The 126133-nt window shown below is 40.8% G+C and overlaps 2 protein-coding genes across 2 annotated transcripts; both read right to left on the minus strand.

The window, feature by feature from the left end:
• Positions 1 to 1183: 1183 nt before the first annotated feature.
• Positions 1184 to 31992, minus strand: NUP54 (nucleoporin 54). The gene is made up of 12 exons (XM_032633452.1): positions 31839 to 31992; positions 27946 to 28029; positions 27400 to 27549; positions 19933 to 20159; positions 18138 to 18325; positions 17206 to 17402; positions 15318 to 15372; positions 14794 to 14887; positions 9106 to 9213; positions 4846 to 4965; positions 4174 to 4284; positions 1184 to 2028 (listed from the first exon to the last, which is right to left on the minus strand). The coding sequence occupies exons 1-12, from the start codon at positions 31903 to 31905 to the stop codon at positions 1900 to 1902; spliced, it is 1530 nt and encodes a 509-aa protein (XP_032489343.1). The 5' UTR covers positions 31906 to 31992; the 3' UTR covers positions 1184 to 1899.
• Positions 31993 to 35092: 3100 nt separating this feature from the next.
• Positions 35093 to 104971, minus strand: SCARB2 (scavenger receptor class B member 2). The gene is made up of 12 exons (XM_032632246.1): positions 104503 to 104971; positions 85407 to 85564; positions 64188 to 64335; positions 63169 to 63357; positions 57244 to 57335; positions 53296 to 53415; positions 48818 to 48987; positions 45545 to 45663; positions 44059 to 44132; positions 42658 to 42709; positions 39479 to 39637; positions 35093 to 38009 (listed from the first exon to the last, which is right to left on the minus strand). The coding sequence occupies exons 1-12, from the start codon at positions 104617 to 104619 to the stop codon at positions 37971 to 37973; spliced, it is 1437 nt and encodes a 478-aa protein (XP_032488137.1). The 5' UTR covers positions 104620 to 104971; the 3' UTR covers positions 35093 to 37970.
• Positions 104972 to 126133: the final 21162 nt, after the last annotated feature.

A 126133-nucleotide genomic window follows, 5' to 3' on the forward strand; every position in this document is an offset into this window, starting at 1 on the left:
CCAACTAGGTGTTAGGGGTTCAGTGTGCTTTAATTCTACCATTTACCTCTCTTCATGTTCAGAATTTTGAGTGGACTTACCACAAGAACCATTAGCCAGTTCACAGAACGTCTATAAATTGTGCTGGAGAACACAACTTAGTCCAGAGGCCAAAGTTGGTCTTTTCTTCTCATTTCCACCCAAATCTAGAACTTGGTTATCAGTTGCTTGGAACACAACTCAGGTACAGACCAAGTCCAGTTATCTAACCAGCTACATGAACAAGGACCACAGGCCTTGCCTTACACATGCAGTCACCAGCAGGATCAGAGGCTAACTGGGCCTGTCTTTAAAAGGCAGACCCCGAGCCCTATCTAGGGCTCGTGAAATTAGAAACCTAACAATACGAGAGGACAAAAAATGAAAGGCTAGAGAAGTAAGCATGGTATGCATGATTAGCCATCTGCCCAACAGGGAATGTGGCTCAACGAATAATAGTTCTCATCTATTAAGTCACCAGCTCTTCCTACAGTGAGAGGGTGTGCAGAGGGGCAAACTCCTTCCACATTCGGCTACACGGATGAGAAAGATGAGAGGTGTTACAAGAAACAGCCCCGTGAACCTTGTTTGTGTCTCCTACACGACTGTTAGCTAGCTAGTGTGCATCCTGACAGACTCCTTCAGTGGGACCTCAGAGGGAGGCCTCTGGATATGCAGTGCATCACTCTCCTTGCCATCCTCATAATAAACAAACACAGTGGCACGGTTCATGGGGCTGTTTCTTTTAACACCCCTCATCATAAGACAAAGCATTACGCAGAAATGCAGAGTTAAAGCATTCCAAGAGGGGCCAAGATGATGCAGCCCAGGTGTGCAGTCTGTAGTCAGAAAAATTGTTTAAAATTATCTAGTTGTTAAAGAATCACTATTGCACATTGTCATGTGTAATTCACATTTTCCAGTGTTTTCAGATACTAATGATGTATTAGAGAATTCTTTATCCTGGATGATACAGGAAGTAATTTTTATTTGCTGTACCCTAGTCAAAATATATCAGTATTGATATACTTTCCTTAGAGGGTAAAGTCAGACTTAAATCCAGGTTAAAACTGAAATTCTTGAGCTGTGATTATGATTTAATATTTGTGTGGACATGAATGGCCATTCTCCCAGAGCCAAATAAAGCACCAGACAGAATTATTATAAAAGTAATTATAATCAAGAATTTATTTATAACTTTTCATCTTTTTTAGAAATAAAAAGGTTTAAAAAAAAGTTGTAAAAATGATAAAATGTAATTTTGTTATATCCTAATTGCTTAGGTGTGTTCTGTAAATTCCAAATAAGTAAAATAATATAAAAATATATTTTCAAATCTTTATAGAATGAAAAGAAAACCACATTAATCATTAAATACTCTTGGATTTTCTTTACTCCTCCCACAGATGAATTCACAAATATAAAAACTGACATACATTTACATTCTGAAGTACAAATCTCCAACAGCCAAGTAATTATACAGTTTGTTATGTGCAAAGTAGACATTTCCTATTTACTTGCTATGGAGAGCAGAGTACAGGCTCAATGGAGAATAATCATTAAACAATGATTATTTTTAAGAATGCTGTTGTAAAAATATACAATAGGAAATATTTTTGGTAATTATGTACTTCTTTTTTAAAGTAATTACAGCTTTTAGATGTAAATCTTTCAAAGGCTATCTCTGAAGAGCAGTGAAGTGACAGTTACTTCAGATTTGATGAATAATAATTTGTCAGGAACCTTCTCAAAAACCAAGTCAGGAGAGAGAATTGTTTTCTTTCTTTTCCCCTCCACGTGGTCAGTTTCATTCTTAAGGAAGGTCTGATGATATAACAAGAAAATGTATTTCACAAACCTTTAACACAAGTTTGTGAACTGTCAACTGAAGACACCACCTCTGATGTGGATGGTTTCATTCAATCCATGTTCTACCAACTTGATATCTTCTAAGTCATCTTTTATGATGCTAATCAAGTGGCTAAGGCCTTCCTGTTGTTGTTTCAAATGCTAGAAGGAATTTAAAAAATATCAATGTATTTCTTAAACTGCATGCTACTCACAGGAAAAAGGCTATTTTTCACTATTTTACCAGCAACACAGCACTTAGTGGCTGCTCTCATTATCTGCATATTTAAACACTTGTACTATATGTTTTGCTAATACTTTTAAATACAGTAAAATACTACTGTAAAAAGCAATAAAATCAAATACACAATGAACAATATCTGTAACAGAAATTTTACAAGAGATGCAGAGTTTTAAAGGTTCCTTCTATCAACCTTTGATAAAAAACAAAGGTATATTAAAATAATGCAAGAAGGTACTCAAATATAGCTGACTAGCAAAATAACCATTCTGAAAACTGAGGATTTCCATGTTTTAAAGTACAAACTGATAATAGTGATATAACTACAATTGCTAGCATTTTAAAGAGTCCTTCCCAGATGTTAAGGCAGCTTGAAGAGTTTCATGGGTATTAACTCATTTAAAATCCCTTTGAGCACACACTTTGGGGGTACCATTATTACCTCTTCTCTACAGATAAAGAAACTGAGATACAGGTGATGAGCCATGATGCTTCAATTCCAAAACAATATACTGCTTTTCATCGTCTTAGGTAGGTGTTTATATTATTCCCAATTTTACTGCATAAACTCTTTTATATAGTTCTTTATTCCAATATGCTGGAATCTTTCTCAGTTAATTTTATTGTAAATATGAATATAATCAAGTGTATGTATACTTTTCGAGATCCAGAAGCCAAACTAATTTTTAGTTGCATATAACAGCAATATCCATTCTAAAGCACATAATAAAATCAGATTTGTTGATGACACTTATAACTACCTAAAATCCTCAGGGTCATACCAACCTGCCACGCCAATTAATCCTACCTAATGTGTTCCACAAAGTTTACCATCTTAATATATTTTTTTAGACACAGTTGATGGTTGGATAGCTTTTATTAAACCAATCTATATTTATACTAATGAAACTAAGCTAGAGCAGTACGTCGCAACTTCTTCATAGAAAGCGAGCCTTAGACAAGTGGTTGGAGGTTTCGGCTACCCCAGCCTACACCCAGGTCCCCTGAGGGCTGACAGGATCGGTAACTCTACATATTTATAATTGATATGTGGCATCATGTAAGTTGGGAATATGTGATATAGAGCAGTTACTTCTCAGACTTTAACTGTGCATACAAATCACTCTGTGATCTTGAAAAATGTAGCTTCCGGAGGTCTACAGTACGGACTGAGCGTCTGCATTTCTAACGACCCCCCAGGTGCTGCTGCTGATGCTGCCCACACACAGCAGCAGGGTCTAGGGTACTTCGGTTGTCTGTATTACCTCAGGATTCATCGATGTGTGGGACAGGGGAAGAGAACGATTAACTTTTTTTTGGTGGGAAAATATACATAACATGTCCATTTTAACCATTTTATGTCCAGTCCAGTAGCCCTGAGTAAATCATGTTGTACAACAATCACTACCGTCTATCTGTTGAACTTTTTCATCTTCTCAAACTGAAATTCTGTACCCATTAAACACTAGCTGCCCATTCCCCTTCCCCTCAGCCCCTGGCAACTACCATTCTACCCTCTATGAATTGGACTACTCTAGGTACCCCATGTAAGTGGAATCATACAACTTTTGTCCTCTTAAACTGGCTTATTTCACATAATGTCTTCAAAATTCACCCATGTAGTGTGTGCATGTGAGAACTTCCTTCCTTTTTAAGGCTAATATTCCATTGTATATATACCATATTTTGTTTACTCATCCACCTATGGACACTTGGATTGCTTCCACTTTGGCTACTGTGAATAACGCTTCTATGAACACGGCTATACAAGTAATCTGTTTGAGTCCCTACTTTCAATTCTTTTAGGTATGCACCCAGAAGCAGAATTGCTGGACTATATTGTAATTCTATGTTTAATATTTTGAGGAACCATTTTCCACAGTGGCTGCATGCACCATTTTTACACTGCTGCTAGCAGTGCGTGAGGGTTCCATTTTCTTCACATCCTCTAAACCCTTGTTATTTTCTGGTTTTTTTTTTTTTTTTTTTTTTGGATAATAGCCATCCTAATGGATGTCAAGTGGTGAATTCACCTTTTTAAAAGGTGACTCTAGTGCAACACTTACCTGCTTGATTTCTCGCAACAGATCTGCATCTATGTAATATCTTTCTTCAGATTTGACTGCTCCAAAATGATTCTGCATCCTGATCTGGGACATCAGTTCATTCAGTCGGCCCTAAAAGTAATAAGAGTTGAGGAACTTCCCTGGTGTCACGGTGGATAGGACTCGGCACTCCCAATGCAGGGGGCCCGGGTTCAATCCCTGGTCAGGGAACTAGATCCCACATGCATGCCGCAAATAAGAGTTTGCATGCCACAACTAAGGATCCCGCCTGCTGCAACTAAGGAGCTGGCAAGCTGCAACTAAGGAGCCCGTGTGCCAAAACTAAGACCCGGCACAACCAAATAAACAAATAAATAAATAAAAATACTGAGTTGAATTACAACTGCTCACAACAGCAACCATTTCTAAAAGAGAATGTTTTATTTTAAAAGGATAGGTACTACTCTAATTAAAGGTGTCAATTCTCCCTCTGTACATTACTTGAAACACTAATACAAGCCCAAAACATCATGATTAATTAAGAGTCTACTTTAGAAAGGAAGTTTTGATTAAAAAGAACAAATACTTAATAAAGAACAAGTATACAAAATTCCTCTTTTTGAAGACCAAGTAACATTTCTCTGCAGATCCACCTGAAACAAATTCTAGCTTTATGGTCTTATAAGTGCTTACCTTAAACTGAGTAGGGGCATTTAGTTCACACTGAATTGTATCTAGCTGAACTCGCAACTGCTCTTCATCAGCTTGGATGGCATACCCACTCTTCCTCTGAATTTCCTGTTTGATGAGGACCTATACAAAGAAAACCCACCAATAATGATAGAATCATCTCTTTTCAGTTATGCAAGTAATTTTATTACACATCAATTGTTGAAAGAAATTAGCTGAATACACTAACAATAGTTAGAATCATTAACAGTTCAAGATTTGAATTATGTTTGCCCATTTTTATTAGGCAAGTTACATTAATTAGTTTCTTTTAATGACTACATAATTTTCATGCATTATTAATCAATAAACTCAAGTGTTCTTGAGGGGCATATATTTTATTTCTAGTTTTGACACTATGAACAATGCTGTAATAAACATTTTTGTATATATATCTGTATTTACTGGTATAGACCCCCGGGAATGAGATTGCTGGGTTTAAAAGTGTGTGTGTTCAATCTTTAGAAGCTGCTAGATTGCTTTCCCAAAGATCCTCCTGATAAGTATTAGAGATCATGCAAATTTTTTTAAAAACCTACATTCCCTTGAATGTATTTTTTTTTTTTTTTTTTTTTTTGGCTGTGCCACTTGGCCTGTGGGATCGGCGAGCAGGATCTTAGTTCCCCGACCAGGGATCAAACCTGGACCCCCTGCAGTGGAAGCACAGAGTTATAACCACTGGACCACCAGGGAATTCCCCCCTTGAATGTTAAAGGACCATCGTTTAATGGTTAAGAACGACTTTGCATCTGTTCTTCTGTGAACTGCCTTTACACATTCTTTGCCCGTATTTCACTTGGGGTTTTTTAGGTCAAATTATAGGATCTCTGTATAATACAAACACTACAACTGAAATCAGTGCTGTTTGCAAATTCAAATTTTTCTTTTTCTGAAATCACTTGACTATTGACAAATGGCTTCTGTTACCTTTTACTATACAAAATTTTCTAATTCTTACATAGTCAGTTTTGTTTTACAGTTTCTGGCTTTCTAAGAAGCTAGAAGTCTCTCCAGTCCCTAGGTTGTACATGCAGCCTCATAAATTTCTTAGAGTTAATAAGCCTTTAATACCCCTTATTTTTGTATATGGTGTGATACAGTGGTCTAATTTTATTTTCCAGATGGATAGCCAGTTACTCTAGCATTACTTATTAAATAAACCCACCGAATTGAAATACCACCTCTGTCATATTAAGATACGTGTGCATCTATTTCTGGATTGTCTATTCTTTTCTATGGATCTTTACATCCAATCCTACACCAATCCCATATTGACTTGATTACAAGAGCTTTAAATAGGTTCTAAAAAGGCAAGTCCCCTTCACTATCTTTTTTCTTCCCCCCAGCAGCTATTCTCAAAACAATTATCTTTATTTATGAACTGAAAGATTTTAATCAATTTTTTTAAAGTTGTAATTCATTTTTAAATTTTATAAAGTAGATATTGTCTTCTCATCCAAGAATATGGTTTATCTCTCTATTTGTGAAAACCTTAATTCAGATTGTATATTTTCCTCAAATTTATTCCTAAGTATTTTACAGTTTTTTCATAATAGTGAATGAAATATTTTCCCATTTCCATTAATAGTATAAAGAAACACTGACTTTTGTACATTTACCTCATATTGAGCCACCTTGCCACATTAATTCTACAGTTTATTTCCTTGGGTTTTCTAGATATACAATCATGTCATCAGCAAAAAGAGATGATCTCTTTTCAATGTTTATACTAGTTAACTACCCTGCTCATTACATTTATGAAAACATATATTTTCCATGTGTTGCTATGATAAATTATGCTGATAGATATCCTGTTATAAAACCAACCCTCCATTCCTGAAATAAACCTTACTCAAAGTATATTCCTTTAGAATTTGATAAATAGCTGGATTCTCTTCACTTATATTTCATTTAGAATTTCTGCATTTGTTTTCTTTGGTCAGATTTATTGAGGTATAATCCACATACAACAAAATTGACCCTTTTTAGGTGGACAGTTCTATGTATTTGGACAAACACAGGTTCCCATCACCACAGTCAAGACACAGAACATTTCCATCACCCCAAAAAGTTCCCTCCTGCCTCCTGTAGCCTTCTCTCCCTTACCTCCTGCTCCTAGCAACTACTGATCTGTTACCCACTTCCAGTTGTACCTTTTGCATGAATCATATAAATGGAATCATACCATATGTAGCCTTTCAGTCTGGCTTCTTTTGCTTAGCATAATTTGCATCTCTACTAGAATTATCTGTTTATAAATTTTTGTTTTGGGGTACTAAAAACAGAGATGTAAAATGCTGCCACTGCTCTGAGAAACAATTTGGTAGTTCTTCAAAAAGCTGAACATAAGAGTTACCACATGACCAAGCAATTCTCATCCTAGGTTAATGCATCCAAGAGAAACAAAAGCATAAATCCACACAAATACTTGTACACAAGCATTAACAGCAACATTATTCATACTAGCCAAAAAGTGGAAACAACCAAAATGTTTATCAATTGATGAATAAATTAAAATGTTGTATAGTCATACAATGAAATATTATTCATCAATAAAAAGGAATGAAGTGCTATTACATGCTACAACATGAATGAACCTTGAAAATATTATGCTATGTGAGAGAAAGCCAGTCAAAAAATACCACATACCGTATGATTTCATTTATATGAAGTGTCCAAAAGAGGCAAATCCATACAAACAGAAAGTGGTTGCCTAGGGCTGGGGGGGTTCGGGATGAAATGGGGAGTTGCTGCTAATGGGTATGGAGTTTGTTTTTAGAGTGATAAAAATGTTCTAAAACTGACTGTGGTGATGGTTGTACAAAACTATGAATATACTAAAAATCACTGAATTACATTAAATAGGTGAATTGTATGGTATATGAATTATATCTCAAACTGTTTTAAAAAATCCATATTTTTCACTTTGTCTGAAATAAAGTAACTTTGGAATTAGCTCTTTAATGGTTAGACAAAATTCAGCAATGAAACTATCTGACCTTGGTGCTTTTTCCATGGTTGATCTTTAATAACTTTCCCAATTGCTTCTATGGTATCTGTCTATTTAAGATTTTTCTCAGTAGATCAATTTTGCTAGAAAATCATCTGTTTTCTCTAACTTCTCAGTTTACTGCTGTGAATTCCATTGCAGTATTTTCTTATTCTCTTGTGTATATCTATGATAATGTCTCCTTTCTCACTTCTAATTTTTCTTTACCTTCTTCAGGCTCATGAGTCTTTTATTCCTTCTTCAGACTCATGTTTCGCCATTTTAATGGTCTTTTTTCCTTCTTATTTATTTATTTGGCTGTGCCGGGTCTTAGTTGCGGCATGCAGAATCTTTTAGTTGCAGCACGTGGGATCTTTTAGTTGCAGCGTGCAGGATCTTTAGTTGCAGCATGCGAACCCATAGCTGCAGCATATGGGATATAGTTCCCTGACCAGGGATCAAACCCAGGCCCCCTGCATTGGGAGCGTGGAAGTCTTAGCCACTGGGCCACCAGCGAAGTCCCTTAATGGTTTTTTCAAAGAAACAGCTTTTCCATTTAATCTTTCTATTATGATTAATTTTTAAAATTTATTTCACTTTATCTTTATTTCTCTCTTATTGGTTTCTGTTGGCTTATCGATAGTATTTTTCTAACTTAAGATCAGTAATAAGTTCTTTACTTTTTGCATTTGTACTTTTAAAAATGAAGATTTTTTTAAGGTTATAAATTGTCCTCTGAGTGCAGCTTTTGCTGTATTCCATTGATTCTGCTATATAATGTTTGCTTTCATGATAATTTCAACTTTTGTTGCTATTCATTCTTTTACTTCTTCTTGTTAATTTGCAAGTTCTGTTGTTTTTCATTCATTAACAGTTACACTCCCTTTTCTAGCACTCAAAATCAAAACTGTATTTTTCTACTATTTTTATGAAAACCAGACATTAATGATCTGATGCATACTTTTCTTGCACCACGATGATTTTTTTTTTCACTGCTTTCCCCCCACCCTCTCAATAAAATGCTAATTTTAGGATATTTTCACGTTCTTCACCCAGTCCTGTAAGATCTCTCCTCCAACTTCCAGGTTTTAATGAGAAAGTTTGGTACTTTTAGTTTCAGACTATTATTGTTATTTCCTTTTAGTCTGTTTTTTTCTATTGTAAAAAATCCATATTTAGCATTTCCATCATGTATACAAGTCTTATAAATGTTGGAAAAAAGTCCAGATTACTACCTGTAAGGTTCTATGGGAAAGGTCCATGAGTTTCCTCTTGTATTGTGCAATTTTGGCCATAGTTGTAGTTTGATTCTTCTGTAATTCACCAATATCTTCAGATATGATCTGTTTTTTTAAAAAAATTTTTTTTAAGGTAAATCAAATATAGGTATCACAACTATTTATCTAGTTTACCTATATGCAAAACATAAGCCTAAGATTCATCTTTCAAAATATAAACTCTTTTCCTTTAAATCTCCTTTTATATTTCTTCCCCTTTTGTACATTTAAAAATTAAAAAGTACCATTCAAAAATTTCTTTAGAGCTCCAGAAAATTTAGTGATGAGGCAAAGTGTATAGAAAAATAATATACTTCTTGGGCTTCCCTGGTGGCACAGTGGTTGAGAGTCCGCCTGCTGACGCAGGGGACGCGGGTTTGTGCCCCGGTCTGGGAAGATCCCACATGCCACGGAGCGGCTGGGCCCGTGAGCCATGGCCACTGAGCCCGCGCGTCCGGAGCCTGTGCTCTGCCACGGGAGAGGCCACAACAGTGAGAGGCCCGCGTACCGCAAAAAATAAAAAAAATTAAAAAATAACACACTTCAGAAATAATTAAGGAACTTGAAGTAATACTGTAGAACAGAGCCAACAACCAGACCATTAATGGAAAAAGTTAAGATCTATAAAGTGACATGCAGGAGGGGCCTAAAATGTAGTATATAGTCCAATATCAACTGTAAAGGAATATTATGGAGGGATATGCTCACAGTGGAGGGGAAAAGGAAGGATATCACACAACTGAAGACATTTTTATGTCTCTGGATCTTTGATTTGCTCTTTCCCTAGCCTGAAATCCTACTGTTCCACCTTATGAAAGTCTTAACCTTACAGAGTGAGTTAAAATCCTATTTAATTATAGCTTCCCAATCAAAATTAACCCCATTATTGTTCCTATCATAATTAATCATTCTATGACACTGGCTTATATTGAGATGTTATAAGTAAGAGGGTAAGAAGATTGTACAAGACATATTTTAGCATGTCTACCTACACATGTCACCTTTTAAGGAAACTTTCTGATGCCAGGCCATGTTGAAGGGACAAAATTAGGTGACCATATTTTATATTACATAACCCAGGCACCCTCCCCATCTCAGTTTTGAAAAGTTGGCAGGGCTTCTAGACAAAAAGAGTAATTACTCTTCTATACCAGCAATACTAAGAATAAAAGAAATGTTACCACTCCCAGTATTTATTGACAAACACTAAAACAGTCTAGGAATTAACCAAGAAAAAATGCCTATGATTTTTAAAGAGGTTATTTTAAAAACTGTTACAAAGAACACAAGAGACCTCAATGAGTAAAGAAACAACATGTTCATAATGGAATAATTTATCTACAAATTATATATTTAATGCAATTCCAACTAAAATTCTAGCATTTTGACAAACTCATTTTAAAACTGTTATAGAAGAATGAAGATCCAAAAAGAGCTTAAAAATGTGAAAAGAATGAAGATTGGAGATTCACTCTACCACATATATTTAAGATATACTACGAAGCCATAAGAGTAAAAAAATGTGAAACTGATTTAAGAACAGACTACATCACATATATATGGGAACTTGGTTTGATAAATGCTTTGATAAATCATTGAGGAAAATAGTTTTTTTGTGAATGACATTGGAAAAACTGACCCACTATTTAGAGAAGGTTGGGTTCATATCACTTAGTATATATAAAGTGAACTCCACGAGGACAGACGACTCAAATGGGAAAGGTTAAAGTCTAAAATCAGGAAAAAAAATGTAGGATACTCTAAGACCTTAGGTGAGGAATGATTTCTTAAGCAAATTCCCAAAAAAGAAAACACAAGGCCAAAACATACCAATGGATATCATTACATTAAAATTAAGGTTTTCATAAACAACAAGATCCTACTGTACAGCACAGGGAACTATATTCAATATCCTGTGATATACCATAATGCAAAAGAATATGAAAAACAATGTATATATATGTAAAAATCACTTTGCTGTATAGTAGAAATTAACAGAGCATTGTAAATCAACAACAACAAAATAAGGGTTTGCTGTTCAACTATGGACACTAAAGACAGAGTTAACAGAGAGATGAGAAAAGTAGGAGATATTTAAAATGTTATAAACAGACTAGGGGTTAAAATCTATAATAAATGATGAACTCCTGAAATTCAAAAAGAAAAGACATGATGCCCAATAGAAAAACTGGACAAGATAGACTAGGTACATGCCATTCTATCTCTCCTGTTGAAGACAGCCGTAAAATGAACATAATGCATGGGCAACTACCTGAGGACTCTGAAAAATGAAAAGTGGCAGGAGGAAGAAGACACGAATTTGAAGTATCACTGAACTAGTGGTGAGTTTACCATTATTTTCCTCTCTGGCAGCCCCCCAAGTTTGGTTTCAACACAGCCCAAAACCTGGAAGTTTTGGGCTGTGTTGAAACCCAGCTCTAGCTCTAGTGCAAGGAAATACATTATGGTATCTAGAAAAGAGTTTCTCAGTTTTAACACTATTAATTCGGGCCAGATAATTCTTTGTTGGAGTGCTACTGTTCTGTACACTGTAGGATACTTATCAGAATCCTGGCTTCTACCCACTAGATGCTTGTAGCATCCCCCCAACCCCCCAGCTGTAACAACCAAAGAAGTCTCCAGATACTGCCAAATGTGCCCTGGGGGACAAAATCACCACCACCACAATCCCCAATGAGAACTACTGCCCTCGAGCAACCACTAAAAAAACTGATAGTTGAAATGACAATAAATTAAAAACAATACTAAAAAATGTCCAAATAACCCAGAAGAATGCAAAAAAGAGGAAAAATAGGAAGGAAAAATAGAGTGAACAGTTAACAATAAGACTGTAGGTCTAAATCTAAATTTTATTCTGTCTACAGAAAATGTACTTCAAATATGATAAACGTAGGTTAAAAGTAAAAGGATGGAGAAAGACATACCATACAAACACTAATCAAAAGAAAGCTGGAGTGGCTTTATGTTAATATCAGAGAAAGTAGGCTTCCGAGCAAAGAGGATTCCCAGGGATAAAGAGGAACATTATGGAAAAATAAAAAGTATATATACCAAAAAATGTAACAATCCTAGATACTTAGCTATTTAACAGCAAACCTTCAAAATACATGAAAGGAGAAAAAGACAAATCCACAATTGTAGCTGGAGACTTCAACTCTCCTCTTACAATAGAACTAGTAGACCGAAAAATCAGTAAGAATATAGAAAAACTGAACAATCTATCAAATGGATCTCACTGACATTAACAGAAAACTCCAAGAATAACAGAATCCACATTCTTTTCATAGGCACGTGGGTTAAAAACCTTTACAAAGTTAAGGACTTCCCTGGTGGCGCAGTGGTTAAGAATCTGCCTGCCAATTCAGGGGACATGGGTTCAAGCTCTGGTCCTGGAAGATCCCACATGCCACGGAACAACTAAGCCCATGCGCCACAACTACTGAGCCTGTGCTCTAGAGCCCATGCGCCACAACTACTGAGCCTGTGTGCCACAACTACTGAAGCCCACGCACCTAGAGCCCATGCTCCACAACAAGAGAAGCCACCGCAATGAGAAGCCCACGCACCACAACAAAGAGCAGCCCCCGCTCGCCACGACTAGAGAAAGCCCGCGTGCAGCAACAAAGACCCAATGCAGCCAAAATAAATAAATAAATAAATTTATTAAAAAAAAAAAAAAAAACCTTGGGCTTCCCTGGTGGCGCAGTGGTTGAGAGTCCGCCTGCCAATGCAGGGGACATGGGTTCGTGCCCCGGTCCGAGAGGATCCCGCATGCCGCGGAGCGGCTGGGCCTGTGAGCCATGGCCGCTGGGCCTGCGCGTCCAGAGCCTGTGCTCCGCAACGGGAGGGGCCACAACAGTGAGAGGCCCGCGTACCACACACACAAAAAAAAAAAACGTTTACAAAGTTAAAAGAATTGAAATCATACAAAGTTCTCTGACCGTAACAGAATTAGACTAGATAACGACAGAGTAACAGAAAAATCTCCAGACACTTGAATATGAAACAAGTCTAAATAATCCATTAGTCAAAAAAATCCAATAGTCAAATAGAACACTCAAGGGAAAAGAAAATATTTTTAATGAATCAAAGATGACAAATAGAACATTATGAAAATTTGGGGGATTCAGGTAAAGCAGCGCTTAGAAGGCAATTAATAGCATCAAATGCCTTTATCAGAAGTCTCAATAACCTAAGCTGCTACCTTAAGAAAAAAGAAGAGAAAAACCCAAAGCAAACAGAATAAAGGAAATGGTTAAGAGCAAAAATTTATGAAACTGTAAACAGAAAATCAGAAGAAGAAAAAAAATCAGCGAAACCAAGAACTTGTTCTTTGAAAAGATCAATAAAATTGACAAACCTCTAGCAAGACTGATAAAAATAAAGAGAAATAATAGCTTCTTTGGCTTTACTTTGAAGAACTTTGGTCAAACCCCATTTATAGTACTATGGACAACTCATTTTAAAAGTGATGCCAATAAATTCAGTGTATCCAGCCTAAGATACTAAGGCCTGGATATCATGTCACATTAAAAAAGCATGCTGGAATTTTTAGCCAGAGAAAATAATACTAAAAAGGAAGAATGATTATAAAGTTCAAATATCTGTAGGGCTATCATAGGAACATAGTGATTACCTACAAAACATGCCAGAGAAAACAGGTGTAAATTATAGCAAGGCAGATTCTGGATCAATGTAAGAAAGAGAACTTGTATCAATTACAGCTGACAATGAAATGGGTTGCTTCATAAAACAGTAAGCTTTACATTACTCAAACAGAGTCCAAATGAATATCTAATTAGGAATTCCATATAAGAGAACATGGAGGTGATGTCTAAGCACCTTTAGGCACTTGATTACATAAGTCTACGTCATAAAATATTAAGTAGATTTAAGCATTCAATAATTTAAATTTGCTTCATTAACCTACAAATTATAATACACTATGACAACATAATCATAATTGTAGCCTTCATTTTCAAAAGTGTTTAATAAAATAATATGCATTCTCTGGCTGGAATTGAAAATAACAGTCTAATTAATCTGTTAAAGTCAACAATTCTGGGACTTCCCTGGTGGCGCAGTGACTAAGAATCCGCCTGCCGATGCAGGGGACACAGGTTCGAGCCCTGGTCCAGGAAGATACCACATGCCATAGAGCAACTAAGTCCGTGCGCCACAGCTATTGAGCCTGCGTTCTAGAGCCCACGAGCCACAACTACTGAAGCCCGTGCACCTAGAGCCTGTGCTCCGCAACAAGAGAAGCCACCGCAATGAGAAGACCGTGCACCGCAAAGAAGAGTAGCCCCACTTGCCACAACTAGAGAAAGTCCGCATACAGCAACGAAGACCCAATGCAGCCATAAATAAATAAATAAATAAATAAATTTGCATTATATTAAAAAAGCCACAGTTCTAAATTCATTGTTAAAATATATCAAATCAGATTTACATGATTTTGGAGGCTCCATAATAAAGAAGTTATATAAAAGTATAATTGTTAATTTGCAGTATATACTATATTATCTCCCCTAAGACAGAACAGTAACTAAAACACATGGTAAAAAGAAAGGTCTGTAACCCCTATACTACTCCTAGGGCCAGAGAATGAAGATAGATTCTTACATCTAATCTGGTCTGATGCTGCTTAGTCATCTGATCTTGAACCTTCAGTCTTCGAAGAAGTTCTTTGAAACCCACCATTGGTACAGGAATTAACCTGAAGAAATACAAGTGGTCAATTTTCAGACCTAAACCTATTATTACAAAATACACGGTAAGGTTTTCATAATAACAATCATGCAATTTCACTATATTTCTAGGGTTTGAAGGCAGATCTATGACTATGAAATCAACAATGTTACACCACAGAGATTTCACCTAACCTCCTTATTTTACGAATGAGGAAATAGAATTTGGTCAAAAACAGTACTATTAAATGCAAATATATAATTAGGGCACTAGTACTCAGATTTTAATGTTTTCACCACACTATGCTGCTTTACTATAATCAGCATTCTTTAAAAAGCAATGAAAAGGAAAATAAACTCACCTCGAATGTAAGAATTATAGTTAACAGCTTACATCTGTTTGCTTCCCTGGTAGTAAATATTAGTTCTTATATGAAAGCAAGATGAAGACATACTTACTTTTCAGAATCAGGGTTATCCACCTTGGCTTGTTCCCAGATAATTGGATCAACACCTACCACAAAGAAGAAATATTTTTTCTAAAAGGAACTATTTTCCATTTTTATAGTATTTGTATGGGAAAAGCCCTGCTAAAGTAAGACACAAAACCTAGAAGCTGTAATGAAAAATGATTGTCAAATATGACCACAACAACAAAAAATGGTAGGATAAAGCTAAAAAAAAAGTGACTTGAAAGCAAATATCTATAACCTATAGGGTAATAGATTAACCTCCAGAATATAGAAAGAGCTCCTCTAAATCAGAAAGACAAAAAATTTAATAGAAAATGGGCAAACGACATGAATAGGTAATTCACAAAAATTATAAACATGGGACTAATAAACATACAAAAAGCTGGTCAACTTTAGTAGTTATCAGGGAAATGCAAATGAAAATATTAATTTTTTATCATCAGAGTGGCAAAATTAAAGACTGATAATCTCCATTGTTGGCAAAAATAGAGCAGAATGAGAAAACATTAGAAAAATTAAAAATATGCGGAAAAGTAACACATTCCTGTTATGAATGTAAATGGTAGAACTTCCCCTGGAGAGCCATTTGGCAGTTCTAACAATATGGTAAGTACAGTCATCCCTCTGGCATCCACAGAGAATAGGGTTCAGGCCCACCCCACTCCTTGGGGATGCTCAAGTCCCTTGTAAAAAATAGCGTCGTTTTTGCATATAATCTACACCCATCCTACCATACACTTTAAATCATTTGTAGGTTACTTATAATATCTAATGCAATGTAAATGCTTTGTAAATAGCTGCCAAGGCGCCGCAATTCAAATTTTGTTTTTTGGAACTTCCTAAAATCTTTTTTCTCCTAGTTTGGAGCTGTGGTTAGTTGAATGTGCAAATGCAGAACCTGCAGATGTGGAACTCCCAGATACAGAGGGCTGACTGTATACATAATCTTGACTCAAAAATTTCAGTACCAGAGATTATTCTAAAAAAATACACACCTATGTGTTCTAAGACATATTTACAAGGATGTTAGTTGTTGCATAGTTTATAATAGTAAAAGGTGGAAACAACCTAGAGGTTAAATTCAGTAAGGTACATCCACAGTATTCCACGCAACTTTTAAAAAGAATAAGATTTATCTTTATGTACTGACATGGAAAATACGAAGAAATACTATAAGTAAGAAGGCAGGTTGCAGTAAATGTATAGTGCAGAATATTTTTTTCAAGGACTTAGTATACACATACTTATATTAAAATTACAGATAAAGTATTAATAAAGTTCAATAAGTTATTGATAACAGTTGCTTCTATGGAAGAGAGGTAAAGATCTATCACACAGTCAATCTAGAAACTTTTATGGTGAGAACACGTTCAGGTTTTACTTGAATACTTAGTTAAGAGATAAGCTAGACAAAAATAAAATACTAAGATTACATTGTCTTTCGGTAGATGGAGTATGGACTATTTTTCTTTAGTTCATCATTGCCCAAATTTCTAACAAACATACTAGCTATATAATAGCTATATTAATATAATATAATAAATATATATAATATATTATAATATATATTATATATAATATATATTATATATAATATATTATAATATATATTATATATAATATATATTATATATAATATATATTAATATAATATAATGTATAATATTAATATAATATATATAATATATATATAATATATATAATTAAATGAATGAATACAATAAAAACATTCAAAACTATGTCCCAAATAAGCAGACACAATAAGCTGACACTGGTGTTATTAATATTAATAACCAAGCAACACCTCCCAAAATAGAGGAAGCATGTATTTCTAAATTTTTCATTTCCTCAACTCCATGACTCTGGAAACATACCAGCAGGAGGATTCTGTAAAAGCTGTTTGATCTGTGCAGGAGAAAGTTCTGTTCTAGTCATAGAAAGGGTTACACCAAGTTGCTGCAACTGTGTTTTTATATTGGTTTGTTCAAAATGGGCATATAGTGTTGTAGCTGGAACTCTTCTTGAAGTACCATTTGGAGAACGCTCAACAACATAAATGACAACTTCTGTCCTGGGGGAAAGATAACCAAGTTATAAAATATGGAGCATGTAACTCACAGCCACAAATATCAATGCAGCATGTGATTTTAGAAGGGTGTTAGCTGAATTCAGAAGCACCCTTCTAAATTAAAGGGTGCTAAATAAAGTTAAAATGACGTAGGCAAGTAAGATATTATCTATAAAAGGTATGCTTAGCTACAAAGTCCTATGTAAATGTTATTTTTTTTTTCCCCCAGAATTGAGAAGTGCTTTGGAGATTCTGTTGAAGTTTATGAGTTGCTTCATTGCAATTTAGTCTAAAACGTAAAATCTGATTTCAGTTATCATATCTCACTGATAACAATAATTCTTCTAACCCAAGATATCCTAAAGCAAATGTCTTGCCACTAAGCATGATGATTATACATAGGACAAGGGAAGTTAACCATATTTATCCACAAATGAACATGTACAGTAATCAGTTAAAACATTCCAATGTCTTTGTGGCCCCTAATTTGCATACAACCATAATTAAGTTTCCTCCTGTTTCTGAATGAGAAATCTAAGAAATTATTAGCATCTAATAGGAAACCCACGATTAAGAAAAAAGCTTTTAAACAAATGCTTCTATAAATACTGAAGAATCACTAGCTGAGAAATATTCTGCTTTGAGATTTAATTTGTGCTTTAGCAACAAAAACACTGTTGATCACTCTCTTTGGATCAAGGCACATAGAAATATATAGTATATTTAATGTATACTTACTGATCATCTGGCAATGTTTTAATGCCCTCTACATTTACAGTAAGGGTCTGGTTTCCTCCCAATACTTTATGCAATGATTCTACCAATTGCTGTTGCTGGCTTCGAATATCTGTTTCTTTTTTGTTGAAAACTAAAACCACTAGCCCATCTTCATCTTTATTATTGGGCATACAACTATAACCTACTGCCTGTGGAATGACAAAACAAAGAATATCAAAAACATGTACAGATCTCAAATCATGTGTTTAATATTATCAGCTTAACATCTGCTAAAACAGGGAAAATAACTTAATGTCTGGTAATGAAGGGAATATGTAATGATTCTATCCATAACTCTGTGCCCTAGGAGGTCACACAGTTATAAAGAGAAACTTTCTAACCCAAGAATAACATAAACTTAGAGAGAGAAATTAAAATTTCCTCTTCCACAGAGTAACTAAATAGCTTTCTCCTCTGAAAAACTTTGATATCCATCATTGTTGGGTGTTTCTGAACACTGTGGAAACAACCCTGCATGCCATAAAAATGACTGCAAAAGTCATGGACCAAAATGTAATTTACTTTATTATATATCTGACTCATGGAATCTTAAGCGAAGTTTATATAAAGATATATAAAGAAATGTTTACCAAATAAATACTTTTAAAGTACCATAATAACACTGTCAACTTATAAATGCTATAAACAATGTCTACATTATTTTATGGTTTCATGTAATACAAAACTTTATGAAACAGGTTAGTATTTTACATATATTAAATGACAAACTATACCTTTCTAAAGAATTACTCTTTTAGACATAAGCCTTTTTTCTCTTTTGTCGCCACTTATAATGCAATTTTTTAAAAAGAATTTAGATTTACTCTGTATTAGTTCATTATGCATTTTACCATATGTATGTTAATATATCAATTAAAGAAAGAAAAAAATTAAATTGTTATATTCAACCTATGTCTACTATATACCTCTAGTCACTACACAAGAGTATTAAAATTTCAACTATATACACTCAAAAGGTATACTTTCTTTTTGTAGAGTGATGAGATAAAGAGATATTCCCTAACAAGATAGGTTGGTCACTTTCTGTTGTTTAACCATGTTCAAGGGTCTGATCCTCAGCCTTCAACTCCAAACACCAGCCTATGTACACATTAAGTTTTAGAGACTGACATAGGCCAACAAAAACTTAAAAGAGGCTGACGTATAAACTGGATTGAAATACGTTAATTTTTTACAAAAAATACCTAAATACCAAGTTGACCTAAATCTCACTGGCTGATAAGTAGAATCTCTGAGAAGTTAAATTCAAATGAGAAAGTTGTTTGGTAGGCATGGAATCAGAGCAAAGAAAACATACTATGATGTTGTAGTACTGGCTTTGGCAGTCAGCTATAATAGTGACAACAGTATACATACCAAGCAGAAGAGTTACTCTGATATGCTGTTTAGGGTATACTTTCCAGGACAATATTAGATGAAAACCACTAAATTCTAGTTTTGGGGCTCCCCTTTATAGGTGCCAAGCAGACCATTTCCCCTCGGTTAACATTTTTTCCTGCTATAAACTACATTCTAGTCACACCTTCCTTCAGTCATATTCTAGTCATCTCAATCACACGTATGTTAAGAAATCACTTCAATTTTATAGTTTCTGTACTTTTAAAACGAAAGTGTTACTGTACCATGTTCAAGGAGTACTAAAAAACCGAGCAATTGTTTTCTTAGTATTATTTTAATCCAAATATCACATTTCCTCATACACTCTTCAAGTGAAGATCAAAAGCAGTATTAATACCTTAAAACGGCAAAATGGGTTTTCTTGTGTGAATTCCACTGGTGGAATGTTACTGTTGAAATATCCTTTTCCTGTTCCCCAAAAGGCCTGTAGTTGATTCCATTTTGCCAAAATAGCATCTCTCTCATCTCCCAGTAGTGTTGGAGCAGAAAGAGCACTTGCAGTATTTATCAGTTGGTTGGACTGGGCAGGAGCTTGTGTAGGCTGGCTGAAGAGACCACCTAATGCTAAAAATGAATCCCAAAATTAGTTTTTCAAAAGAAGAATCAATCAATTCAGGTCCTAGATATGGTAAGCACAATATCCCCCGCCCCAAGAGATCCACATCCTAATCCCCAGAACCTGTAAATATGTTACCTTGTACAGCAAAAGGGACTTTGCAGATGTGATTAAATTAACTAAACTGAGATTATCCTGGATTATCAGAGTGGGTTCAACATAATATACGGGCTCTTTAAAAGGGAAGAGGGACGTCAGAGTCAAAGTGAGATTTGAAGATGCTATGCTGCTGGCTTTGAAGATGGAGGAAGGAGCTATAAGCTAAGAAATGGAGACTCTAGAAGCTGGACAAGGCAAGGGGATGGATTCTCCCCCCAGCCTCCAGAAGTAACACAGTCCTATCAACACCTTGATTTTAGCTCAGTGAAATTTAGTTCTGGATTTCTGATCTCCAGAACTGTAAGGTAATATGTTTTAAGTCACTAAGTTTGTGATGCTTTGTTATGGCAATAATAGGAAAGTAATATGCTGGAACAATCCTTATAATTTTAAACTCGCATTTCTGATAACATCTTAATACAATTAATTCCATTAAACACAATTTAGATCCATGATATTAATATTAGACCCACACCAAAAAAAGGGTAAAGTCTGTGAAGTTGCAGAATTGTTTTTTTAAACAACCTTTACTACTGTTATAGTTGTGTAATATATACAAATTGGAGGATACAAAATAAGCAAAAAGAATCATTATATCAATGTTATGTCAATATCAGCTTAATAAACAATTTACTTCTCTTAGTGCAAAGAAATATATAGTAAAAAAAAACAACAAATGGGCAAATCCTAAGCTAAAGCTTTAGCTGGTTGTGTAACTTTGGACAAGTTACTTATTCTGTGTTAAAATTTCTCCAATAAAAGAAGGGCTGAGTTGTTAGATCAGTATTTCCAAAGTGCTAGATAAGTAAATAACCTTGGTACATGAAATTATCTTGTCAAGCAACAGTTGAGTCACCAGATGGACTAAATCATATGACAAAAACTTCTCTTTTAATTATCTGATTATATATATATATATATATTTTTTTTTTTTTTTTGCGGTACGCGGGCCTCTCACTGTTGTGGCCTCTCCCGTTGCGGAGCACAGGCTCCGGACGCGCAGGCTCAGCGGCCATGGCTCACGGGCCCAGCCGCTCCGCAGCACGAACCCGCGTCCCCTGCATCGGCAGGCAGACTCTCAACCACTGCGCCACCAGGGAAGTCCTGATTAAATATATTTTTAAAGTCTCAGTTTGGTGCTAGTATGCCTTTAATGCCTCGTGTCATCACTTATCTCACTTTTTAACAAAGGGGAAGCACAAATCTAAGACTAGGAGCTTAAAGCAAATGTATCTAGCTAGAATTTATTAACACTATTATATTTTCTGTGGACTTAAGTTCAATTATCGTTTCTTTATAAAGAAACAATAGCTATAGCAAGTGATACTGGTTTTCCATTTATAGCAATAGTTTGGATTTTCCTTTCAAAATAAACATATTTAATGTTTAAAAGTAAACTGATTTAAAGAAAATTCTCTAATAATACAAATGGTATGTAGATAAAAGAAAAATCATGAATACCAAAATGACCTGAGTTTTAGGACCACTATATTAGATGATATTTAAGTGTTCTTTCAGCTTTAAAGACTGCAAGTACCACAAGGCCAATGGGGCTTCTACAGGGCTAGAGAGGGGCTGCTGTTACTCTCAACGTGAGTATTATTAATTCCCAAATGGGCATTTACGAAAATGGTAGAGAAGTGGATTAGAAGCCAGAAGACTTGAATCCTGATTTGCTATATGCTCACTTTGTAGCTTCCGACAAGAAATTCCTAGGTTTTATCTTCCTCAACTTTTAAATAAGATTAACAAACTATCATCTATACTAATTTACACTTCACACTAGATTCCAACCACACTAGTCTACTCAGAGCTCACTAGCTGGAAGGCATTTGAGAAACTCAAATAACAAAATCCTACAGACGCTTTTAAAGCCTTAGCATATTAGATTTCTCACACCTTTCTACCTTCTCAGGCCCTCATGCTGTTAATTATTCATTCCTTCAATCCTCAGAGAAAATCTTCAACTTTCACTGAATACACATCCTTCTTGAAAAACTCTTCTCCCTTAGATTTCCTGACAGTACAGTCTCTCCTGGTTTTATATATCATACACATATACATACATACGTATTTTCATTCATTCATTCACCATGCATTCATTCAACAAATATTTACTGAGCACCCCTTAAGTGTCAGACATAGAGGCAAACACTAAGGATATGGTGGTAAACAAGACTGGTTCTTTAAACAAACTGAGCATATCAAATATTAACAGTTGTGATAAGTGCCTCGAAGTAGAGGCTCTGAGAGTCCTAAATGAGGGAGCTAATCAAGCTTGGGGCAGGAGGGTTAAGAGAAGGCTGTCCCATAAGAACTTCAGCTAAGGTCTAAAGGAAGTAGTCAGCCAGGCCATGGGGTAGCATCAAAGAAGAACAGCATGTGCATAATCTCTGTGTCAAAGAGGAGGGGAAGATGAGCTGGCAAAAGGAATACAGAGTACTAAACAATAGGGTAAGAGAAAAAAAAGACCAGACTATGATTGAAGTTGAGGGCTCACACTGGCCAAAAATGGGACAATTTGAGCATCAAAAAGAATAATGAATACATCCAACTCAAACACACTCAATTTACTAAATCTCACGCATTCAAAATGATAATTTTTTAAAGTAAAAATCAAAAATTCAGAAAAATCTCAACACCTTGGACACCACTGGAAATAATCAGGCCACCAACCACGTCTTACAAAAACTGTCAGTTAAAAAGAAAGAATTTATCCTGCCTTTCCTATACAGATTCCATTTCAGGGTGACCAAGCAGTCTAGGGGGGATGAAGAAAAACTCCTTTTACAGAAGACTTTCAGTGTGGAAGAGAGGGCAGAACTAGAAAATCACTAACTCCTAATTTTGCAACTCCTAATAAAATAACTGATTGAGGCAATGACCATCAATGAATGAAACCATTAGGTTAAAGACTGATGGGGAACTTTACAAGACAGACTGGCTCTCACCACCTGAACCCACTGATCAATCTTTGCACCTCTAAAAGAGATGGCCTCATAATGTGATACAATAGGAAGCACACAGCACCACCCGCAAAGTATTCATGCCAAAAAGTCAAACTTAAATCTAATAAAGTACCTAAAGCTAACTTCATTTACCAGAAATATGGGGCATAAAGTCAAATGATTCTACAAGGAAACAAATTTAGACTGGGGGATATTTCACAGGACAACTGGTCCAGTTTCTGTAACAATTCATGAGTGGGGTAAAAAAAAAAACCCAAGCAGGGAATTCTCTATACTAAAAAGAAGCTTAAGAGACCTTGTTTAGATCATGATTCAAATAAACCAACTGAAGAAAACTTTACTGAGACATATGGGGAAATCTGATTAAGGATGATACCAAGGAATTAGTAATTGTGAGTTGGAATGACTCCATGTTTTTAAAGAGAGAAGCACAGTAAAGCAGTAAAGTAAGGGTGAAATTACATGTTTGGGATTGGCTTTAAAGTACTGATACTTTCAAAAAAAAAGGAGGGGGGAGGGAGGATATAGATAAAACAAATGTGGCAAGTTCTGACCTTTGTTGAATCTATTTGGTACAACATGGGGTCATTTTACTATTTTTGTATTTGAATTTTTCACAATTAAAGAACAGGAGATGCTCATTGGATTTGAGATGATTAATGACCATAACTATTTGACTGGGTAAAGAAAGAAGAAAACAGATTAGTGTGGGCTAAGAGGTAACAGAAGACAGCAGCAGGGGATCCCATTCTTCTACATCTATTTCAAGTAGTTTGTGAAGGCGAGAAGAGAGTGATAGCAAGAGATAACTGAAGTGAGATGTGAAATTAAAGTAGTTTTATTTTTTTGTTTCTGTTTTTAGAAAAAAGAAACTTCAGACGTTTAAATGTGAATGAGAATAATCCTCGGACAGAGAAGCTGAAGACTTTGTTTTTGGTGGGGGGTGAGAGGTAGAATGGGGTGGGGGTCTGCTGGGAAAAATAATCAACAGCACAAGGAGCCCCAGAAGGTGGGAGGATATGAGATCCAGAGCACAGGCAAAAAGAGAAAAGGATGGGTTACAGCGGTAGGTAGGTAAGTAAGATTCGGTAGTGGGCAACTGAAGGAATTACAATGAGGGATTCTATTTTCTCTTTGAAGCAGAGGTCAAGGCCATCTACTAAAAGTGAGAACAGAGAACTTTGAGATTTGAAGAGAATAAAGGTTTAAAATAACTTACAGAAAGTGGGAGAAAAATTTGAAAATAAAAACTTAACAGGATTACCAGGCAATGTTGAGGCCCCAACCTGGGTTGGTGATTAAGAATTTAGAGATTCAATCTTCTGTACTGTATGATTTTCTCAAGCAGTATCTAGACAGACAGTTGGGCTTACACAGGCTTGGGGTTGTTTTTTCCAGCAGACATGATACAAGGATAAGGAAGTTTAGCATACTGGCAAGAGTGACTGAAATGGAAGGACAAGGGCTCTAAGATAATTAGAAAGGACAGTGAGACAGGAAGGAGCTGATGGAAGAGCAGAAAGTGTCAGTGCTCTAAGATCCTAATGAGGTCTAAGAACAGCTATGTTAGAAGTGGTTGAAAAGTCAGGCTAAAAGAGCAATAGGTTGTGGGATGTTTGATTATGCACTATTATTGATGATTGGAATTAGATTATTGATTGATTATGGAATTAGAACAGTTTCAGATGTTGCCAAAGTCCAAGGTAAGAATTGTGGCTAAAGTGAAATGGAGAAGGTCTTTGGAATAAAAGGTAGATGGTATGGCCGTCTGAGTACATAGCCATGTGAATGCTAAAATAACCCAGATTGATAGTACAAGTTGGAAAGAAAAGCAGGACTCAGAGCCAGCTGCCAAAGTGTTCAATGAAGAAAAGGTACTGTCCAGGAATCAGCAGATAACAGAGATTAGACATATCAGAGATGGTGTAACCAGACAGCAAGCACCTCATACAAGCAGGAGTTTTAAAAAATGAGGCAAAAGCTCCACAATCTTTGCAGATTAAACTCAAACTCCTTTCAACAGCAGGTCCCAAATTCATCACGCCATGCCATGCATTCGTGCCTCTGTCACTGTTATTCCCTCTGCCTGGAATACCCTTTTCTGACTTTATCAACTGGCTAATTCCCTTAAGATTCAACTCTTCCTCTACATTCCAAAGCACCTTGTATGGGCCTATTTTAGTGCTTTCACACATACATATTTTTTATAACTGAATGTTAATTATTCTACCTAATTGGATGTTTGTTATTCTATCTCATTGTAGACTACGAGCAACCTTATATACCCAGCACCTGACATAAAACATACACTCGGCAGAATGAGCCCTTTTCATTCTGAAAATGAACAGCACCAGATTCAAATTCCCATTTTTCCTAACAAGAGTAAGCACAACTATAATAACTTATAGTTGAAGAGACTTTATGTCAAGAAACAAAGAAAAAACTTCACTTTTCCTTTCTTCTCCTTAACTACTTGGATTTCCATCAAACTTTGTATTGTTGGAGAAGGACAGTAAGAAAGATATAATTGTAACACCAGAAAGAATAATTCTATTATCTTCATCCTATTGGTTAGATAATTCTTGAAATTCATGTTTAATATGTTAGTAATCTTCAATGACTGAGTAGGGTGAATTTCAGCCAATCAATCAACTTACCTAAGAAAAATGAAACAAAAGTGATTTTAAGAGGTAGCAAACTATGGAAAAGCAAAAGGAGCATTACAAAGGAAGTCGAGGAACTTGAATTTATGTTCCTATACTACATCTTGGAAGATATATGGAAAAGTCACAATTTTCTCAGTTACCTCTCTTCACCTATAAAATAGAGGTAACAAGAGTTCTATTTCACAGAGTTCTTGTGACAATTAAATAAACTAATCCATACAAGATAACCCTGGAACATACTGCCACACCAGCTAGTAAGGAAGCTATCAAAGAGTAATTCTACACTTGTCTGAAAGGACCTGGGAATCAACCTGAAGAAGCTTACACTGGCCAAAGATGGAACAATTTAAACATCAATATGGAAAACTGCGATGGACTGAAAAATATCAAATAATTTAAATACTTGAGTTCTTGACATAAAAAAAAAAATTGGTTACCTTTGGAGAATGATAGGGAACCAACTCTTTATTTTGAAAGCTAAGAATAAAGGGAAAGAATCAACCAAATAGTGGATGAGGTAAAGTTTCTCTTTATAGAAGTATTTCAACAAATAAATGACAACGGAATCAGACGGTTGGAATAATACCATTTTACAACCCCCAATGAATTAATGGATCTAGGTAATGATCGCCAATGGCTGCTGCTAACATCACAAAAAATAGAGAGAATCAGACATTATATGCCTCTTGATAAAAATACAACACTACCTATAAAGTAGTCTTGCAAACAAACAAAAAACTGAACTATCAACGTAAATAAGCCCCTAGATTCAACCCAATTTACAAGAAATACAGAGGACAAAGGGATATGCTAACTATACAAAGGGATATGCTAACTATACAATAGGAATGCAATCAGTAAAGTTCTGACTGACAACCTCTACAGGACAAATGATCTGATTTCTTCAACAAATTGAAAAATAAATAAAAAAGAAAGAGCTAAAAGGGGAACTTACAGAGATTTAAGACAAATGAAACTAAACAATACAAGACAAATCCATAAAGAAAAGTAAGGAAGTGATCAACACAAAAGGCAAAACTATATTTCCTCTGATGGGGAAGTGACTAGGAGGGAAACGTGGAGGGCTTCTGAAGTGGCTGGCCAGGGTCTACCTCCTGACACGGGCAGTGGTTACAATGGCGTTCATCTTATATACAATTCACGAAGCTGTACTTCTGTGCCACTTTCTATATTTGTGTTATTTTTATCAACAACAACAAAAGTTTTAAAGGAATGATACTAAACACAGAGGCCTTATAATCAGAATCATGCCAATCTGTTTCTTTGCCAGGTGCTATCATCGTATATAAACACAAGAAGTAGCTTTTGGAATACTTTATAATTCCTCCAAAAAAAAAAAAGATATCCACTAAAGTGTTTTGAACAGTGCACTCAACAATGTCGCCTACATTGTTATGGCTTTATATCTGAAAATGAAAACCTCTTATACTTACTACTTTGTTGCTGCTGCTGCTGCTGTGTATGAAATCCTCCAAATCCAAGTCCAGTTCCCAAACCAGTACCTAAACCAGTACTAGTTCCAGCTGTTGTGCCAAAGCCAGTGCCAAATCCAAAACCTTTGTTCTGAGCACCACCGAAGAGTCCTTTGAATGAAAAATTTTAATTGTTTAAGGTAAAAAAAAAAAAAGGTGCTTCTACAAATTAAGATGTCCTCTTGGGCTTCCCTTGTGGCACAGTGGTTAAGAATCCGCCTGCCAATGCAGGGGACACGGGTTCGAGCCCTAGTCCGGGAAGATCCCACATGCCGCGAAGCAACTAAGCCCGTGCGCCGCAACTACTGAGCCTGCGCTCTAGAGCCCGCGAGCCACAACTATTGAGCCCGTGCTCTAGAGCCTGTGCTCTGCAACGAGAAGCCCGCACACGGCAACGAAGAGTAACCCCAGCTCGCTACAACCAGAGAAAGCCTGAACGCAGCAACGAGGACCCAACACAGCCAAAAAAATATAAAATTAAAATTAAAAAAAAAGATGTCCTCTTACCAGTAGTGCCCGTGTTAGATGGAGCAGAAAAGCTGAATGCAGAACCTGCTGTTGTAGACGGTGTCCCAAATCCACTAAACCCACCTAATTAAAAAAGGATAAATAAAATAGCAAGGAAGAATCTTTTGTATACATATGAGGTAATTTCCTTTTCAAATTACATGATAAGCAATTGCTCCACATAAAGACAAAATATATTGGTCTAACTTTTCCTTTCTCTACTTTAACGTCAATTTTTAAAAAACTATACTACTAATCAAGAAGTCAATATGTTGCAAGAAATGAGCTACTAAGTATTTTAAAGTAGAAATACCACAATGCAATATATACCTTTCAACTAAAGAGGTGATTAAGCTACAGCTGAGTAAACATGTTAATAAGCCTATTGTCATAGTGTTAACGCTAAAATGACTGTGTACTTTTACAGCAGGGGTTGCAAACTCAAATGCCTACAAGATACAGGCTGATAACATTCATGAAAGAAATAGACTAGGCATTTATTGACTGCCAGAAGGGACCAGTGTGAACAGTTTTTTTTAAATGGCAGCAGTTCCTAAATTCCAGCAAATTACTGCTGCAGGAGAATTCAGTAGTGTGCGGGCTTTAGAATTTAGTAGCAGTTTAGTAGTGTTGTATACTCCCGTTTTTCCCAAGAAATAGAAAATCTAGATTTTCTGTGTGAAATTTACACAATTTAAAACCTGAAGTCAATTTATTTTTTTGCAACTAATTCAAATATTTTTAAAACAATGTGACGAACAGATCACACTGGCAGACTGTGCTGCCAGTTTGCAACCCTGGCGTCGGTGAATTAATTTATACTCTACTTTAGCTTATATTTCTACTTAGTCTCCATCAAGACTGAGCAACTTTTCAAATGAAACATACCAATATACCGACTCTTATATTGGTATGTGTAAACAAGAATGTGTTTCTTGAAGAGATAAGGGGAAAAAAATCACAAGGCAGCAGTGGCTGGCAAGGAGAGCAGAGCTATCACAGGGCTCTCCGCCACAACAGTGACAGATACACAAATTTCACTTTTAGATAAATCTAGAAACGAAATTAATCTTAACCATATCGAAGCTGACATATGAATGGAATGGAATTCCAGCCAATACACAATGGCTTTTTTCTCCTTACTGTCGGTCTTTACCTGATCACCAATGTGGTGTCAAAAAAGACTTTTAAGACAAATGTCTGAACCATTACTGCTGAGTTATGCTGCAGACTCTCTGGGATTCTAACTTTTAGTCTCATATACTTCTGGCATAAGAGACAGAGATTCATCAATATTGTAACATAAAAGATATAAGAAGGAAAAAAACCCAACCCACTGATAGTCATCATATGACTCTGACTTGGAAAATTACTCAAGAATAGACTACATGTTGCATGCAGGCACAACCAAATACTCTATTTACTTCTAGGTTCTACTGCAGTACTGAAAACTGTAAACATTTTGATAAAAATCACCTAAAGTACTGAACATTGTTCCTAATCTTTTTCATTACTTCTAATTTTCACAGAAAAACTAAGATATATTCTGAATTGGCTATACAATAAAAACATTGGTATCTTAACATGCTCCATAATGTGAAAATGTTTATTAGTAAAAATGGATTTGCAAGGATATAAAATAAAAAAGTAAACAAGAATTTCAATCAGCCTTTTGCTGAAGTTGATCAACATACATAAACATACATAAAAGTAGTTAAAACAGTTATATTATCACAACTCAAAACTTCACAGTGATAACTCCAAATGAACATGAAATCAAGCAAATACCAACAGGTTTATTTATTACTGTTGAATTATGAGTTGGGTGGGTTTGGTCGGAAACACAAACTTCAAAATAATGTTTCTGTTTTACCCAGTGCCAATTTTAAGCAAACAGGGAAAAGTAAACATACCAAACAACAGTGATATGTGATCACTTTAAATATACCTTAGTGATAATGGATTGTTTAATCTTTGGAACTTCAATTATCATTCAAAACGGTTTCGAATCAGATTGCCAAGGTCATATTCACACTGCAGTAACAAGTAACTGCACAAAATGCCAGACTTCCCAAATATGTTGTAGGGAATAAATCATGCTTACTAAATGCATATAATTGGCATGGGCATAAGTGGCATATGTAAGAGAATATGAATAATAAATTCATATACGAGCAGCTGAGGAGCAAGGCTTTCCTATAGGGTCACTGTATGCAAGGTACACATAGACCTATTTTAAATTTATATATATATATATGTACACACACACACACACACACACACGTTATAGTTTGTGTTTTGCAGAATTTCCAACGAGCTTCAAACAATCCATATAGATACCAGAATCTTCATAATTACCTTTTTGAGTACAAAGACATCTAGCCTATCTTTTAGAAGCTAATGCTATCTGAGAATAAATTAAATTGCTCTCTCTGATCATTTCTCAAAAAATCCAGTAAAGAACTGGGGATTCTTTCTATAATTGCATTATCTTATAGAAATGTATTCTAATCTGCTCAGTTGGCCAAAGAAACACATTATTATTATTGTACAGGTTAAAAAACAAGACAGGTTGCTGCTGTTCGTATAAGACTTGTTTCTCTCAGGAAACACAAGGACAATCAAATGAAGTTCCAATGAAAGATGCAGGAAAAATGGAAAAAAATGACTGCAGGAGTCCAAGAATTCCAGGAAAATGGGCCTGACTGTTGAGCTTATACTTCGAAAGAGATATCTAATAATTTGGAAGATATATTCTACTCAAAATAAAAATCCATTCCAAATACTTATCACTTGGAAGGTATATTCTGTTCAATTAAATGCAAATTTAACAAAGGAACTTTATAACTTGCCAGACTTCCCCAAACCAAATTTTTTAAGAGTGTCAAAAGTTGGTACAAATGTTTTTGACTCGACATTAGGAAATGAATTTCCTTTCCTTGTTAGACAAGTCGCTGTTCTTTCCCAAACTCTGGAACCACAAAATATTCTTGGACTCCAGCTCCCAACATTCGTTACACAGACGACCCGCATATCTACCTGCACTTGCCAGACTGTTACCAAAATTGAACGGAGTCGCCGAGGTAGTAGAAACACCGAAATTCCCAATATTAAAGTTCACTGCAGGATTAGCAGTTAATCCGAAACCCCCAAAATTAAACCCACTGGCGGTGGAGTTGGCAGTCTCAAGCCCACCAAATCCTGATAGGCGTGTAGGCAAAGAAACAAACAGAATTTTAAAAGGGGGAGGGGGGAAGAAGAAAGAAGAAAAGAAAAGAAAGCAAGGTAAGGATTAGAAGAGTTTGCAGGAGGTTTCAAAGAAGTGAACAAAGACAAACCCTGACTTTGCTCCAAACGAGTTAAGAAAGCCGAGGAGGCGGGGACGGGAAGGAGGACAGGAGCGTGTAGTCTCGCAGCAAGAACCGAAGGGGCCAGGGCCGAGGGAGCCGCAGAGCAGCGCCCAAGGCTCCCCAGCCCTGTCCTCGCCGAGCCCAGCGGCGGGAACCAAGCGAGCGTTCGTGCCCGTCCCGGACCGTGAGGTGGGGAGGGTGAGTAGAGTTGGGGAGGGAAGGATGGGTCTCCGGCAAAGGGTGAGAGAAGCCGCCTCCGGTCTCTCCGAGTCCGACTCCCAGGCGGCGGGAAACGAGCCCTAGGAGGAGAGGGCCCTGCGGCGACCCACCCGCAGCGCGCGAGCTCCGGGTTGGGCCTCCATTCTCCCCGCAGCCTCCTCAGGAGCCGCCTCCGCCCGCTCTGCTGCCGCCCGCCCTTTACCGAAGCCCCTAAAGTCTCCGCGCGGGCAGGAGACCCCAGGATCCCCAAGCCGAAGAGTCTCGGACCGAAGGGCTGGACCAAAGGCCTTCCCTCCTCCCCGGGAGAAGGTCTGGGGGACTCACCCGCAGGGGCCGCGGTGGCTGCAGCTGTACCAGAGGTGCCCGAGGGAGCCCCAAAGTTGAAGGCCATGTCGCGGGAGCAGGGGGCCAGGGTGCTGCTCCCGCGGCACTCCGTGCACTCCGCTCTTCGATCCGCTGGGAAACCACACCCGGATCTCGGAGTTCCGCCTCTTTTCTGGCCTAGCCTAAGAAGCCGGAACGCCTGAAAGGCGTAGGGGGTGGAGCGTGGAGAGGGAACGCCCCCGGCCGGGCTTGCTTCCGGGGGCCTGTGGATTCACGTGGTTTGGAGCGTTGCAACCAATGTGAGATTCTGGTTAGCTCGCCGTGGCGTGCCGCCTGAGAGCCCTTAAAAACTTGCTTTAGGGAGGCCCCGTGGAAAAGATGTGCAGCAGGCTGAATACTAGTGTCCAATGAAGACAGGGTAGGAAAGAAAGCGAAATCCTCATTCTCCATAGTGGAGAGACAGTGGATAACACTGAAACCAAAAATTCACGAAGCAGCATGTCAAAGTCATGGGGTAATGGTGGGGAAAAGAAGAAAGAAAAAAGAAGGCGGCTAAAAGAAGTGCCTCTGAGAATGATGTCCGTTTAGGTTTTTTGTTTTTTGTTTTGTAGAATTCTTGGTAGAAACTTTGTAGAATTATTTGCTTCTTAAATCTATGTGCTTCTGTAACTTTAATAAAAATAAAAAAGTCATTGTGTCTATCGAAATTAAAATTGTCTTTGGACCTAGCAATGCTACTTTTAGGAATTTATCTTGTAAATGATTTGGCAAAATTAATGGAATACAAGGTTATAGGTTACAGCCTTATTTATAATAACAAATGATAGGAAACAGTGTTTTGCTTAAATAGTTGCATTCATACAAAGGAATACTATTCAGCCAAGTAAAGCTCTTTATGTACTGAAAAGAAAGAACTCAAAGGTAAATTATATAAACACAATTTAGAACACTATATGTGTTCTAAATGCTACAATTTGGGTGGGAAAAAAAGAGGGCTAGAATATGTAATTACATATATTTGTATGAAATATTCCTGGAAAGATACATTTTTTAAATGAATAACATCAGTTGCCTCTGAGAAGATGAATTGGGTGGCAAGGAGATGGGTGGAGGGAGGACTTTGCAGTATAAAGTCCGTTTAGTTTTTGAAAATGTAAATGGGTTACCTACTCATACAATTAAATAATGCTAATAGTGGTCATTGCAGAAGTCCCAGTGAGAACGCTGATATACGGATGAGGACAGCAGGAATGAAGACTGGGGAGCAGGTGGACTTGATGATTGATGGGGTGTGGAGAGGCAGGCAAAGAGGAGTCTAGCAAGGGTCCCTGGTTCCTGGCTTGTACACTGTGATGTCATTGGAATTTGGGAGGGAGACAAGAAAAAATGAGATCCTTTCTTTACTTACTGGATTTGAGGACAACCTGGCTGAGGATATCCAGCTGGCGCTTGGATATGTGGGACTGAGGTGGAACAGAGAGGCCCATGTTTAAGGGTGTAATTGAAGCCTGGGTGCCAATGAGATTGTCAGGAAGAGAGGATCAAGTGAGAAGATGCAGCTGAGCATCAGTAATTAGACCAGAGGGGACAGCCCTCAAGAGAGCCTGCGAGAAAGAAGCAGCAGCAGCTGAGCCAGATCACAGAAGTTATGGATGGAAGGGGAGAACAATCTCAGATGGAAAAGAATGGATGACTATTTCTTCAGTAGGAAGCCATCCCTGATCACCCTTTCTAAAAGTGCACATCCCACTCCTGTCACTGGCTGCTTTAATATTCTTATTACCACCACCTATTTATTGCCCCCCAGCCCCCATTTAATGTTAGCTCCATGAGGGCAGCAAACTTTGTTTTATTTACTGGCTGTGTCCCTGGTGCTAGCAGAGCGCCCACCCACATGATAGGCCCTTATTCAGTACTGTGGAATGAATGAATGATTTCCTCGACATGTTTCTCTCCCTTGCCTTTCCCATTTTCATCTCCAAGTCCTATATATTTTATCTTTTAAATATTTCTAAAATATTTCATTTCCACTGCCATCTTCCTGATTCAAATTACCGTAATCTCTTGCCTAGACCAGGGATCAGCAGACAGCCCATGAGCCAAATGTGGGCTGCTGCCTATTTTGTCCACAGTTTCATTGGAACACAGACATATGCGTTTGCTTACATGTTGTCTATGACTGCTTTCATGCTACAAGTACAGAGTTGAGTAGTTGCGACAGAGAGGCTTGTGAAGCCAAAACTATTTTCTAAGTGGCCCTTTACAGAAAAAAAAGTTTGCCAGCTCCTACCTAGACTACCGCAGTGCAATGAGTAAGATTCATTCTAGGTTGTCTGGCAAATGAGCTAGCTGTGGCTGGGGGTTCCCCCTTCTCCTAGGGGAGGGGAAGGGGCTGCACCCAACTTTATGTCCCACGTAACTGGTGTCTTCTTCACCCCAGCAGTGGAGGTTGCAACGTTCCATGGGCAGCCCAAGTCCAAATTGCCCCTTGTTCAGTTGCTTGTGTATTCCTCCATTGACAATACTTCGCCCTATAAAAAGGTGGACTAGAAGGAGTCTGCCCTCTGCACTGAGACCAAACAGTGCCCTGGCCCTCAGCTTGCCTCACCATGGGATGACAGGAAGATGGAGGGTCTGTGCCTTCCTTTTTCCAGAATTTTGTTTTTCCCCATTAAAGCCATTACTTGACCTATGCTATGTATGTGGCTTTGTGGAATTCACCCTGCAGGCTAGTGCATGACACCCAGACAAGATCCAGTGGGGACCCTAAAGGAACCACCTAACACAACAGCCTCCTAACTGACCTCCCTTCATCCACGTTGACTCTCTTCCAATTTATTCACCCTGCAGCTAGAGTGAGTCTTTCTAAACAAACCTGTCGTATCTCCCATTCCAGCCCCCCTAAACACACACACACACACACACACACACACACACACACACACACACACACACACACTCTGACCAACAACCCAGTTCACAATACTTCAATGGCTTCCCATTTGCCTTGAAAAGGACCAAAACCTTTGACATGGCTCAGGAGAAAGCTCTGAGGCAGAAGAGCACAGTGTGGGACCTTCTTGAAGTGGGGCTTGTCAGGCTGCCTGTAACTGCAGCTGAGCTGAAAGCAGAGGTGGCCCAAGGGTGTGACTCAGGCCTGAGTCCGTCAGGAGGGCAGACAGCATCTTTCAAATGAAACTCCACAGACCACTGGACATCTGATGACATAACATACAATTTCCAGTGCAATTTCATAGAAAGTTTTTTTATTAGTGAAATATTTCATTGCATTAAGGGTAGAAATAAACATGTCAAGAATCACATGAAAGGAACCAGCGGTATAAACTATAGGAAGAACATTCTGCCTAGCATTCTCTTTAATAGCCACAAGCAATTAATCCTAGTGATAATGCCCAGAGGGCCAAGGATGGCGGTCACCTTTTACAGAACTCTTATCTTGAGCAACTGAAATAAAAAATTAGCCTCTCTTAAGTAAAAACCCCGATAAAGGTTAGTTGTGTAGTACTTGGTCTGCCTGACCATTAGTGAGCTTTCTAGAATAAAGTCTAGTGGGAAAAGCCTGGAGCTGAAAGTGGCAAAGACCATCTCCTGTCCTGTGTTCAACTCCTGATTTTCCCTGAGAGAAGTGAGGTAACCTCTCTCCGTTTGGTTTCTCCCTAAATTGAGTATCATAGTACAGGACACCGTATTCTTTGATTGTGACAATCACAAAGCTTTTGGGGACCTTTCTAGGATAATAGCTCCACAAAAGTGACCATGAGGAACTGTTTGTTATTTCAACCTAAAACCAAATAGGTACATTCATTCTTCTTAACCAATCTATAATCTTGACTGCAGTGTATGGGTTTGCCACAGATTTTTCAGAAGGAAAATATCAAATGTGATTTTTAAGCCAAGTAACTATTAAGGATCATATGAAAATATTATGCTTTTGGCCTCCCTGACTGTGTGGGATTCAATCAAAAGGTGTACATCATTAACTCATAGTGTTTAAAAATCTCTTCCTCACAGATGATTATATTCTGGTAAGAGAATGAATCAGTGGGTACGCACTGACATCAGTTTTATTAATGTGAATAAGTGGGTGCATAACAGAATAAGATGAGCCAATTATCTAGTTAAATATTGATAATTTTTTTAAAATCTAGATATTTGGCATTATTGAAGACAAAATGTCTTCAATTTAGCTTTTCACATTTCGGTGATTTGGGGTATCTATAGGTTCTATCTTAATTTATAGAGAAATTGAGAGTTTAATGAACTGCCCCTTCAAAAAGGGAAACATTACAAATTGCTTTAGGGTAGAGAGTAGGAAAATTGAGGCCAGGAAACGAAATGATTTATTACCTCCATACAGGGATCAGAAGTTGTATTTGTGAAATCTGTGGCTTTTTTTCTTTCATTTGCTGACACTGAAACCCAGTTTTAAACAAAAAACCCTGCAGAATGATTCACTTGTCAAGACATTATCTGTGTACTTTGCCATATTAACTGTACAGGCTTCTCAATCAAAAATGAATAGTGAACGTTGAGAATCAAAGAAACTGCCCTTAAATATGCTTGAATTCTGTGACAGCTGATGGTTCCCAATCCTGACTTAGGTTACACTGAAAGCCAAGAGGTCTTCTGCAGAGAGGTGGCTCTGCTTCTGGTCCCAAGGGACTTTTCTTAAAGGCACTTCCTGTGCACTATTTCAAAACACCATCACTCTGTCAGCAAAATGATTGTCACAGGAAGCGTAGGGCACATTTTTCTCTATTCAGTGAGTGATAGTGAGCCACAAAACATCAGAAGGAACTGAATCTGAGACAAGAACAACTTATAAAAACAATTTCAAAGTTACCAAGAAGACTGCCCTAGAAGAAATGTCTCTTTAGTGTAGTCAGACTTCCTGAAATTTAAGTGTAACTTAGGCTGTGGAGAGATGGATTTCCTACATTTATAAATCATTTTACAAATAATCACTCAATAGTATTGTAATTGTATTGTAACAGTCACATTTGGCAAGGGTGATTGGGGAAAAAAATCAGTTACTGATTACCTTCTCCCAGAAATATCTTTCCACATCAAGATCATTTGGACTAAAAAAATAACAAACTACCCACAAATGTCATAACTAGCATTCTATTCTCTATGAAATATCTGTACTTGTCCTCACCAACATCATTTATGCATTCTCTCAATTCACAAAAGTACAAGTCAAAAATCCTCAGATGCTTGTCACTATCAACTCATGGGTACCACCTCCACAAACCCCTTCCCTGCTTGATTCCTACCCTGTATGAAAGCTGTCTGAATTATTTTCCTGGAGGAATCATGAACTGAAGATTAGCAAGAAATGCAATATGGGGCTTCTCTGATGGTGCAGGGGTTGAGAGTCTGCCTGCCGATGCAGGGGACACGGGTTCGTGTCCCGGTCCGGGAAGATCCCACATGCCGCGGAGCGGCTGGGCCCGTGAGCCATGGCCGCTGAGCCTGTGCGTCCGTAGCCTGTGCTCTGCAGCGGGAGAGGCCACAACAGTGAGAGGCCCGCGTACAGCAAAAAAAAAAAAAAAAAAAAAGAAATGCAATATGCACCTTTTCAAAAGAGGAAATTAGATGCATTTGAATGATATCGAATGAGGCTTACCGTTTTACCCTGCATCCCAAAATCTTATTTACTTCTGTTTTGTGGATGAAATGAATGGAGGAATACAACATCAAATAGTATTTATGTATTTTGAGCACAAAGTTTGGTGAATGAAGAGTAGTGAATAAGGTTAGACCAAGTAGTGTTAACAAGTGATGCACAGACATTATAACCACGACAGTGGTCACAAAATTCTGGAGCTACCAGCACCCAACAACAAAAAAATTACTATACCAGAGTTTATTAAATACTTGCTAGACACACGAAAAACAATTTGTCAGGGACCACAGGATCCTAATGGCCAACCAGGTCAGCCTGTTCTTGAACCTCTGCCAGAAGGTGCTGAACACACGCAGGCACGGGGTCTCCTCCCTCTCGCACCAGTTGACAAGCCTGTGAGGATGCAGACAGTTGCCCCACTGTCGTGGTCCAGGTCACGACAGCTTACACGCTTCCTTCCTCAGGCGCAGCCCATGGTTAGCTTAGGTTCGTATGAGGGGTGCTCTTTCGTCTGCAGTTCCCTGAGACCAGGTGAGAGATGACAGTGAGGTTAGGAGATCACGTGACCAACTTCTCCCCAGATGTGAAAAGTGGAGAGAGGGTTGCAAGGAGGGGAAACTGATGGGAAGACTGTCATCCCAATCACCTTCTCTTCTCTTGGCCTGCTTCCTCTTGCTGTTTCTTTAACATTCAGCCCTAGTCCTCTCCAGGAGGCCTGCTCTGACACCCCTACCCTGACACTGGACCAGAACCTTTCTCCTTGTGTTGACCTGGACCATAATCCTCATCACACCCTATTGAATTTCTCTCCTTCAGTTGGAGGCCCATCAGAGAACAATGTGTCATAGGTGATGGGTGCTCAGTAATGCTTGCTTGTTGGATATGTGAAGACGGCTAATTGTAGGAACTGTCATAATATTTACGTGGGCTTTTGTCTGTGCCTATGAAAAGCTCAGTGACAGTACAATCCATCTTACATTGACTGTAAGATCAATCCATAGATAGAAATGGAAAAATCGCTGTCTCACACCTAATTCACGCTAATGTGATGGGCATGGGTTGAAAGGCATACCAGAAGCACGCAGAAGACAGGGAAATCTGAGCTTATAGGATTTAGATGGTTTCAGCCTATTTCATTTCCTACGTCACATTTGCCTCAGATACGTAATGGAGGCAGTGAAGAGAGGGAAAAAAAAAGCCTTTGTTGCAAACAGAGAGGCTGGTGAGAATTTAAGAAGGGCTCATTGAAGGTGTTAAGACCCCTGGGTTGGCCTGCTGGTCACTTAGGGAAGCCAACCTAACCACTTATCCCACCCATTTGGGGCTGTTCCCACCCCTCCAGGCCCATCATTTATTATGCAATGACGACTCAGTGGTAGGTATCTTCTGATAAACCAGGGATTCTTTCCAAGCAGATCTCTGGCTGCCTTGCTCTATAATTATGGAGCTATTTTGTCATATAACTAATATTTATTGAGCTCTTACTAAATGCTTACACTGGGCCAAGTGCTTTATCTTTAAAATATCATCAAATCCTGACAAAAAACTCCTAAGCGAGGCTCAATTATCATCCCATTTTACAGACAGAGAAACCAAGGCACAGTTTCTGGGGTCACACAGCTATTAAGTGGCCAAACTGGGATTTGAACCTGGGCAGTCTGAAAAGAAAGCCCGGGTGCCTAGCTGTTTTATATTCTTCCTCTTTTTTTCAGGTTATTTGCAAAGACATAATGCTTTCTCCCAGGGGTTCCATTCCTACCAAGAAAGCCTGAAATACTGGAAAATACCATTCTATCACCCCTCCACCTTGACACACTTCCCTTGCCTCTCATTTGGCCCAGCAGTAATATAACCATGAAATCACTGTGCCCAGCATAAAAACCTCAGAATCCACCCTAATAAGCCCTCTGACAGCCCTTCAGTGAAGCACAGCTGAAGTCCTCAGGGAAAGTTATTCAGTAAGGGAGACATTCCTCCAGCCACTGCTCACCTCATCCATGGATCCCTGTCCTCTGCACGCAAGCCAGGTGAAGATCAGACCAAAGAGCACACCCAGCGCCATGATAATGTAGGGTATGTTGGTGATGATCAGAGTGGTGTTAATCACAGACTTCAGTCGACTTGCAGTCTCCTTATCAATGAGAACACTCTGCGAGGAGGAGCAAGAAAATAGTATTCCCTTGATTACTGAATATCCAGGGTGTTAAGTTTTTTGCTCTATCTTTCCTCCAAACCATTAAACACAATTTGGGTATGTCCTCCTGTTTGCAAACCAGAGATACTGAAAATCCTTTTATAAGTCAGAATAACCAGAGGGGGCACTTATTCATTGATGTCTCTTTTCTCCTGAAGACATGTTTTACTCAAAATTGGTGGGAAAAAGGAGGGGGAAAGTATTCAGAAATACTGAGATAATATCAGCTTTTCTTTTGTATCAGATAACTCCATGTCACCCTTCAAAATCCAACTCAGCATAACTTCCTTCCAGAAGTCTCCTTTGGCCTGGTTCAAGGCCCCTTTTCTGCGCTTCCATCTCACATTCTAAAATCTTCCATCACTGTCTCCACATTCTGCATTATAACTGTCTGTTTACTTGTTTGTCTCCTCCTGACTGTGAGGTTCCTGAAGGCAAGACTTTTATTTCAGTCAACTAAACACTGGGTATAGCGCCTGAAACACAGTAGGTGCTCAATTAATGTCGCTTGATTAGATGAATGAATGAATGAATGAATGAATGCAATATTCCAACAATGGCATGTGGAAAGCATCATTTCTCTCTTGGTTGGATCTATACTGATCGGGACCAGAGGTCTAGACAGAAAGTGTTCAGGGAAGTCTTGAGGCTAACCAGAATTCCAGATAACTAAGGGCAAAAGTATTATCACCTTAAACTGTGAGGTATCTGAAGAGCTTAATTCTATAAAAATTATTAGCAACAACTGGGACTTTGGGCTTAATTTAGGCTCAATTTGCAGATGAAGGCCCATCATGGTCAGAGTCTCCACCTCTGGAAGGAAAGGGGTGGGACAGCAGTCTCCAAGGTCACTTCCAGGTCTAATGTTTTCCTTTTCTAGAGAAGAGAAAAGTCAAGTTCTTTCTGGGAGGGAGTAAAAGCACGAGGTTTCACTCCATCATTCCCTGGACTCAATCTAGTCTTTAACAAAAAGTCAAAGCAGAAGTTAAGGTGGAGGGGACTTCAAATATGGTGCAACAATGAATGTAAGCTGGCAGAACAGGGCCCTTCCACACTTTCAAAAAGCCCTCCTTCCATGTCTCTCCCCACAAACAATAACCGTAATGACCCAGGAGCAACTGCAAATAGGTCCTATAAATGGTAAATATTGCCTGAATTCTTCCTATGAAACAATAAAAGCCTTGTCTTAGAACTGTAATCACAAACCCTTCAAAAGTTTATCAATGTGGCCACCAATACAATGCTAAGTTGAAAAAGGATATAAAACTGTATCTACCGTATGGTCTCAACTATGTAATATCAAAACCAGAAAAATACTGAGGCAACATAAGCAGATTTCAATTGCACTTTTCTCTGAGGGATGGGCTTGCTTATCAAGCAGTTCACTTTTTAAATACTATTTTTAATCTCCTGAGTTCTATAAAGAGCATGTTACTTTTACAAAATGTGAAACATCAAATTATTTTTTACAAAGTTGTTTTGGAAAAAAAATTTTACAACATATTGCTGAGGAAAATAAAGCAAGTTAAAAACAATTTATCAGGGGCTTCCCTGGTGGCTCAGTGGTTAAGAATCCACCTGCCAGTGCAGGGGACACAGGTTCGAGCCCTGGTCCGGGAAGATCCCACATGCCGTGGAGCAACTAAGCCCGTGTGCCACAACTTCTGAGCCTCCGCTCTGGAGCCCGTGAGCCACAACTACTGAAGCCGGTGCACCTAGAGCCCGTGTTCCACAACAAGAGAGGCCACTGCAATGAGAGGCCCGCGCACCGCAATGAAGAGTAGCCCCCTCTCACTGCCACTAGAGAAAGCCCGTGCAGCAAATAAGACCCAACACAGCCAAAAATAAACTAATTAATTAATTTAAAAAACCCCAATTTATCAGTCTGCCTCAGGTTTTGTGAGAAGTCACTTGAACTTTCCCTTTCCTTGCTAATCTTTGTTACTAAATCTTCTACAAAGAACAAATATTTTTAGGGAAGAGAGAAAAATCATGAAACTTTAACAACTGTTGCTGTTAACAATGGAAGCCAGCCGATCATGAATTTGAGGGGGAAAACTGCAAGTTTCCCCTCAAAACTGGGTGAAAGAGAGAAGGGAAATTGAGGAGATATAACTACAGTAAATGTGATATGTGATTCAGAAAAGAATTTATCACAGGCATCTTAAATAGTGGATGTTTTATGAGCGTTCAGAATATGCTTTACAGAACTTCAATTTATGCCTAACAATTAGGGATAACATTTCTGTGGGTACACTGTGAAAGAAATATTTCTCAAGAGAAGCTCCTCTTGTTTGAACTAAGACAGGAACCAGAAAGTAGAAAAGACTCTATGCTATGATGAAGGATAAGGCACCCACGTATCACTGCAATTAATGGGCATGTATCACATTTTATTTAATCATTTCTCAAGCACCCCACACTCTTTTTTATTCTTTTTCTCCTCAACTAATGAACGGTAAACTAATTACCTTTGTATTTTGTTTCTTACATAACCAGCTTCCCAGAAAGAAGTTTCACCCAAATAATGTTCTTGACAAGGGAAATTTCTTTCTGTCGTTTTCAAATCTCAGACACAGGAAGATTCATGTAAACATATAAACAGAAATTTTCTGAGGACAAACAGGTTTTTAAAAATCACCTTGGGCTTCCTTGGTGGCACAGTGGTTGAGAGTCCGCCTGCCGATGCAGGGGACGTGGGTTCGTGCCCCGGTCTGGGAAGATCCCACATGCTGCGGAGCGGCTGGGCCCAGTGAGCCATGGCCGCTAAGCCTATGCGTCCGGAGTCTGTGCTCCGCAACGGGAGAGGCCACAGCGGTGAGAGGCCCGCGTACCGCAAAAAAAAAAAAAAAAAAAAAAAATCACCTTTGCCCCTTTCTCACATCTTAAATTACACATAGCTACAATCGCAGAAGTAGGAAGTTCCCCAAGCTTCCACAGGTAAAACGTACCTGTGGCTCCCTCCCAGGACTTACCTCATTGATATACATCACTGGGAAAACCAGGGTTCTAATATTTCCCGTTTCACTACAAACACAAAAAAAGAGACTATTTTATAGACATCCTCATTAGGATGGCACGCTGGCCTGGCGAGACAAGTTTATATGAGAATGCCAGCCCAGTTATTTCATTAAACTACCTGGAATTTATGCAGACCTCTTATTATATCTGCAAACACCTAATAATCAGCAGTTAGATCACAAACAGTCTAGCAATTCAAAGTGTTGCATATTTATGTAAAGTGTGTTTAACCAAAACACAAGATGCCAAAAGTAAATTCATCAAAATGATTACCATACTCCCAAGAGTTATTGGAGGGGAGGTTCCAGCAGAACAATGCTGTCATTCCTCAGAATGTTTTATAATCAGGCTACTCAGTAATGTCTTTACAAGAGCCTGGAGCAATCACTTACTGAGCATTTACTATGCACCAGCTCTGTACCAGGTGTCTTGGGAACATTATCTCACTTAATTCTCATGGTAGTCCCAATGCAGTAGGTATTACTGTCCCAGGTTTAAGACAAGGAGATGGTGGCTCGGAGTAATTTGCCCAGGACCACCATGAGGAAGTGGTGGAGCTAGGATTGGAATTCCACTTTGATTCTAAGGCTCTAGATTGTAACTACTAAATTATACTCCCTCAGAAATACACGCACAAAATGCATCACATTTGCTTTCTAGAAAGATCCCAAACACATGTGCTTAATTAAACCTGGCAAATTTTATGGGGGGAGCCAACCAAGTTTGAATGATAGATAGGCAGACAGAAAGATTAGATAAATATAGATATATTATAGATATGCATTACAGTTTTGCATTCTGCTTTTTCATTCAACATTGAATGAAATCATTTTCTCAATTTCCACTGGAAAGTCTGAGCAGGAGATTACACTCGAGAATCCTAATTAAGTAGAAGGAGTGTCGGTACACTGGACTGCAGAGAGTATTTAACCATCCACGGGAGGGTTTGTGGCTGGCCTGGGTGGGAGCAGTGGAAAGAAAGGGAGGGAGGGAGGCAGCCAGAATCCTGGTGAGGGAAATGCTTAGCAGAGTGGGTAAGAGCAGACTCTGGGCCTCAGTTTCCTCATCTGTAAAAGGGGGTAATACAGGGTTATTGTGAGGAACAAATGAGTTAATGTGGGTAAACTACTTAGAATAATGGCTGATCCATGGAAAACATTCTATAAGTGTTTGGTTAAGTAAAATAATTAACTTCCAAGACCAAGGCTGCCCATGACAATGCTGATCGTGCCTCATCCCTGAAGGGCAGGGTGAACAGACTTAGAAGTGGGCTGTACCCCTCTCGACATCAACCCCACCAGAAAGTCAATGTAGCAAAACCACCCTCTGCCTCTGCAGAAACAAGCAAAACTTACATAAAGTCATCTAATTTTTTGACATAAACGTTGATTTGGAACCTCTTGGCTGCTCTTAGGATAATTCCAGTCAACTGTGAATCAGAGAAGTAGAAAGAAAACGTTAGGATTTATTAAAACCACACACACAGTTTTTGTCGATAGAGCACCGTTGCTGGGTGGTTCTGATAAACAGGGCGGCCACTGCCACATTTGCTAGGCAGAGTGGGACGAGGGAAAACTGTTCCCCAGGACAGAATGAGAATTGTGGATTGTGTTAGGTGCCTGGTAGACCAATGTTTCTCACACTTTACTATGCATGCGAGTCCTTGGGCACCTTATTAAAATGCAGATTCTGATTTGGTGAGTCTGGGGTGGGGCCTGAGATTGGGCAGGATGCTGTCACTTTGAATAGCAAAGCCATAGAGGACCCGGGCAGGAAGGAGATCCGGCAGATACCCTGTCGGCTCTGGGTTTCCAGGCGGAGGGCCAGAGTGCTACAAGGAGGACATGGTGACAGCCAGAGAATGGTGCCCACGTGTGGCCAGGCCCACCCAACAGAGCCCGGAGGACAGACGCAGCATTGTCCTCCCATGGCCACGCCACCTTCTGCACCAAACGGGGGGGGGGTTGTGCCTCACCCTGGTGACAAGCGGTTTGGCTACTGAAAAGGAACTGACTGATGGCTAAGAGAGAAAAGGGAGAAAACCACACCTGACCTTATTCACAAAACGATAGGAGCACCGGTTTCTCAAATATAAATGCAATGAGTGTAGCTAAGGGTGAAATGCCCATAAGTCGCTGTGCTCAAAGAATGTGCTGGCTCTTCTGTGACTGTTTCATGCATGTGCTCAAAATCCCAAGAATGAAGATATCTCACCTTTAATTCAGTCCTTACAGTGAAAGGTTCTCACATGGTGAAATGATACATCCTCTCAACATGGTTTTTAGGTTTTCTCCTCTATGAATACGGGATTAGAGTATGTATATATTTGATGCTTTTTAAATTAATGATGTCATATAATAACTCTCAAAGCACCTGTATAAAGAGTTTTGCCAAAAGTGACTGAAGCTAATATATATACATTTAGATTTCAACCAAAACGTTCCTGGCAGCGACTAAGCAGAGGAATGTCTTCAACCTGCTCATCTGTGGCCCAGTGAGAGGAATGTATGTATGTTCAGGTCCAGTCTTTTGGCAACAGAAGACTGACCAGGTTACCTGGGTCCGATTCCAGTTGTTTCCAATGATGGGACTTTCACTGTTGTTTTTTTGTTAAGATGGGTTTGCCGATATTTCTGCGTATTAGCTCAATACAACTCAGCCTTCTAATTACAGGGCTGTGAGACTCTGCATCACATCACACTGAGCTGAGCTCCCTCCACTTGAATATGTGAATGGAAGGAAGACAATACACTTCTCAAGAGTACCTAGGGCTAAGCTGGTGAACACCGTATAGACAGAATAAAATGTATGTTTTTTAACCAAGAAGACGTGTGTACTCACAGGATTAATGTCCACAAATGTCTCATGATAGTTCTTATTGGGGTGCATGCCTTCTATGGCAGAAACAAACTTCTCATCTGCTTGGTAGAAGTGTGGGAAAGACATAATAATAGGTGCACCTGCATTTTGAGGAAAACAGAAATGAATGGTGAGGTTCTTAAAAGTCTAAGATGAATATAAACTTCCTGACCACAAATCCAGTTCCTCAGTAGGGGGAAAGCTATACACAGAAAAGCTGGGTTGGGGAGAGGGGCAGGCTAAAAGTATATTCTACATCTCTTAGCTAGGGATTTATACTTCATCGTCTGACATCTCATTTACCCCTACATTATTTTATATCATAATATGAAGTCCTGGCTTCATATCATGAAGCCAGGCTAAATGAAGTCCTGGCTAAATCATTTATTCTTCAACAAACATTTGCTGAACCTATAATAGACAAATGCTTTACACACATTATTTTAATTAACGTTCCCAGCAGTCCTATGAAGTTAGAACTATTTCCTTCCTTTGGCATTTGAGGAAAGGGAGGTTCAGAGAAGTTATAAAATTTCCCCAAGCTTTCAGGTGATGGAGGCAGAATTCTGATCAAATAAGGGACGACTCATTTTAAAGCACTCGTTTCAACTGCAATTCTCTACCAGTACATAGACTCTTTTCCCCCTTATTTTCCTGCTTTCCTGTTTACGTTTTACCCAAAATAGGCATCTTGCGGCATCTTAGTTCCCCGACCAGGGATTGAACCCCAGCCCTCAGCAGTGAACGTGCGGAGCCCTAACCACTGGACCACCAGGGAATTCCCAATGCAGAATTTTTTTAAGACTTTGCCTGGTCCTGCCATCTGCAGCCTCTTGACTAGATCAAGGTCTGCCCACAGGAAGACACTGGTTTTTTTTAAAAAAAATTTTCCTATTCATTTTAAGGAACCAATAGAGAAGTAAGTTATTAAAGGAAACCTATTCTATTGATAGATTTTGCTCTTGAAAAGAGGGGAGGGACTCAATAACTGCTGTCAGGAAAATACATTTTGGGAGAAATTAGCTTAACGGCAAGTAGTTTAAGTCTGCTCACATATCCTCCAACCCATGGCTCGGACACCTCACTTGTCACACACACAGTTCTGCTCTCTGCTGCTACACAGTTTCATGAAGACACGATTTCCTTCTTTGTGACCTACACTGACCTTTATTTATTTATTTTTTTGGCTGCACCACGTGGCTTGTGAGATCTTAGCTCCCTGACCAGGGATGGAACCCAGGCCCTCAGCAGTGAGTGGACCGCCAGGGAATTTCCTACACTGACCTTTAAAATGTATTTTTAAAGATCTGTTAAGGACTTAATAAGGGCCAGACACTGTCCTGAGTGTTTTACATACATTATCTCTAACCTTCACACAACCCTCCAAGGAAGTTATAATCACCCCCCATTTTACAGATGAGAAAACTGCTGTCTGGAACCCTCCTTCAGCAACGTGGCCAATTTGCTAACAAACAGAAGTCAATCCCAGATCCTCCTGACTCCAGAACGCTCACTCATCCCACCAGCCAGAATGTTCCCCTGGGGAATGCAAAACACTTGAGGATAGTCCTGAAGGGTAATATTTCAGTCCACATCTGGGAACACAGAACAGGCAAGAGGAAAAGGATTATAGCAAGAGGTATGACTGTTGCAAAGTAGAATCCTTCTGTTGGTTCTGACATCAACTTCTTGAGGAAGCAGACTGTTAACAAAACAACAAGAAAAATGTGTCTACATGTGTGCCTTGAACCACAGAAACATGGGCTGATAGGGCAGGTGCCATTTCAGGACCATCCCCCAGTGAGCCAGCAGGAGAGGTCTGATCTCTAGGTCAGGGGTGTGTGTTCCCCAGAACAGCGGTTCCCAATCTCGCAGGTACCACCTTCATGAGAATCACCTGAAGTTCATTAAAACTACAGATTCTGGGGTGCTAGCAGGTGGGCCCTGGGACAGATGTTTTAATGATTCTCCAGACAGTTCTGAGGTCAGGCTTGGGAGCCATGACCCCATCAGACAAGGAAAGGGAGGGTTATCCCAAAAGGAGATTTTCAAACCAAATGGACAAGGGGGCAAAAGTTAGCACATGATTCAGGAAAAAAGTACAACTTTAATCAAGAGAAAGGAGTTACAGAGTTTCTCAAGAGAAACTTTAAACAAGAATTGTAGCCTCAGAAAGATCGCAGTACAAATATGAGAAGACCCTAAGTTCTAGCAGGAACTTGCTCAGAGGTAAGGATTTTATAAAAATCCCGTTCCTTCTCTGAGCCCTGGTTTCCACAGTTATGAACAGAGGCTACTGGCTGTCAATCTGGCAAGGCTATTGTGAATATTATGCAGCATATGACTGCAAAAACTAGTCCTCGTGATGAAAAAAATGCTGTCAGCTGCACCCCTGATCATTCCACCTCATTCACGGAAAGGAGCACATTAGCTCAGACATTAAGAAACACTGGCCCTGGACCAGTTTCAAGAAAAAAGAAAAACAAACTCTTAAACTACTGCCCAGGAAAAACATAACATGGCAATCTAGGAATAAAAAGCATTACAGGAAAGCCAATGCTTTTTTTTTAAAAAAAACTATGCTATAGCCATGTTACAAAACTTTTTTTTTTTAATTGCAGTTGATTTACAATGCTGTGTTCGTTTCTGGTGTACAACAAAGTGATTCAGTTTTATATATATATATAGATATATATATATATATATCTATATATATATCTTTTTTCAGATTTTCTTCCTTTATAGGTTATTACAAGATACTGAATATAGCTCCCTGTGCTATACAGTAGGACCTTGTTCTATTTTACTTTATATATAGTAATTTGTATCTGCTAATCCCAAACTCCTAATTTCTGCCCTCTGCTTTCGCCCTTGGTAACCATAAGTCTGTTTTCTATGTCTGTGAGTTTGTTTCTGACAAAATGTTATTCTTTTTTCTTTTTTCGGTACACAGGCCTCTCACTGTTGTGGCCTCTCCCATTGCGGAGCACAGGCTCCGGACGCACAGGCTCAGCGGCCATGGCTCACGGGCCCAGCCGCTCCGTGGCATGTGGGATCTTCCCGGACCGGGGCACGAACCCATGTCCCCTGCATCGGCAGGCGGACTCTCAACCACTGCGCCACCAGGGAAGCCCCAAAATGTTATTCTTGAAAGGTCAAAATCGCTCTTTCTATTGGGCTGACAACATTCTCTGTTGAAGAACACCAATCCTGCATCCAGACCTTCCTGCCCATGTCCCCTCTCTGAGTTCTTACCATTCTTGCAGACGCTGACATTCAAAACTCCTGAGCCCAGGCAGTTTCCTTTAGGTATACAGAAGCCAGCGTTGTCTGAGGTATTGGCTAATATTTCTGCAGGCACCTTAAACCTCAAGGCAGGCAGTCCCTGCACGCTCTCAAAGTCACTGAAAGTTATATATATTGACCTGTTAGGAGGTAAGAATAAAAAGTCAATGTGAGCTCCCATCAGCATGATCTGCCCGTACCAGTGAGTTAGCCAACCGTTCTTGGGTATAACGTGGCTAAAAGCTTACAGGATAAGTGGAAAACGAAGAGGCAAAAGAAAGCTTGAAAGGAGCTCGACCCATTGAATGTGTAATAAAGTAGGAGACAGATTATAATGAAAGATGTTTAAGAGGCAGCAGCTATGCTAACATCTTAACAAGGCTTAGAAAAAAAACATAACATGTGGTAGAAAATCAAGAAAATGAGTTAGAATGGATATTTGTGCTGAAAGAAATGAGTCACCTAGACTAGCATGGACACATGCCAGGGTGAGGCAGAGGCAAAGCAAAAGCCGAAGAGTTGGCAAAGGGTGTGGCCTGGTAGATTCTGCAGGCCTGGAAAAGTGCCCCATTAGACAGATACTTGATTAGAATATATACTTTTTTTTGGGGGGGCGGGTACGCGGGCCTCTCACTGTTGTGGCCTCTCCCGTTCCGGAGCACAGGCTCCGGATGCGCAGGCTCAGCGGCCATGGCTCACGGGCCCAGCTGCTCCGCGGCATGTGGGGTCCTCCCGGACCGGGGCACAAACCCGTGTCCCCTGCATCGGCAGGCAGACTCTCAACCACCGCGCCACCAGGGAAGGCCTAGAATATATACTTTGATACCCATTTCCCCCAAATAACAATAGTTTCCGTATTTTGCCTAGGTTGCTTATTTCGATGGTGTTCAACATCATTCTGCCTTCAGTGGTTACAGCGTTTCAAACAGCGGTCCCTTATGATACCAACCACCCTTCTATGTGCACAGCACCTGAGTGACAGCCAAGGCACTTTTCACATACACTGTGGTAACTGATCCTTCAGCCCTGCATCTGAAGGCATCTGAAGGCTGAGGGCAACTGCTTTGGGGGCCTCACTTTTTCATCTCTGAAGCACAGGGGGCACACATCTCTCCCTGGGTTGTGACTTACAGGAGTTGCCTTCCACTGCACATCCCACCCCATAGCATTTTTTCATGAAAATTTTAAGCAAACAGAAAAACAGAGAAAATACTATAGTAAGTACCTTTTATAACAAATACCACTTAGATACATAAAATGTCTATTTACGGATACAACTGGAGCTCTCTGCGTAACACTCCTGATTGTAGTCCTCTGCATCCCCAGAGGTAACCGCTATCCTGAATTTGGGGTTTATCATTCCCATGCAGGTCTTTATACTTTCACCTATGTGGATATTCATAAACAACTTGTGGCACTGTCTGTTATTTCTAAATGTTATATAAACAGTATACCATACTCTCTTTTACAATTTGCTTCTTCCTTCATTATATTTTTAAGATTTATTGCATTAATGTACATGGCTCTGGTTATTATATTTTACTGTTTGTTTGTTTTTTTGCAGTACATGGGCCTCTCACTGTTGTGGCCCCTCCCGTTGCAGAGCACAGGCTCCGGACGCACAGGCTCAGTGGCCATGGCTCACGGGCCCAGCCGCTCCGTGGCATGTGGGATCTTCCCGGACTGGGGCACGAACCCGTGTACCCTGCATCGGCAGGCGGACTCTCAACCACTGCGCCACCAGGGAAGCCCCTATATTTTACTTTTAATATGATATTCTATCAAACAAATACCCCATTATTTATTTATTTTTAAACTTTTTGTTTGTTTGGTTTAATTTTTGGCTGCGATGGGTCTTCGTTGCTGCACACAGGCTTTCTTCCAATTGCGGTGAGCTGGGGCGGCTCTTCATTGCGTTGCACGGGCTTCTCATTGTGGTGGCTTCTCTTGTTGCGGAGCACGGGCTCTAGTGTGCGGGCTTCAGTAGTTGCAGCATGTGGGCTCAGTAGCTGTGGCTCGCGGCTATAGAGCCCAGGCTCAGTAGTTGTGGCGCACGGGCTTAGTTGTGCCGTGGCATGTGGGATCTTCCTGGACCAGGGCTCAAACCCATGTCCCCTGCACTGGCAGGCAGAATCCTAACAACTGCGCCACCAGGGAAGCCTCATTATTTATTTATATTTTCCTTTTCACAGGCACTTAGATTTCTTTGGATGGAAGAAATTTTCATATATTGAGATATGGGGAAGTTATTCTGGCTTACACATGATTTAACTTAAACTTTATGCTAATGGGAACAGCCTCTCTCATAGCCTGTCAAACACTCATTGTACATCTGCTTTAACCATTAAAGTAAAGAATGCTTTTAAAAATCAAAATGGAGTAATTGTGGGTCACATTCAGGATGGAGCCGGGTGGCCATTGTGGATGTGGTTTCAGACACATTCCTGCATCACTGTGAACATAAATTTTCTGAACTGCATCAAACTCAAGGACACCACTAGCCGTTCTCAAAACAGTATCTGCTCGCAGTGGCCAGCTGCAACCTTATGGTCTCAAGGTCTCCCCTTGTAACTATGCAACCATTTCAGATCCCAACCAATCCTTGCTTAACGAGCACTCTTACTTCTTGCCAGCTCCAGTTATAATTCTTGATAAACAACTCATGTAACTAACTGCAACCTTGAGGTTTTTGCCTTTGTACGTCTCCCCCATTTTGTAATCTGATAAAACACAATTCAAGTGCTCCTTGAATCAGTGTCTCCTAGGCTACAGTCCTCAGTTTGGCTCAAATAAAACTCTTTTCTATTCCTGTTATAGATTCTTTATTATTTCCGTTGACACTTCCAATTTTTCCTAACTACAATCCATGCTGCAGTGAACTTTTCTGTATAAATCTCCTTCGTGTATGTACACGAGTTCTTCCGGTCAGGGAACCTTCATAGGAGAGAAGTGCGGAATCATGGGGTTTGCACGTCTTTGGCTTTACTAAGCATTGCCAAGTGGCTCTTCAGAAGTAGTGGTACCAAACAAGAATGAGTTTCCTCTGTGCCATATCTTTAATAAGCCTCCTACTACCCTCTGAAGTTTCTTTGTCTCACCCATTGCGCTCAAACATATTTTCTCTTCCTTCAGTCCTTTCACAAATATTGACTGAAGGGAGCAGCTGGATGGAAGGTGACTGAGATATTCCACGTGAAAGCTGGAAAGGGTCTGCACCATGGCACAGAGAGCAGGGATGGAGTGAAAGGACAGCTCTTTCTGAGGAGGATGGATCCCACTTGGTGACTGATTCAGTGCAAGGGAAGAGGGAGATTTATAGTGATTCTGGAAGGGCTGACTGAGGACGTGCTCAGTTGTGTGAGATATGAAAGCCAGAAGAACAGCTGACCTTGAGAATATTGACTCCATAGCATCAAAGGCAACTAGATTAATTCTTTTTTTTTTTTTTTTTTTTTCGGTACGGGGGCCTCTCACTGTTGTGGTCTCTCCCGTTGCAAAGCACAGGCTCTGGAAGCACAGGCTCAGCGGCCATGGCTCACGGGCCCAGCCACTCCGCGGCATGTGGGATCTTCCCAGACTGGGGCACGAACCCGTGTCCCCTGCATCAGCAGGCAGACTCTCAACCACTGCGCCACCTGGGAAGCCCCAACTAGATTACTTCTGATGGAGGAGAAGTCTCACAAAAAGCCTTGCAGGAGTGAGTGGGAGAGGAAAGGGAGGCTGTGTGATCAGCCTCTCAGCTGAGCAGTTTTAGGGTGAAGGGCGGGAGAAGCAGCAGGGATGATGGGGAGCTGGGAATCAGGTCACAAAGCAGGAGGCCTTCCTGCCACAGAGGGGACTTCCTCATGCGGGTCTGGACAGAAATAGCAGGTGGGAGCCAGGGAGAGGTTGCGGGCCACGTGCGAGCAGATGGGATCAACGGGAAGGTTAGAGCTCAGCAAAGACCTATGAACTCTGAAATACGGACTGCAGTATGCTTTCTTTACCTTCTATGGAGCGACCACCTGTTGACCGGAAGAAGACCAGGGCAAATTTCACACCTGACAGAGCATACCATAATAACAAAGAGCTAACATTTAATGTTATTGACAGTGTGACAGGCCCTGGGCTGAGTATTTTATTAAAGTAACTTGTTTGTCCTCAAAACAACTCCCAAGGTAGGCAACTCTTTCTATCCTTATTTCACAAACGAGGAAAGTTAGGCACAGAGTGGTTAAATAATGTTCCCAGGGTCACACAGCTGTAAGTGGTGGAGCTGGTATTCAAACCAACACAGCCGGGCTCTGGAGTTAGTGCTGTGAACCACTACACTTCGCTGTTTCTCAATATGCCATCATCGTTGATCACTCACTAAGCATACATATCCTCACCGAATAAGTGCAACTATATATAATTCCTCACATTTTGGGTGGTCTTACAGTCAAAGAACTTATTTTTCAGGTTCTTACCTGCAAAAATCAGATGGGAAGACATAAAGGACTTCGTCTTTGGTGATTAATGGGTGAAAAGAATCTCCGTCTGTTCCGTTGATCATATTGCACTCGTCTGCTGTCCACCAGTCAAGTGACCTGTCATTGGGAGACAAGAAAGAGTCCAGAGGGTCACACTTGATTTTGGTCTTTTTTATTTTTTTTAATGGTCAGGACTTTTCAAGACTCAACTGGGAGCTGGCTACCCATAGAATCTTATTCACACGCAGACACAAGGGTGGTATTGGTTGGGGACTGGATCAAGAGGCGGAAAAGCAGGCCCCCGATCCCCAATCAATTCTGACAGAGGCAACAGCCAAAAATCCTTCTTCCCTTCCTCTAAGACAGAGTATCTCACGTACAGGTCTGGGAATATGCACTTACTTAAAGCAGTGATCCATTTGGCATTTACAGTAGCTTTGTTCACAGCCAGCCCGTGGACAGATGAGCCCTGGACAGATATTGCAGGGAGATAATATTTGTGACAGAGCATTAACTGTCTCCCCCTCCAAACAGCTAAGGGAGGATTTCTTTTGGGTCACAAGAAAGTTTAACCTTGAATCAACTTTACGCTCACTGAGAGCACAGTTGAGATGGCGGGTTTTTAAAAATTAATTCCTTGAAAAATGGTATAAAATGCAAAAGACAGGAAAGGACAGGCAATAAATAGTAATTCTTCTAACTTCTGGTCAAGGTGGCCTTCTAAGTTCGTGAATTGAGGACATCTTCCAGTGCAGTGGTTGACAGAACAAAAAAGAGAACATTTAAAAGGTCTATACCCTACTCAAACACAGAAGAACATCTCCCTAGACAACGAAAGGTGATAACTGCCAAGTTGTGAGTAGGGCTACAACTGCCGGCCCATTGGGCTGCAGGTCTGGAAGCCAGAAGAAAGATCTGCAAGTCTAGCTCCTGAGGTTAATGAGGATTAAAAGTGGTCCAGCAAGGGTGTGAAACTAGGATCTGGGGGCAGGGATTTTCTGGTCAGCGAGAGAGGCTGAAGAAAGCAAAGCTGAGTTGCTGGGAGGCAGAAAGCCCCAAGCACAGCCTCACATCCAGAACCTGAGTCAAGCTGCCTGCTGACTCTTTGGCCAGATCTGTGATGAACCCTGGGTAATCGTGAGGTGGAGACCCACCGTGTGTACTGGTGTTGGGGTTCCTAGGTAGGCTACATGGAGGCAACTGCAAAAGTGTTACCTAGGGAGAGGTGAGAGGATGGATGGATGGTAGAATGGATGGATGGATAGATAGATAACAGACAGACTTCCCAAATAATTATTCTGCAAGTCAACATTTTTTTTAATGAAAGAAACTTATACTAAGAGATAGGCAACAAAATCAACAATAAGATGAATTCACCTGAGAAGAAATTAAAATAATTGAACAATCTGGCTAATAAATATGTTGTTTAGTATCCTCAAAGAGACAAATGGAAGAATAACATCTGTTAAAAAAGAATGGTAAATTATTAAAAACAAACAAAAAAGAATGAGATAAGAGTAGAGAGACCCAAAGAACGAAAAATAGAAACCTTCAGAATAAAAACAGAATAAAAAAGTTTTCTGAAAGAAAAACTCCATATAGGGATAAGCTCTAGACGGTAGGTAGTTGGAAAGAACTGGCTAACTGAAAGATCGCTCTAAGGAATTTATACAAATATAAACTCAGAAAGATTAAAAATTAAAGGATCAAGATACAGAGAATATATCAAGAGGCGCCAATAAATATTTAATAGGAGTTTGTGGGAGGGTAGTGAGAATAGAGTGAATAACAGAGAAGCAATAATTTAAGAGATAATGGCTGAAAGTTTTCCAAAATTTAAGAAAGATACGAGACCTTGGATTGAAAGTATGCCCCAAGGGCCAAACAGAATAAATAAAATAAATTCAAATCTAGATATGTTGCAGTAAAACTGCAAAAGGCCAAAGAAGAAGATAGATATCAAAAGCCAATGGAGTGGGCTTCCCTGGTGGCACAGTGGTTGAGAGTCCGTCTGCCGATGCAGGGGATACGGGTTCGTGCCCCGGTCCGGGAAGATCCCACATGCCGCGGAGCGGCTGGGCCCGTGAGCCATGGCCGCTGAGCCTGCGCGTCCGGAGCCTGTGCTCCGCAACGGGAAAGGCCACAACGGTGAGAGGCCCGCGTACCAAAAAAAAAAAAAAAAAAAAAAAAAAAAGCCAATGGAGTAACATCTTCATAATTCTGAACTGTCAACCTAGAATTCTATACCCAGCTAAAACCATTAACAGCTGAAAGTGCAATAAAGATATTTTTAAATATGCAAAGTCTAAGAAAGTTTACCACCCACAGATCCTCACCAAAGGAACTACTAATAGAGTGTAACCTAGTAACCTAGTAACATTTTGAGCCTGATTAATTCTTTGTGGGGGACTGTTCCGTACACTGCAGGATGTTTAACAGCATCCCAGGTCTCTACCCAGTAGATGCCAGTAGCAACCTCCAGTTGTGACAACCAAAAATGTGTCCAGGCATCACCAAATGTCCTCTAGAGAGCGAAATTGCCCGTTTAAGAACGACTGTACTAATGACCTTCAGCAAGAAGAAAACTAAATCCAAGGGGAAGATGTGAGAAGGAAAAATAATAATAAATTAATAAAATATGTTGGTATATTTAATTATTCACTATAAAAATAATGAGATTTTACTTATATTTGGCTTCCGAAGAAGGTGAAACAAGTTGTAGACAAGAATAGCATAGAAGGTGTGGGTGTTAAGAAATGGGTAAAGTTATTGTCTCATTTGAAGAAGAGAGATAATAGATAGCTTTAGATTCTGTTAGAAAAAAAATTGTTAAAGACAATCAAAGGGTAGAATAGATATAACCCAGCTAAGGGTGAAAAATAATGTCGAAATGGGTCTCAATATATCAAATAATATATCATTATATCGTAAATGTATCAGTAATTACAACATGTATATAAAAGGATTAAACTCTCCTATTAAAAGGAGAAAGAAAATATGGAAAGAAAATAACAGATTGGGTTTGAAACAAAATCCAGCTATATCCTGTTTACAAGTAAATCTCCCTCCCAGCTCAGTACCCAGTCATCTAGTTAACCCTCCAAAGGCAACACTGTTGCCAGTTTCTCATGTTCTTTTAGGGTTCTTATATCCTTGGGAATGTGTGTGTGTGCACGCATGTGCTCCCTCATGCATGTGCAAATGTATGTGTATGTACCTGGATATGTGTGTTTTAAAAAATTTAAATAAACTTAAAATTTAAAAACAGTTTTTGCTTTACAGAAAAGTTGTGCAGATAATATTCCACGCCAGTTTTTTTGCCTGTATTTCTGGGAAGCTGCAAAGTAAATTTAATGTTCAAGAACAAAATCCCTTTTACCATAGTTCCTGAAGAATTAACCTCCTTTTCTCTCGAAGATTCCTAATTTCTATGACTTAAAAAAGTCATTCTGCTTTATGTGTGGCTTTATTGCAAGCTGCCTCAGTCCCTATTTGGAGGTAGTTTGTTTATAAATTATAAACATTAAAAATATTTTGAAATGCTATAATGCTGAACTCAAATGTATTTCATCTTAAAAAAAATACACAAACAATGCAGAATCACTAAATTAAATTAAAAAAAAGAACCTCTCTCCTTCCCCCAAAACAAGCAGTGATTTGAGAAGTATTTGCGCTGCAGCTACATATCATTCAATGACTAAGCGGAAGAGCAAAACTATTCATTGGCTTGCGATTCCCAATCTTGATTTACAAGATAATAATTTTACACATTTACACTATATTATTTATATTATAGGATATTTTACATAATTATAGATTTTTTTAATTTATAGGTTTTTCATCCAAAAAATGATAGTGCTAAACTTCTTTGAAATAAAGCAGAAGTGGACGTTCAATTAAAGGAAAATTGAAAAAATAATTACACCAATAAATCATTAGACTTACGTTTTTCCATTCCATTCCACAATCTTGCAAAAGTTAAGGTAATTGTCTTCTCCAGTTAGAAAAACATAGTCTCCATCATTAGTCCCATTTTTCTGAAAATAAGTGAATATGGTCATTTATAGTAACTGTGATGGTTCATTTCATGTGTTTACTTGGTTAGGCTATGGTGGCCAGCTGTTTGGTCAAACAATACTCTAGATGTTGCTGTATTTTGTAGATGTGATCAGTTCGGTTTCAGTAAAGGAGATTACTGTTGATAACGTGGGTGGGCTCATTCAATCAGTTGAAGCCTTTAAAAGCAAAGTTTGAGGTTTCCTGGAGAAAAAGGAGTTCTCTCCTCAAGACTGAAACAAAGAAATCCTGCCTGGGTTTCCAGCCTGCTGGCCTGTCCTATGGATTTCAGACTTGCCACTTGCCAGGACCCACAAGTGCATAAGACAATTCCTTAATATAAATTCCTGAACAGATATATAGATCTCCATTGATTGTGTCTTTCTAGACAACCCTAACTGATACAGTAACTAACACATTTAACCTGTATGAAACTGCCCTAGTTGGGCCTAATTGCCTCATGAGACTGAACCACAACTCGGGAATAGAGGAACTATTTTGTTAAATCCCATATTAGCCATATTATTACTTTATGGTTTTAAAAAGTATGAGCCCAATTAAATAATGGACAAAGGATTTGAAGAGACATTTCTCCAAAGAAAATATACAAATAGCCAATAAGTACATGAAAAGATGCTCAATATTGTCAGTTATTAGAAAAATGCAAATCAAAACCACAATGAGATACAACTTCATACCCATGAGGATGGCAATTTAAAAAAAAAAGGAAAAGAACAATTGTTAGTGAAGATGTGGAGCAACTAGAGCCTTCCTGCATTGCTGGTAGGAATGTAAAATGTTGCAGTTGCTGTGGAATACAGTTTGGCAGTTCCTCAAAAAGTTAAACATAATGTTGCCAGATGACTCCAAAATTCTACTCCTATGGATATACCCAAGAGAATTCTGCTCCAAGGTTTATATCTAATGGTCATACAAAAACTTGTACACAAATGTCCATTTGCAGCATTATTCATAGTAGCCAGAAAGTAGAAATAAACCAAATATTCATCAACTGAAGAATGGATAAACAAAGTGTGGTATATCCATACAATGGAATATTACTCAGCCGTAAAAAGGAATGAAGTGCTGATACATGCTACAACATGGATGAATCTTCTAAACATTATACTAAATAAAAGAGGCGAGACACAAAAGATCATATATTATATGATTTCATATGAATTTCATTCCATTTATAGGGATGTCCAGAATAGGCAGATCCATAGAGATAGAAAGTAGATTTGTGGCTACCAGGAGCTGGTGGGAGGGGGAATGGAAATGACTGCTAACAAGTTGTGTTTTTTTGGGGGGGGGAGGGGCTGATTAAAATGCTCTGGAATTGTAAAGTGCTGGTGGTTGCACACCCTTGTGAATATACTAAAAAACACTGAAGTGTACAATTTTAAATGGTGAATTTTATATTAAGAGAATCTCAATTAAAAAATAAAAAAGCATAAATCTAGGGCCAGGACCCAATTATACTTGAATAGAAAAAAAGTGGTATTAATATAATCCCATTTTTCAGTTAAAGTTTTCTTGAGCTGTATATTCTTTCCAAGTTACACTTCTTAATGGCACAGACAGACACACTGTACATTCTTACAAGTTCTTCATCTGGGATGGAGCTTTGATTTCTGGGAAATAGCATGGGTTACTCTGAAACATTTAAATGCTTAACCACTTAGTTTAGACCACATCTGAGTTAAATGGAGGACTTCAAGAAGCAACATATGTATTTATTTTTTAGTATTTTGGTCTGCTTCTTTTCAGTCTTTTTTCTACACAAAATTTGTTTATAGAACTAAGATATATTATATATAACACACATATAGTATCTGCTATACACAATTTTTATACATATATACAATTGTGTATACATATATACAATTTCTTTACTTATGTGTATAATATATTTCCTGTATTATCGAAAGTTCTTCCTAGGTACAACTTAATGACTCCATAATATTATGCGGAAATAATTTAACCATTTTCTTATTATGAATATTTAGTTTTTAATTGTTTTGCTACTATAAATAATGTATGAATATCTTTATGACTAAAAACTTTTTACGTGCTTTTATTTTCTAAATAGACCACTAAAAGTGAAATTGCCAAATAAAATAACATGAACATTTTTTTTTTTTTGCGGTACGGGCCTCTCACTGCTGCGGCCTCTCCCGCTGCAGAGCACAGGCTCCGGACGCGCAGGCTCAGCGGCCATGGCTCACGGGCCCAGCCGCTCCGCGGCATGTGGGATCTTCCCAGCGGGGCACGAAGCCGTGTCCCCTGCATCGGCAGGCGGACTCTCAACCACTGCGCCACCAGGGAAGCCCAACATGAACATTTTTTAAACTTTTGAAACATAGTATCAAGTTGCTCAAGGTCAGCCAGTGGAAACAGCAAGATAAATCAGTTTACATTCCCCAAACGCCTTTTGTAAAACTTTGCTTATTGGATCAACAAAAAAGGGGTTTCTTATCTCTTTTCGCATTTCTGTATTCACACTCTTTTTTCATTCAGTCATTTTCCTTAAAAAAACATTCACACTTTTTGTGAATTCTTTTTTCAATTTTTTTGCCTACTTGGGTTCTTCTTTTTGTCACTTAACACTACTTCACCAACTATGTCAATATATCAACATGGTCCACATACATAATAGTCATGTTGTGTTGCACATATGAAATTTTACATGAGTTTAAGATATGAGAAAGGACTCCTCTTTAAGGGCAACAATATGAACATACGACAATTTAGAAGCAAATTCACATAAAAAAATGCTGAACCACCAAATTTTAAAAATGCTTGTGTTACTTCTTGAAGTTCTCCAATGAACTCAGATGTGGGTTAAGCTAAGTGGTTAAGCATTTAAATATTTCAGAGTATGTCCAAGAGTTCTCCCCAGCTGTTACTGGCCCAAGAGTCAGACACTGAATGTCAATGCTTCCCTGTTACTTGCTAGAACTTTTGTTACTTGAGAACAAGCAGGAATAAATAGGTTTTGTGTTATTGCAGTAGGGTTGTGGGTTGAATACAAGGAACATATTGGAGGTTGAGGTTGAGAAATGTTCTGAGAATAAGACAACATTCATACCACTAGCGTAATACATGCATAATCCATCCTCCCAGTACAATTGGCTGGACTGGCTGACCTCTCAAGGATACACCATCGCTTTAGACATCCAAGAACCCACACTCACTGGGAGGTGCTTGAACACTCTTATGCCAAGGAAAACAGAGGTACTCTAAAATCAACGGGTAAAGATTTGCTGATTGGCTTTCCAGTATGCAAATAAGAGCACCTGATATCCAGCCAGGTCCCTTGTTCTCAGGAGCTCTGTGCCAACACTCTGTCTGTATTACCTCATCCTTCTCACTCATACACCCTGTCCCGCACCATTAATTGTTTGGCTGTTTCATCATTAAAGTCTTTGAAGGAAAAGTGTTCAACGGCCTTAACTAAGGTTTTCTTTTTTCATCACAGTGTGTATTGGAGCAGGTGGAACGGGCACACAGGCCTAGGGGATCAGAGGGGAATGTGGCAGACGCCACTGGGATTAAGGAAAGATTTGAGGCCGAGCTCAGACGGGTACAGAGCAGGAGGTGCCAGTGAGGTGCAGAAGCCCGTGGTCTGTCCCGGTCTTGAATGAATGACGGCCCAAGTATGGACCTCTGTGCTGCTGGAGACAGAGTCAGGATTGGCCAGAGCAGATGAAAAACAGAACAAAAAACACCTTTGCCTTTTTACCAACAACACTAGAGACAGTTTATTTGGCTCCCAAATGGAAACATATACCAGTCATTCATATTAATTCAGGGTCTTTATTTTGAGCCGGTCATGGAGGGGAAAAAGAATAATGGTTCCTAAAATGTGTTGCAACTTATAGTTTGCAAAGCACTTTTGTGGACTCTCATTTGGCCATTCTAAGCAAACTTTGAAGTGTAGATACCTTTAGCCTCAAGTTATAAATGATGAAGCTGAGGTTCAGGAAAGTCCCATAGCTATTAAGCGAGAAAGTCAGAATGCAAATCCAGGCCCCCTGAGTCTAAGTCTCATGCTCTTTTCCTGCATGTGGGAAATCTACACCAGGTACTAATCTAACTGAGCAATGCCGGGGCTTTTCACTAACACGGCCTTGTAGAGCTACAGTGGTGCTTGCAAGGAGAGGCAGAGAGGGAAAAAATATAAAGTAAAACCACACATCCTTGCCACGGGAAAGCAAAAGTGCCAATTTTTAAATCTGTCTGTAAATGTGAGTTACATTTTTAACAGGTATTTAAGGATATTAGTTATATAAGTTTGATGAGGTCAGTGTAAAAACAAAAAGCAAGCTATACAATGAAAGTTATCAGATAAATACTGAGATATTAGGAACAGGATCTACTTGACAGATGGATGGTAGCCACTGGGACCAAAGGGGGCTTAAGGAAACCTTTGTATCTTTCTGCAGGAAGTTTCCCGGAAATTATTTCTAGGAGGGAGTCTAGTCACAGCTTAACAAGAAATCGGTGCTTCCTCTGGTCGAGTGGAAGCTGGCTCCTGTGGGTCGGAAGCTTCTAGGGAACATCTGTTGGGTCTGCTTGCCCAGAGTGAAGGATTTAGGGTTGGTGGGACCCTACTCCTAGGACCACCCTCCTCTTGCAAAGATAATATTTAAAAGTTGTTTACCATTTCGTTTGAACAGTTTTTAAGTTTTATATATCCCTGAAGGTAGAGGGGCAGTATTATTACAACTAAGCAACTGAAATGCTAAGAGATTACATGATGAGGGTGAGGTTCTCCAGTGGTTAGACCCAGAGAATAACCACAAATTTAAAGATGGGGGAATTCATCATAATTCCATATCCTGTCCTGAACCTACCTCTCTTCCTGAGTTTAAGTTTGTCATTTAGCAACCTTCCAACTATCCATTTTACTCAAGTTTTTTTTTTTTGGGGGGGTGGTGGATAGATTTTTAATTGCTTTTCATTTTAATTCATTTGAAGCTCAGGCAGCAATAACATATGCTTTGAATAATAATTACTTGAATACTGATATTTTGGGGTTCAAGCCAAAGTAAATAAAATCTGCCAAAAATGATACAAAATTCCACTTATAAACAAAAGAAATCATAGACGAGGGACACACAGAGTTTCAAATTATTCAGCCTCTTTCACAAATGCCTAAAAATCTAATAAGTAGCTCCCACCCCTAATGGACTATCACATCCCTATTTAGTTTCTTATTTGCCTCTGTCAGACTGATCCATGGGTTTCGTCTCCAAGTCATCAAAACAAGACTCGGCATTGATCACTGAAATTTATGACACTTTGAAAGGCTGCACCTGATTAATGGCACAGCACACTCTATATATTTTTCATAGTGACACTCATTCAAAGTCAGCACTGGTAGCATGTTAAAATTGTGGGATGGGCTTCCCCGGTGGCGCAGTGGTTGAGTCCGCCTGCCGATGCAGGGGACACGAGTTCGTGCCCCGGTCTGGGAAGATCCCACATGCCGCGGAGCGGCTGGGCCCGTGAGCCATGGCCACTGGGCCTGCGCGTCCGGAGCCTGTGCTCCGCAATGGGAGAGGCCACAGCAGTGAGAGAGAGGCCCGCGTACCACAAAAAAAAAAAAAAAAAAATTGTGGGAGAAGTTTTTTTTTTTTTTCCCCTACTAAAGCACTTTCTTATTTTTCCCATACTCTACAAGAGATCTAGAATTCCAAGCAACTTTGGTCTTCTCCTAGAAGAAACCCAAAGTGAAGATAAAATCTGGCTTGGAATGCCCTCCTTCTCAGCTGAACAAAGAATCTGTGAAAAGAAAAATGGACTTACCCCATAGAACAGGCCAAAATAGGGAGAGATGTCAGGTTTGAAAATGTTGATGAGGGATAAGATCTCATCTTTGTAGCCCCAGAGCAATTCATCCACCGTGTGGGTCACAAAGAGCTTCTGCTGATACGCCTTCAACAGGGCCTCGATGAGCTCGTGGAGAAAGGGTAGCTGGGCCCATTCCATGGCGGTCTGAGGAACACAGGCACATTCAGAGAGCAGTGTCCCCACCCCACTCTCCTACTGCCCCTTCAGCAAAGGGGGCTGCAAACGTAAACGTAAAACGTTGAGATCAAACAGCTGAGAGGTTAACCAAAGAGCTCCTCTCTGGCTGAGTGTGAAGAATAAGACTCTTCACTTATTGTCCTTTCTCAGTATTACATTTTGTAACTGTCATCTTAGCATCCTCACCTGCAACTCTCGAGCTCTCCCAACACCACGGAAGGGGAAAAACTCTTGCAATATATTGGCATCTTTAGCCACAAGGTGGCACCATCTTCCTCCTGATCCGGGTTAGAGGCTGTGTCCCCATAAACTCTGCTCCACTAGCCAGCTGGCCAGGGCCAGACCTGGGATCTAACACTTTCCAGGTCCTGGGTCCACCGTAAGTGTCCAGCTGCATATGTAGCAGTCACCCAGGAGTTGGAGTGGGAACCTCAGAGGGGATAGAAGAAGTCTCCTGGGCCTCATGTGAACACACAGGAAGAAACTGTGAAAAAAATCCTAAAACTTACATTTTGTCACCATTTGAAAAGACCACATTTGAAAGACCTCAAAAAAAGTCTGAAACGAACTTTAAAGAAGGGGGGAAAATATACACACACACACACACACACACACACACATACATATATATATAAATATATTTTTTAAATATATATGTATACACACACACACACACACACACACACACACACACACACACACATAACTTAATAGCTCCTAAAGGTAAAACCATAATGGCCTTAGCTTTTTCCTTTCTTCTAAAATCCACAATAATGAGATTTAAAATGCCTACTTACCAGTGCAGGAATATTTAATGTTCTAAGTAAGTCAACTTTAGGGTCTCCAACAGATTTATCTCGTTCAAAAACATAGGCCTTGTTGCTCACAGCAGATATTGTTGTTCCATTATCTCCAAATTGAATATCTTCTTTGTTTCTGAGTTCCCTAAAAGAAGAGGATTTCGTTTGAAAATAGGCAACACTTTACTAAGTAATACTTTTCCTTTCTTTCAGCATCAAAGTTATTTTCAATATAACATTCCCAATACAACCCATATTGGGGGAGACTGCAGATACTGACCCCCTAAACACTGGAGATTTAAGCTATAATGTGAAAAGGAAATGAGGCCCCGGAGAGAGGAAAGAAGTGTTGTTTTGGGCTTCCCTGGTGGCGCAGTGGTTGAGAGTCCGCCTGCCGATGCAGGGGACACGGGTTCGTGCCCCGGTCCGGAAAGATCCCACATGCCGCGGAGCGGCTGGACCGTGAGCCATGGCCGCTGAGCCTGCGCGTCCGGAGCCTGTGCTCCGCAACGGGAGAGGCCACAACAGTGAGAGGCCCGCGTACGGCAAAAAAAAAAAAAAAAAAATTGTTGTTTTCATTCTTTCCCCTCATAATTTGGGAAATGCAATGGTCAAGGGTCACCTTAACTAGGGAATCAAAGCCAGTGAACTCTCTCCTGGGTTATAGCTTGGTCGCGAAATATTTTCAAATTTTTCAGTTCATAAATTCAGTTTCAATTTCAATGTGTTTAACGATGTCTTTTTTTTTTTTTTTTTTTTGCGGTATGCGGGCCTCTCACTGTTGTGGCCTCTCTCGTTGCGGAGCACAGGCTCCGGACGCGCAGGCTCAGCGGCCATGGCTCACGGGCCCAGCCGCTCCGCGGCATGTGGGATCTTCCCGGACCGGGGCACGAACCCGCGTCCCCTGCATCGGCAGGCAGACTCCCAACCACTGCGCCACCAGGGAAGCCCTAACAATGTCTTTTTATTTCTAAGTTGAATTCAATTAAAAATCCATTTAACAAAACGAATGCCTAAGGTTTAGTAAATTAGAGGAGTTCACTCCTGGTTTTGATATCCATTTCAGCTTGGTGCCTGTGAGTGCCCCCAAATGAGGTATTAGCAAAGTTGGTAGGAGGTGTCTGGTGCCAGGCCTGAGACTAGGGTGAGGGAAGTGATGCACCTGCCTTGGGTACAAAATGTAAGAGGTGCCCAAACACTCAGTAGTCAAAACAAATAATACTTTAATGCAATTTTAAAAGATCAAAATTAATGCTAAAAATTCATGATGAACAAAATATCAAAATCTTATATAAAAACAGGACTGATGTTTTGACAATCAAATGTCTCATGCCAGTCCTGAGCCTGCCTGGTCCATGGTAGATGGTCACTAAATTGCCATGTCTATTCCTTCTCTGCCGCTTACGTTCTTCTTCCTGTTTCATCAAGGGCTGTGTTGTCTCACCTGGTAGCCCTGTGTCTCCTGAACCTTTGAACTGTAGCTAATTGGAACTGAGATGTGTTGTAAGGGTAAAATACACAGCAGATTTCAAAACCAGTACCAAAAAAAAAAAAAAATGTAAAATATCTCAACTTTTTTATATTGATTACATGTTGAAATGATACTATTTATTTTTTAAATTGAAGCATAGTTGCTCTACAATATTATATAAGTTATAGGTGTACAGTACAATATAGTGATTCACAACTTTTAAAGGTTATACTCCACTTATAGCTATTATAAAATATTGGCTATATTCCCCGTGTTGTACAATATATCCCTATAGCTTATTTTATACCTACCAGTTTGTACCTCTTACTCCCCGACCCCTCCCCCCTTCCCTCTCCCTGCTGGTAACCACTAGCTTGTTCTCTATAGCCGTGAATCCTTTTTGTTATATTCACTAGTTTGTTGTAGCTTTTAGATTCCACAGATGAGTGATATCATACAGTATTTGTCTTTTTCTGACTTATCTCACTTAGCATAATGCTCTCCAAGTCCATCCACGCTGCTGTAAATGACAAAATGTTGTTCTTTTTTATGGCTGAGTAGTATTCCAGTGTGTGTGTGTGTGTGTGTGTACCATATCTTCTTTATCCATTCAGAAATGATACTATTTTAGACAGAATGAGTAAACTAAAAATATATTATTAAAACTAATTGCATCTGTTTCTTTTTTTTTAATGTGGCTACTAGGAAAACCTGGAACGACATATGTGATTCACATTATATTTCGATTGAACAGAGCTAATTTAGACACAGGTACGAAGGCATTAGGCAGTGGGGCTACCACCTTCCTCCGGAGACCTTTCCCAACCACAGCCACACGTGGGGTTTCTCATCCCTGAACACCCATGGAGCCTGGCACTCAGTTATAAAATGCTTAGTGACGTCATTTAGATTGTGAAGAAATTAGCTTGAAGCCTCAGGTAGATTGCAAGTAAGCTTAAGAAACTTGTATGCCTCAAATCTTTTCTAGATTTTAAAATAAAAATAGACAAGCAAACAATAAACAAATGCATACCTATACGTAAAAGCAGATGAGTCTTTGTTCTTCTCTAGTACTTAGCACTAAGCTACACACGGTAATATAAATATCTGAGACTTGTACAGCTCTTCCAAGGGTTTGACCACACTACGCCATCTGATATCATTTAATCTTTCTAACAAGCCTGTGGCACACACGGAGCAAGTGTTTTCGTCCAACTTTTACAGATGGGGACTCAGGGCAGTGGAAGAGTCAGAGCCTAAGCTCAAGTCTTCTAATTCTCGCCTAGTACTCTCTCCTCTGAATCAGATGGTCTCTCCTAGTAGGTGCTTACTAACTGTCTGTAGGATGAAACCAATGAGTGCCTCTAGCAATTGCCAAATCTAAATAAGTATGAGAGAAAAAAAGTCCACGCCCTTCCAGTTTGCGAGGAATACGTACAAATACTTGTTAAAAGCCTTGCGCAGTTTGCAGTTCGGGGTGTTTGCACTGGACGTTTGCTTGTTAGATACTCACTCCCCTTTCTGCTGGTCAGAGCCCTCATTTTCTTTCCTCTCCTGCACTGGGCAGTGGTGTGGTACCCAGTTCCTTTTCCTTGGCCCCGTAATCCTGCGCACAGAGCCTCAGGATGGAAAACACAGTAGACAGACGTTTTCTCCCAGGACGCACAGATGACCCATGGGCTCCTGTGACTTGGGTCTACAAAGCTTCCCCGGCCCCTGCCCCTTTCTTCTTTACAGGTTTCCTTGGGATCTGTAACCCACTTTATAGCCTTCCAATACATTGCTCTTTTTACTGAAATTAGAGGTTTCTCTTGCTTGCAACCAAAAACCCTCTCATAGAGAAATCATAACCCATGAAGAAACAGAGATTCAGCTAACGTAACTTTCCCAGGACTAACCAAGAAGTGTCAGACCCGGGTTTAGACTCTTGGTAGCCTGACTTCATGTCCAAGGTCTTCCTTGAGTCTACACCTAAGTGAATGCAAAGGGATTTGTTAGAAGCTGGAGGAAAAAAAGAAATTTCAAAGGCAAATCCCTGTCTGAGCCAAGGCAGGTGCCTGCAGAGAGGGCCCCGCCCCCTCTCTAGTCCCAGAGCCGCCCTCCAGGGAAGGGGAAAGGACAGACTTCTCCAGGAGAAGCTGTGTATAATCGGGGCCCAGGATCCCAGCTTGGCCCTGCTGACCACCAGGGAACTAGAAGTAGAAAAAGCGACCCCAGGGTGAATGCCAGTTTCCTTGCACTCACAGAAAGCTGGGCCCGGTAGTCAAGAGCTGGGATTCATCACAGATTCAGAAGCCAGGGACCAACACTGCCAAGTTTTCTAACTGATGACGAAAATCGATGACCTTCCCAAGACTTTTTGTTGTTTTCACTGAGCCTTAGGTCATACACCTAGAGGCCTGAGTAATTCCAAGTCTAGAGCCTGCTTCGTTTATGTCTATGTATGTTTACTGACTTTGAAGATGACTTTTAAAATGTTTTCTTTACTGCTTACCCTGTAAGAACCTGATGTTTTAAAGGGAAATTGCACATGGATGTTCCCATCGCTTTCTGCCTCGTAACTTGACTTGGTTTCTCAATAAACTTCAAAAAGTCAAAGCCAAGGGTTCCCAAACCACAAAAACATTTCATTCCCTTGGCAGGCACAAAGGGTTCATGTCAGGTCACTCAGAGCTAACCAGGAGACTTCCCTCAGTCACCAGCCGTCCTCGGGCATGGCCGACACACAGCCTTTGCTGAGCCATCTAACTGAAGGGAGACAGTGCCACAGAGCTGTCAGGAGTGGCCTCCAGCTCTGCAGAGGCCATGAAAACCGAGGGGAGGGATGGCAAGGGACCTCCGTCTCAAAACAACATGTGACAGTCAGAGGAAACCCAAAAGGCTTCCCCTTCCAAGCACTCCTGTCACGCTGGTGACCCTAGGGAGGTCACAGAAAAAGGAGAGGGAGTTTAGTAACAAGAGCAACAAGTCTCGTTACCCAAATCTCCTGATAGCTGACCAACCATAGTCAGCTAGAGGCAGGGCGCTGTCCTGGTGAACAGCAGACTGAGAGCAAGAAGTGATGGATTAGTGCTTTACTGTATCGGAGAAGACCAAAGAAGCTTCCAGAAACAGAAACCAAATTAAAAAAACAAAAAGGCAAAGCAAAATCGCAGGCCTAGACAATTAATTAAGGAACCATACTTGAAAGTGCCTGGTATAGTCCCTGGTACTTAGTAGATACTAATTAATCCTACTGATTGATGTCAAACGCCCCAGGACATCACAGGCGCAGAATACAGTTTACTATTTGTTAATCACAGTGATAGCCCTAGTCACTAAGAAAAGGTTGATTATGCCCCATGAACTGTTTAATCTGGCAGGAAAATACATAATTGATTTTACAGATATTTCATTTAAAACCTTTTTTGAAAAGAAGTTCTTACTTTTTAAAACAAAAAAGAATTTTTAATCTCCTGAGTGTTTAGGCAAAATCTCACCATCACAGAAGGCAAAAAATACGCCTGAGATAAGGAAACCAAAAGGAATAATTTTAATCAATTGGAAAACTAACATCTCTGCAATATCTAATTCCTCAGAGGTGTTGGATAAATTAGATACATTCAATACCACCATATAATCCAATGTCCCAAGTCATTTCTGTTCTCCATTCACCCAATGCTCTCTGTTGAGGATTCCTATAAGAAGTGACTGAACACACTGGGTAGAGTCTGGGTTGAGATCTGATTGTCAGGCTTGCATTCAATCCTGGCTTCATCCGTTACTAACTTCTGTGCCTCAGTTTCCTCATCTGTAAAATGGAAATAACAGCATCCCTTCCTTGTAGGGTTGTTGTGAGAATTAAAGCCACATAAGCTTGTCATCCAGTTAGAACACTACCTGGCACATACTAAGTGCTTTAGGAAACATTAACTACTAATATCATGTAGGAGCGGGCTTGTGCTAAGTTCTTGAGGTGGAGAGATGTTAAGACCTGGGTCCTGTCCTCAGCAGAGCAGAGCAGGCTGCCGTTTAAAGGGCTACCTCACATGTAGAAAGAGCTCTGAAGCTGACCCCAAGGTGCTAGGTCGGGGGCAGGGGGGGGTGGGCAACTGGAATGGGTGTCCTGAGGAAACACTGGGCAGGAGCACACTTGGTTCCAGAAGGAGTAGGCTTCCTGGGAGTGGGAGGGTGGAGGGGCTCCCAGACAGAGGCAGAGGGAGAGCAAGGCAGGCAGCATCGCACGACAGCAAAGGATGTGTTTCCTAAGTGGAGGGTGAGAAAACTGTGGTGGGGCAGAGGATGACGCACTGCAGAGGCGGTTTAGAAAAAGCAGCCAGGACTTCCCTGGTGGCGCAGTGGTTAGGAGTCTGCCTGCCAATGCAGGGGACACGGGTTCGAGCCCTGGTCTGGGACGATCCCACATGCCGCGGAGCAGGTAGGCCCGTGTGCCGCAGCTCCTGGGCCTGCGCTCTGCAGCCCGTGAGCCACAACTGCTGAGCCCACGCGCCACAACTACTGAGGCTGTGCTCCGCAGCAGGGGAGGCCGCCGTGGTGAGAGGTCCGCACACCGCAGCGAAGAGTAGCCCCCGCTCGCCACAGCTAGAGAGGGCCCGCGCGCAGCAATAAAGACCCAAAACAGCCAAAAATAGATAAATAAATAAATAAAAAGCTTCTTCCAACTTTGTGTATGTTAAAAAAAAAAAAAAAAAAAGAGCAGCCTGCAGCTCGGGGCATGGCAGGGAAGTGAAGTGCAGTCAGAGTGGATGGGACGACCCAGAAGAGAGGTCAGAGCAGGAAAGCCGGCCAAAGGCGGAGTCTGAACAGCGGGCTGCTGAACTTTCTATCACCACTGCCTTGTCAACTAGGAGAAAGACTGAAAACCCAGAGTCCAGAACAGGACTCGGAGAAAAAGCACTGGGTAGGGGGTGGGCGGTGGCCCATGTTTGTTGGCGATGTATAAGAAACAGCTTCACTGCTGAAGACGCAAATGGTTCCCCGTTCTCCAAGTGTTACCCTGACCCTGCTGGCTCACCCAGGACTCCACATGCATTTAAAACCCACCTGGTCGCCACCTTTTTGTACAGGATAAGAAGCAGATCTTTTTCTATTTTTCTCACTTTTGATTTTTTAAAAAACTGATTTATCTAAAGCTATTTCTGTTTCTATTTTGAGAAAAACGGTCCTATCAGAGTAGAGTGAGTCAGGTTTAGAAAAAGAGATAAGCATCCTCTTACAATAATGGAAACAGAAACCATGGCATTTAAATTTTTTTCTACCATCTCTTTGGCATTTAAAAAAAAAAAAATATATATATATATATATATAGCTTGGCTCAGAGTTGAGTAAAGGACCAAAGGAATAACAGTACAGCATTTGAAACCTTAAACTAAATTCCTATCTTGGCTAAATTGTAAGGAGACAATTAGATCCATAAGAAATTAAATGTGAAAAAAAGAGAACTACAAGAAAATAGACTTGAATATCAAACCTTTGAAGGAAGTGGGACTTTTTAAACTCAGAAATGATAGAAAAGTTCATTACAGAATAGATTTGGTTACATATAAATTTTAAAATTAAAAATGCAAACAAGGGCTTCCCTGGTGGCGCAGTGGTTGAGAGTCCGCCTGCCATTGCAGGGGACACGGGTTCGTGCCCCGGTCTGGGAAGATACCACATGCCGCGGAGCGGCTAGGCCCATGAGCCATGGCCGTTGAGCCTGTGCGTCCGGAGCCTGTGCCCCGCAACGGGAGAGGCCACAACAGTGAGAGGCCTGCGTACCGCAAAAAAAAAAAGCAAACAATAGAGAAACAGTTGCCACAATTGTGACACAGGGTTAACGTCGTTATTATATAAAAAGCTTATGGAGTGGCATGAACACACCGGAACCCAGACAGGCAAACTGGCAAAGGACAAGAACTAAGAATGTGGAAACACAATCGGTTGGCAAACACGAGGAGAACATTCAATCCATGCAGTAATCAAAGGATGGAACGAGAACTGATAGACATATCCAAGAAAAAGGGAGTGGTTAAGTATAGTAATATATTTCCTCTATCTTTTGAATATTATCATCACAAAAATATATTTGTATAATGACTAACACATACATGGGAAAATACCTCTGATGTAATATTAAGTGAGTAGAATATACACGTATGTACATGAACATGCATAAGTATATACAGTATAACCATGTAAAAGTAAGACACAACCATGTGAAAATGACTGAGAATCTATCCATTAGCACTGGTTATCTTTGAGACAGTGAAACCATGGAGGGTAGCAGTAGTTTTTTTACTTTACTTTCCTGTACTTTCAACTTTATCTTTGCTGCTTATATATATTACTTTTATAATATAAAATATATTTTACTCTTTTAAAGGTAATGCTATATACGATATTGTACATGTTGATTACTTTATAATCCAGTATTACTTAATGGTCAGTGAATAATAATTTAAAAACACTTATGAAATATTTGTCCCTCACATCTTTTTCCTTATTATCAAAGCAGTAATAAGACCTTATAAAAGAAATTAACAATCCAAACAGCAAAACTAAGAAAGTCAAGGACAAGATGTTTAATGGGATACTGTAAATTCAGCAAATACATGTTAGAAACATGAAAGTTAGTTGATAGAGCCCTTGGACAAATTAATTTTTAAAAAAATTCTTGAAATGCTAAATAGTAGGCAAAATAGAAAAAGAAACCGGACAAAATGAAAAATCTCAAAAAGTTTGCAGAAGCCATTGGATACACAATTTTAGGCAAATAGGTCACTAAGCAACAGGATCGTGAGGCAAATCAGCTTTGTGTCAACAGACCTGTTCCAGGGCTGCCCCATCCACAGCTTAATAAAAATGTAAACAACGCACTACATTCCTTAAACCAGACTGACTGGCTTTTTATCTACATGTGGAACTTCTGCCATCTTTTTCCAAAAACACTAATATTCTGAACTCATGAATACGTGAAAGCCATGGGGAATGTGCCACTGTAAATTGTGTGTCCAATCAATCAGGCCCTGCACTGCCCAGCGTGGCCTCCCCATCTCAGAGACTCCCACCCCAGGCCAGTCCACACTGACCAATGGGGGGCCGCATGCCCTCGCCTTCTTTGCACACACACAGCTGACTCAGTCTGGACGGAACCCGTGGGACTATCAAATACTGGGACAGAGCTACTGGAATGTTCTGTCTTTCCCATGTAGCTAAACAATAGCATAATTAAGTCATAAGTGACAGAGATCAGATCCACCAAATGATTACAAAAGACCCATTAGAGGGGCTGTAGGTCTCCCTAAAAAGCCAGGTTTTCCTACAAGTCCCAGTTTGCAGCCCACTCAACCCTACTAGGAACACTTAGCAGTTTGGAATGCACATGTGAGTAGCCGTTCCTAAACAAAGTCACATTTTCAGGACCCTATTCCCCTTTCCTGGACCTGTCCTTGGGTCCTGGGTTTCCCTGACTCAGTCCTGGGGTTCCAGCTGAGCCACTTGTGTCCTGTGGATTTAAACCACGGCTGAGGATGTTTCATTCACTTATTCTATAGATATTCACTGGACACTGGATATTCAGAGATGAAAGGATTTGGTTCTTTCCTTTCACTTTATCACAAACCAGGCAGAGTGCATTCAAAGTCAGGGAAAATCTAGGGGAGAACAGAGAGAGGTGGTGGAGTTCCTTCCTGACTGAGGGAACGGCATGCTTACTGACAGGGTAGGGTGTCTAGGGCTGTAAAATTAATGGGAGTTTGGTTAGAACCGTGCTGTCCACTATGGTAGCCACTAGCCGCACGAGGCTATTACACACTTGAACAGTGGTTAGTCCTAAATTCAATGTGCTATAATGTAAAATACACATGGATTTCAAAGACTTCCTATGAAAAAAAGAATGCAAAGTGCCTTGTTAATAATTCTGAATATTGATTACATGTTTAAATGATACTATTTTAAGTAGTTTGGAGGTAAATGAAATATTCAAATTAATTTCTCCTGTTTCTTTTTACTTTTTTTTTAACGTGACTCCTAGAAAATTTTAAATTACATATGTGGCTCATGTAAAGGAAAAAACAATGTTGCCTGCAATTACAGTTCCACAAGGATCAAGCCATCAGCCACTGCAGTAGCTCACCGAGAGTGAGCCTGAGGGGAATTCAGGATGGAGAAAAACAGGTAGCATTCCGTGCTTTGGATATCAGCCCCTAGATAGTCAAGGTTCATATCTAAGGAAATATTTCAATGACCCTAGATTCTTGCATTTTCCCATACAAAGAAAACAACTTAAATCATTAACTTGAAATGTCTATGCTTTGTGATTAGCAGTAACTTTTTGATGTTCAACTATGCGTTTCTTTCCAGCAAAAAAGTTCGCATATATCCTGGCCCCTCCCTTACCTCTTTGGGACAGTTTCTCAGAGCTATCTGAAAGGCTGTCTCCTGGGCTATAGGCCTCAGTAAGACTAAACTCAGCTCACAGCTCTTATGTTGTGCCTTTTTTTTTTTTTTTTTTTTGGCAGCCATGAAGACCCAGAGCAGACTTCTCTCCTTCGCCTGAATTCTACAAGGATCCAGAGCCTTGACACCAGCAGGGCCCCTTGTGCCAGTCTGCCTCCTCAATGAGTCCAAACAAATTTAAGTGAGTCTCTCTTGGTACCGGATCTCCCACTCTTAGCTGAAGATCCTGAGTTTATTCAGAGGTTGTTAAACTCCTCACTATGAGGGGAAGGTTATCCTTGAACTTAGGTTCCAGAAGAGGTGCCTATATTTGCTCAACTGAAAGACACTGGGGTTACCCTCAGGTGATAAACACTGGGATGAGTTTGCTCAGCTGAAAGACCCTAAGGAGGCTTGGACTAGGTGATTAAGTAGGAAGCTGACCTGACATCCTTCCTCAATTTGGCTACCTTAACAGACTCTGTCGGGATAAAAGTGAAGATATCACATGAAAGCTTTGCTCAGAGGAAGAGGGACAAGGGTCCTCCCAGTCAGTTATGGCTTTCTCAGGCAACTAAGACATTTATGGGAGTGATGGAAGCAGAGTCCCATAAGGAAACCCACTCATTAGTATAAAACGTGCTTGTCTGGGGACCACGTATGAGAGTTGGCCACTCACTGATCCCAGCACCAATGGTTGTTTTAGAAGAGACATGTAGAAGAGCAGAAGTGACTCTAGGGTAACAGCTAGAGGGGTTAAGCTCACAAGCAGCACATTGCCCATCACACAATTTCATTAGTAAATTTTATTCCTGACAAATTCAACTTTAAAATAGGAAACAGTTTCTCAAACAGAGAAATGAGGGGTATCAGAAAGCCAACCTCCAACTAACAACTAAAACCCAGCCAGGTTTAGGATGTACAGAATTTATACTTGCAAGTACTTAAGTGAGAACTCAGGAAATCTCACCCTAAAAATGGCTGAGATGGGGCTCTTTTTGACATTCCAAAACTGGTTTTTGCATACCCAGTTAGAGGAAGCCAGCTTGATAAAATATCTTTTCAGATTTCTGACCTTAAAGGAACAAAAGCCCTCTTAGGACTTAGGAGGAACTTGCATTTCTCTCCCTATGCCTTTGAGATGTAAATGTTCCACCTGATCGTCTTAGGCATTTTGTTCTGTGTTTTGAGAGTGTGGGGCCTTTAGGGACTTTCCACCCCCTCACTTGTTCCCGTAAACCAATTCTTCTCCCTATCGTGCGCCACTCCTTCTCCCTATCGAAACCAATTCTTCTCCCTATCGTGCGCCACTCCTTCTCCCTATCGAAACCAATTCTTGGAGTTTTTCAGTTGACGGGGACTTGCCAGACAGCAGGTAATTTTCCAGTTGCCCGTAACAGGTATACGCCCTAACCGCCACAATGAACAAACAACTATAACGGCCTGAAGGTGGGACAAAAGTTCCTAAGCCAATGAATTCAAAAGTCACCACATTTACCCAATCATTGTGAGAATATACCCGCCCTATGAGTAAATAAACCTATAAAAAGTATGTGATTCCGCTTTTAGGGGTTCCCCATCGGCCTCCTGCGTGAGGTTCAGGGAACCCCGGTGCATCGGCTCCTAATAAACCTCTTGCGTGTTGCAACGGCTCTCGACTCTTGGCGGTTCTTGGGCGAGTTGGAATCCTTCGTAGACCGTTTGGGTCTAACAAGAGCACACTGTCCGCCATCAGGAAAGTACACATACGATGTACATTTGACAGCCCATCAAATAGACTGGGATTCCAAACAGTCTTTTTGTCTGGCTGTGCCAGCTCTCAGGAAAATTTGTCATAAGGGGTCCCAGTTCATAAGGGACCTTTGTCTTTTCAACCTTCGTTGCGTCCACCTGTACAACAAAGGCCTTTATTTTCTTAGACTATTTTTTTTTGCAGTACGCGGGCCTCTCACTGTTGTGACCTCTCTCGTTGCGGAGCACAAGACGCGCAGGCTCAGTAGCCATGGCTCACGGGCCCAGCCACTCCACGGCATGTGGGATCTTCCCAGACCAGGGCACGAACCCGCATCCCCTGCATCGGCAGGCGGACTCTCAACCACTGCGCCACCAGGGAAGCCCTCTTAGACTACTTTTCGGAGTAAATTTTCTGGATCTTCTGAAGGCTGCATCCTTTGCACTCTCTTGTTGCGGGTGCCTGTTGCATCTTACTGGTTATCACTATTAAGATACTACTCATCAATGACCAGACAATGGATCTTTTAAATTGAAGAAACTTCTAAATTGGTAAATTTTTAGAGAGCTCTCATTATAAATAGCTGTTTTATTGGTACCTATGAAAAGAGCAAATTAAAAGGTAGATACAGAGGTTTATTAACAACTTCTGAATAAACTATGGGAATTCTTAAGATTCTAACCTTAAGAATTCCCACAGTTTAAAATAAAATAAAACAAAACGATTTGGGAAGCCTTATTTGTAGTCTTGGCTTTCCCTTGATGGGTCTTAGGATACTAATAAAAACATAAGGTTAATTAACGTTAATCTGGTTGATTAACAAGGGAATAGGAAATGTTGAGGGGGAAGTCAAGAGACTGCTTTCCAACAAGGTGGAAATTTTAAAGGGACTCATCCCAGCAGGATAGAAATCTTTAGATGGTGATTTAAAAATGCGATAAATAAAATGGACATTGATGAGATTAAAACAAAGGCTTCAGGGAATTCCCTGGTGGTCCAGTGGTTGGGACTGTGCTTTCACTGCCGAGGGCCCAGGTTCAATCCCTGGTCAGCGAACTAAGATCCCGCAAGTCGCACAGTGCGGCCAAAAAACAAAATAAAACAAACAAAAAAAACAAAGGCTTTGATACAACATTACCTAAAGTTGAATGGGCCAAAGAGACCCCCTATTGGTACCCCCAACATTAAAGGGCTGCAAACAAGTCTGGTTTATTTAGCCCAGTAAAAAAAAAAAAATTTTTTTAAGGCTGGAATAAAATTATACTAAGATACCTAACCAGCAATTGCTTGAGGCAACAGTTAGGCTAATTAATCAAGTTAAAGATTGACAAAAGGGCCTGGGTCACTTGGCTAAAGTTAAAGGTATAAGAGTTGATAGAATTGAGATAAAATTTTATTTTTTTTAAATTGGCGTATTTGGGGCTTTCCTGGTAGCGCAGTGGATAAGAATCTGCCTGCTAATGCAGGGGACACGCGTTCAATCCCTGGTCCGGGAAGATCCCACATGCTGCAGAGCAACTAAGCCTGTGCGCCACAACTGCTGAGCCGGCACTCTAAAGCCCGTGAGCCACAACTACTGAGCCCGTGTGCCACAACTACTGAAGCCCGTGTGCCCTGAGCCCATGCTCCACAACAAGAGAAGCCACCGCAATGAGAAGCCCACGCACCGCAACGAAGAGTAGTCCCCGCTTGCCACAACTAGAGAAAGCCCACACGCAGCAACAAAGACCCAACACAGGCAAAAATAAATTTAAAAAAAAAATTGGCATATTTGAATGGGCTTTCTGTGAGATGGTTACATCTCTTTTGCCTGATTATACCGTGGGATAGACATTATGTCTCACTGGGGAATGCTTCTCCTGCCTGGTATTATAATACAGAGCATATAAATCTGCCCCTAAGGCAGTATTAATTAAACATACTAAAGGAAACAGAGCTACCTGAGCCCGCACAATATGAAACAAAAACTGGGGGCTAATATTCAGGGCCTAATAAAGCAATAGTGGAGATTTTTTTTGCCCCTAGGGTAAATTGGTCTGGGTTTGACTTGTGCACTCAGAAAGAGGGCCTTTGTTGAATGCCTTGTGCAAACTTTTGAAGGCATGATAAAATGAACCCTAAAGTTCTAGAACATAGAACTCCTAATTTCCAGTTTAGCTGGAAATCTTCTCATTGATATAAAAAAGCAAATTAAAGAAAATGTAGTTGCATAAATCAATCATTTGATATCATTTAGGCAGACCAGTTCTTTGGGGAATTGAAAGCAACTGTCTTTGTAAAAAGGCTAAGTCATCTAAGCAAATAAATTTAACTTACATCAACTGTTATTTATAAACTAGTAAGTTTATATTGTAATACCTGATTCATGACTAAGTTATAAAATGAAGTTATGAGATCTCTGGTTATGTCTGTTATATGTCTGTGTGTACATTATAGATATGTCTCTACCTCCAGACAGTATCATCAATATTAATTTATAAAGGAGCCCTATTTAACTGACTTACAGGAGGTACTTAGAAATTAAATATTTTTGAATGTAATAGAAACTAACCCAAATGAATTTCAAGTTCATGTGATCTGGGAAATGTTCAATATTATATTAATATTTGGTTTAAAGTTTAAGTTTGTTGGGTTAATTAATACAGACATGTCTTACTTTTATTGAACCTAGTCAAATATGTTCATATTATTTCTGTTTTAAAATTTATCAGCAAGAAAAATAGCTTGGAATGATGGCTGACTTGGTCTAATGTCTCCTGAAATTTTCATGGGTAATCTAAATATAATTGTTGGAAACAAATGAGTTAAACAGATATAAATGGGATAAGAGCCATTTAGTGTACTGTTTAAGAATTATTATGTTTTATGGTATGTCTACTTAAAAATAGTTTCTCCAGATTTTTGGTAACTTGAAACTTTAGAGTTTTGCTAAGTTAAGTTAAATAATAGAAATGTACTAAATATCTAGATCATTCCCAAATAAAGATACTGAAAAACTGATTACTAAAAATAGGCTTCCTTTTATAGAGAAATTAAAGATATTTAGCACCATTAATAAATGTTTTGTGTCACATTGAAAATTTTTCCATAAAAGGGCATGTTTTTATTTATTTTTATTTTTTAATAATTATTTTTTAAAGATCTTAATTTTTAAAATTTATTTATTTTTGGCTGCGTTGGGTCTTCGTTGCTGCACGCAGGCTTCCTCTAGTTGCAGCAAGCGGGGGCTACTCTTCGCTGCGGTGGGGGGGCTTCTCAATGTGGTGGCTTCTCTTGTTGCAGAGCATAGGCTCTAGGTGCGCAGGCTTCAGGAGTTGTGGTGCGTGGGTTCAGTAGTTGTGGCTAGTGGGCTCTAGAGCACAGGCTCAGTAGTTGTGGTGCATGGGCTTAGTTGCTCTGCAGCATGTGGGATCTTCCCAGACCAGGGCTCGAACCCATGTCCCCTGTATTGGCAGGCAGATTCTTAACCACTATGCCACCAGGGAAGCCCCAAGGGCACGTTTTTAAAAATCATAAATGGTATTTATAAGTTTTCCAATCTACAGAATGCTAACATAAAAGTACATAATTGTTTACTTCTTAGTTTTCACTAGAAATTAAGGTTTTAAACATTTTTAATTTTTATTGAAGTATAGTTGACTTACAATATTGTGTCAGTTTCAGATGTACAGCAAAGTGATTCAGCTATATATAGATATATATCTATATATACATATTGATATATATTCTTTTTCAGATTTCTTCAGATTCTTATCCTCTATAGGTTCTTTTTCAGATTGTTTTCCAGACTCTTATCCTTTATAGGTGTGTATAAATCTTATACACACTTATAAGGTGTGTATAAGTCTTATCCTTTATAGGTATATAAATTCTTTCTAGGTGTGTGTGTGTATATATATATATGTGTATATATATATATATTCTTTTTCAGATTTTTATCCTTTATAGGTTATTACAAGATATTGACTATAATTCTCTGTGCTATACAGTTATGATTCTAATTATTCCTTAAAATGTTGTATTGTCACAGAAATAACCAAGTTGCTTTGTCAACTACACTGTAATCAAATCTTTAACCATGCCATTTTAAGTCTTTTGTTATTTATAGAGTCATTGTTTTACTCTGATGCTTTTACAAAAATGAAAATCTTCAAGAAAATTCATAAAAAGGACTTTTTGACAAATACAGGTTTCTGATGACTTTTAGATCATACCACTGAACTGGGCAAGAAATTATAAAACTCTAATAGAAAACCTGATGCGTTTATCAAGATCAACAAGAATTAATTATATGGAACTGAATGAACTGAAAAATATGATTTATAATCTTATGATTTTTTTCTGAAATATACTGGCTTTTAATCTTTGTGTTCCAGAAAACCTTTCCTCTTATGCTAACTATGATATGTGGCAAGTTGATGAAGTATACCTCTGCAAATGAAGATGAAACATTTATCTTTTTCTCTCTACCTAATCTCTCCAGAATTTGGCTTCTCTAACTGGCTCCCCTCTGGACTTGATGGCTTATTGAGATCCAGATTACAACTAGTTATACTAATTGTTGTTTTAATTTGTTCTCTCTTTGTTGTTTCCAAACTATTTATACGTTTTGTCTCTCTGCTATACTATCTTATTAATGTTACTCGTTATTTTACTTATATTCTGTTTTATCAGATTGTTGTATCCTGCATTACCTGATGTGTAACCAGGCCTCCAACAAAATTAATGACGGCTAAATATCTTGAGGCAATTGATCACACATATATATATGATCACATATATACAGATAAAGTTAATTGTAATAGTGCAACTTTAAATATGGGAAGAAACAACAAGGGGAAAACATTTCCTGGATCATAATAGAGTAGTAAAACAGAAGATCCAGAGGATTTTAGGTTGGTTAGGTTAATAGGGCCTAAGCCAGATACAGCATATGAATGGCCTATCACTAAGATCCTTGCCTGACCTAGGAATAAGCATTCCTAGGGCTGTGGGACAAATTGGTCACGAAATGCCTCCCAAGCCTTGGTCAAATTTATGACCAACGTGGGGCACTGTAAACAACAAAAAAATGTTGCTTGCCCTTTTAGTTCTATAGGATCAAGCCATTAGCTCCTGCAGTTGCCTACCAAAACTGAGCTGAGGGGAATTCAGGATGGAGAAAGACAGGTTTTGGATACCAGCCCCTAGATAATTAAGGTACATACCTAAGGAAATATTTCAATGACCTGAGATTCTTGCATCTTCCCATACATAGAAAAGCACTAAAATCATTAACTTGAGATGTCTGTTTTTGTGATTAGAAGTAATCTTTTGATGTTTTGACTACATGTTTCTTTTTCCTGCAAAAAATTTCATATATATTCTGACTCCTTCCTTACCTTTTTTTTTTTTTTTTTTTTTTGCTGCACCTAGTGGCATGTGATCTTAGTTCCCTGACCAGGGATCCAACCCGTGCCCCCTGCATTGGAAGTGTGGAGTCTTAACCACTGGACTGCCAGGGAAGTTCCCCTTCCTTACCTCTTTAGAACAGTTTCTCAGAGATATCTGAGAGGCTGTCTCTTAGGCTATAGTCCTCCGTAAGACATAGAATAAACTCAACTCACAGCTCTTATGTTGCACGTTTTTTTGTGTGTGTGTGGTACGCGGGCCTCTCACTGCTGTGGCCTCTCCCGCCGCGGAGCTCAGGCTCCAGACGCGCAGGCTCAGCGGCCGTGGCTCACGGGCCCAGCCGCTCCGCGGCATGTGGGATCTTCCCGGACTGGGGCACAAACCCGCGTCCCCTGCATCGGCAGGCGGACTCCCAATCACTGCGCCACCAGGGAAGCCCTGTTTTTTTTTTTTTTAAGTTGACACTCATATTAAATTTCTATTGGACAGTTCTGATTATAGCATAGAATTAGCTCTGGTTAGAGAATAAAATTCTAGGTTGAGAGTGCCAAAAACTTAAATTAAAATCAAACAAAGAGGCTTTATATACAGAAGAAGCTGGGGTGCTCAGGCCTTGAACATCACACAGGGAGAGTCACTAGGACCCTGAGCAGAGAAGGAAAGGAAATGCCAGCTGTGTGCTTTGGAAAATCACTGCGGCAGTGAAATGGGAGAGACCAGGGCAGGGTGAAAACCGGAGGCAGGAAAACTCATGGAGCAAAAATGAAATATCAGTGAGTGACCAATCTGCCTTCCAACCTACAGGATCTGCTCTTGGAATTCTTACCTTCGCTGTGCCTTCGGCCCTGTGGCAGCCTGGTAGATCCTTTCTCAGATAAATGTCTTTACATACAGAAAATAAAATATCAGGATTACAAAGGAAACCAATGACTGAAATACAGGTGTCACTGTAAAAATCTGTGATATGGCAATATGTGTGTTTCTTTACTGACATTTTAAATAAAATGTAGCAGCAGGTCTAACAGCTACTGTAATTTTTTTTTTTGCCTGCGTTGGGTCTTCGTTGCTGCACACAGGCTTTCTCTAGCTGAGGCGAGCGGGGGCTACTCTTTGTTGTGGTGCGTGAGCTTCTCATTGAGGTGGCTTCTCTTGCGGAGCACAGGCTCTAGGCGCGCAGGCTTCAGTAGTTGCAGCACATGGGCTCAGTAGTTGTGGCTCGTGGGCTCTAGAGCACAGGCTCAGTAGTTGTGGCACACGGGCTTAGCTGCTCCGCGTCATGTGGGATCTTCCCGGACCAGGGCTGGAACCCGTGTCCCCTGCACTGGCAGGCGGATTCTTAACCACTGCGCCACCAGGGAAGTCCACAATTACTGTAATTTTTAAGTATTTATGAACATGAATGATATTTTGAGCAACCGCTATCATGAGACACAACGATATCTGTGTTTCCATTAGTGGTGAAGCCACGGTACTGCTAACACTGCTGTGATCTGTTGCCTACATTTATACTCAAAGGAAATGCTAAATTTTAGTGAGTGGTTAGTGAAAATGAACTGTAATTTTTCCCCCCAAGTCACAGACCACCTGGAATTCTATCCATGACTCCTTAGGGATTCATGGATCAAGGGTTAAGGACCCTTGTGAGATGTTCTCAGGCTTCCCTAAGGAGTCAGTTTAGGTCCCTCTAAGATGGGAACATGCAGGAAGTAATGGTAACAGTTGGACGCTATTTTATTTCTAGGATTTATTTATTCCCATGACCACATCTACAGCAGCATATTAAGGCAGCAGACACAATGGCCCAGAAGATGTCTTCATGGAACACTGGGTTTCCTCAGGTTGTGGTTAGAACCCATGTCTTTTTCTCAATGAAGATAATGATGACAGGAACAGGCCCAGGAGACCCAGAGGGAAGACTGTTTGTTGGGGGTTTTCTTTAGTTCTCAGGTAAGTTTATTCTTGCAGGGAGGAAGTCATCCATCTCGCCAGAAGGAATTTAGTTACAAAACAAAACCAGAAAAAGACAAATACTGTATGATTCCACTTATATGAGATATCTACAGCAATCAAATTCATAGAAACAAAGTAGAATGTTGGTTCTTAGGGGCCCAGGGTGGGGAGAAAAGAAGAGTTATTTAATGGCTATATAGTTTCAGATCTGCAAGATGAATAAGTTCTGGAGGTCTGTTTTGCAACAATGTGAATATATTTGACACTACTGAACTGCACTTAAAAATGGTAAAGATGGTACATCTTTTTTTTCTTAATAATTTTTAAAAAATTAATTAATTTATTTATTCTTTTATTTTTGGCTGCATTGGGTCTTCGCTGCTGCACGCGGGCTTTCTCTAGTTGTGGAGAGTGGAGGCTACTCTTTGTTGCAGTGCACAGGCTTCTCATTGCGGTGGCTTCTCTTGTTGCAGAGCACAGGCTCTAGGTGTGCGGGCTTCAGTAGTTGTGGCTCGCAGACTCAGTAGTTGTGGCACACGGGCTTAGTGGCTCCGCAGCATGTGGGATCTTCCCGGACCAGGGCTTGAACCCGTGTCCCCTGCATTCGCAGGTGGATTCTTAACCACTGCGTCACCAGGGAAGCCCAAGATGGTACATCTTATGTGGGTTTTTTTTTTTTTAATCACCATAAAAATGGTTAAAACTGCAAAATAAACAAACAGGACGCTCAGAGCCTAATTCTGGCTCAACTTCTAATTGTCACGAAGCTGGACAGACTCAAATGCAGGCCTGGTTCTACCCAGTACCTGGAGTTTCTCGAGGTTTTAAAGGTATAAAAACGCTTTTGAAAATGAGGACCCAAGTGTTGTTTATCTTTTAAAATTCTACTATATAATGATAAAGCTCATCTTTACAATTCTGGGTACTGATTTCCACAGAAGGAACCAAGATAATCCCCTAAGACTAAGAATAACATCAAACACTTAATTAGCGTTAATTCTGTGCCAGGCAGTAGTCTAAGCACTTTATACATACTTGACTCACTTAGTCCTCATAACAATCCCATGGTGGATGTCCTATTTTTATCCCCACTTTACAGATAAGGAAACTGAGGCTCGGAGGACTAGTAAGTGGCAGAGGTGAGGTTCACAACAGGTCATTCGACTCCAGAGTCAAACCATGAGCACCTGAGGCAGGGATCGGGATTTTTATCTCTCAAGTCCAGCGCTGGGACAGTGCTGACGCACAGTAAATGAATCAGGGGGCGACCATTTATTGAGCAATTGGTTACGATAGAATTGTGAGGCATTTTTACCATGCAGCAGTTCTGAAGAAGAAAGATCTCGCTGTCTGCTTCCTCTACTATTTTTTTTTTAAACTTGGTAAGGAGAAACTTTGTTGGAAAGAGGCGTGTGGGGCAATGTACTGTCCTAGCGGGTTGCGGGGATACGGCAACAGTGGGGAAAATACTTTGACCATAAGATCTCCCAGCATCTCCCTCTACTAATCTTTTCAAAAAAATGATTAAAGCAATGCTACTAACTCCCCCAGCGTTTGGAATTGACGGTCACTGCCAAAGACTCTAACCCACCCTACCACCTGGTTATCTCTTGTACTCTGGAGGAGTGGGAAAAGGAGTGAATATGAAGAGACAGAAAAACAAGGTCCTACCGTGTAGCAAAGAGAACTATATTCACTATCCCATGATAAACCATAATGGAAAAGAATATAAAAAAAGAATGTACATACACGTGTATAACTGCATCACTTTGCTGTACAGCAGAAAGTAACACAACATTGTAAGTCAATTATACCTCAGTTAAAAAAAAAAAGAAAAAGAAGAGACAGAAAGTCCTGTCTCCAGACCAACAATGAATTCTAGGAACTGGTCTAAAACTAGGGATGTGGCGGAGAGAAATAGGAAAAGACCCTGAAAGTCACCAAAGAAAATCGCAGGACGACCTTAAAAGGGTAGGGAGCGGAGGGCAGCTCTCCGTCGCTCAGTAGTCACATTCTGCCACCTTAGCAGGAAGCAGCTGCGTTTCTAAACATAACAGGCTGAGTCTGGCCAGGTCCACAAAGCCACTGACACACGTGTGCCAAACACCAGCAGCATTTCAGACAACTGTAGCCGGAACATGTGCCCCCGACTCAGCACACAGAGGATGCCCGTGGGAAGAGACGGGGGCTCAGGCTACAGCAGGGGGTCGCTCCATTTTCTCGCTGGTATGGTAGGGAGGGGGTCGGGACTCACCTGTAGGTGTAGGGCCCCACTTCTTCCAACCGAGGGGTCTCCCCTCTGAGGACCTCCTCTGGATTGGTGACATTGAAGAAATAGAACTGGGTGTGCACGGGCAGAGGGGGCTTCCTCCAGGACTCAAAGGTCTCCGAGCCATTCCTTAACACAATATTCTAGGGGAGAAAACCAAAAGGGGATTTACGTAGTGTAAGGCAGTTGGCTTTGAACACAGAGGCAGAACGAGGGACACCCTGTCCTTTGACCTCCCGGCTCACTTATTTTTTCCACAGGCATTCAGCTGCTGTCCCTTGGGAGCAGGGACATGCCTTACGCCAATATGAAGCCCACAGCCCTCAGAAGCCATAACAGGTTTTCTATAAATATCTGTGGTAAAGAAAGGATGCTAGAGCCATAGCTCATGGGTGGAAACATGGTGTCCCCAAAACCAAGGCCACAGTCTGAGTACCCGAAAGGCCTTATTTGCTTCGTCACAAAGAGTCTACTGATCGGACAGCTTCCGTGGAAGTCAGGCCACTCTGAGAAGCTCCATGCACTCCCAGCTCGCCCACGTGAGAGACCAGGAAGAGAGGCCCCAGAAGGTTACTTTGGTTCTTCCATTTGAGGTAGAACCACACCCAGCTCTACCACTTTCACCACCAGGGGCTTCACACGCATTTTCTCATCTAATCCCCAACAAACCCCTAACATAGGTTTGCATATCCCTGTTTTAATGGTGAGAAAGCTAAGCCACAATGAGGTTAAGTGCTTAGGGTATTCTTTGTCTACAATCCTTCCTTTGTTTCCCACCCTTACCAAGGATTATGGTCTAAATTGTGTCCCTGCCACCCCCCCCCAAAAAAATTCATATATTGAAGTCCTAACCCCTAGTACCTCAGAATGTGACTGTATTTGGAGATAGGGTCTTTAAAGAGAAATTAAAGGTTAAATGAAGTCATTAGGGTGGGCTGTCATCCAACATGACTGAGGCCTCAGAAGAAATCAACCCTGTTGACACCTTGATATCAGACTTCTAGCACCCAGAACACTGTGAGACAATAAATTTCTGTTGTTCAAGTCACCCAGTCTGTGGTATTTGTTATGGCAGCTCTCGCAAACTAACACACCACGGCCCCTCTATGGAAGGAGAATCCTTCCCACCCTACAGACCTCAGGTGTGGCAAGTGACTTGATTTGATTAACAGAATGTGAGTGGAATGGCAAAGCGCCAACTTCGAGCTGAGGTCTTAAGAGGCATGGCAAGTTTCCACCAGCCACCCTCTGTTGCCCTGTCCCAGGTAGTTGGTGATCCTTCAGCCAAGGCCCGAAAATAGTAATGTGTAGACCAGACATGAAGCCAGGAGTCCAGCCTAAGTCGGCTGACCCAGCTAAGCTCAAATTGCAGCCAACCTGGCCGTAAGGAGTACGGAGTATATGTTACTATTATAAGCCACTGAGATTTGGGGGTTTTTTGTTATCCAGCATTGCAAGAGAAGTCTGATTAATACAGCACCCAAGGTTAATAGACAGAAAGCTAATATCTAGTAGTTAACTTGTTTATAAAGAAAAACTGCATTTTTAAAGTTAAGATTACTGAAGTACTCGAGAAGGATAAAAGCACAGACAGAATAAATAAACCAGAATTCAAACAGTGACTAACTCTGCATGTTGGAATTTGGGTCATTGTTATTTTCTCCTGAATGAAATTTTGTATTTTCCAAATTTTTATAATGAATAAAGAAAATTAACACTGAGAAAAATTTTTTAAAGAGGAAAATGGGATCTGCTGATAAAGACAATGTAGGGCCACTAGTAAAACAGTAACTAGATTGCAAGAGAAGCATCCCCTGATATCACCCGTCACTCCTCTAGCGGTGAGGATTTGAATGACAATCAACAGAGGGACGGCTTCAAAACACGACAGAAATCACATGCTAAAACATCCTGGGACACAGAACACAACAGGATACCAATTTTTGGTAGTCCAGGCCTCCAATTTAATAGAAGCAATGCTGCAAGGGAACTTGATGATATAACTCTATCATTCAATGGAAAATATCCCAAGAATCTCTGCAGGGAAAAACAAAGTAGAACCGGAATAAATGGATGCAGAAAACCTAAGCTTGTCAAAGCAAAAACAGTCATCTGGAGGGCTGGAAGTCCGTTCACATCCATGAGTCAGCCGTGTCATAGAACTGGGGACTCTTTGTGGCTTGGCATCAGTTCGGAACATCTAATCAGATTTCTAGCCAAACAACACATTACTGAAATATTCTTGGCCTTTACTGTCAGTACTGATTTACTGAGTTGAGATCAGATTGTTGAGATAGAAAAATTTAAAGACAAACCACGAAACCCCTTTCCTCCAAACTCCGGGTCCAGCTCAGACTCTCTCCTTTGTGAAGCCCTCCCCGCCTGCCCCTGCACACATTACTCTCTCCCTGCCCTGGCCATAGAGCAGCCTAACCGATCATTTTAGGCAGTTTTTTAAAAGAGTTTCGTGGTCTTTTATCTTATCTTCTAAACAGGAGTCTTAGCTATCTGGGGAGGAACAAGGGAGAGAGTCGGGCCCGGAGAGAGAGGGCAGCATGCCTGGAGAGGCTTACCAGATGGAACCCAGAGGCCCTGGCAGGGTAAGGAAGGGCCTGTGGTCAAGTTTGTACAGCTGCTTCATGTCAGAACTGGGTCTGGAACCCAGTGCCCCTTTCCTCCACTCTCCCACCCCACCTCCGTATACAACATTTTAATAAAATGGGTATAAACCTACTACACATTTTATTATACAAGTTATATGGTAGAATTTCTCTGGTATAAGGTATACACCATGTAGAAACAGCTCAGTAACATGAATATAACCTACCTAAAACTGGTACATTAACTATGAGAAGTGTAACACATAAATAATAATTATTTGTCTTCTAGAGGATTTTGAAGGCCCACAGATACCTTCAAAGTCATCTGATTTCATTAAAATGAGTCTCTTTTTTGGGACTTCCCTGGTGGCACAGTGGTTAAGACTCCATGCTCCCAATGCAGGGGGCCTGGGTTCAATCCCTGGTCAGGGAACTAGATCCCACACGCATGCTGCAGTTAAGAGTTCGCATGCCACAACTAAGGACCCCACCTGCCGCAACTAAGACCCAGTGCAACCAAATAATAAATAAATAAATAAATAAATACATACATACATAAAAAAAAAAAAAAGAACCTCTTTTTCTTATCCAGAAATTTCCAGAAAAAGGCAGGGCAATAATTTCTCCTCCTCCACGAATTCCTTGAGTACCCTCCCCTTAACTGGATGGATCATCCCTTCCTTTGAACCCTATAACACATTACATAGGAATTTCTTAGGGAAAAAAGTGCTCAGGACAGAAAACATCTTCTAAAAATTGAGGTTAATTGGAATCGACATGAAGCAGTGATATTAGCAACCAAAATGAGAAGGAAAGTGCAGCTACTATATTGGAACATATTAGGTTAACAGTTGGCTACTCAAAACAGAAGGTGCTGACCTACAAAAAAAGAGTAGGGTTTTTTTTTTTTTCTTTACTCCTCCCCACTCCTCAAGGACAATGCAGGTTTTGGAGAAATATTGGTTCAATCAACTAAATATAGTACTAGAAAACTCTATTTTCCGTCGACTTTGCTTACAAGATGCTGGGAGAAAAGAAATTGATGTGAGACAACCAGAGAAGAGCAGAAGAAAGGCGTGATCAGTCAAAGACAAAGCCACAGTCAAGGCCCTATAACAGCAGCTCGACAGCTAGAAGTCCAAGGAGCCTTTAAAGGGTACCCAGAGGAAGTGGTTGTCCCCTAGCCATTTCAGCCACATTCAGATACAGAGAAAGCAATTCAGATACAGATTCACTAGAATCGGAAACACATAGATCTAGCACCTATTAGTTTGTGCGTCTTATCGGTAATCCAGCACGCCAAAGAGCTAAGTGCAGCCAGTTCCTTTTGTGGGTGGAAAGAAAAATCTGTGTGTCTCTGTGATCCCTTTTCCTAACAACTATTTAAAGCAGCGCTATACCCACGGTCTTCTTGCAAAGTGTAGAACTATACATGCGAATCATCCAAGTGCTGTCTGTGCCAGACATTGCAGGTAGGAGATACCCAGCAACACAGGTGTGGTTTCTGTGTTCCAGGAGTTTACCCTCTATTTGGGGGATGGTGATTCACACATGCAAGATAATCAACAATGGAAAGTAGCCCGTAATAAATGGTCAATGGGTATACCAGGCAATGGTCTCCGTGGTGTTCAGACAGTAGATTCTACGAACTGAGATGGAGACAGGTAGTGCTTAAAGTGAGCGAGGAAGAATGAATAAAAACTGGGCAAGCAGAGGAGGTCATGGGGGTGGGCTCCTTACGGAGAGCTGGCGTTGATTCGACTATCCTGTGTGGCCGGACAGAGCGAGCCCTTCCTCCCTGCCTGTTCCATGTCCGTCTCTCCTGGAGCCCTCTGCTTAATCAGAAAGAGTGGATGTGGAGAATGAGACAGTAAAAGATACAGAGGAGGGACGGTATTAGATGGGACTGGGTGTGGGTTTTCTAGGGAGTAGGGAGATTGACTTAGAGAGGTAGGTTGGGGTCCCAGGAGTCTAGATTTTATATGATATATAAGGAGGGGGAATAGAAGGTTTCTGAGCTGCAGAATACTATCAAGAGCCAGGCATTATGTTGCCACTTTATCTCATCTAATCCCCTTAATAGTCTACAAGAGGGAAATCATCGTCCCCATTTTACACCTCAGGAGACCAGAGCTCAAAGAGGTTAGGTGAATGCCTGAGGTTTGCTAGCAGAGGGTGCAGCCAGCCTCCCACCCCAGGACTCACTGCAAACCTGTGCTCCTGGCAAGGCTGAATCTGACCGGAGCCTCGTGCCCCTGGAAAACAGTAATGGTTCGGGAATGTCTGCTTCCGTGTTCCGGGAAATGGTTGACTGCAAAGAAACACCCTTCCCCATGTGAATTCGATTCACAGATGTCTCTCTTGTTTACCTAAGACAAGGCTAGGCACTGACCCTCCAGATTCCCATTTTTTGCCTCCTCATGGTTAGCTGAACAGCTTGACCCCACTGATCAATGGGAGTGAAATGCCGGTACAGCACGGTGACCGTAGTTAAAAACACTGTATCGTACACTTGAAAGTTGCTAAGACAGTAGATCTCAAGTGTTCTCACCACACACACAAAGAACTAACTCCGTGAGGTTATGGATATGTTAATTAGCTTGACTGCAGTAATCATTTTGTTAACCCAACTTGGGCTAGGTTTCCCTCCTTCCCAGCCCCATGAACTCCCCCCTATAAAAGGAAAACCCTTTTGGCTAAGCCTTGAGGCCCTGCAGACCACACAGAGCTTCTCCCTAATGCAAGTCCCCTTGCCCCTACTGCAAAGTCTTTTCCCCTTTACAATCAGATTTGTTTTTTATTTGACACTCCTAACTATCGTGCCACGTTGCCTGTTTTGCATTGACACAGGCAAGAGGTGTTTCAGAAGGTTACACTGGCATACGTGGGAAGGAGGGTTTGGCTAAGATTGTTGCAAGGATGAAATGAAGATCCAGCAGAGCGCTTATGCTTATCGCAGGCCATGCTCAAAACACTCAGTAAATGGTAACTGCGATCTTGACTATTACCATCTTCAGGTTGGGGATGAGACGGTTTCAGGACTTAGTCTAAAGAAAAAAAGGAATCATGTCGCTTCCAGGAGTCTGCTCAAATATAGATAACCCAACAAATGTTAAACAATGAAAGAGGGGGAAAAAAAGTCTTTTAGTCATGACTCTCTCTTCCGGCCCTACATAAAATTCAGTTTAGGTTGAAACAGCAAGGAATTAGTATAAAATCGGAAATAACCAAAATGTCGAACAGGACAAGCATGACTTAGTGAATTATGGTAATTCACAGGCTGGAGTAGAAAGCAACTAGAATGATAAAAACTACAAAGACCTAAGGAACATGTTCATAATCTATGTTAAATGGTAAAAGCAGACAATGTAAAATATGCATAAGTGTGGACAAGACTAGCAGATAAAATGCAAACATGAAACCAGGGGGGTGATATATAGATAATTTTACAATTTCAATCTTTTAGTTGCCCTCAAAATCACTAAGCCTTCACACTAAACGTCTAATAGCCTTTATCTCTATGCAACAGGATTATGAAGGGTCTCACATTCTCTCTGTGATGTTTCTCTGCGTTGTTTGGACTTTTTTTTACAACAGAAGTAAACTAATTCTGTAAGCAGAAAAAATAACTGTTCCCTTATCATTTTTTTTTGTAAGTGAAAATCTAAGAAAGAAACTCAGATTCTACAAAATGTATTAACAGACCCCAAGGCAAGGCAGAAGGAGCAGATACAGAGAACCAGCTTCATCTAGCTTTTCCTCTGTCCTTGCAAAACAGAGGTAAGGCCAATGCCTCCTCAGCTGTGGTCAGTTCTCCCTCACAAGCGCCAAGGGCCTCCGCCCGCCACACTGGGCTGTAGAGTATTTCTTTTCCTGTTATTGTCAGGACGGTTGATGTAACACTCTGTGTTCCTCGCCAGCTTTTCCTGACAAGCGTCACAGTGTGTGAAGAACTTCACAGTGAGAAAGGGCTTGCTGCGGCAACATGCGTGGACCTAGAGATTGAGATTATTACACTAAGCGAAATAAGTCCGAGAAAGATAAATATTATATGATTTCACTTATACATGGAATCTAAAAAGTAGTACAAATGAACTTATTTACAAAACAGAAACAGACTCACAAACATAGAAACGAATTTATGGTTACCTAAGGGGAAGGCGGAGTGGGAAGGGATAAATTGGAAGTATGGGATTAGTAGATGTACACTACTATATATAAAATAGATAAACAACAAGGATTTACTGTATGGCACAGGGAACTATAGTCAATATTTTGTAATAAACTATAATGGAAAAGAACTGAAAAAAGAATATAGATATATATATGTGTGTGTGTATATATATGTAATACTGAATCAAGTTGCTATACACCTGAATCTAACACAATATTGTAAATCAACTATATTTCAATTAAAAAAAAGGATTTGCAACCTCGTTTATTTATTAGAGCGAAGAAAATCATCTCAGAATTATGAACCCCAAAAGAGCCAGTCAGTGTGAGTGAACAGACGGTTAACTGCCCAAGTTTATCTTGCCTGGTTTGTATCTAGCTTAGCCAAAAAAGTCCAAAGACAAGGGGAAGAGTTCCCAGAAAGAAGGAAGGCAAAATCTTTCCCAGAAGGGAGGGTAAGACTAGCTGTTCTCGTGACAGTCTGATGTGAACTTGTTCCTCCAAGTTTCAAGTGGATGACGAAGTTCCGGGATAGAAATAAACGTTTGGTAGACGGGAGTCCTTCGCTAAACAAAGCAAATGAAAACCTACTAACAGGAACAATCCCTGACAGCTTGCTAGAGCCACAGTGACAGCAGGTGTTGTGACAACCCAGGATTCTCCTCCACCCCCATCACTGGCCTCTCCCTGGTTACTCTTAGCTGAGTCAACACTCAAACAAGTCTCACACCACCTTTGACTCCATTCAAATCGTGCTCTCAAGAGTGTTGGTTTTTCCTGTACCTTTAACATGTCTCTTTTCTTCCCCTGCTAAACGGCTGTTACGGAACCCACTGTAAATCCCAGAGTGGATGGTGTGGGGTGGTGCGTGTGCATGTGTGTGTGTGTGTGTATGTGTGTGTGTGTGTGTGTGTGTGTGTGTATACACATTAAGTAGGGAAGGGGAATGAGAGAACAGAGGGGAGTTTATAAATGCAGCTGCCAACATTTGTAAAACAGTTGCTTCTTTATTTTTACCTCCTTCCCTGACATTCAGCTCAGAGAAGGACGATTATCATTGCTAAAATGCTGCTTACTGGAAGTCTCCAGGAATCAGGTGCTGTGCTAGGGCTTTATGGACAGGATCTCTAAGCCTTACGCTGGCCCTGCAAGGTAAGAATTCCCATTTTGCAGATAAGGAAATGTTGGCACTGGCTTTCCCAAACTCACAGAGCCAGTAAGTCAAGTGAAATCCCACCAAGTCTAGGTCTGTGGGTTTGCAAAGCCCATGCTTGGCCACTCTAGCAGCTGCCTCATCATTGCACCCTCAGGGTAGAGCTGCCAGATTTAGTGAATAAAAACAAAGGATGCCCACGGATGTCCCAAATATTGCATAGGCCATGTCAAAAATGCTTTAATTCTTAGGATGCCACGCTGAAGGATTCAGGGGCAAAGTGCTGTAATAATTGCAACTTGCATTAAAATAATTCAAGAAAGAGTGTATGAGAGAGAGATGACGTCTATATAGGAGGATGCTAACAACTGATAAACTGAAACGAATCAAAATATTGCAAGACATACTCACTAAAATATTATTTGTAGTTTATCTGAAATGAAACCATCACTTGGGCTCCGAGACCTTCCTTGGGCCACTAGCCAACCCTGTAACCAGCAGAGTTTCCCACTTATGCTAAATTAACCATCAGTGTAAGGTCCCAAGTCAGTTTTACAGTGTGACTTTGGATACTGCAGAACACGATGCATTGTTCCAGGCGTAATGTGGTGGCACTACCATCAAAAGAGGTATTGGAAAGATGATCAAGTTACATGGTCAGTCTGTCGTGTCAACAGCCAAGTTAATCATTTGGACTGAAAACCTTACCTTTCAGTTAATTAGCCAATATGTATATAATGAGAGCTTCCTCTATGCCCAACAAGCATAGGCCCTGTTTCAAGAAGACATTTAGCTAAGGACACAAAATTGACCTGTATGTAACAGTGCAGGGCCCAAAGAGGGGCTTATGCCTGAAATTATTTGGATCATTTCAACTGTATGGATCCATCCTAAAATCCCCATCTGGATACCTCACAGGCTGCTCAACGTCAACGTGACCAAACAAGGGACTCATGACCGTCTCCCCTAATCAATCACTCAGTCCTGTTGAGTTTACCGCCTCCTCTTCTCCACTTCTATTCCTGCGCCTATTTCATCACCGGCGTGGACTGAGACAATACTATTCAGTATTAGCTAGTCTCCTAATAGGTAATTAGGTAACAGGTAGTCTCCTAACGGGTCTCCTTCTGTCCAGCCCTGGCCCTTTCAAAGCTATTATCCACATCAGCTTCCAGAGAGTTCTATCAGGACAGACACTCTCCCTACTGCTCACAGGATAAAGTCTGAGGCTCTTGACCTGAGGCAGCCCGTCACCTGCCATCCTCTGTCATCCCCTGACAGGTCCTTTAAGCACCAGCAACACTCAACTGCCCACCTCCCAGGTATGGGCTGGATTAGCTGCTTCTGCTGAGAGCTGACATGAGTTGGTACAGCCACAAGATACAACACAACCAAGCCAGCCTGACAGAGCTCTTTCTGGAAGGCAGCACAAGGATGACTGCTGAACCAGCTATGCTGGTATAAGCCACGTCCAGATGATAAAAATAAGCACTCAGGGAATTGCATTAGGCTTGATGGCAGTAATACTTTAAACGAAACTTTCAGCCTTCAAGAGCACTGCTTGTTGTTCTTTTAGTTCAACAAAGTGCTACTTAATAATTAAACACAAACTCAGCATCCATGTTGCCATCTACACCGTCTAAATTCACCCAGAGATGATGCAGACCAACTTTGAGAGCCTGATCTAATAACATGTGGATGATTCTCATTGGATTCCAGATTAATAAAACTCACCATATATCAAAACACCAGTTGGTTTGCATTATTTAAAAAATTTCTCCCTGAAATTAAGCAAACCCAATGCAGACTCTTATTAATTAATTAATGTAAGTAATTAATGTATGTAATTTGCACTATTTATCTTTTTAAATTCTCTGTTGAGGGAAAAGAAATACACTGCCATTAACATTTTACCCTTATTCTCTGACCTTATTTTAACTCAAGAACAAATGCCTTGGCTTTTTTTTTTTTTTTAATGTCACTGTTGTTGAACTCATTTTGCTTTAATTGCAACTTCAACGATTTCGGCTAATGAGATCTGACAGTTGAGGTTCAAATGTTAGTCTATGTGTAAGCTGCTACTGTCTATAAAATGACATACAAGGGGGGCTTCCCTGGTGGCTCAGTGGTTAAGAATCCGTCTGCCGATGCAGGGGACACGGGTTCAAGCCCTGGTCCGGGAAGATCTCACATGCTGGAGAATAACTAAGCCCGTGTGCCACAACTACTGAGCCTGCACTCTAGAGCCCACGAGCCACAACTACTGAGCCCGTGAGCCACAATTACTGAAGACCACGCGCCTAGAGCCCACGCTCCGAGCCTGGGCTAGAGCCACCGCAATGAAGAGAAGCCCCCGCTCGCCACAACTAGGGAAAGGCCGTGCGCAGCAACAAAGACCTAATGCAGCCCAAAATAAACAAATAAATAATTTATATATAAAAAAAACTTGACCCTTAAAAAAAAATTACATACAAGACAAGAAGGTGGAACAGTTATCCTGAAAAAGCTCCTGCTACAAAATACACACTAGAGGACTTTTTAAACGCTTCCAGGTAATTACAAATGTGAAACCAAGGTTGAGAACTGCCAGCCTAAAGAAAAAGCAGCCACCAGACAGAAACTTAATCAAAAGGACCAGGTGAAAATTGGGGAAATATATGTGGATTCCAGCCAGCGGGGTGTTGGGGGGAAGAGGCTGAAGGAGTGGATGAGAGAAAGTATTTTAAGATGTGAATAAATAAGAAGTGTGGCCGTGACAATCATGCTGGCTTCTGTGTATAACCTGTGGAGCCAGTCATTTTTTTACAACCTGTTTGGTTGTGATTATATCCCTCAAAGATGAAATAAGTAATGTTCTATGTCTCCTCTTCCCTCCATTACTGTGGATTATCAGAGATATAGTATTAAAAGTAATATCCTTAAAATGGGACTTGCAAGAGTAATGATTACATTCCCATAACAATGGCATTCTGCCTTGCTTTCTCTAGAAAGAGTATAAAACTCAGATGCCAAAGGAGCCCCGTGGGGAAGGTCAATGAGTGAAGCAGGTACAGGTTTGTACATATTTGCAAGCCAAATCCCAGCAATAATATTCACTTCTACACAGAAATATGCCCTCTCCCATTTTTGTTAAACACATTTTGTTAAACACAGGCTATCTTTCATTTTCCTTCTTTTGGTAAAGAGCATCAAACACAAACAATATTTCTCTACTCTATGAAAGACAGCAGAGCAAGCACCGTGACAAAGGGCATCTTCACTGAGCCCTGCAGTCAGGGGACAACAGGGGTGTGACCATGGTGGGAACAGGGAGGGAGGTTAGCAGCCTCTATTCTGCCCAGGCTGCTGCCACACAGGACTGTGATAGGGTCAGCACTGCAAAACAGCTACATGTTTCCGGAGAAGCTGCAAAGCTGGATTATTTGGTGAATTTTCCAGATTTTAAAGGTATAAACTATTAGTGAGGAAAACGTGACCACTGGCCTACAGAGCGGAACAAAAATGTGAAGCTAAATAACAATATACAAACAAAATCATCCGGAAGATGTTAAGTTTTCGTTCTTCCATTCATCCACGCAATGTTTAACGACCATCTTTTTTTTTTTTTTGCGGTATGCGGGCCTCTCACTGTTGTGGCCTCTCCCGTTGTGGAGCACAGGCTCTGGACGCGCAGGCTCAGCTGTCATGGCTCACTGGCCTAACCGCTCCGCGACATGTGGGATCTTCCCGAACCGGGGCACGAACCCGCATCCCCTGCATCGGCAGGCGGACTCTCAACCACTGAGCCACCAGGGAAGCCCTGACCATATATTTTGTATGACATTCATTCAGCAGGTTGGGAAGAGGATACAAAGCTACATAAGGCAGGACCCCTACCTTCAAAGAGAGCTTTCAGGCTAGCTTTAAATACTAAACTGTGTCATATGAATAGAAAATCCCTGGCAGGGCTGAGGCTAGAGGGGAATTATCAAGGAATTCAATTATGGAGCTGCTTATGTTCTAGTCCAGTTTGTTTCACATGCAGGAAAAGACAGGAGATTTGCTGAACCTGCATCACCAATGGCCCAGACTACTATCCTTCACACTGGACTAATGAAACGCAAAGGACATATGAATATACATTGAATTGGCCAAAAAGTTCGTTCGGTTTTAAGTAAACATAAAAGACACATTTTTCATTTTCGCCAAGAACTTTACTGAACATTCACTAACCAAATGAACATTTTGGCCAACCCAATAACAAACTAAACAAAATCCTGGTGGTTTGAAAACATTAATAATACAGCTTCCAAACTGACCTTACAGAAGTAAAGCAGAGACATTATGTTATTTTTAAATTATTCTAAAAATCAACAAAATTAATTAAATGAAACCAGATCAGTAGTTCTCGAAGGGTGGTCTGAGGACCTCTGGGGGTCCCCAAGACCCTCTCAGGGGGTTCCCCAAGGTCAAAACTATTTCCTTAATAATACTAAGACATAATCTTCCTTTTTCACTCTCATCCTTTCAGGAGCATACAGAGGAGCTTTCTAGAGGTCACACAACTTGTAATGATGTCATCGCTCTGACAGCTAACGGAATATGTATTTGTGTATTCTTGTGTTTTAAAAATGTATCCGTTTTAATTTCTAATATTGTAAATATCAATAGATATAACCCACAGAAATATAGGTTCTTTGGGGTCTTCAATAATTGTTAAGAGAATAAAAGGGTCTGAGCCCCAAAAGTCTGAATTAGGTCATAAATTCCATAAGAGTAAGGACTGTGTCTCATTTACTATTGTATCCATAGCTCTTAGCACATCGCCTCACAAATGGTTCACACTCATTAAATATTGATATTTGCTAAATAAACAGATGACTGCCAAAGAATATACCTAAAACTGCTTTTGGATATAGAGAGCTAACACTGAAAGTAGCCTTTATTTTCCTCGGTTGCTTTTGACTAGTTACCAGCTTTGATAAAAAAAAAACAGTCGCTTCATGTAATGTATCATGTATATAGAGTATATATCTTGATGATATAGGCCATTAATGCCCAGTCACTTGGCCAACATCCTGTGTTTTCATTAATGATCTTATAATCCCACCTGCCGATTCCTCCCTGGGAAACAAGCAAGTGTCTGGCAGAACAGATGGCCCCTTCACTGCGGCCTGACAATGAAACTTGTACTTTATTCAACAAGAAAACAAAAACGATTCTCACAATCTAGAACCTTCCCCTCCCTCCCTAAAGATATCTCCTTTAATGTAAACATGCAGAATAATAATAATTACTAAGAGTAATGGCCCCAACTAGAATTATCGACTCTTATATGTTAGTCATACCAGTTGAAATTAAAAATAAATACAGCAAATTAAAAATAAATTAAAAATAAATAGAAGCACCCCATTTCTGTAAAGTATATGTATTACTATATACGCACAATGAAAAAATGTGGATTAATCAACAATATATGTAACAGCGGTAATCTTTCTTTTATTAATTTTTATTGTCTGACTTTTTACAATGGCATGTATTTCTTTTTACCAGAAAAATAAACAAAAATAAAGAATAAAATACAAAGTTAAAAAAAAAAAAAAAGAATTGCCATGTCAAGGAGTGAAGACATGGGTTAACACAATCACCATCCAAACCAGTCACAGACTTCATGGTTAGCTCTTTGACCTGGGTGCTGTTCCTAAGGACTCTGATTCAGCAGGGCTGGTGGGGTCTCTACTTTTTAAATTTCCATAGGTGATTCTGATGTGGTTCCCTAGAGTCTAGGGACAACACTGAGAATTACTGGTTTACTCCATTGTCTTAACCATTAGTAATGAATGCACGCACGGTCACCATGAATTAGTAACAGCTGAAAGAAACATAATATGATTTTGATGTCACCAGATCATGTTTCTAAAAGCCAGGGAGGAGTCGGATAATTTTGCTTATGAGTTCAAGAATCTGGCAAGGATACGGCCTCTGTTTACAGATCTATGGTTTCTGCTTGTGCTGAGCCAATCACATGACTCTATCACGAATCTGGAAAGAAGGAACTGCAAGATGAAGCTGTTCATGGGAGGCTCAGCAAGGGTCAGGGCTGGGGAAGGTCCAGATGAGGAAACAGCCTGGGCCAGAGGAAGCTGGTTGGTGGGGAAAGCAGAGGAACGCATGGGAGACACAGAGTGTGCCTGGTCCTGCTGACTTTCCAGTTTCTACTGGATTGGCAGGAGGCCTGACTGTGCTATGGTTCTTACCCTTAGATTTCTATGAGCTTCCTCTTCCGGCTTTATAAAAAGCTGGCTAGCTCTTTCTATTTTTTTTTGCGGTACGCGGGCCTCTCACTGTTGTGGCCTCTCCCGTTGCGGAGCACAAGCTCCGGACGCACAGGCTCAGCGGCCATGGCTCACGGGCCCAGCCGCTCCGCGGCATGTGGGATCTTCCCAGACCGGGGCACGAACCCGTGTCCCCTGCATCGGCAGGCAGACTCTCAACCACTGCGCCACCAGGGAAGCCCCTACGGCTAGCTCTTTCCTGAGCTCGCGTGAGGGTGCCTCGTTTCCTCAGAGAGCATTGCCCCTCTTTAATGCCAAGAAGTGGAGGACAATGTGATATGTAAGGGTAGAATTTTCTGTCACCACGAATCTTTTGAAAGGAAAGAAGGTGCTAGTAACTGCTCCGGGATAACAGGTGTCAATAAGCCAGAACTGTCACAGGCAACGTATCCAGTGCCACATAGGTGTAAAGGTAATTCGATACCCACCACCATCCATTTCAAAATTGACACAGTCTCAGTCTCCTTGACTAGAAAATAACAGATTAAGTGATGCCTAAGGTATTTTTCTTAATCTAAGATTCTATGTCTTCTTTTTTTTTTTTTTTTTTTTTTGATTCTATGTCTTCTTAACTCTGAAAAGAGACAGCTAAGGAGAGGAGGTAGCCGGGCAAGAAGGAGCCCTTTAAGATTACATATACTTGATTGTCTTTACATAAACAACAATGAAGATGTTTTACTCATTTGACTTTAAAAAAGACCCCACATATTCACCAATCAATGTTACTTGGTTAAATTATCAGTGATTATATTTTATTTCTTGGGGCACTAGAACAACTCCAAAGTTGCTTTGGCTCCCGATGGAGGCCAGCTGGTACCTGCCCAGAGCCTCAGGTTCTGGCAAAGGGTAAGGGAATCTGTCCCGTTTGTCTCACCGCTGAGACCTAAGGCTATCGTTCTTCCTTGGTCTGTGAATAGGAAGCAAAGTGTCAACAGTCTCTTGCCCTCTCACTGCTTCCCTTGCCAGCCCATCTCTTATTAGCCAGCCCTGACTTTGGCCAGCTCTGTGTCCTAATTTCTGGGAGATGTTTAAACTGTCAACAAGCCTAAAGGCAAATTTAATATCCTGAGCTGCAGAGCTGTTCTCAAGCACAGGTCGTATGCCTGTGTCATAGAATCTCAGAAATTTGAAGCTAGAAGGGACTTTACTATATAAGCTTCAGTTCCTAGATGAGAAACAAATAGCTGGAAACAATAACAAATGTTTACTGTTGTCCGTACAAATATGTTGCCTATACAAATAGCAATAACAAAGTCAGGTGCTTGGGAGGGACTGTGCTATATGCTTTCCATCAATCCTTTTATTTCATTCTTGAGCCAACCCAAAGGTAGGCATTCTTATTACCCCCATTTTCAAGATGAGGGACCTAAGGGTTTGAGAGGTTCAATACTTTGCTACTTGGCTTGTCCAGTTTAATCCAAGTATTTGTTAGTGACAGAAAAAGGAGTTTTAACCAAGTTCTGCTGATTCTCAGGACACTGTTCTTTCAAGTAAAATGATCAAAAGTGAGGCAGCAGGCTTTTGAGCTACCTACCATGTACCAGGCACTACACTAGGTGTCAGAACAATTAGCAGGGTTACCAGATGAATGTCACATTAAAATCCTGCCCTTCCAGATTCTAGGGAGGAAAAGAGGTTGCTAGGTCTCTGCAAAGCTCTGTCTTCAGGGAGGTTAAAATGCACGACAGAGAAGGCCTGGTTAATGCTCAGAGTATCCCCCAGGATGTGGGTGTGGGCCAAGGAGGGAAGCATTACTCTGCCTCTTCTGCAAGTGAGAAAAGTAAAGAGAAACAATTACAGGGCTTGCCCAATGCAAGGCATAATATAACAAGCCAAGAATGGAACCAAACGGTCTTGGTTCCTTCCACTCTATTCAATGGCCAAAATTAAAATCTCCCTTCAATCACCCCTGGCTACTGTGGGATCAAAGATAATTATCACATGAAACAAATTCTTCTAATAGGAATTATGTTACTAAGCTTCTCACAATTAACCCAACCTACTCATTTGATTTTCTCTCTTCTCTTTTTGATGTAGACAAGACAGGACACAGTCTTCAAATGAAAAAAATTAAGAACTGGGAGTATCAGGGTGGATTACATTACAAGTATATTAAAGTCAAGTCATGAATGAATTTTCCATAACAACATTAATGGAAAGAATGATGGCAGCCATAACTGATCACCTATTCCGTGCCTGAGACTGTGCTCAGATTACCTCACTCGGTCTCACAACCGCACACACAGAGGCAGATCGTGGGTTTGTGTGAAGCTTGTACATGGTGTGGAGGCCCTCCTTAAGAAAAGAACATTTTGGTTCTTTTTTTTTTTTTTTTTTTTTTTTTTCGGTACGCGGGCCTCTCACTGTTGTGGCCTCTCCCGTTGCGGACGGAGCACAGGCTCTGGATGCGCAGGCTCAGCGGCCATGGCTCACGGGCCCAGCCGCTCCGCAGCACGTGGGATCTTCCCGGACCAGGGCACGAACTCATGTCCCCTGCATCGGCAGGCGGACTCTCAACCACTGCGCCACCAGGGAAGCCCAGAAAAGAACATTTTGGATACAGAATTAGGTAGAAGGCTTTGGAAGGGCCTGTGCAAGCAAGGGACCCAAAGCGTGAGCTTCGTGACCTTCATGGTAAACGCACCGCTGTGCCCAAGATGGCTAACATCCTCACTTCTCCAAGGAAGGAAATTGAGGCTCAGAGAAGTAACTTGCTCAGAGGCAAAAGGCTTGGAAGTGTCAGGGCTAGGATTTGAACATAGGGTGCCCGACCTCAAATCTCATGTATTTTTTCTTTGCTTACGTGCCTTCTAACGAAAATAAAACTGGTATCCTTTACAAATAACTATACATACTAGCTATACCCCATGAAAAGTACACTCATTTCCTCTAATAATTCTTATAGTCCTTCTATCTACGGAAGTTGTTATTATCCCCATTTACAGATGGAAAAACCTAAAATCAAGAAAGGTTAAGCGCCAGCCAAAGGTAACCTAGCTAGTACACAGGGGAGCCAGGATTCATGCCCACGAATTGACCTGCAGAGACCTTACTCTTTCCCGCCACCTCTTGCTACCATCCTACAGGTGATCCAGGAAAGCAGAATGGTAATGATGGTAATGCGTGACCTCTGGTTGCCTTACGATATTCCCACACCTGTCCACAGAAACTAGCCCTGTCATTTAGTTTCACATACCACATTGTGCGATATTCCTTAACAGGGTGAGGCAATTCTGAAAGTTCACTTCCTCTGTACTATAATTTATCAGTCAGATCAGAGTCCATTCCTCATGGAGAAAACCACCTTTAAAAGCCAATTACCAAATATCAACACCAACTCAAGTCCCAGCCAAGCTGCCTTACAGCCCACACCGCCCGGCATCCTCCCTGCGCACCGCCCATGAATGTACACCCACAGAGCATCAGGAGGCTGATAATATCTGAGACACGGCGGAGATCACTCAACCTGCAGGGCTCTCCTGAAACAGCCTTTCAAAGCCACACAAGAAAATTCAATTGGCTGCAATTGGATTGCTTAACTCTAGTCACCCAAGCAAGAGGTTACATCCCTAAACAATCTTGCCATGGATTTGCTGGTGGACAAGCGTGGAGAGATTCAGTTTAGTTTTTTCTTTGAACATGGGTGCTCAGAGAAAACAATGGCCTTTGAGCAGCTCAGACAGTGGGCCTTGTCTCCCACTGGCAATGTGAACTTTAAAAAAATTAAACTATGCTTTGCCGTGGCATTTTTTTTAAAGTTGCCTCTAACCGTCAGATTTCAAGTAATTGATGGCCTTTAGAAAAGGCTCTATTAAAGGAATATGTCTTTTGCCACCTGGAACGAAACAATTTTGCTAACGGGGAGTGCAGTGATCAATCTTGGAGGAGGCCCGGGGCTTTTATTATCTGGCCAACAGCAAGTGTCAACCAGTGGAAGAAATTAGGCATGCAGTTATGGGTGCTAACAAGAAAGCCCGCTCCAATAATCTTTTTTTAAAGGAAAAAGCGATCCCATTAACTCTCTCTGGTTCCTCTTTCCACACAGGTTGGTGGGTGTAGGTGAAAGGGCAGGAGAAATGACTACTGGTGAAGTCATAGGATGGAGAAATCTGAAATGACCAGCTCTCCAGCATACACATCTAGGGGGAAGAGATGGGCTCAGATTCTTTTAAGGATCTAAATGTATCTCTGCCTGAAGCTTACGGCTGTTTGAGAAGAGCAAGAATCCACGGTGAAACAAAGCAACACAGACTGCTGGTACAAGATATCAAACATCTAAGTCGGCGGGTAAGCACAGACTCTGATGGACTGGAAAGTCACCCAGCCCAAAGGCGTGGCCTGGCTACCAAGCGTGGGCTCAGCCCAGGAAGGCAAGGACACAATAGACCACACACCCGCTTCGCATCCCACCCCACATCACTTCCAAGGCCACAGCAAGCAGCCAACACACCTGTGGGGTCTTTCATTTAGTTTTGTTTCTTCATGAAGTGGGAGGAAAATGAGTTTGGGCCCAACAGAAATTGGGGCGTAGGGAGGGCCCGGGGTGGGCGGGGATGCAAACAAGAAAAGAGAAGTGAATTCTTTAAACGTCTAGATCCGTAGTCTCGTTTATTATTCTAAAAGGAACAGAAGCGTTCTCATTCCTTTCCTCCTTCTTTAACCCTTACCAAGCCACCCCAAGAAGACAAGGAGGAGAGCAGGGCTCTAGTCCAGAGGGTTCGCCGGGGTGCAGACCCTCCCTGCACAAGGTTTAGCAGAGGGAGGGTGGGCTGGAAGTGTCCTCCCAACACACACGCGCGGGCGCACGCACACGCACACACACACACCCGGCCACGCCTCACCTTCTCGATCGTTTGGTCCACGGCCTTCTGGAAGACTCTGGCCACCAGCAGCGTGACACTGGTCACCAGCAGAAGCAGAGACAGCGTCCCCACCACGTAGAAGCAGCACCTGCCCATTCCGCGCACCGCTCACGGGCACGGCGGCCGGCGACTGGACGGGAAACAGGGAGGGAAGGAGGCGCCGCCGCAGCCGCCGCGGTAGCGGCCGGAAGACCCGGGACCCTCGGGCGCCTGCGGCCCGGCCGATGCGCCTGGCTCCCGGCTCCGCGGCCGGGCAAGCGCGGCCCCACTGCCCCCGGCCGGCCGATGGGGAGTGGAAGGCGCGCTCTGGTTTCGCTTTCCCTGGCCGGGGCAGCCGCGACGCCCTTGTGGCGCAGCTCGAGAGAGAAAGGGAGCGCGCAGGGCGGGGACGCTCGCCGGCCGGGCTCTCCGCAGCCCCGGGAGGCGACAGCCGGCAACTGCGCGGGGAAGCGGGCGGGGCGGAGGCTGAGCCCGCAGTCATGTGCCCCGCAGCGGCTGCCGCGATTCGGCCCGCGCGACCCGCGGCCAGTCCCGGCGGCCCCCCAGCGCCAGCGGCTCCCTGATCCCCGCCCGGCAGCGCCCCCCCGCCCCCTCGTCGCAGGCCCCGCGGCCACCCCGGAAAATCGCCTGCCCTCCCCGGCTCTACCCCCTCCCCAGATACGAGCTGCGGGCCAAGCACGGGGGATTCAGGATGCATACGACCCTGCGCCTGCTCTAGACGAGCTCACAAGTTAGCGGGGACACCGTGAACCGCAATTAAGGCGCAGTGTAACATTGACGAGGTGCGTGCTGAGATCTGTGCCTACCACACCTCTGCCCCGGCGACCTAGGACCTCACAGTTGAACGGGGCCTTGGGGGATGGGTAAAGGTTTGTTTTGTCACGTGAGGGGTGTGTGCAAGGGAGGGAAGAAGTATTTGGAGGAGAAGAAAAAGCTGTGTTCAGACACTGAGGGTGAAAAAGCAAGATCGTAGGAGGAAAGAAGTTACTTTTGACTCTAGGCTCAGGTGTGCAGTGTAGGATGAGAGGTGTGGAGGCCCCTTGGGCTCAGACTTTCAAGGGCTCTTGTGTCCCATAGGAGAGTTGAGACTTTATCCCTGCTCAGTGGGGTCAGCAAGAGGCTCAAGCAGGTGGCCCTGATGTTCTCATCTGCTTTGCTCACCAATATGTCCCAAGGCAGCCAGACTAAAGTCCGCACTCAGCAGGGACTCAAGAAATATTAGTTGAATGAACATCAACTATATGCTAGGCCTTGGCTAGGTGCTTACACACACCTATTTAATACCCACAGCAGCCTTGTGGCTGTTTGTCCCAGTTCCCCCAAAGCAGTGCCAGATGGGAGCACTGTGCCAGAGATTTGAGGGCACTTGGACAGGAAGCTGGACCTGGGATGCAGGTGTTGCCTTTGTGAAGGACAGAGGTGAGGAGGGAAGGCTGAATGGAAGGAAGCATCTTATGCTACAGTGAAGCTCTAAGAAAGTTCAGCAAGGCCTTGGGGGATCCTAAGCCAAGCTGCCCTGTCCCAGGAGTCCAGCATCCCCCAGGAACAGGCTTCTTGTCATTAGGCATGGGCTGGCGGCAGCCCTAGGAAACTGGCCTCTGCACCAAGCTGGGGATGAGGATCAGAGGATAGATTTTAGGCCTCAGCAGCTGGGACAGGGCCATTGGTCAGCTATGCTCTGCACTGCAAGTTCTGAGAGTACGTTTTCTTGGCCACTATGGTAGTAGTATTCCCGTTTTGCACACACGGAAACCATGGCTCTGAGAGGTGAGTAACCTAACAAGCTCAACCAGTTGCTGAGGGGCGAATCCTGCCTCGACCAGAATGCAGGCCCGGTGACTTCCAAAGCCCTCACTTTTTCTACCCAGTGCATTGCTGCCTCCCAGCTGCCATCAGTGAGAATCTGGGAACAGGGGGTTCATCTGGGAGACTTTGCTGACGACTTGCTGAGATGCTGTGATGCATTAAAAATGGTGGCAAATTCTTTGACACTCCTTCTATTGAGAAGTGGGGTCTATACCGTTTCCCTTGAGTTTGGGCTGGATTTAGGGATGGAAAGCACTAAGTCACTATATCCTGGAACTTCTTAAGATAGATCATAAACACCTTGCAGCTTCTCTCTGGGCCTCTGGAAATGGTAGCCCTTGGTGCCCTGAGCCACCACTAAGCTCAGCTACCCTGAGGCCTCCATGCTGGAGAGAACAGGGGAGAGACCACAGGGAGATGCCCTGCCAGCCCCCTGCTGTCCCCAACCATTTAAGTCATGGGCCCCAGGCACGTGGAGCAGAATGGTCTCTGCCTTGCCCTGCTTGAAATGCAAAATAAAGGACTATTGTTGTTTCAAGCCACTACGTTTGGGCATGTTACTAGGTTTTAGATAACTGGAGCAGACCGTGAGGGCAGGCCTGAGCCCGTGACTCTGGCAGTGACAGTGGCTGCCCAATCCCAGTTCTACCCATCTGTAGCTACCAAAGGTCTTCGAGCAGCAGTCCCAGAGAACCAGGCCTGGGTGGAGTCTGGAATGACTCAGCTCCTCCAAACCTCACGGCCAGGATGCCTGGGCGTTCTGACCCTGTCTCTGCTTTAGATTCCACCTATCTACCTGAGCTCTGTCCTGTGTCCCAGTAACCCTCACGCATCCCCTTCCTGGGCACCAGTCGGGATCCTCCGCAGCCTGTGTGTGTCCTCTCCCGCATTAACTAGAAAAAAGATTTGGTAACCTGCTTGCTTGAGTACTTGGCACCCCGCGGTTCCTGCTAACATTGAACACCCCTCCCCCCGTCTCCAGACTAAGACCAGCTTTTCTGTTTGCTGGCTGCATTCTGGAGGGCAAACTCCATGGTGACCCGCCCACTCCAGCCCTGGGCCACCAATCCCAGGGTGCTGTTCCTTCTCATTGTTCATTGAGGTCTCTTCTTGCCTCTTGTCTGGGCCACTAGGGGAGTAACAGACTGCGGGGATGGAGATATGGACCCAGATTTGATAAACGCATCTCGGGGTGGGGGGAGCATCTAAACCACAGTTTCCAACTCAGTTGCTCTTGGTGTACCTTCCCTTTGAGGCTCTCTCACTCCGGCAACGGCCCTTGTCTCCACCTTGTCACGTGGTTGGTAAGCTGCTTTCCCTTTAAAACTCTGGTCCAAACTGGACAAAAACCTCTTTCTTGGTTCCTCTTAGCACAGCTGACCAGACTAGCATTTTTAAAATGTACTAAACACTAAGAGAGAACAAAAAGGACCTAAATTACAGAAAATATAAATAGCTTAAAAAAACAAACAAACTCATGTTCCCAAAATAGCAATCTGTGATCCCACAGCAATTTCTTTCCTAACGTAAAGAGCTGACGACTTTTGAGCTCCTGGCCTGGCTGTCTTTCTGTTCGGTTTCATCTTCTCCATCCCGTGGCAGCTACTGACAGGGACTTTGCCCAAAGCCCCCCCCCCCAGATTCTCATACAAGCTTCCAAAGCTCCTGAGACCTCCTCCTCATTTCGGCTCTGTAGGATGCGTCACCTCCTCCGCTCATTGGCACTTTTACGTTTGGGTTTTTTTGTGCTGTTGAATCATCTCCCCTTCCAGATGAGCCTCCATCTCTACATACAAGGGGTAGCTGCTGCATGGCACATTTGACAATGAGGGTCCTCAGGAATTCCCTGGTGGTCCAGTGGTTAGGACTCCGTGCTTTCACTGCCAGGGCCTGGGTTCAATCCCTGGTCGGGGAACTAAGATCCCACAAGCTGAGTGGCATGGCCAAAAAACAAAACAAAACAAAACAATGAGGCCTCAAGACAAGGATGCCCACTGTCACCACTTCTATTCAACACAGTATTGGAGTTGTAGGCACAGCAATCAGACAACAAGAAGAAATAAAAGTATCCAAATTGCACCATATATAGAAAACCCCAAAGACTCCACACAAAATCTATTCGAACTGATAAACTAATTCAGCAAGGTAGCAGGGCACAGATTAACATACAGTAATCAGTTGCATTTCTTTACACTAACAATGAAATATCAGAAAGGGAGTGTAAAAAACAATAGCTTTTTAAATTCCATCAAAAAATACTTAGGAATAAACCTGACCAACGAGGTGAAAGACTTACATGCTGAGAACTATAAAACATTAATAAAGGAAATTGAAGATAATTCAAAGAAATGGAAAAGTATCCCATGCTCTTGGATTGGGAGAATTAACATTGTTAAAATGGCCATATTACCCAAAACAATCTACAGATTTAGTACGTATGATCCCTATCAAACTACCCATGACATTTTTCACAGAACTAGAACAAATAATCCTCAAATTTATATGGAACCATAAAAGACCCAGAATTGTCAAAGCAGTCCTGAGGAAAAAAGAACAAAGCAGGAAGCATAACTCTCCCAGACTTCAGACAATACTACAAAGGTACAGTAATCAAAACAGCGTGGTATTGGCCCCAAAACAGACATGTGGATCAATGGAACAGAATAGAGAGCCCAGAAATAAACCCACACACTTATGGTCAATTAATCTTTGACAAAGAAGGCAAAAATATACAATGGGGAAGAAAACAGTCTTTTTAGCAAGTGGTGTTGGGAAAGTTGTACAGCTGAATGCAAATCAATGAAGTTAGAACACATCCTCACACCATACACAAAAATAAACTCAAAATGGCTTAAAGACATAAATATAAGACATAATACCATAAAACTCCTAGAAGAGAACATAAGCAAACATTCTCTGACATAAATCTTACTAATGTTTTCTTAGGTCAGTCTCCCAAGGCAAAAGAAATAAAAGCAAAAACAAACAAATGGGACTAAATCAAACTTATAAACTTTTGCACAGCAAAGGAAACCATAAACAAAATGAAAAGACAGCCCACAGAATGGGAGAAAATATTTGCAAATGATGTAACCGACAAGGACTTAATTTCCAAAATATACAAACAGCTCATACAACTCAATGTCAAAAAAAAACAGTGACTACCCTGGCAGTCCAATGGTTAAGACTCTGCACTCCCACTGCAGGGGGCACCAGTTCAATCCCTGGTCAGGGAACTAAGATCCCGTATGCCACACAGCATGTGTTCCAAACAACCCGGGCTTCCCTGCTGGCACAGTGGTTAACAATCTGCCTGCCAATGCAGGGGACATGGGTTCGAGCCCTGGTCCTGGAAGATCCCACATGCTGTGGAGCAACTAAGCCTGTGCGCCACAACTACTGAGCCTGCGAGCCACAACTACTGAGCCCAAGCACCCAGACCCTGTGCTCTGCAACAAGAGAAGCCACCACAATGAGAAGCCTGCACACCACAACAAAGAGTAGCCCCCGCTCACCACAATTAGAGAAAGCCTGCGCGAAGCAACGAAGACCCAACGCAGTCAAAATAAAAATAAAAATACAAAAAGCAAACAACCCAATCCAAAAATGGGCAGAAGACCTAAATAGACATTTATCCAAAGAAGACATACAGATGGCCAAGAGGCACATGAAAAGATGCTCATCATCACTAATTATTAGAGAAATGCAAATCAAAACTACAATGAGGTATGACCTCACACCAGTCAGAACAGCCATCATCAAAAAGCCTACAAATAATAAATGGTGGAGAGGGTGTGGAGAAAAGGGAACCCTCCTGCACTGTTGGTGGGAATGTAAATTGGTGCAGCCACTATGGAAAACAGTATGGAGATTCCTCAAAAAACTAAAAATAGAGTTACCATAAGATCCAGCAATCCCACTCCCGGGCATATATCAAGAAAAGATGAACTCTAATTTGAAAAGATACATGCACCCCAATGTTCACAGCAGCATTATTTACAATAGTCAAGATATGGAAGCAACCTAAGTGTCCATCAATAGATAAATGAGTAAACAAGATGTGGTATATATATATACAATGAGATATTACTCAGCTATAAAAAGGAATAAAATTTTGCCATTCTCAGCAATATGGATGGACCTAGAGAATCTCATACTGAGTGAAGTCAGAGAAAGACAAATATCATATGATATCACTAATTTGTGAAATCTAAAAAATAATGCAAATGAATTTACTGGGCTTCCCTGGTGGCGCAGTGGTTGAGAATCCGCCTGCCGATGCAGGGGACACGGTTTCGTGCCCCGGTCCGGGAAGATCCCACATGCCACGGAGCGGCTGGGCCCATGAGCCATGGCCGCTGAGGCTGCGCGTCCAGAGCCTGTGCTCTGGGAGAGGCCGGAGAGGCCACAACAGTGAGAGGCCCGCGTACGGCAAAACAAAAACAAAAACAAATGAATTTACTTACAAAACATAAACAAACTCACAGACATAGAAAAAAAACTATGGTTACCAAAGGGGAAAGGGGGGTAGGGATAAATTAGGAGTATGGGACTACAGATACATGCTACTATATACAAAATAGATAAACAACAAGGATCTTCTGTATAGCACAGGGAACTATATTCATTATCTTGTAAGAACTTATTTTGAGAACAGAATATATATAACTGAATCACTTTGCTGTACACCTGAAACTAACACAATATTGTAAACCAACGACACTTTAATTTAAAAAAAGAATGAGGGCCCTTGGCCATTATCAAAAAACAAAAATAACAAGTGTTGGTGAGGGAACCCCTGTGCACTGTTGGTGGGAATGTAAATTGGTGCAGCCACTATGGAAAACAGTATGGATGTTCCTCAAAATATTAAAAATAGAACTACCATATGATCCAAGATTCACACTTCTGGGTTATATACCAAAGAATTGAAATCAGGGTCTCAAGGAGGTATCTGCACTTCCATGTTCACTGCAGCATTATTTACAATAGCCAAGACATGGAAACAACCTGTGTCCATTGATCACTGAATGCATAAAGAAAATGTGGTATGCACATACAATGGATATATTATTATTCAGCCTTAAGAAAAAGAAGGAAATCCTGACATTTGAGACAACATGGATGAACCCGGAGGGCATTGTGCTAAGTGAACTATGCCAGTCACAGAAGGAATGATGCTACTTATATAAAGAATCTAAAATCGTCAGACTTATAGAAGCAGAAAGTAGAACAGTGGTCATTAGGAGCTGTGGGATGGGGAAACAAGGAGATATTAATCCAAGGGTACGAAGTTTCAGTTATGCAAGATGAATAAACCCTAGAGATTTACTGAACAGCATGGAGCCTAGAGTTAACAATACTTGGATTGTTACTTAAACAATCCAATTGGATACTTAAAAATTTGTTAAAAGGGCAGATCTTATGTTAAGTGTTCCTATCATACACAGAAAAAAAATAATAAAAAGGGAGGAAGGAAACTTTTGGAGAAGACGGATATGTTTACGGCACAGATCATGGTAATTGTGGGTGTATACTTATCTCCAAGCTCATCAAGTTGTGTATATTAAATATATACAGCTTTTTGTATGTCGATCATACCTCAATGAAGTGGTTTTAAAAAAAGGAATGAGGGTCCTAGCCAAATATAACGCCAGAGTTTTAAATAGGACTTCAGGAGGCTGAGCAGGCCCAATCCTTTACCTGAAATAAAATCTTAAAATTAGATGGTGCAAAATGTTACTTTTTTTTTTTTTTTTTTTTTTGCGGTACGCGGGCCTCTCACTGTTGTGGCCTCTCCCGTTGCGGAGCACAGGCTCCAGACGCGCAGGCTCAGCGGCCATGGCTCACGGGCCCAGCCGCTCCGCGGCATGTGGGATCTTCCCGGACTGGGGCACGAGCCTGTGTCCCCTGCATCGGCAGGCGGACTCTCAACCACTGCGCCACCAGGGGAGCCCCAAAATATTACTTTTTAAATTGAGTCTCTAGTCCTTCCAAACAGCATCCAGTTCGTTGACCTCTGGGGATATCTCTCTGATCATCTCTGTAGCTTTTCCCTTCCCCGCTGCCCTGCACCCCAGCTTAGTCCTGGACGGGCCTCTCAGGTCCTGTGTAATCACCAGATTCTCTAGGGGGTCAAGAGCATAAACCCATCCTTTTCTTGCTAATGTTGAAAGCCTCTCAAATTCTCTATTTACTCTGTCTCATCAAAAGTTAAATATTACCTGCTCTTACAACCATAAAAATGCTGAGTATAGCTACAGCCCTTGCTAAGAAATGACATGTCCTGTAAATGGGCCATAATTTCTATAATAAAGGAGAGACAACGATGACAGAAACCTAGTTAATTATTGTCGATGACATAGCTAATCTGATTAATGACCTTACAAATATTTGTTCCCTTCTTCTAGACACTTCCCAGATTTATTTTAACTAAGAGCTTTATTAAGATTGTCCCAAAAAACATTGTAAAAATAATTTGTTTTGTTTACCATCTATGGTACTATTAGAAGAAAAAGGAAAGTTTTTCTCTGCATCTTGAGAAAAAAAAGTAAAATCTTGGACACTAACAGTACCAGATAGGGTAGACTTCTGAGAATGAGGTAGAGATCTTTGCTGTATGTCCTGAAGTTTTCTCTCCTGGAAATTGAGAGCAAGTGTCATGCGGAAAAGGAGATAGAACGCTTCATTGTGTTATATGTGTGCCTTACTCTTGACATGGAATAAAAATGGAGAAACTGAGGCACAGAAAGATTCAACCATGTAATTATTCCTGCAGTGCCTGGAAGAGTTCCTGGAACATAGTAGGTTCCTAGTATCTGTTGAAAGTTGAATGTCTAATCTTTGACTAAGGTGGGAGTAATTTCAGGGTTCTAGTTAAGAGAAAATGAAACTTTTTTGTCATGGTCATCTCTGCACTTGGTATTATTCATTGTTCTAGAGCACTCCCTGTTTAGCTGTCTTCATCCAATGTGCTTTCAATCAGCAATCCTACTTAGAGAGCTTTAGGGTGGAATACACCTAGATTTGTGCTCCATTTCTGTGTGAACTTCATGAGAGCAAGATGTTGATTTTACTTATCTCTGTACCCTAGAAAGGGGTACAGTGGTTCATAACGGATGCTCATAAATGCTGACTGAGAATTTTACTCAAGCGTTCTATTGAGAACCTTCGCATTTGGGCAAAATTTTGGAAGAGAGGAAAGGGGGAAGAGAGAGAGATTGATTTGGGGAAAGGAGTTCTGATTTCAAACCCTTAAATCTGTTTACACTCTCTTTTAGCAACAGCTGGCAGCTTTAGCAGTCTTTGTTTTCTATAAAGTAACCTTACCTCACATCTTCCCAGGGATCTGCCTTCTCTCCCAGTTGGTAAAAATTTCTGAATTGATTATGAGAGCCTGGGTGAAATGTGTGTAGGCCACTCTACCAGAAAAGGCCTTCTGTACCTAACAACAGTTTAGAACTCTCCGAATTGGATTTTATTTTCTCAGGTATTGGGGAACTTATCCTGAGTGGGTAAGTTTTTGGTGTGAAGACAAAACACACTGGAAAATTAAAGAGATCATCTTATTCAGGCTATTGCAATGGGGAAAGTGCTCAATAAGGAGGAATGAATGTCTCAAAGGAAGAAAGAATGTCGGGAGTTTTGTAGAGGCAGGTAAACAAGAGAGTCCTGAGGAAGGGTGATGACAGGTCTTATCACCCATAGGCAGGGTGGTCCTTTGAGGTTATCTGGAATGCAAAAAGGCCGGGAGATATCTCAATTGCTTTTTAGGAGCACAGGGCTCAGACAAAGTTCAACGTTGTCAGTGGACACTAAAGCCCGTTTGTGTTTGAATCCTACTTCCATCATTTAGAAGCTGTGTGACCTTAGGCAAATTACTTAAAACTGTGTGTCAGTTTTTTCATCTATAAAATGGGAATAATATATAGTACTTACTTGATGGGAGATGTTTTAAGGACTAAGTGAGATGAAGCATATAAAGTGCCTGGCACTATATAAGTATTCAATATATATTATTACCATTCTTAAGTATTCTATAGAGGACAGAAATTAGGTTTACAAGGAGGGACAAAACTTTCTGGTGCTCTCATTTGAAACTTTATAAAAGGCAAGAAGCTTCACTTAGATAAGACAAATTGTTTTTATGCCTTCCTAAAAAGTTGACACATAGAAATGCTGAATAGGTACGAAATGAAATAACTTAGAAACTTTCTTTTAAAATGCTGAATTGGGACTTTCCTGGTGGTGCAGTGGTTGAGAATCTGCCTGCCAGAGCAGGGGACATGGGTTTGATCCCTGGTCTGGGAAGATCCCACATGCCGTGGAGCAGCTAAGCCCGCGTGCCACAACTACTGAGCCTGCGTGCCACAACTACTGAAGCCCGCACGCCTAGAGCCCATGCTCAGCAACAAGAGAAGCCACTGCAATGAGAAACCCACGCACCACAACAAAGAGTAGCCCCCGCTCGCTGCAACTAGAGAAAGCCCACATGCAGCAATGAAGACCCAATGCAGCCAAAAATAAAAAATAAACGAATAAGTAAATAAAATTTTTAAAAAGGGAAAAAAATGCTGAATTATAAAGTCAATTAAACAATAGTTACAATCTTTGTGTGTGTGTATGTGTAAATAGTTTTCGTTCATATACGACAGACCACTGGGATTTGTTTAAGTGAATAATTTTCAATGATGCCCCAACATTATTTCATTTGGGGGAATGTTAGTCTCTCTTTAAAACTGTCTTGTGGCCATTGTAAAGCAATTATACCCCAATAAAGATGTTAAAAAAAAAAAAAAACTGTCTTGTGGCTGACTCAAATAGTAAAATTAAATTAAGATGAATTTCATTTTAGGGAAATAGTTTTAAATCTATAATTTCAAGCTATCTCTCCTTGATAAATTTAAGGTGGGTATTAGGAGGAGAGAAGCCTCTATTGTGTGCCAGGGACAGTGGTTGGCACTCCCCATATTTTCCTTCCTTTACAGGAATCCTGTGAGGTAGGGATTATATCCCCACTTTACATTTGAAAAAGACAGGGGTAATCTCAGAGAGATTAAATAACTTGCCTAAGATCATGAAGCTAGTAACTAGGCACAGATATGGATTCCCAGTTAAGGGCTCAAGAGAGACTGTCAACCCGTTGAGGGAAAAGAAAGTGGTTTTTGTTTTCATATTACTCCCTTGTTACCACGTCCTGCTGTTTAACAAAACTGGCCTGGGAATCTCCAGATGCACAGATCACTGCAATTCACTGATGAGTTCTATTTAGAGTTCCCATTTCAGAAATCCTCTGAATTATAGCCCTAGTATTTACTGGGAGCTTAAATACATGCTAGGCACTGTTCCAGGCACTTTATATGTGACAACTCATTTAATCCTCACAGTGCTAGTACTATTCTCATTTTTCCAGATGAGGACACCAAGATATAGAGAGTTAGTTTATTTATTTTCCAGTTCTTTTTTTTTTCCAGTCCTTACATCTTTATTTATTTATTTTTTTAACATCTTTATTGGAGTATAATTGCTTTACAATGGTGTGTTAGTTTCTGCTTTATAACAAGGTGAATCAGTTATACATATACATATGTTCCCATATCTCTTCCCTCTTGCGTCTCCCGCCCATCCTCCCTATCCCGCCCCTCTAGGTGGTCACAAACCACCTAGCTGATCTCCCTGTGCTATGCGGCTGCTTCCCACTAGCTATCTTCTTTCTTTACATTTGGTAGTGTATATATGTCCATGCCACTCCAGTTCTATTAGTTCTTTACTTATTTTTTATACATATATTCACTCTTTTTAAGATTCTTTTCCCATACAGGCCATTACAAAGTATTGAATAGATTCCCTGTGCTATACATTAGGTCCTTATTAGTTATCTATTTTATAAGGTATAGAGCGTTTAGATAACTTTCCTGAGATTGTACAGTTAGTAAACAGTAGAGCCAAGATTCAAATCTAGGCAGTCTGGAACCACCGTTCATGCTCTCAGCACTCCTCTTTATAAGCTCTGACACCAAAACAAAGTGGAATAATCAGTTTGAACTTTGTACATATATGGAGTGGTTTGGAGAGATTAAGGAACATTTTAATTATTGTCCCAAACCGACAGAAACCTGTCAGGCTGGCTATTCAAGTGAAGTCACTTTCTAGCTATCACAAGAATTTTAAAGGAAAATAATGAAAACAAACAGGCATTAGATGATTCACCCCAGTATAAGCACAATTATCTACATTCCTTTGCTTCTGTAGTAATCTAGATGTCTTGTGACCTTGACCAAGTCTGGAGCTTTTCCACATTATCTTTATTTCATGTAATGAGATCATCAAAGGTGACATGTAATAACACAGGTTAGAAACTGCTACAGCTTGGTAGAGTCCACATTTAGGTCAAAATTGGCTTGACTTGGTAGGAAAAAGAGCAAAGGTATGTATGACTCAGGGTTAATTTTAGTCCTTTAGATGCCTGTCTGTCACAATCCTGTTCCAGGTATTGCCAGTATCACAGAAAGTAAAGTCCAGCCATTCTAAGGACAGACCCAGGAGTTTGGGTCCACAGATGAGTTTGGCATGTGTCCTCCAAGTCCACAGAGACTGCACATAAATTCAACCAACATTTGTAGAACCCCTTGTAAGCTATTCTGCTAGGAGCTAGGAAGGATGGTAAATGCTTTATGGCCTCTGATGGCTCAAATTCAATGGTAAAGTCAACCATCCCAAATACTTTTGGTGAATAAAAAAATTAATTATAAATTATAATGAGATAAGCAACAAGGATTTACTATATATAACACAGTGAATAATATTCAATATCTTATAATAACCTACAATGGAAAATAATCTGAAAAAATATATGTAACTGGATTCACTTTGATGTACACCTGACACTAACACAATATTGTAAGTCAACTATGCTTCCGTAAAAAAATTATAACGATAAATACCACTGGGAGCATGAGAAAGGTCTTCCCTTCCCCCAGCCATTGAACCTACATCAAACACTGGATCAATCTGAACCAGACCCCTAGGGGATGCCATGCACTGATTGACTCAGACTGGGTTACTGTCCATACCTGAACCAGTCATAGGTAGAATTCAATTACAGTGGTTTCTATCAATCGGAGTCAACCATTAGAGCTGGTGCAGTCATTCTCTGCAAATGAGTGACTGCTACATAATGGGGAAGGGGTAGGATGATTACTGAAGAAACATCTATAATGTCCAATAAAAACGCTAAATGCTTGATACTTAATAGAAGGGAGCTCTGTTGGAGGTCAAAGTGGGAAGGAAGGATTCCATCTCTGGAAAGATGTGTGGTTAGAGTGGGAATTCAAAGGTAATGGTGGAGAGCAACTACTTAGGGATTTTTAGGTAAAGGGTACAACATGAACAACATTAAGAAAGAAAGAATATGGAAGGAAAAATAGAAAGTAGAATAATATAGTCGGAGAGAAGAGAACTATGTGAGCAGGCCAGATTTGGAAGGTTTTGAATGTCAGCCTGAATGTATTCTGTATCTAATGGGTAGCTGTGCAAGGTTTATGGCATTATTTAGTCTGTGCTTGCCAAGACCCTAAAGATTTTTCTGCATCAGCTGTTGATCCGGGTCAGGCTGAATGTCTCCAGGTCACCCTGGGTTAGGATGATGTTTCCAAGCCTGGCTCAGCCTTCAGGGACTAGGGACAGAGTTTCCTTTGCCTGCACGCTTTGATCTTGCTTGGGGAAGCTGTTTCTACCATGCTACAAATATAAGTGCTATTTTTCCAAGACACCTGGACACTGCCCTGTGGGCTTTCTGAGAGATCCTGCCAGGGCCGTGGGGAGTCTGGTCCCTCATTCTACACTTATCTTCATTAGAGCCACTAGCAGAAGGCAGGGTTCCTAGCTCAGCCTACTGATCACCATGAATTCAGCAGGTAAAAGCAACAAGGACACCACAAGCAGACATAAAAGAGGCAATTCAAATGAATTAATGGTACCCTTTGGGGCCAGATTCCCAAGGAAGCCTAGGAGAAATCTGACAAGAAGGATAAAAGGAAGGTGTTTACCCATGTCAGTTTCAAAGAAATAAATGTTATACTTTTGACTCTAGGCATACTCCAGTGGTAATAAGAGCACATTAAATAACTACCTGGCCAAATGCAGTTTGTTCACTAGGACAAAAGTCCTGTGAAATCCTTTATGGAGGCTACACTCTGCATCTTGGTTCTCAGGGAAATCCCTCATCTGAAAAAGCTAACAGGGCTAGCAACCCTCTGCTCATGTCAGAAGGAAAAAAAAGGAAACATTCCCTGGAGTAAACAGTACAAGAATAACTGAAATGGAGGAAGTACGTGATTTCAAGCTTGTGTTGCTAACAAATATTTTCTGTGCTTATAACAGTAAGGAATGCAACCAATCTGTGGATAAACCCAGGGAATGTTTCTGAGTCAGTACTCCCTGAGTGCTTCCTCTGTTCTAGGCACTTGGCTAAATACTTAATATTTGTCTTGCCCAATATGGTAGCCACCAGCCACCAGCTACTGAGCACTTGAAATGTGGCTAGTCTAAACTGAGATGTGCTTAAATTTTGAAGACTTAGCATGAAAAATAGAATGTAAAACATCTCATTAATATTTTTACATTGATTGCATGTTAAAATCATAATATTTTTGACATACTGGGTTATATATGGTATTCAAGCTAATTTTATCTTTGTTTTTTACTTTTAAAAATATGACTACTAGAAAATTTAAAGTTACATAAATGGCTCACACTTGTGGCTTGTGTTGTATTTCTATTGGAGAGCACAGCTTCAGAGGATCTCCATTCTGCATCCCCATAACAACCTTATAACATAGACTATTACTAGGTCTGTTTATTGAAGAAGAAATTGCTGAGGTATAGAGACTGCAAGGTACTTGCCCAGCATTATTAAGTGCTGGGGTTGTGACTCAAACCAGGGTTGGTCTTATCCACTATATTATAATAAACTGCCTCTTCAGCTTGCTTTATGTCAGTATTTTTCTGGGTGACTCAAGTGTAGAACTCTGGGTTAGAATGTGGTCTCCCCCGCTAACTGCTTGCATGAGCTTGAGTGATTATCTTAATCTCTTCATGTCATTAGACAGGAGCCTAATACATCTAATAAGTCAATAATGCATTATTGTCTTATGTGAATCACTTCTTTGGCTTCACAATCTACGGAAACAAAGATTCAGTTCAACTTAGCAAATGTCTCCTTAACATTGCTATGTACGATTGTGAAAAAGCCCAGATAAACACCATCAAATACGTTAATTCCTGAGAGGGAGTTAATTATGTTTGGAGTAACACCAGAATGAATGAACAAAACACACTTTAACTTTTCCAGTTGTAAAAAGAGAAGAGCAACGCTCACTTTAAGCTTAATGAATAACAGATACAATACGGTTTTGAATTGCTATTGACTATATTGGGTGTTTTACATATGATCATTTTTCAAGTATTCTTACAACCTCTTACACAAAGGATCTTCCAGAACTTGAATTGTTTTGGACTAAGAAAATCATACCAATGCTAAACATAAAAGCAAGGGAAAGGAAAACCTGGTGCCATGCAGAAGTATTTCTTTTCTGTTATTGCCATATTTTAATTTAATTACATTGGTGAGAATTCATGTCCTCCCTAACACACTCCAAATGCTTCTTGTTTCTAATTTTTTAGTGCATATACTGATCATAATCTGAGCCCCACTTGAGAAAGCAGCTCACTCTTCAAGGCCATAGCTGATCCTTAAAAGCACGAAAGAGAAATTTTTGGTATCGCTTATATTCCGTTGTGAGACTCCAAGTCATCATCTCTGCTCATACTTGAGTACAACTGACAAAAACATCTGACCTAGAATCCTCTTCAAGCCCGGATCACATAACTTTGCCACAGAATTTCGATAGCAGCCCCACTTTATCCAGTACTTGTCACTAGCTCTGGCTCCTTGCTTCACCATCTGTCCTGTGTTCTTATTACTGCAACTAACTTGGCTTTGAAGCAGTTTCAACATTCCACAAGACACCATGTGTTCTTGGAAATTATGCCTCAGTGCCACCTAGTAACTTTTTCTGGCAACCATTTCTTTTCAACTTCAGGTATAGCACATTGGTTCATCTTATTCTTTAATTGATGGCACTCCATTAGCAACTGGGTGTACAAGGCCGTCTCTTAATCATTCATTTATATACTCCTTTTCTTCTCCATTTTCCACTTCTGTTCCTCTGCTCTCACCATAAGCAATCATTCTTAAGTGCGTTCTGTAAAATGTATATATTTTTGTTTTGATGCATACATTTTTAATTTATGTAAATCATATCATCATAAAAAATCTCACTCTCTTTCTTTACTACATTTTTTAAAAAGTCTAACCGTGTTGTCAAGTAAAATCTAGACTGTTGCATCTCATACATAGTTATCCGTCCATTTTACACATCTACATCACAAAAATGGACATGCGTATTGTCCTCAACTCACCGATATTGCTACTAATGCTGCGACAGACATCCTCATACGTCTTCCCTTACAGGTGAGACTCCCTCTGGATTCCTATACCATTCCCGGCAGCAGAAATACTGGGGTATAGGTAATGTATGTATGTATCAGTCTGGTTCCCACCAGGAACACAGAACCCACTCTAAGCATGTAAAACCAAGGGACTTTAATGCAAAGAACATGTTGCAGAGGTGATGGAGGTGCTGAGAGCCAAACTGGGGATATGAGGTAACTGAGAGATTAGCAATAGCAGGAACACGATTACCACATCCAAACTGCAGGAATTATTTGTAATAGGAGCCTGCGTCTGATGCAAGCTGCCAGTGGAAGCTGAAAGAGAAGGAAAAAATATAGATACCCCCTTGGAGACAGAGGGAAAGAGAGAAATACCCTGACTTTTCCCTTCTCCCATCCCGTGTCCTATCAGTGCTTTTTGCTGCATTCCCAAATGCATCCTGCAGGTGCCAGAGCAGAGCAGGGACAGGAAAGGAACAAAGAGAAGGCAGACAGTTGTAAGCACACCCTATACTTGATCTAAGTCCTGCTAGACTGCTCTCCATAATAACTAGCACCAGCTATACTCCTCTCAGCAGCATGTCCCCACATACCATCTACTCTTTATGGTCTACTATACTCCAGAAAGTAGCAGTAGACATCTCTTCCATCCTCCTTTGAATGTGTCTAGACGACTGCAGATGCCTCAGGTAGCTCCTTAAATCTAGCAGCTTCCTGGAGCTCGGGAACCCATCCATCGATTGGGCCATAGCCTCTTGAGGGCAGCAACCTCAACAGTTTTTGGTTTTTCTTGGGTTTTTTTGGCTGCGTTGGGTCTTCGTTGCTGCACGCAGGCTTTCTCTAGTTGTGGCGAGCAGGGGCTACGCTTCGTTGTGGTGTGTGGGCATCTCATTGTGGTGGCTTCTCTTGTCGTGGAGCGTGGGCTCTAGGCGTGCTGGCTCAGTAGTGGCGGCGCATGGGCTTCGTTGCTCTGTGGCACGTGGATCTTCCCGGACCAGGGCTCAAACCCGTGTCCCCTGCATTGGCAGGTGGATTCTTAACCACTGTGCCACCAGGGAAGCCCCACCTCATCAGTTTTATTTGTAAGGCCCTACTTGTCATTATGCTCAATGCTACTGACCAAGTGATAAATATACTTGTTGATTATTGGTGTCATGCCTTACCCCTTATTGTTATGATTTGGCTTGCAGACTGCATTGGTGGCAGTCTTCAACAAGCCACTTGTGGCACTGTGGAGGGAAATCTCTAGGGGGAGCCTGTGGGTGAGGGAGAGAGCTGATACTCAGCCAACAAGCATAGTTTAAGACCATAATGGTTGTCAAAACACTGTGTTGGTTGATAAACAGGCTCTGCTCTGAGCAATGCTAAGTGACCACTGTGCCCTGACTGCCTCAGCCACTTCCTTGGAAGCACCCCTCCCTCCAAGACCAGCAACTAAAGGGATATGTCTGGCCTGGCCAGGGGACTCTAGAACTCTGCTGCTACAATCTGGCTTGCCACTTTCCCAATTGGTTCTTGCATATGGCTTACTGGTTGTTAAATATTTTAAATATCCTTCCCCTGGAGGAGTATCACAAAAGAAGCATAGGGGAAAGTCTGTAGACTTTTGGGTATCCTATGACTCCCAGGAGCCTCCTTTCTATGTGTGATGATGGCAGAGAGAATCCTCCAGGATTATATTCCTGATAGAAAATGCTCCATATGCATTTTGCTTTTTCTATTCATTTACAGCATACCCAGTAAAGTGCACAAGGCTGAAGCGTACCGCTCGTTGAGATTTTACACGTGTACACCCATGTAACCACCACCCAGATCAATATATAGAACATTTTTAGCCTGCCAGCTGGCTCCCTCCTGCCTCCTTTCCATCAATTACCCCAAATAACCATAATACCAACATCTATCACTATTACTTAATTTTGCCCGTTTTAAAAGTTCTGTAAATGGAAGCATAGAGTACGTACTCTTTTGAGTCTGGTTTCTTTTGCTCAACATGAAAAATGTCCTTCCTTTGTGATTTATTTGGCTATTTTTCCAACTTGTTAAGTTGGATTCTTAGCTCATTAATTTCGACCTTTCTTCTTTCTTTTTGCATTTATTACAATTTTTAAAAATTGTGGCAAAATATATATAACATAAAATTTACCATTTTAACCATTCTTAAGTGTACAATTCAGTGGCATTCATTACATTCACAGTGTTGTGCCACCACCATGATTATTTCCAAAATTTTTCATCACCCCAAACAGAAAGTCTGTACTCATTAAGAAATAACTTCCTATTCCTCTCTCCCTTGAGTTCCTGGTAACCTCTTTCTGTCTCAATGAATTTGCTTCTTCTAGATATTTCATATAAGTGGAGTTATACAATATTTGTCCTTTTGCTTTTGGCTTATTTCACTTAACATGGTATTTTCAAGGTTCATGCATGTTGTAGCACGTATCAGAATTTCATTCCTTTTATGGCTGAATAGTATCCCATTGTACGTATATATCACATTTTGTTTATCCATGTATTTTTTGATGGACACTTGGGATGGTTCTACCTTTTGGTTATTGTGAATAATGGTGCTATGAACATACTGTACAAGTAACTGAGTCCTTGTTTTTAATTCTTTTGGGTATATACCTAGGAGTGGAATTGCTGGGTCATACGGCAAGTCTATGTTCAGCTTTTTAAGGAATGGCCAAACTGTTTTTCAAAGCAGTTGCACCATTTTACATTCCCACCAACAATGCACAAGTGTACCAACTTCTCCACATCATTGCCAACCTTTTAATTTTTTTTCTTCTTCTCCTTTTTTTTTTTTTTAGGCTGCACCGTGTGGCATGTGGGATCTTAGTTCCTGAGCAGGGGCTGAATCTGCGCCACCTGCAGTGGAAGAGCAGAGTTCTAACCACTGGACCCCCAGGGAAGTCCCTTTCTTTGTTTTTTATAGCCATTCTAGTTGGTATGAAGTACTATCTCATCGTGGCTTTGATTTATATTTCACTAATGACTAATGATTTTGAGCACCATTTAATGTGCTTACTGGCCTTTTGTATATCTTTGGAGAAATATCTGTTCAAGTCCTTTGCCTATTTTTTAATTGGGTTGTTTGTCTTCTTGTTATTGAGTGGTAGGAGTTTTTAAAAAAATATTCTGGATATTATACTCTTATCAGATATATGATTTGTAAATATTTTCTCCCATTCTGTGGATTGTTTACTCTCTTGACAGTTTCCTTTGATGCACAACACAATGGTCTGTAATTTTTATGAAGTCCAGTTCATCTATTTTTTCTTTCGTTACTTCTGCTTTTCATGTCATGTATAAGAAACCATTGCCAAATCCAAGGTTATGCAATTTGCTCCTCTATTTTCTTCTGATTGTTATAGTTTTAGCTCTTAAAATTGTCTTTAATCCATTTTTGAGTTGATTTTGGTATGTTCTCTAAGGTAAGCGTCCGATTTCATCCTTTTGCGTGTGGCTATCCATTATTTACTGAGGAGACTATTATTTCCTCATTGGTCTTGGCACCTTTGTCAAAGACCAGTTGATCATTCATTTCTAGGCTCTAAATTCTATTCCACTGGTCTATACAGATGCTTTTGATTATTGTAGCTTTTAGTAAGTTTTGAAATAAGGAAACTTTGTTCTTTTTCAAAATTGTTTTGATTATTTTAGGTCTCTTAACCCAAAATTCCATATAAATTTTAGGAAGAGTTTTCCATTTCTTTAAAAAACATCATTGGGACTTTGATAGGGATGCATTGAATCAGTATATCACTTTGGGTTGTACCATTGTCTTAATAAGTCTTCCAAACAGTGAACATGAGATATATTGATATTTCCATTTATTTAGGTCTTAACCTTACTCCTTTTTTAGTTTAATAATTTAAGGTGATTTCATTCTAAGTATCATTTTAGCTTCATCTCCCAGTTTTTGATATTTTTATATTTATTTTAAACTTTCTGTCTTGATATACTCCTTGACCCATGAAGTATTTGTCTTGTTTTATTTTCAAATAAATGCTTTTAAATATGATTTTACTATTGATATTTAACTTAATTGCAATATGATCAGGGTTGTGGGTTAAATGATACCAAGTCAGAGATGTGTAAAACTTGTTTTATGAACTTGCAAATATAATGTTGCATATGTTCTTGAGAAGAATGTTTTCTATGATTGTTGGATGCAAAGTTCAGCATATATCCATTAGGTCAAGCTTTAAATTCTTTGTCCTCACTGATTTTTTTGGTCTGTTTGACTTATTACTGAGAGTTGTACCAAAATCTTCCCATCAGGATAGTGTATTAATCAATTTCTTTTGTAGGTCTATCAATTTTCCTTTTTGTATTTTAACCTATGTTATTACGTGCATACAAGTTTAGAATTGTGTATCTGTGTCTATCTACTGTGCATGCGTGTGTGTGAATTGCACCTTTTATCATTTTGCATAATGATACATTTAATACTCTTTATATATCTCTAATGATCTTTTTTGCCTTAAAGTCTATCCTGTCTGATATTAATATAGTTATATCAGGTTTCGTTTGCTTAATATCTACCTGGTACATCTTTCTTTATATTTCTTCAATCAATGTATGTATCTTCTTATTAATTAAAATAATTCAGTATTTTAGATAAGTTATTTTTGTTAATATCCACTGATTAGAATGTATTATGATTTTATACAACCCACTTTTTAAAAGAATACCAACGTATTTATAGTTTTCTTTGTTCAACATTCCATCTCACATTGATATTCATTTGGGGATCATTTCCCTTTTATCTGAAGTGCAACCTTTATAATCTTTAGTTATGGTCTTTTGATGATAAATTCTGCCATTTTTTGTTTGTCTGAAATGTTTTTGAGCCATATTATTGGAAGATAGTTAAGTATGCAGTTCTAAACTGATAGTTGTTTTTACTCAAACCTTGATTATTTAATGTCTTTGACTTCTATAATTGCTTTAGAAGTTAGCTTTCAGTCTATTTTTTGTTCCTTTGTAAGTAATCTATCTTTCCTATCTGGCTATTTTTTTTTTTTTTTTTGCGGTACGCGGGCCTCTCACTGTTGTGGCCTCTCCCGCTGCAGAGCACAGCCTCCGGACGCGCAGGCTCAGTGGCCATGGCTCATGAGCCCAGCCGCTCCGCGGCATGTGGGATCTTCCCGGGCCAGGGCACGAACCCGTGTCCCCTGCATCGGCAGGCGGACTCTCAACCACTGCGCCACCAGGGAAGTCCTATCTGGCTATTTTTAATGTCAAATATTTGTCTTTTGTATTCATGGTGAAATGCTAAGTG

This window comes from Phocoena sinus, chromosome 5 (genome assembly GCF_008692025.1).
Source record: "Phocoena sinus isolate mPhoSin1 chromosome 5, mPhoSin1.pri, whole genome shotgun sequence".
NCBI classification, from domain to species: domain Eukaryota; kingdom Metazoa; phylum Chordata; class Mammalia; order Artiodactyla; family Phocoenidae; genus Phocoena; species Phocoena sinus.

Coding starts and splice junctions, on each gene's coding strand:
- NUP54 (XM_032633452.1), bottom strand. CDS start 31,905: ATGGCCTTCAACTTTGGGGCTCCCTCGGGCACCTCTGGTACAGCTGCA. Junction 27,550..27,945: donor ATCTAACACGGGCACTACTG/GTAAGAGGACAT, acceptor TTTCATTCAAAG/GACTCTTCGGTGGTGCTCAG. Junction 2,029..4,173: donor TGTTGCGAGAAATCAAGCAG/GTAAGTGTTGCA, acceptor AATTCCTTCTAG/CATTTGAAACAACAACAGGA.
- SCARB2 (XM_032632246.1), bottom strand. CDS start 104,619: ATGGGCAGGTGCTGCTTCTACGTGGTGGGGACGCTGTCTCTGCTTCTG. Junction 57,336..63,168: donor ATTTTGGCCTGTTCTATGGG/GTAAGTCCATTT, acceptor ACTTATTTTCAG/AAAAATGGGACTAATGATGG. Junction 42,710..44,058: donor AAAAAATTAGATGACTTTAT/GTAAGTTTTGCT, acceptor TTGTGTTTGTAG/TGAAACGGGAAATATTAGAA.